We start from the raw sequence: 144179 nt of genomic DNA on the forward strand, positions 1-144179 counted from the left end.
GTGGCGAAAATGTTTAAAGATGCATGTTCTTGTGTCCTAGTATGTTTGTTCTCTTTACTAACTTATTCCCACTCAGGATGCGTGAGATTTGGCATCTCACACGATATGCGTGAGATTTGGCATGGGCGTGCCTACGATGACATCAGCGGCCGCGCCCAGTTCCCCGTGCTCACTATTCAGCGTCTTTTGGTGAAGGAGGAAGAGGATCTTGGGGCTCCGTTTTGCGGCGTGGCCAGCTTTCTTCTTTTGATCAGTGGAGAGTTCTGGGTGCCTGAAGACTGCTACAACGCTCGCTGAGCTGCCGGAGGAGTTTAGAATCTGCGGAGGCTTCTCTTCTTGATCGGCTCCCGGTGAGGCTAGCTTTTGGGGTTTACCTGTCACTAACCCAGATTCAGAAGTAGAGTAGGTCGTACTCTACAGGTAAGATTGCGAATCTTGTTAAAACCATCTCAGTGAATTATTAGGAACATTTGTTTTGATTCTCAAGATCATTACCATATTCACGAGTGTGATTCTTGTTCAGTAGAAATTCTATGCATGTTTTCTCTCGCTCATTACGATATTCACGAGTGTGATTCTAGTTCTGTAGCAGTTCCATGAATGTTTTTGGGATTACTTTTAAAGTCACATAAAATAAGGAAATATAAGACACTGATTGTTTAGGTGATTGAAAACCTAGTCATAGAAAGACCTAAACCAAATTCTGCCGCTTATGTCTTTGAGCAGTTGATACTGAAGTGAAGTATTATCGCCACAATATAGCGAATCTAATAAAGGCCAACTAAGAGTCTGATTGTCTGAATAAACGCAAGCCACGAAGCTCTTAAGCTAGTTCCTGATTGAAGGACAGAATCTGATGTACTAATTTACGTCTTTGTGCAAAGGAAAGTGCGTGTATTTTTGTTTGTGAGTAACTTTTCCTTTTCAGATCTCCTTCCCAGCTGTTCCCTTCCTAATTCCCTTTCCCCCCCGCTTAATCACTTCAATACTCTGTGTAATAATTACAATCAGAGTTGGAGGTATTGAGAGGTGGGCCCCTTATATCATCACTCCAGACCCGGAGGAAGAAGCAACCTGACAGAATAGTGAGCCCACGAATAGTATTCCTCCCAGTCTGAGAGTTTTGACATAATGGCAACCATGGATAATTTAATGAGGGTTATTGTTTAGATGCAAACAGATTTAACTGAAGCTAGGAATGCCACTGCAATGCTCTCCGATAAAGTAGATAGAATACAGCGATTAAGTACTCCGCTTCCTCCTGATACACAGAGTATAGAAACAAAGTGGAGTGGAGTGGTGTGGCTCACTGGTTAGAGGCGGCAGACCCGGAAGCAGAGGATGGCCCGGGACCAGGGTTCAATTCCTGACGCGGCAGGGTCGTGGACCAGGGTCAGCGGACTCGATAATTCTCGCCTCGGTGCCTACTCTAACCAGGGATCACACTAGGCAACTCTGGGCATTAGCTTGCCTCATCTCCACAACAGCCCCCCACATATGCCGGGGATGCCTGGTTTCACCTTGGAGATACCCAGTAGGGACCATGTCACAGGGAAAGCCAGGACGGGTTCCCCAGCGGTCTACAGCGCGGAGATACCCCATGTGGGGTCATTCATGCGCTTTACAAGACATCATTACATTACATTACAAAGTCTTCCACGAATATTTCTGTAACTGTTCCACCTCAAATCCTTTTAGCACCACCTGAACGCTTTTCCGGAGACCCCTCCAAAGTGCAATTTTTTTTAACTCAAATCGAGTTGCATTTTACTTGTAGACCAACTGCCTTTCCTGACCCCCAATCCAGGATAGCCTTCCTAATCTCTTATCTTTCGGGGGATGCTGCCAATTGGGCGGTTCCGTTGGTTCGACAAGACAGTCCTCTATTGTACAATTGGCGACGTTTTGTTGAAGAGTTTTAGAAAATCTTTGACAGGCGAACAGTGACTCTGTCCGCAGATCGCGAACTATTACAGCTTCGACAAGGGAATAGAGACCTCATTTCCTATTTGTCACATTTCAATAGGTTAATTGCAGAAACCTTGTGGCCTGAAGAAAAGAGGGCAGCACTCTTTTATCAAGGGTTAAAAGATGATCTGAAAGACGTTCTTGCGCAAATCGATCCTCAACCAACTACTTGTTCAGAGTTAGTCAATCTAACTTTACGTCTGGATCATAGACTTTCCGAAAGAAGAACTGACAAGAAAAAATATGGTAAATCAAGTTGGAAGTTCGACAGTAAACCCAGAAATCAAGTTAGTAGTTCAGAAACAACTAAAGAACCAATGGAAATCGGGACTCTTAGGCAATCATTGTCTAAAGAGGAAAAAAGATAATAGGCGTAAAAATGGCCAATGTCTTTATTGTGGACGAAAGGGACATTTCGTGAAAGATTGCACAATAAAACCTAAAGGTAAGACTGTGAGTGCTAACAAGTCTGTGGCTGTGACTACAACTGAGCAAACGTCGGGAAACTATTGTGCCCAAGATGTTTAGAAGGGGATCTCTTGGGAACCATCGCCTTCCCTTAAATAAATTCCTATGTATCCAACTATAAAGGTCCCTTCCGTTTGCCAGTCCAAATTCAGTTGACGTAAAAAATATACCAAATGGAAGTCCTAATAGACTCAGGCGCAACAGGGAATTTCATAGATTTTGAAACAACGCAACGGTTACAAATTGCTTGTGAGAAAAAGGTCACTCCAGAAATTGTGCAAGCAGTAGATGGCAAAATGTTATCTGGAGGCCCTGTTACCATGCAAACCTCTAAAATTCATATATTCTGCATAGATGCAAATAACCAACAGCATAAAGAGGACGTTCATTTCGATGTAATCCAAGCCCCACAATATGGCTTTATTTTAGGAATGCCTTGGCTTTGCTTGCATAACCCTTTAATAGATTGGCAAAAAAGGGAACTTTTTTTTCTTTCTCAATATTGTCACTCCACATGTTTAAAGACCAAAGAATCTACGATGGGACAAATTGCAACCGCGGAAGAGAAAGGAACCGTGCTACCAACTCCCTATGAGGAATTTAAAGAATTCTTCAGTGAAGCAAAAGCAGCGACCCTCCCTCCTCATCGGTCATACAACTGTCAAATTGATCTTGTGCCTGTTTCATGTGTGCCTAACTGTCGGATATATGCATTATCAGAAAAAGAAAACCAACATTTGATACAATATCTTGATCAGTACTTGGGAAACGGATTTATAACTCCATCTAAGTCACCTGCGGCCTCTCCGTTGTTTTTTATTCCTAAGGCAAATGGGGAATTAAGACCATGTATTGATTATAGAGCATTGAATAAGATCACAATAAAGAACAAGTACCCCCTTCCATTGATCCCAGTTCTTTTGGACCAGGTGAAGACCGCTGTGATATACACCAAATTAGATCTTCGAGGTGCATATCATTTGGTGCGCATTCGTAATGGTGACGAATTTAAAACGGCGTTTAAGACCAGATATGGCCTGTTTGAGTATTTGGTCATGCCTTTCGGGCTTTGTAACGCTCCAGCTGCGTTCCAGTTTTTTTTAAAAGACATATTACGGGAATATCTGGACCTTTTCGTCATCATTTATATAGATGACATTTTGATCTATTCTGATTCCATAGCTAGTCATGAAGGTCACGTTAAGAAGGTGTTGGGTACATTACAAACATATAACCTTTATTGCAAATTGTCTAAATGCGATTTTCATGTTTTTGAAGTCAAATTTTTGGGAGTTCTTCTTACACCTACTGGCATGAAAATGACTGACAGAAAGATACAAGCAGTTGCAGAATGGCCTATTCCAAACTCAGTTCGTGATGTACAATGTTTTTTAGGATTTACAAATTTTTATCGTCGCTTCATAGACCATTTCTCTGCTGTAGTGGCACCAATCACTAGGTTGCTACGAAAGAAGGTAAAATTTGAGTGGAATCCTGAAGCCAATAACACATTTCGCACATTGAAGCAAGCCTTTACAGCAGCTCCGATTTTGATGCATCCAGATGTTCTTGAACCCTTTATTATCGAAGTCGATGCCTCGGATGTAGCTATTGGTGCCATCCTCTCTCAAAGAAAACAAAACACTTGTCAAATGCATCCTGTGGCGTACATGTCACGAAAGCTAAATCCAGCTGAACAGAACTATACTATAGCTGAAAAGGAACTGCTTGCCATACATGACACTTTCAAAGAATGCAGGCATTATCTTTTGGGGCCACGATTCACAGTGACTGTTTACACAGACCACAGAAACTTACAATTTATGAGTTCTGCAAGAATATTAACTCCACGTCAATTACGGTGGATGATGTTCTTCGCCGAATATGACTTTATTGTGACCTGTCGTCCAGGACAAGATAACAAAAAAGCTGATGCGCTTTCCAGAAAAGATTCCTCATCACACAAATGTGAAGGGGTTCCTCAAGCCATAATCAATCCCGACAAAGTAATCTGTGTTTTGACAGCAGATCAGTTCCTTGATGATCTCCATGGAAATTTTCCTCCTTGGTTATGGGCACAATGGTTAAAACAAGATACAACCCAATCCATCAAGGAAGGAATACCATTCCATGGAAAACAAGTGTATCTACCCACTAAGAAATTACAAGAAACAGCGTTCAGTTGGTTACACTCCCTCCCGTTGGCAGGACATCCTGGACTTAAAAAGACTATGGAAAAACTTCAAAAAATATTTTGGTGGCCAACAATTAAACAAGACGTCTACGATATGGCTCGAGACTGTGAAACCTGTGCACGGTTTAAAACCAATCATAGCAAACCAAAAGGTTTGTTACAAGTTCTACCTACGCCCACTAAACCATGGGATCATATTTTGTTGGATTTTATTGTTGGACTGACACAAGTAAATCAACATTCAGTTATTTTAGTAGTCATAGACAGTTTAACAAAATATGCTCATTTTATCGCATGCAAACAATTGCCAACTGCAGGACACTTAGCACGGATATTCCTACAAAACATTGTCCGTTTGCATGGGTTACCATCTGTACTGCTGTCTGATAGTGGATCTCAGTTTTCATCTAAGTTCTGGCAACAATGGTGTCGCAGTTTACAAATTTCATCAAACATGTCAACTAGTTACCATCCACAAACGGACGGTCAAACTGAACGTTTAAATCAAACTTTGAAACAATATCTAAGATGTTATGTCTCTGACACCAAGAGGTCTTGGTTGGATTTGTTATGGATGGCAGAAGTGGCTTACAACACATCACCTCATTCGTCTACTGGGTCCACTCCCTTTGAAGGGTTGTATGGTTACATGCCTAACACCATTCCTTTAACTCTACCCAATATACAGTGTAATACACCAGCTGTTCAGGACACTGTTCAATTCATGCAGAACGTTCATCAACAGATCCACAAACGACTTTTGCAAAGTAAAGAAACATACAAAGAACAATTTGATAAGCATCATCGATCTGGTCCCCAGTATGTTCCTGGAGACAAAGTGTGGCTATCCACAAAACACGTTGTCTTTAAACAAAGAAACATGTTCCATCCAAAGTTCATATGTCCATATTCAGTGATTCGTCAGGTTAATCCAGTAACGTACAAATTACTTTTACCCAAGACTTTGCGAATTCACCCTGTATTTCATACCTCTCTTTTAAAGCCTGCTTGACAAACTACGTCTAAAAGACCAGCACCTCTTCTGGTTCATGGGAACTGGGAGTATGAAGTACAAATAATTTTGGATTCCAAATGCAGAGGTGCTAAATTATGGTATCTCATTTCCTGGAAGGGATATGGGTCTCAAAATATTTCTTGGGAACCAGCTGAACGACACTTCCACCTCCAAAATCCTTTGAAGCCGGGCCCTAGACCACTTCGGGGAGGGGAAGTACTGTCAGGACTAGGGCGGCTTGCGGTCTAGGGCCCGCCCCATCCTGTAGGCACATACGCCTGTTCCTGTGCGATCAACCCTTATGTGGTAAAAGCCATAGAGTAGCCCCTGGAGGACTATGGTGACGAAAATGTTTAAAGATGCATGTTCTTGTGTCCTAGTATGTTTGTTCTCTTTACTAACGTTTTCCCACTCAGGATGCGTGAGATTTGGCATCTCACGCGATATGCGTGAGATTTGGCATGGGCGTGCCTACGATGACGTCAGCGGCCACGCCCAGTTCCCCGTGCTCACTATTCAGCATGTTTTGGTGAAGGAGGAAGAGGATCTTGGGGCTCCGTTTCGCGGCATTGCCAGCTTTTTTCTTTTGATCGGTGGAGAGTTCAGGGTGCCTGAAGACTGCTACAATGCTCGCTGAGCTGCAGGAGGAGTTTAGAATCTGCGGAGGCTTCTCTTCTTGATCGGCTTCCGGTGAGGCTAGCTTTTGGGGGTTACCTGTCACTAACCCAGATTCAGAAGTAGAGTAGGTCGTACTCTACAGGTAAGATTGCGAATCTTGTTAAAACCATCTCAGTGAATTATTTGGAACATTCGTTTTGATTCTCAAGATCATTACCATATTCACGAGTGTGATTCTTGTTCAGTAGAAATTCTATGCATGTTTTCTCTAGCTCATTACCATATTCACGAGTGTGATTCTAGTTCTATAGCAGTTCCATGAATGTTTTTGGGAATACTTTTAAAGTCACATAAAATAAGGAAATATAAGACACTGATTGTTTAGGTGATTGAAAACCTAGTCATAGAAAGACCTAAACCAAATTCTGCTGCTTATGTCTTTGAGCAGTTGATACTGAAGTGAAGTATTATCGCCACAATATAGCGGACTAAGGCCAATTAAGAGTCTGATTGTCTGAATAAACGCAAGCCACGAAGCTCTTAAGCTAGTTTGTGATTGAAGGACAGAATCTGATGTAGTAATTTACGTCTTTGTGCAAAGGAAAGTGCGTGTATTTTTGTTTGTGAGTAACTTTTCCTTTTCAGATCTTCTTCCCAGCTTTTCCCTTCCTAATTCCCTTTCCCCCCCGCTTAATCACTTCAATACTCTGTGTAATCATTGCAATCAGAGTTGGAGGTATTGCGAGGTGGGCCCCTTATATCATCACTCCAGACCCTGAGGAAGAAGCAACCTGACAATACCCTTTTCTTCCAGCTTCCAAAAGAGAAAGTTAAAATTTCATGGTATTAAAAGAGGTGTACTTTTCATCTCAGGTGTGTAACGTACATGTCAGTCCTGAAGAAGCATGGATACAACAAGGGATAACGGGGCCGCAATGTAATCCCTCCATTACTACACTCCTGCTATGCTGCTGATCTGATAGGCCGATGATGGAGAATTGTCTGATGGCAGACAATTGCACCCTGGGAATGGAGAAGACCTGTTTGTCAGTCGATAAAATGTCCATCAAGTAGGATGGAGTTTTTCCTCTGCATGTATAATTGAGGTGGTAAAACCTCTACTAGCATCATGATCAGATTGTAACCTCCATCACGGAGAACAGATGGAAAAATGACAATATAGAAGGCAGCCATATTAGATCACCAATAATTGTGAGATGGCTAAGATTGCTGAACAGATGTGATTCATAACATGACTACTGGCAATAAAAAGGTGAAGGGTGGCTAGGGTGGCGCGGTGGGTGAAGAAAGGGAAGAGTGAGCAGAACGAATAAAGTGGGAGGGACTGTCCTCACTGCTGTAGTAATTCCATTGCTAGACGTTTGTTAAGATATTTATTAAAAAACTATTTAAACCTAAAATGAGTATGCTCAACTGGATGGTTCCACTGCATCACATAGTATACTACAAAGTAGAAAAATATATCATTAGAATTACTACTATTCCACATTTCACTAGTGCCTTTTAAGGCTGTATTTAAATATTATAAAATACACATTCAGAATTCATATATATTGGAAAAATAGGAAAGGAAAAATAGCCACTATATTTCTCAAACATCTATTTATGGGCATTAATGGACACACAAACACACATAAGAGGTAAAGCATTGCAGAACAAAACACACAAGATTTAAATTCTTTGTGAAAATGGACCATCATTTTAGTATACGATTTAAATAATCTTTACAGCTGCAAATAGAATCAAATGCATTATCAAATCATCACTCCTCCTAGCAGTTATTGACTGGGCAACAATCCAATATTGACCACACACCCATGCAGCAGACATGCACAATTGTGACACATCAGACATTTGACTATGGCCTCCTATTCTTGTGTGTCAGCCAACACTTCGACCATTAGGAATGTTTATTACACTCACACAGTTAGTCTGTCAGCTCAGACACATCCCATGTGGCTATAGGTGGTGAGGCCCCATACACATCTGATGGCCAGGTTTGTCTCTTTCACCCTTTCACATGTGTCACTTGGGTTGTGTGTATTTACTGTTGTCCAGGGGAATGTTGAAACCAGCATCAGCAAAGTGTTCATTGACTTGAGCTACATGAGTGACTCTAATCTGGGACTTGTGTCAGATCATTTATGGATTAGTAACATGTGCTCTGTGTGTGATCAACATCTCTGCACTAATTGCTGTTTTGGGTCAGCATAGGAGTGTGAGGTATTGACCACACACCCATGCAGCAGGCATGCACAATCGTGACAGCTCAGACATTTGATGTGTATGAGTTCCAGCACATGCATGGTCACCTGCATTGTACTCCTAACAATCCCATGTAGCACATGGCCCATGGACAGGTCTGCCTCTCCGGTGCCCTGATACATAATGGCCTCCTATTCTTGTGTGTCAGCCAACACTTCGACCATTGTGAACGTTTATTAACATATGTCTGACTCTGTGTCAAGCTGGCCTGCCATAGCTTTTTGTATTTCAGAGGTTTGTTATATGTTTGACATGGACAACATCTGCCATGTGACTATTGGTTCTGCACACAATGGGGGAATACATATGTGTGTAGTCAATATAATGTGCGTTTTGGTGCATTCAACAGATTTGAGTCATCTGCTTTACTATGTAATTGTGATGTCCTCTATGATCAGGTATACAGAGTTGTAGACCCACAAACTGTGATGTGTCATGTTGCTTCTGTGGCTGTATCATATTCTATCAAATGTGTGTAGCATGTGGTGACCATGTATTTATGACCACTACCGGAGTTCCATTTACAGTGCAAACATTGGTGTGACACATTGCTGAATGTGGACTAGCCATACACTGAGCCTGTGACAGTAGTCAGTACTGAATGATGCGCCAGACCGGCCTGTGGTATCATGTTAAACACCAATATCTGGGGCATGCTGTATTGTGACATGTGTCTTACACTGCAGCCATAGTGTGCTAGCTTTACATTTCAAGTCATGGGTCGTAATGATATCTGGTAATGGAAGTATGTTCATCATATCAACAATGGAATAATGCCATCACAAATGCTGTTCCAACACCTGAGTCAGTGGCCATGAATGTGACATGTGTGTCAGAACACATGACAGTTATGTTCAGAGCAGATCAGAGTACTGGGTAGTCCGGTAATGCCAGCACATGTGCTGTCTGACATCATACATACTATGGGCTGATGGGTCCATTGTCATCATGGGTACTGAGGGCATGGTACCCTGGCAGGCTCATAGGTGCCAGGTATTTGATATTTGATATTTATTAGTTTTTGTAAAGCGCGTCTATCGCTCCGGAAGGAGCATCTTGGCGCTGAGCAGACAGAAGAAACCAGCTTGGCGTGAACAGGAATCAGATGGCAGGTCGAGCTATGTGTGTTAGATTGTGATTTTGTTTTTAAATGATGCCAGGTTTGCTCAGTGATGTGTTGTATTTAACGTCATTGGTCCAGTAAATACAGATGACTGATGTGAATCTGTTTCTCCTCCTTGTTCATCAGCATCATCGGTAGACACTGGGGGGGACAGCTCCATGAGGAGGGCCGTAGCCAGACTGGATCTCCTGTGGAGGAGTCTGACGGAGCAAGTGTCATGGAGGGTGAGAGAAGCCACTGTGAGGGTGAGTCAACAGCCACTACATCTGCTGTGGATGATGAAGGCTCAAGTGATGATTCCTAGGAGGGTGCAGGTGTTTCAACACCAGAGAACACTGACAGCGAGTCTGTCCCCGCCACCTCCACCATCTCTACCCTCCCAGTTGCTCCCATCCCAGATGTCGGTGGAGCCCCTGTGTTACGGCAAGAGTCTCCTTCAGTCCAGGTACCGTACCCCCTGTATCTGCCTCTCCTGCTGCCCTGAGTGTTGAGTCTGTGGACCTGCTAAAGCAGATCCATGTGGGGCTGACAACAATTCTAAGTGTCCTCCATGCTCACACTAATCTCTTGACACAATTGTTGTAATTCGTGGTAGGCATGTCAGCAACCATGTCTGCCTGACAGTGGATCAGTCAGTCCATGGCCTCCTCACTGACAGCAGCAGTGTCCCTCCTCCAGCAGTCTCTCACCCCACCTACCTCAGTCCCATCCACAGTCCCCACTACCCTCCCCGAACCAACCACACTCACACCTGCATTGTCACGCACAACAACAGACCAGAGCAGCACACACACAGGGAAATCTAAGTCTAAACACACCAGCACACACACACAGGGGACTTATGGCACACACATAGGGGATAGGGTACAAACTCACAGCCAACCATCCACAACAACCCCGCAGTCCTCAGACACCGCTCCCGCTGATCCTCTTACTGTGACTCCCCTGCCAAGCCCCCTTCCCAGAAGCTCTTCCTCTATGAGCTTGGCCTCTTCCACACAGATACACCTGTGCCAACTTTCAAGGAGAAGACGAAGTCACCATGCCAGGAGGGTATAACCCCCAAACCCTGAACACCCTCACCCAAGAGCAGGGACACTGAGGCCCCCACCGGGAACTCACCAAGAACCAGGATGACCCCACTACATTCATACATCCCCACCACATACTCCCAATCCTCAAGCTCCCATGCCACCATTCCTTGTGTTCGCCTGCCATACCCTGCCCCAGGTTCACCCACAAACCGGTGGCACATCTCCAAAGACATTAGGCTCTCCCCCTTCCACAGACACTTACACAACACCCGGCCCTAAGCCTGTTCCTGCAACTGCAGTAGAGCCTGCTTAACCCCTAACTGTCCTGGACACTGCAGTGGAGCCCCAGCACACTCCATCGGACATGTTCACTGCAGTGGAGACTCCACACACTGATCCTGACTCATCCACTGCAGTTGCTCCTGTCATCCCTGTACCTACCACCACTCCCCTGCCAAAATCGTGTGCCCACAGATCCTGTGCCTGCGGTGCCTGGCCTGCCACCATAGATGCCCTGCCAAAGGCTGATGTCCCCTACTGTGTGTCAGTGCAGGCAAGCTATGGCTGACATGTTATCAGTTGTCCCCCATCGTTGACTAATTTCATGGACTGGCCATTGGCCTTTTTGCATTCAGGGCTGGACATTTCCCCTTTATGTTGCTGAATAAAGTTATGTGTTGTTATTGCTTTGATTTGCATCTCATGTACATGATGTTAAGGAGTGTCATTGAGTTGCTGTTGTGCTATTGTCATTTGCAAATGTGTGGTATGATATTGTGATGTGTTCCAGGTGTGCCATGGTACATGAGTCATATTGCAGTATGTTTCCAAATCTTCATTTGATGTCAATTCAGATTCTCATGATCACAACTGCTTTTACAAAGGGATTGGAACAGCCTTTGAAGAATGTCACATCTTTTTTTTCCATTGTTGCACAGGTTTTGTGCTGACATGTGTGCACATCTTACTTTTCTGAATCATTTTGTCCACCATAAGCGTGGAAGGGTATACTCAGATGTGAGTCCCTTGCTCATTGCACCATCAGGATTCAAGCAAGCTGGGCCGACGACGCCTGAAATGGCAGAAACCGGTCCCCGGAAGCTTGTTTCCTTCCCAGTATAAGAATTGGCTTGGTAGTTTGGTTTGCCCTGTTCCCATCATGCACTGGGACAGGAACAGACTAATTTGCATATAGCCAAGTTCTGAGCTGGGATGGTGCAGTGAGCTAAAAAACGGTGATGGATCAAGCCCTGATCTTTGGACTGGGTAAGAGTGGTCTGCTTAATTCAGGCACTCTGTTCATCACCACCCCCTTTTCTGAATCATTTTGTCCACCATAAGCGTGGAAGGGTATACTCAGATGTGAGTCCCTTGCTCATTGCACCATCAGGATTCAAGCAAGCTGGGCCGACGACGCCTGAAATGGCAGAAACCGGTCCCGGGAAGCTTGTTTCCTTCCCAATATAAGAATTGGCTTGGTAGTTTGGTTTGCCCTGTTCCCATCATGCACTGGGACAGGAACAGACTAATTTGCATATAGCCAAGTTCTGAGCTGGGATGGTGCAGTGAGCTAAAAAAACGGTGATGGATCAAGCCCTGATCTTTGGACTGGGTAAGAGTGGTCTGCTTAATTCAGGCACTCTGTTCATCACCACCCCCTTTTCTGAATCATTTTGTCCACCATAAGCGTGGAAGGGTATACTCAGATGTGAGTCCCTTGCTCATTGCACCATCAGGATTCAAGCAAGCTGGGCCGACGACGCCTGACATGGCAGAAACCGGTCCCCGGAAGCTTGTTTCCTTCCCAGTATAAGAATTGGCTTGGTAGTTTGGTTTGCCCTGTTCCCATCATGCACTGGGACAGGAACAGACTAATTTGCATATAGCCAAGTTCTGAGCTGGGATGGTGCAGTGAGCTAAAAAACGGTGATGGATCAAGCCCTGATCTTTGGACTGGGTAAGAGTGGTCTGCTTAATTCAGGCACTCTGTTCATCACCACCCCCTTTTCTGAGTCAATTTTGGACAGGCACTCACATAAGGATCCCTGAGGTGGGGCGGGGTTTTGCAACATTGATGCTATATTCACAACATGAATGGATGTAGGATGCCTGAATCAGCTTTTGGTCATAGTAGGGTGAGAGGGATCAAGCCCCATTGGCACGATGTACCACATTTGATGGTGTCTTTGACCCCCACATCTACCTTTTGCTCACATATGTGATGTGAGTTACAGTATGTGTTCCCTTTCGGTGTCACAGTTGCATGGACTTCACAAACAATACACAACCTAGGCATGATAGTAGGGTGAGGGGTGTTTGGCCTCCAAGACGTATGGGTGGGACAGTTGGTGGTGATAGGCACTAAGCCCATGCAGGTGGAGTATGCTGATAGTGATAGGCATCCACCCCATGTAGATTGGGACTGCTGGTGGTGATAAGCATCCCCCCTAATTCTCAAGGACTGGGCATCCACCCCCTATGTGCTGGAGTATGCTGGTAGTGATAGGCACTCACCCCCAGGCAGGTGGAGTATGCTGATAGTGATAGGCACTCACCCCATATGGGCTTATGTTTAGTTTGTTTGCTTGTAAAGTGCTTGAATGCCAAAGCGTCTTGGCGCTGGAGTGTGACACTTCTAGTAATGATGCCCCCCGCCTACTGGTAGTCATGTAAAGCTAAAACAATGGTTCTTTTGGGTATCGAATATTCATTAAGAAGCTAAAAAAACAGTGAGTTATTCAATGTTTACTTTGAATTAAAGGAACACTCTCGAAGACCATCCGGGATATTGCATCACTTTTGATAAATTACATCATTTATAAATACCCCAACATTCTTTGTAAGGCTGTCAACACACAAGGTAAAATATATTGTGATATGTGACAAAAGGGACATCTAGTGCTTAGTGATACAGTAATGGTGCACAATATGTACAAGGCGATTCAAATATGTACAAGAAAATCTACTTGTGCTGGAGGCTAACGAGGCTTATCTGCCCATCAAGGTAGGCAAGAATAGCAGATGATGCTATTACTAGAACATTTGCCTCGTTGTTCAAAACATGTGTGAGGGTGTTTGATGCAAAGACTATGTCATTTAGTGATACATGAAAAGGGTGGTGGACATGCAAGTAAGGGGGCCCTCTGTGAGTGCCTGTTGGTAGAAACAGCATTCACACTTGTGACAACTCTCTCACATTTGCCTTTTCTGGGTAAAAGGTGTACACAGGTACCAACAATGGTAGCTCCATCCTAAATAGCTCCTCTAGCATTACAGTTAGTTCTGTATTTGAAAATCTGGGGTTCCTTTTTTTGGACATGGGGTAGATAAAAATAAAATGTTACAAATATTTAGATTAGTGGAGAGAACAAAGAAAACCAATATAGTAGTAGAACAAAACAACAAATACACCCTATTTCTTGCAGCTTACAAAAGAGAAAGGTACAAGTTCATGGTATGAAAGGAGGTGTGATTTACAGTGTGGTCTGCTGGTGTGATTACTTTGTCCATTCATCTCAAGTGTGTGAATTACATGTCCATTTGAAGACGCGTGGATTGAACCCTCCATCACAGAGGATGGATGGGCAAAATGCCAAAATGGAAGTCAGGACCATAGATGCCAACTAATAGGCCATTGCAAAATGTCTAAACAATAAATAGGATGTCTGCAGGGAATGAAAGGTGCAGGGTGGGGGGATGGGTAAAAAGGGTGGTTGTTGGGAGGAAAGGAAGGGTGAGAGGAGGGAATACAGTAGGATGGAGTGTACTTGATGTTGCAGTTGTTTTGTTGATAGACACTCTTTTAAATATTTAATAAAAATATTTAATCTTAAAATGAGTCTGCAGAAGTGAATGATTCCACCCCATTACTTAGTGTACTACAAACTAATGAAACACATTACTATTATTGCACATTTCAATAGTTCGTTTTACAGCTATATTTAAATATAAAATGCGCATTTGTAAACCATAGCTAGTGGAAATAATGCTATATCCTTTCCTCCAATGGGATATATCCACTGGATAGCTGAACCATCTATTCATGACCATTAATGGACACACACACACACACAGAGCTATAGCATTGTAGAACAAAACACACAAGATTTTATTGCAAGATTTAATGAATCTTTTCAGCTGCAAAATGGAATCAAATGCAAGATCAAATCAACACTCTTTCCAGTTGTTATTGATTGAACCACAATCCATTTTACTTTGCAGTAAAAAACAAGGGGATATTGACTGAAACAGAACCTGGCAGAGCCCAGGGAAAGTGGTCGCAGCAAAAGCAATGTTCAGTTGTCAAGCAGTGAGGAGAGGCAGAGAGCAGAGCACCACTGGTGTCAGAAGCAATAGGGTCAACAAAGGAGAAGACAGAAGAAACTTGATTCAGGTGAGCAATAAAGTATTAATTTCCTCTTTGAAGACATTATGTCTATCCATTATGGTTTCTGTGTACATGAAACAGGTATTGATTTTCGAGCATGAACAAGTATTGCACTACTGTAATCTATTACATCATACAATTGATTAACCCTCCTAGGAAACACCTGCAGCTCCTCAATGACATAGTCAGCCTCACTTAGTGCTTTCCTGACAAAACATTCATCAATGCATAGATGAGGAAACTTAAAGCTCCCATTCATGTAAAAAGTGGCTTCGAGGCAAGCTATCATTATAAAATGCCCTCCATTTTTTAACAGTGTTGAGGCATTTCTTAAAGCTCTGCAGAACCCTTCTTTATTTGTCACGTGGGTCTCCAAACAATGAGGCAAAATCAAGCAGTCAGCCTGAGGCAGGACGGTGGAAGACAAGGGGTTAATTTTATTGATGTCATATTTGACAACATGCATGATTTTTCTTTGTAGCATATTTTGCTTCTCAGGCCAAGCATCACTAAAAAAGAAAAAAAAAACAATTTTGATTTATTATTGATAAAAACTTGTTCTTTTCTCACAAGTTATCGTGGGAAACGTGTCTTTACTGTATTGTCCGTTAGATAGACATGTGAATTGCATGTAGAGATTAAATACAGCTCAACGGATATGGATGGAATTTGAAAAGATTATAAATTATGGTTTGCGGATTATTCTTTTGAGTAGTAGAGGTAAGTAGGGTAAGTATTTTTAAACTTATAAGTCATTTGAACTTAGTGATATATGTGGCTGCATCACATTTTTAGGCTGTTGTCTGATTTACGGGCTTAGATATAGATAAGGTTTTATATTTTTTCCCTACCTTTTACTTCTTTAAAGTGTTAATAGGTAAGGAAAATTATATAACGATTCTATATATTTTCGATATCTTTTTAAAAAAATTACAGAGGAATACCTAGTGTAGGAAGGTGGATATCTGACTATGGTTACCCCCAAACTTTTTGCCTGGTGTTTAGCTGGTTTTTGACATAGTTGGCCTGGGATCCTGCTATTCAGGGCCCCAGGCTAATTGCTCTCTCCTTAAAATGGACTCCATGTACCTTAGGTACATACACATTTGGAACTGGTTCACCTTATTGGCCCCTGTAACAGTGTACCCAGGTACCCAGGGCATAGGTGCTTCCAAGGCCTACCAGGGGCTGCAGCATGTATTGTGCCACCCCTGGCCTGGCCTCCATATTTGACACAACTGGCTGATCACTCAGCTGGGGTAAGTCGGTGTAACCACCCCTTACTTAGGTGTAGTATGCCTATACCTAACCCAAAATGGACACATATGTTCCTATCAGTCACTCCTATGGAAGGCCTCATCAATCCTGGAGGCAGAGTGCTTGGAAATATGTGAGATGGTGCTCTGGCATGAGCTGAGCCTGTCTGCAGCTTTCGGAACCATGTCCTTTAGCTGTTTCATGATATTGCCATACCATATACTCTTAAGTGCATTATGAACCTCGCGGTTAAATGCTATCTTGGGTTTGGCTTTATCAAAACATGTCGAGTAAGGTGTCATACGAATTGGAATACTACCCCCTCGCCAGTTCTGGCGACGGGGGTAGCATTCCACCCTTCTAGAGGGACACGACATGTACCTAGCATGAACCCCGGTTAAAGTTAAACAGAGCCTTAGCATCTCAAAATGGATGCTGCCACCACAGACACAGGTCTGACCTCCTGCTGCTGAGAGTCCTTCCAGCGAGGGCAGCTTGGACAAAGGGTTTCCTGCCTGGGGAGGTGCTAGCACCACTCCAGACAGGATTTTGTGTATTGGGTAGGACAGGGCTGAATAGAATCAGACATGCCTGGGGCACACAAGGTGTCCCTGTGCATAGGCCAGTTCAAACCGGTGCTGGGGCTTTCCAGCCCCAGTCCTGGCGCGAAACTGGACAAAGGAAAGGGGGTGTAACCACTCCCCTTCCTGGTCCCACCCAGAGGAGGGACCTAGTAGGTGATCCGGCCCCCCAGATTCGAATAAGAGTGGGAGCTGTGTCCTGAGACTTCAGATCATCCTGAATCAACTTGAAATACAGAAGAAGACTGGACTTCGACATTCTGCTGCACAGAAGACGGAAGAGAATCTCCCTTGTGGCCAAGGAGTGACCACCCTGTGAACACAGGCACCAACCAGCAACTCGACATCTGCTTTGCCGCCGCCTCCCGCCGGAGCCCGAGCCCAGAGCCTGACAAGACCCAGACTCCCAGACTTCTCACCGCCCGATCCACAGTCCCTGCAAAGAAGGGACCCGTTGAGGCACCGAGAGACGTGGGACCGGACCTCTTGGAAGACCCCCGAAACGCTGACTGTTCAGCATCAGAGGTACCCTCGACGCTGTGCTTTGGGGTTTGAGAAGCCCCAAACTCAAGCAGCCCTTGCACCGAAGATCAGCCCCCCAGCATCTCCACGATCTGCGTGGGGCCCTTTTGCATCGTGCCACTTGATGCGCCTAACCATCCACTTGCCACGCGGCTAGTGGCCATCTTGGCAACGAAACCTACAACTTTTACTGCGGGTCTGGTTGCTCCAGAATTGCCCTTGCTCCTGTAAAAAGGAGTACCTGCTCTGACCTTGCTGGTCCGAGTAACAAGCCTTTCTCGATTCCTGCATGGCTTGCAGTAGCCAAGGCCTGTTTGCTTCTATCAAGTCGCCGACACCGCCAACAGCGAGAAGCTTGCGTGGGACAGCTCGTGACCGACTCCTGGACGTCTTCAACCCCTCGTGGCTGCAGAGAGAAGCTACACCTCGACGCCTGTTTGCACCTGACATCGCCTGGTTCCACTCTGGTTCCATGGTAGTCACTGGCTAGTGACTTTGAACATTGTCCCCTCTGCTTTCAGGTCTTCACCTCTTCAGATCCACCCTTGGATTCACCGGAACTCTTCACCTCGAGCCGCCTGCAGCATCTTCAGCTCCAAGCACCATCGACCTGCGTGACGAAACCCGACACTACTTCGACCCTATGCACCCGCTTCCTGTGGGTGAGGTAACTCAGCTCCGCCGGTGTTACCACACTGGTACACACCTCTAGTCTCTGTGTCTCAAGTTTCAGCTTTCTAGGTCACTCGGAAGGTTCCTTTCTAACTAACTTTGTACTTTTTACGCACCATTGACATTGCATTGGTAAAGCGTGCACTTTCCGCACTGCACCCGAGTCCCGCGGGCCTTTCCCGACTTCTTCACTGCTAGTCCCGAACAGCTCCAGCGATTCCCCAGGCCCTAGGCCTCTTCACTTTCCCCATAGTGGTTCTTATACCACTATTTTAGTATATGGTTTAGGTGGCCCCTAGGGCTCATCCATATTGTGCAACTTTTGTGTATTTAAACTGTGTTTTGTTTTAACGCATTTGCTTCTGTGCTCATAAAGAGTATCAGGGATATTTGTAGTAATAAATCCATATATATTTTCAATATATATCTGTGTGGTGTCCTTTCATTTGGTATTCAAGGGATTGTGTATGGTAAAACAGCTTGCTTCACATGCCTTTACAGAGTTTAGCCTAAGACTGCTTAGTCCATGCTACCCCTAGGATAGCTTGTCTATAAGGTTGACTTTACAACCTGCACCATAAGGGTTGCTTGGCATGATACAAGGTGATCACTAGAACTAGTGAGCATCATATATCAGGCCAACTTCTCACATTGGTGGCAGCGGTGGGATTTGAGCTTGCTGTTGTTTTACCATTACAATCTTTGAAAATATCATTTGAAAGATCATACAGGTACCTGATAGGTACACTAAAGCAAGACTAGATATACTTAAGTTCTACTGAACTTAGTTGTTGTAGAGGATAGGGAGTAGCACACCCTGACTACAAGATAGGTTTTGTAGGAAAACACCAGTGTAGGTAGATTGCAACACATCCACCACACTAGAGCAATGTCTGGAGCAGAGGAATCGAATGGAACCACCTCTGTTGAGAGTGCCCCTCCCAGGGCACCATCCAAATTTGCTACCTTTCCATTTAAGGAACTGAGGCAACTGTGTTCCATGAGAGGAATCAAAACAGGTCCTTCTCCTACAGCAGGACACCTCAGAGAGCTTTTAGACCAGTCCGAAGCTCTAAGGGACTCCAAACCAGGCCCCTCAGGGACTGGAGATGGAGGATCTCCCACTGAAGATGATAACCCTGATGTCCCTGCCCCTGTCGTCCAGATAGATGAGGAAAACCAGACCACTGGGAATACTCAGCACGAGGAAGAAGAAGAGGGGGAGGAGGTAGAAGAAAGTGACTCTGATGTTGATAGAGATAGCCAGGTGTTAGTCAGCAGGCTTAACCAGGCTAACCTAAGCTTATTTGGGACTGAAGGTGGGTCCAACCCATTCAGACCCCCAAATGGACTTAACCAGGAGCATAGGAGGAGGAGGAATCACTCAGGTGAATCCAATACTTCCCATGTTTCTAAAGGTTCTCATGGCAACTCCAGAAGGGAGTTGACTAGCCCTCAGAGAAGGGAACATGAGGCCAAAATGAGAGAGGCTGAACTTAGGATCCAGAGACAAGAATTAGAAGTTGCCCTGGCCAAAGAGAAACTTGCGAGAGCAAGGCAGCCTAGAGAGAGTGGATCAGATTCCACTGGTGGCAGCACTATCCCTAAGGATAAAGACAGGTCCTATGACAATAGAAACCTGAGTAAGATTGTGCCCCCCTACAAAGTTGGGGATGATATCCACAAGTGGATGACTGCACATGAGAGAGCTTGCAAAGTACAGCAGGTCCCTCAGGAGCAGTGGGCAGCAATCTTGTGGCTCTCCTTTGAAGGTAGAGGCCGAGACAGACTCCTCACAGTTAGTGATGGGGATTCAAGAAACTACCTGGTCCTGAAGAGTGCTCTGATTGATAGGTTAGGCTTAACCACTGAACAGTACAGGTTAATGTTCAGAGACACCCAGAAGACACAGACATAGGACTGGTCTGAATTTGTTGAATGTGCCACTAAGGCTCTGGAGGGCTGATTGCTGGGAAGTAAGGTTACTGACTATACAGGATTGTATAATTTATTTATGAGAGAGCAAATCTTAAGTAATTGTCAAAATCAGCTTCTACATCAGCACCTGGTTGACTCTGATCTGACCTCCCCACAAGAATTGGGTAGGAGGGCAGACAAATGTGTCAGAACCAGGATCAGGCCTAAGAACCAGGGTGGTGACCAAAAGAAAGAGACTACCAAGCCTCAAGAGAAGGGTGGGAATAAAAGTAAGGAAAAGACTTCCCCAGGGCCCCAAAACTCCAAAGATGGGGGTGGGTCCCAAGACACTTCTTCAACCCAGAAAAAGCCTTATTGTCATGTCTGTAAACAGGTTGGGCATTACAAAACAGACAGCTGTTGTCCCAAGAATGGCAATAAAGAGAATATACCTCCAAAGCCAGCTCCAACACCTCCTGTTACTGTCAGCAGTAATCCCCCAGGAAGTGGGAGCACACCCGGGAATAAGGGTGGGTTTACTTTTGGAGGGCAGGTGGATTCTGGCCTAACCAGGTCCCCTACCTCAGATACTCTTGTCTATGAGACTGGCATTGGGTTTGCCAATTTCACTACCTGCCCAAACACTTTGAGCAAGTATAGACAAGAACCCCTCATCAATGGCTTGAAAGTTGAGGCCTTTAGAGACACAGGGGCTAGCATCACCATGGTGGCTGAATGTCTAGTCCCCTCAAGGCAACTTTTACCTGATGCCAGATATCAGGTGACAAACATTGATGGAGTTCAGAAAAATCATCCCATGGCAGTGGTAAATCTCAGCTGGGGAGGAGTCACTGGCCCAAAGAGAATGGCAGTGTCCCCAAACTTGCCTGTAGATTGTCTACTGGGGAATGATTTAGAAATCTCAGCCTGGGCTGAGGTTGAACAACAAACCCATTCTAGAATGGTAAATCTCCATGGAAAGGTTAGTGGGGCTGTGATGGCTACAGCCCCAACCCAAGATGTCCTTCCTGAAAAGGTTGGTAGGGCTGAGCAAACCTCAGCGCCATCTTTAGCTAACTTCCCTCAAGAAAAGATTAGCAGGGCTGTGATGGTAACAGCCCATACCCAAACTGAGTCTCCTCCTGAAAAGGTTGGTGGGGCTGTGATGGCCACAGCCCAAACTCAAACTGATACATGTGTTGTGAAGCCTGAAAAGATGGATCACTCCACACAAACAGAGAGCATTGAGGAGGAAGAGAAATCTCCCTCCCACCAGACTTTAGGAAAGGATCAGCCTCCTCAGGGAACTGATCTTACCCCTGATGAAGGAACTGTCCCAGAGGTTGTTATGCCTGGCCTGACAGAGCCTCTGATGACAGTGGACCCTTCTCAGGTGGGACCCAGTCTGGAGCAGGTAACCTGCCCCTCTCTACCTTGCCTCAGTCAGCCTAGGGCTGCAGAGGACAAGAAGGACAGTGAGCCCCAAAGGGCCCCCTGTCAAATAAAGCACCCCCATCAACAGATTGGGGGCACCAAAACTAGTAGCCCTAGTGAGGTAAAAACTTTACAAACTCCTGAGGGAGCCCCCTTAAAAGTAGTTAGGGACCTCCCACAGATGGATTCTGTTGGGCACAGCCAAACCTGGGACCCCAAGGCCCCAAACCTGACCTGTCCCTCCAGTAAGCCAAAAAGAGGGACCCAGCCTCCAGCTTTAGGTAGCCAGAGGTTGACCCTGAGAGCACAGTGCAACTCAGTCAAAGAAAGAAAGGCACACATGGTGGAGAGTGATTGGAGGAAGTTGAATCCTACAGAGGAATCTCACTTCAGTACTCCATCCCAACACCAGCCTTTAACTTTGCAAAGACACACCACAGGTAGAGATTCCCTATGGTGGAGACCCTCAGATACCCTTAGGGTGAGGGATTGCTTAGTGGACCATGAGACAGGGGGTAACCAAGCCAGAGCTGGTACTTCCTTATATGGCCACTTAGGCAATATGGGCTTACCTGGTCAAGGATAGCCTTATCTCCTTTCGTTTGGGGGGGGGGGGGTTGTGTAGGAAGGTGGATATCTGACTATGGTTACCCCCAAACTTTTTGCCTGGTGTTTAGCTGGTTTTTGACATAGTTGGCCTGGGATCCTGCAATTCAGGGCCCCAGGCTAATTGCTCTCTCCTTAAAATGGACTCCATGTACCTTAGGTACATACACAATTGGAACTGGTTCACCTTATTGGCCCCTGTAACAGTGTACCCAGGTACCCAGGGCATAGGTGCTTCCAAGGCCTACCAGGGGCTGCAGCATGTATTTTGCCACCCCTGGCCTGGCCTCCATATTTGACACAACTGACTGATCACTCAGCTGGGGTAAGTCGGTGTAACCACCCCTTACTTAGGTGTAGTATGCCTATACCTAACCCAAAATGGACACATATGTTCCTATCAGTCACTCCTATGGAAGGCCTCATCAATCCTGGAGGCAGAGTGCTTGGAAATATGTGAGATGGTGCTCTGGCATGAGCTGAGCCTGTCTGCAGCTTTCGGAACCATGTCCTTTAGCTGTTTCATGATATTGCCATACCATATACTCTTAAGTGCATTATGAACCTCGCGGTTAAATGCTATCTTGGGTTTGGCTTTATCAAAACATGTCGAGTAAGGTGTCATACGAATTGGAATACTACCCCCTCGCCAGTTCTGGCGACGGGGGTAGCATTCCACCCTTCTAGAGGGAAACGACATGTACCTAGCCTGAACCCCGGTTAAAGTTAAACAGAGCCTTAGCATCTCAAAATGGATACTGCCACCACAGACACAAGTCTGACCTCCTGCTGCTGGGAGTCCTTCCAGCGAGGGCAGCTTGGACAAAGGGTTTCCTGCCTGGGGAGGTGCTAGCACCACTCCAGACAGGATTTTGTGTATTGGGTAGGACAGGGCTGAATAGAATCAGACATGCCTGGGGCACACAAGGTGTCCCTGTGCATAGGCCAGTTCAAACCGGTGCTGGGGCTTTCCAGCCCCAGTCCTGGCGCGAAACTGGACAAAGGAAAGGGGGTGTAACCACTCCCCTTCCTGGTCCCACCCAGAGGAGGGACCTAGTAGGTGATCCGGCCCCCCAGATTCGAATAGAGTGGGAGCTGTGTCCTGAGACTTCAGATCATCCTGAATCAACTTGAAATACAGAAGAAGACTGGACTTCGACATTCTGCTGCACAGAAGACGGAAGAGAATCTCCCTTGTGGCCAAGGAGTGACCACCCTGTGAACACAGGCACCAACCAGCAACTCGATGTCTGCTTTGCCACCGCCTCCCGCCGGAGCCCCAGCCCAGAGCCTGACAAGACCCAGACTCCCAGACTTCTCACCGCCCGATACACAGTCCCTGCAAAGAAGGGACCCGTGGAGGTACCGAGAGACGTGGGACCGGACCTCTTGGAAGACCCCCGAAAGGCTGACTGCTCAGCATCAGAGGTACCCTCGATGCTGTGCTTTGGGGTTTGAGAAGCCCCAACCTCGAGCAGCCCTTGCACCGAAGATCAGCCCCCCAGCATCTCCACAATCTGCGTGGGGCCCTTTTGCATCGTGCCACTTGATGCGCCTAACCATCCACTTGCCACGCGGCTAGTGGCCATCTTGGCGACGAAACCTACAACTTTTACTGCGGGTCTGGTTGCTCCAGAATTGCCCTTGCTCCTGTAAAAAGGAGTACCTGCTCTGACCTTGCTGGTCCGAGTAACAAGCCTTTCTCGATTCCTGCGTGGCTTGCAGTAGCCAAGGCCTGTTTGCTTCTATCAAGTCGCCGACACCGCCAACAGCGAGAAGCCTGCGTGGGACAGCTCGTGACCGACTCCTGGACGTCTTCGACCCCTCGTGTCCACGTGGCTGCAGAGAGAAGCTACACCTCGACGCCTGTTTGCACCCGACATCGCCTGGTTCCACTCTGGTTCCACGGTAGTCACTGGCTAGTGACTTTGAACATTGTCCCCTCTTCTTTCAGGTCTTCACCTCTTCAGATCCACCCTTGGATCCACCGGAACTCTTCACCTCGAGCCGCCTGCAGCATCTTCAGCTCCAAGCACCATCGACCTGCGTGACGAAACCCGACACTACTTCGACCCTATGCACCCGCTTCCTGTGGGTGAGGTAACTCAGCTCCGCCGGTGTTCCCACACTGGCACACACCTCTAGTGTCTGTGTCTCAAGTTTTAGCTTTCTAGGTCACTTGGAAGGTTCCTTTCTAACTAACTTTGTACTTTTTACGCACCATTGACATTGCATTGGTAAAGCGTGCACTTTCCGCACTGCACCCGAGTCCCGCGGGCCTTTCCCGACTTCTTCACTGCTAGTCCCGAACAGCTCCAGCGATTCCCCAGGCCCTAGGCCTCTTCACTTTCCCCATAGTGGTTCTCATACCACTATTTTAGTATATGGTTTAGGTGGCCCTTAGGGCTCATCCATATTGTGCAACTTTTGTGTATTTAAACTGTGTTTTGTTTTAACGCATTTGCTTCTGTGCTCATAAAGAGTATCAGGGATATTTGTAGTAATAAATCCATATATATTTTCAATATATATCTGTGTGGTGTCCTTTCATTTGGTATTCAAGGGATTGTGTATGGTAAAACAGCTTGCTTCACATGCCTTTACAGAGTTTAGCCTAAGACTGCTTAGTCCATGCTACCCCTAGGATAGCTTGCCTATAAGGTTGACTTTACAACCTGCACCATAAGGGTTGCTTGGCATGATACAAGGTGATCGCTAGAACTAGTGAGCATCATATATCAGGCCAACTTCTCACACCAAGGACGTATTAAAAATTAAATATGTAGACATTTAAAAAAAATATGAATAACACTCTAACATAGTGTACTACAATGTACTTTCAGTTTGTACATATTCAATTCTCTAGAATATATTTTGTGCAGATTACCATGGAAATACCAAGATGTTTATGAGCTATTTAAATTTAATTAAAAAGGTATATTAGTTAAAATACAAAGTACTTCCAAGGTTCTAGAGCGGTACTCTGTAAACCTTTTTAAAAGTATATAGAAAAATATAAATGCATTTCCCTACCTATTACCACTTTAATAAAGTGGCAATAGGTAGGGGCAACATAAAAGCAAACTGACCTATATTTTTGATGTAACCCAGAACACAGCTAAAGTGTAGTAAAAATAATATGGATGCCTTTAATTTTGCAAAGGCATTCATTATCCGTACACATAAACGGCGGGTGGGTGGAACTTGCAGAGTTTCACTCTGCAGATTTCCATGGAGTTAAAGAAGAACATCTGAGTGCACAGCACTGTGGTGTGCATGAGTACCCATCCGTTCCAGTTGATTTTGCTGCCGCTCGAGTACACAATCTTATTGAGCATAAGTAAATCTACTCATAAGGCATCCCTCTGGCAGCCACTAGGGGATGGCAAATCTCATTCTCATTTCTGGAACCTTAAGGGAAAAAATTCTGCCATGCAGCGGTTGAAAGAATGTGTCCAGAACTCTGTCTACAAACGTGGGAGTTGCCAAATTCTGCCATTTCCGCAGACGAAAGGAAGCATTCCACCCATCCCTAGTCATATACGGCTTTGTCATTGTCATGTACCACGGTTTACCACAAAGTCACCGTGGTGTACCCTGCTGAATATACCACACAATACTTAGTCAGATTTACCAAGCAATGCAAGACCACCACGTGTCACCCTGGGTTGCTTGGTAAATCTGGAGAAACACAATGCAGCGCATGGCACTGCCTGGCATTACTCTGCACACCATATACTACATATCTGCAAAATGTCATGTACATCCATTCAACCATTTCCACACTACGGCTTTTTAAACTAGACTCTATGACATGCCACCCCATTCCAATGTACAACACCGCACTCCACTGTATGACACAACACTCTACTCCACTCCATGACAAGTCACGTCACTCTAATAATAATTCCGATTTGTAATGCGCAAACAATTCACCCATAAAGGGTTTCAAGGTGCTGTGGGCCATCGGGGAGGTGAAGTAAGCTATTGCCCAGAGTCACATGATGCAAATCTGAGCTGCCGCTGGTGCTGGGGATTGAACCATGAGCCCCATGCTCTGCAGTCAGCCACTCTGGCCACATCACCACACCTCTCAAATAAACTCTACATCACACTATTTCAATCTACTCTCTGCCATTCCACTGTATGCTATTAAAAACTATGTGATTGCAATCTGTAGCTTGTCACTCTTATCTATTCCACTCAATACTAATCCACTAGACTGTACACCACTCCATTATATACTATTCTACTATAAGCCTGTCCACTCTATGCAATCCACTACATGCTATTTCACTCTATGGCACTCCAGTGTATGCCAGTCCACTCCACTCTACCCTATTGCATTGTGAGGTGCTCCACTCTATGGCACTCTACTCCAGTACAATATTCCACCCTATGCCACCCTACTCCACTCCAATGTATGCCACTGCTATTTCACTACACTCTAAGCCACTCTATGCTTAGTAAATGAAAGCCACAATACTCAACACCACAACACTCTAAGCCACTCTACTGTATGACACAGCCATGTATGCTACAACATGACACTGTACAATACAATACTTTACTTTCTGTATGTCTCTGAACTCTACATAACTCAAGTCTATGCCACTGCAGTCTACAGTGTTCGGCAATGCTATACTCCACTCGATGACACTTTACACCGCTCCAGTCTACCAAACTCGACTCCACTCTAGGGCACTCCACTGTGCAACACTGTTCTACAGTCTATGTCACTATTTAACACTATATTACACTCTATGCCACTATGCGCCCCTCAACGTCACTCTGAGCAACTCTCTCTATGCAACTCCACCCTAATTTACTCCACTCTACCATATGACACACTTCTCCAGTCTAATCAACTGCACTCCACTACTATACTCTAAACCACTCCACTCAACGCCACTCCATACCTCTCAACTCTACGATACCCTAGGACAGTTTCTGACACTCAACGACACTCCATGCCAAATCACTCTATGACACACCACTCCATTCTATGAAACTTTAGTCCACTCTGTACTATGCCACACAACACTACTCCACTCCAAAGCACTCTACTTTACAACACAGTACCCCACTCTACGACAAATTACTTTACTCTATGCTACGCCATATGCTATGCTATGGTCCACTGTATGACACTTTACCCTACTCTGAGCCACTCTACAAAACTCTACTCTATGCCGCTCCACGTAACAACATTCTACTCTACTCTATTCAACTCAAAATAATAAAACTCTACTGAACTCTATACCACTGTGAGACACTCCATTATATTCTGCCCCTACATACCACTGTCCAACTCTGTATGCCACTCTACGCCACTCTAGGAGATACCCCAGTTAATCCACTCTCCCTTATGACACACTACTGTACTCTACTATACTCCACTACTCTACTGTTTGCCACTCCACTGTATGCCACTTTCTGCCACTCAACGCTATGACACTATATACCACTCCACTCTATGAACTACAACACTTTCCAGCACTCTACAACCTGCTACTCTACTCTAGGACACTCCATTCCATGGTATTCCACTGTACGCCATTCCACTCTGCACCACTTCACTCGTTGCCATTCTACTCAGCGCTACCCCACTATAAGTCATCCACTCTACCTAACTCCACTCCACTCCACTCTACAAGACTTTCCAGCACTCTACAACCTGCTACTCTACTCTAAGACACTTCATTCCATGGTATTCCACTGTATACCACTTCTCTTGTTGCCATTCTACCCAGCGTTATTCCACTATAAGTCATCCACTCTACCTAACTCCACTCCCCTTTATTCCACTCTATAACACTCTACTCCACTTAATAACACTCTAAACCAATTCACTCTACCACACATTACTCCAATCTATAGCACTCCCCTTTCATGCATTTGAAATAATGAGTTTGACCCTTTGCATTCAATGATAGCGCAGTAGATGGGTGCTGTCTGTGTTTTGGTGGTATGGCTGTACTTAGGCAAGCAATGGTTTTTCAGGAAACCAACGACTTGGCACTCAGCAAAGATCAGAAGACCATGGCCCAGATGTAGGTAAAAATTTGGTAAATTTTACCGAATCTGTGTGATTCGGTAATTACCGAATCGGTATTTACCGATTCGGTAATTGCCATTGATTCCTATGGGCCTAGGTAAATACCGATTCTGTAAAATTACCAATTTTGCAAGGGGAACAGGGTGTCACTTTGACACCCTGTTGCACCCCTATTTCTGGCCTGTGTGCCTTGTGACACACATACATGCCCTTAGGGCATGTATGTGTGCCACATGGCACAGGTGTACATGCACAGATGTGCATGTACACAGGAATTCGTTATTTACCATGCAATTGTATTACATGGTAAATAACGAATCGGTAATGGCCTGTGGCACTGTTTGATGTGCCAGCTACATCTGGATTTACCGAATCGGTAAATTTACCGATTCTGTATTTTACATGGCCCCCTACATGTCGAACACAAAATACCGGTCAGTAAAGGCGGAAATCGGCCGTTACCGACGGGTATTTGCCGACCTACATCTGGCCCCATATCTCTGAAGTATGGTGGTCAAGCATGTGTCAGGTGAGTGTGATAAGGCAGGAAGGAAATATAAAGGAAGATCAAGTGAATGTGGTCCACCAAGAAAACAAAAATACAAACAAGAATTCAAACATCAGGTGCAGTGCTCAGGGACTGGCAATAACTTCAATTTAATCTATATTGTATCCACTTTTATAACCCCACTATCCCACACACTACATAATCTTGTAGAGATGTAAAGTGACAAGATAAGGAGACAGAAAGCATCCAAAGTCAAAGGAGACTTGTCAATGAGCTTTATGATAGAAGCTGAGGGTCATAGAATAAGATTAGAAAATATGAATCAGTCAAACCAACGAAATACTCTGATCAGAAATAAACACCTTAGCAGGTGTTCTGGAACATCAAGCTTGTAGAGGACATCATTACAGCAAGAATATAATTGGTGCAAAAGGCTATGGCGGTGTCTAGAGGATGCAGTATTTAAAACAATGGGGCTATGTTTAGTTAACACCGCTCGGCATGGGTTGGTTGACGCTAGTTAAAAATAGGATAGCTACAGTCCATGCTTTCAAAGGGCATCTCAACTTGACTCTGACTTTCTCAGTAGTTTCCCTTCAGGCCTTTCCTTCGACTCCTGTTAGTTGTGACAGATTCTAGAGAGGTCTCCAAATGTCTCAGTTTCATAGTATTCCTTATTTTTCCCTTTTACGATAACCAGCATGGATGCAGGCTTCAGCTCTGGTGGATCTCAGTATACTCACATACAGGACACTGATGAATCCTTTATCCAAACGGGAGGTGATCCCTGCACTATCATGGAGACAGAGGGCAATAGAACTGCACCAGGGCAGACCCAAGAATGACACAAACAGACTTTTTCACCCTTCGAGGAGGAGGTGAATCCACACTATAAGTCCTGGCTTGACAGGCACCTATTCTGTCTCAGGTTACAGACCCTGTGCTGAGTGGCCAGTATCACGATATGTCCCCTGGACTTGTGGGATGGAGAGTGGAAATAAGGTACCTAACACTCTGATTTGGGTGCCCCCACTCTAAGTAGCCTCAGATGCCTGGGAAATATCAGAAACAATTATCGAACTCATATCCATGAGTCCGATCCAACCCCTCACTGGCAGTGGATGGCATGGGCCTGGCTTTTGATGCTGACAGATGTTAGTGGCCCCTGCTGTTTGCTGCTCTTCAGTGGGGGACAGATGTCTGAGCTACTTTGTTGGCCATGATGATACTGTCTGCCTACTGGGATATATCTGTGAGTAAAGTAACATGCTTCTTGAAGAGGTCCATAGGAGAGGAAAATGGTTAAGTTATATTAAGTTATGTTAAGTTAAGTTAAGTTATGTTAAGTTATGTTAAGTTATGTTAAGTTATGTTATGGTATGATATCCTCTGGTTATGGTTTGCCATGTACTAAACCCACTTTGTAACTTGGTAAAAACTCCTTCTGAATCACAAATAGGGCCATTCATAAAAGGGGCATCCCCCTCTTTCTTATCACTATCAATGAAAAGTATTACTGGTTTATGGCCACAATTCTGCTATCAACATTTTGAAAAGTTACCTAATCTTTAATGGAGGTGATAAGGCATAAAACAGTGGAATGCTGTTCCATTGGATAGCTTTTCATTTACAAAATGTGTTGAAGTGCCCGTTCTGGTAAAAGATTATGCTAAATAAGATGTTCTTTTCCACCAGCAGCACTGGTTCCTTTAAGCAAACTGGACTGCTTCAGAAAACATCTGCATTTGCAAATTCAAATACAGGGATTTTAAACAATCATCCTCATTTTGGAGCCTGCACTAAGAGTCCCAAAAGGTACACTGCCTATATCATCATCACCAAAGTCTCTTTATTCGATTCAAATAATCATCAACGCATTTCAGACAAATCTTTAAAAACTTTTTAGTATGAATCCCATCAAGTAGAAACATTAGGTGCAATTTTCGCTAAGGAATAATGTCCAAAAAATCATACAACTTAAGATTCCCATTTTGGCACGGTCCTATGAAGCGTTGTTCAGCTTAAAATAATGTGCAAATGCCAACTCAGTTAACCAGTTCAAACACTAAATGAGTTGAAATTATGCTAAAAATATTTAAAACCTTCACTAATAAGCAACAAAAGTATCCTTACTAAATTGCCTATGTATGAGCTGACCTAGACCAATAATTAGTATAAATTAAAAAGACAAGAAGTAAGACAAATCTAGTATATTCACATAAAAATGTTAGCGGTCTCTTTTTCCTTATGTAGCGGGCAACCAATACAAATGCACTAACACTGACTTCGATGGGCTGTGATCTATCTGATTTTAGAATTCTCAGCATCTCTATGTAACTCCTGATATTCAAACGTTTACATAGCGGCTTAATCCACTTCCTTCTAGGCATTACATATGCTGTACAGAAAAATAAAACTTGTGCAATATCTTTGTTTGCCCCTTATAGACATATGGTAGACTTGGAGTCCCTTTTCTTAGTTTGAGACATCGCCCATTTAGCTGTAAAGGCATTTATCTGAAGTATCTTATATCTAAATTACAGATAGAGGGTCTTTATTTTTTTTTATTTTATAAAGTTTTATATAGCGCAACTTGACCCAAGAGGGTATCAGAGCACTTCACATTTAGGATAATTACGTTAAAAGTTACATCAGTTACAAGAGCATAGAAAGGTACAGTACATAAAAATAATATTGCAAGAATTCGTAGGAGGGGGAGGGAAGGAGTCAGTAGCAGGCAGACGAGTAAGAAGTACGCCCAAAGTCTGGCTGGGTAAGTGATGGTCAGGGGGAAACCAGGGCCCATTTCTTCAATACCTGTCTAGCAGCGAACAGGGGAATCAGTTTTGAGTTTATTTGATTTGATAAGTTTATATAGCGCTGGCTGGACCCGGGGGTATCAGAGTGATTTATCAGAGGAAATTTGCATTACAAGCTATATCAGTTACCATAGCGTAGTGACAAAGTAGGGTACAGTAAACAAAAAACGAGTTTGAAAGTACTTGAAAGAAAGGAGGGGAGGAAGGAGCCATAGCAGGGAGACGAGGAAGAACTGTGCCCAATGTCTGGCTGAGTAGGTGACAGTCGAGGGAAAACCAGGACTAATCTTCTCATTAGCTGTCTAGCAGCTCCACCGGGCATCAGCCATGTTGCTCAGGTCTCAAAAATCAGGATTAAAATAGCTTAGACCCAACGGTATCAAAGCGCTTTACATGACATCCTTTTTGTTCTAATATTACATCAGTTATAGGTTACCTCGGTTGCAGGGAGGAGAACATATAGAGATCTTTGAGGACGAGGTCAGAGTAAATGTAGAGGGGTAAAGGGTAGGGTAACAGGCTTTGGGGCGAGATACAACAGAAAGACGAAGGGAACAATCTGCCCAAAGTATATCCCTCTTACTCTTCAATTAACAATAAATTAGCCACAACAAAAATGATGCCAGGTCTTGAGGAGCTGTTGGTTGAAAGGTAGGTGGGTGTTAGGGTTGTGAGATGAAATGTGAAGTGAAATCAAATGTGATGCTTGTATAGCGCAAACTGCCACTCCTGACAAAGTCTCCTGGCGCTGTAGATGACAGAGAGCAGCTGTATTAGATTAGGACCTAGATTAGTGCCAGGCGGCAGGCATCTGATATTCCAAAGATCCTTGTCTTTAGAGCTTTTGTGAACTGCCCTTCCTGCTCCTTTGCTCTAAGTTCTTTTGGCATGCAATTCCAGGCCTTTGCCCCTAGTGGTAGAGATAGCGCTGGCTATACCCAAAGGCATCAGTGCGCTGTACAAGAGGTTCCAAACAGTTACAATTTTAACATCAGTTAAAAAGTTACATCAGTCACTAGTAAAACATTTAAAGAAAACAGATGAATCATATATTCAGTGTTATGATGGGTGATGCGAGTGGGGGAGGATAGTGGGAGAGCATCCCTAGCCTCGCTGGTGTAAGCTCGGACAGCCTGTCCATGTAGTCCGGAGTGGTTGGAGGGGCTTCTCTCTTTGCTGCATACCTGTGGAGCGAGAAGGAGTGGGTGAAGGCCAATTTGGTGGTGGTCGATTGCAGGTAGGTCCACCATATTAAGGTCAGGCATCTGAGGCAGGACGGAGGTTGGTAAGGTGAAAGGGCTACATATCATTAAGCAAGGAAAAAAGCAATAAAACAGCTTACTTGGGTATCTTTGGAAGTTAAATACCTGTAGATGCCTTCCCTCGAGTCAGGCCAGTTCCATTTCCGGTTTAGGCATGTGCCCTCCACCTCTACAATGCCTAGGTCCTCACAGCGGTCCACTCCTACTCATGCCTGCTTAAAATGTCTCCCTAACCCCAGATGTTGTCAGTACAAAACCTCAGGCAGCAGGATAAAAATCCTCCTGGTGAGATTCTCAAAGCGGGGAGGTCAGGTTTCCCATTGCAAGTGGTCGCGTATGCTCGCCTGTAGCTCACGTAGTGCGAAGTGCACTTCTCGTAGCTATGCGTAGCGCTACTTTGCAAACTAAGCCCAGGGTTAGTTATTATTGTCTCAAGTACAGAATGCCAACGGTGGACCCTAGATGCCGCACCAACTCCTGATTATTTCCACAAGTGTCAAAAAAATACTTATAAGCTGTTAGTGTGCAAACATAACTCCTGCACCCACCGTTGCGAGGTGCAACCCAAGGGGATGGGAAGAAAGTCACTGACGTTGATGGAGTTGTGCACTACTAGGATATCCAGGCGATAATAAAGAAGCTCAATCAGTTTCTTCGTTGCAAAAGTCTGTATTTGATATAATTCCAGAATATAAAAGCAACAGCCAACGCGTTTCGTTCTTAGAACTTCGCAGGGCAGTCAGTAAGTTGCATAAAGATCGTCTCAATCTGTCCTGCCTGTGGAGTGTGGCAGTCTTTCAAGAACGTGTGCCACCTTGATAAGGGCCACGTTATAGAGCTGTTAGTAAATCGTCTCCACGAGGTGCCGGATATCTCCTAGTTATTATTGTCCAAAGCGGGCGCCATGTGGAATCAGGCTACCCGCTCCGTTTGCTAGTGCAAACGTACTGTTTTTGTTTGAAGTTGCGACGGAGCAGAGAAAGTTACATCATCTCTGCCATCTTAGCAGGACCTCACTGGACTGGACACACCTCTGCTGGACTCCACAGGTAATGTTGTTAACATTTACGATCTGCGGGCTGTTACACCGGGTGATGGCAGACCACTTCCTTCGTCGCTCCTTGACGTCCCTGCTGTGTGTGCACAGTTCGCATCTCGTATAGAATATGACCTTTTTGTCCGGGGGGGTGGTAGTGCTCTGTGGTAGCCTGTTTCGCTGTTGAGTAGTCTGTTGCTCTATTTAGTGCGTGACCTTTGCTGCAGGAGAACAAGGTGTCGTTTTGTCCACCTATGCTGCTCAGCAAAACTCACTGTGCCACCATTTTGGATGGGATTTGGGTCACAGATCGTGCTGCGTGTTAAAGATATAACGCACGGCCAGTGTCATAAAAGAGATCCCTCTTGATGGTAATTGTAGTGCGATTCCTTGCAGTGGAGGGACGCGCCCCCCACAGAGTATGATCCACTGTCTTTGAGCCAGCAAACGCATTAACAACACCCATTGCCCCTGTCGCATTAACATGCACCAAGGCTCACCTACTTCCCTGAAGTTCAGACCAGATAGGATTTCCTACTTCTGGCAAAATGATGTGGGTTTTGCAGTGCTATTCATACGGCAGATGGCTCCTCCGCCCACTATGTAGATGGTGCTGGGTCCGATGTAATTACGTCACCGCTTTCCTATACTCGTATCGAGCCGCCATTTTGAATCAAGCTCCGAAGTCGTAGAGTACTGCTTATAAGTGAATTTTACTATTGTTAGATGCCGTAATAGCTGAGTCCGCCTGCAGAATTAAAAAATCTAAACATTCCAACAGCAAATGTTGTGCTTTTTGGAAATCTATGTCTGCCATCTGCTCATTTCTGCAGCCGATGATGATTTCGGCCAGCGGAGCTGCACTATCTTGTGGCTATCTCACCACTCGCCATGCCCCCTTTTGTGACTTTGCTAGTTGAGGTTCAATTTCATCAAATTGCCTCCCAGCTCGAGGTCATTTTAAAAGGCAAAATTTGAGTAGTAAGTCTAGAGATGCGTTGCTTAAAGCGACTTTGTGAAACATAAAATTCCAATAGCTGTGCTTTATCTTGGTGGTCGATTCTCTCATCAGCAGGTTGTGGCTTACCCAAAACTAACTCACACCAAAGTCAAGGAGCCAACCAAGGAAAAATAACATGAACATCCAGTTCCAATAGCTCGCTCAAGGTCTGCCTGTAAGTTTCTAATTCCACAGTAGTTCAGATTCTAACCCAATAATCTGCCCCTAGCAGCCGTACTGCCTCCTTGCGCCTCTGCTCCCTAATTTAGTTCCTGTATTTTGTCTTAATTGTGTTTCTTTTGCCTTTCTGCCCCCTGATTTAGTTCCTGTATTTTGTCTTATTGTGTTTCTTTTGTCTTTCAGCTTCTGTCTGCATTCCAGTTATTTACTGTTTAATTTTGCCTTATTTTACCCCTTTTACCTTCTGTACCCCGCCTGCTCGGTTTTCCCGCTGCTCAGTCTCCTGCGGCCCGCCCCCTGTTCTCACATTCAGCTCCCTGTTCCCAATAGGTATGGGCGAAATCAGCGAAATCGCGGTCCGCGAAATCGTGCGAATACGAATTTGTGATCTGCATAATTCGCAAATTTGTGAGAAATTGTGAATTTTTGTTTTTTTGCGTGTTCGCAGGGCTTTTTGCGTGTTTGCGGGGCTTTTTGCGTGTTCGCGAGCCGCTTGCATGGCGAATTTACCCATGCGGTCGTGAATGGGCACAGCACCCTCTGGTTCACCACTGCAACCCTCTGGTTCATCACTGCCACCCTCTGGTTCATTGCTGCCACCCTCTGATTCGCCACTGCCACCCTCAGGATCATCACTGTCACCCTCTGGTTCATTACTGCCACCCTCTGGTTCATCACAGCACCCTCTGGTTCACCAGTGCCACCCTCTGGTTCATCACTGCCACCCTCTGGTTCACCACTGCCACCCTCTGGTTCATCACTGCCATCCTCCGGTTCACCCCTACCACCCTCTGGTTCAGCACTCACCACTGCCACCCTCTGGTTTATCACAGCAACCTCTGGTTCACCCCGGCTGCCACCCTCTGGTTCAGCACTCACCACTGCCACCCTCTGGTTCATCACAGCGCCCTCTGGTTCAACCCTGCTGCCACCCTCTGGTTCAGCACTCACCACTGCCACCCTCTGGTTCATCACAGCGCCCTCTGGTTCACCCCTGCTGCCACCCTCTGGTTTAGCACTCACCACTGCCACCCTCTGGTTCATCAAAGCGCCCTCTTATTCTCCCCTGCTGCCACCCTCTGGTTCAGCACTCACCACTGCCACCCTCTGGTTCATGACAGCACCCTCTGGTTCATAACAGCGCCCTCTGGTTCACCCCTGCTGCCACCCTCTGGTTCAGCACTCACCACTGCCACCCTCTGGTTCATCACAGCACCCTCTGTTTCACCCCTGCTGCCACCCTCTGGTTCAGCACTCACCACTGCCACCCTCTGGTTCATCACAGCGCCCTCTGGTTCACCCCTGCTGCCACCCTCTGGTTCAGCACTCACCACTGCCACCCTCTGGTTCATCACAGCACCCTCTGGTTCACCACTGTAGATTATGGGGGGAAAGCACACCTGCCCAACTGAGATGAATTAATTTGGGGCTGGTTAATGTGTCACTGAATTTGAGCTTCAAGTCTGGCACCTGCTTCCTTTACTGTAAGTACTTCCTGTTGCAGTTTAATTTTTTTTACAGGAGCATTGTGCCATACTTGTAACTCTTCTCTGACCCTGCTTTGAGGGTCAGAGCAGGGTCAGAGAATAGTTGCAAGTAGGCAACTGAACTCTGGAGGGGCCCCTAAGGAAGCACTACAGGGAATGGTTACAAAGTAGCTTGAACTTTTGCACCTGCTAAGTGCTTTCAGTTTTCCAAAATTCGTTTTTCTGCCATTTCGCGAGATTCGCTGGGTGCAAATTCGTGCAAAATCGAACTTGCAATCCGCAAATTCATACGAATTTGCTGATTTCTTTTTTTTTGCGTGTTTGCGCGGTTTTCTGCTTATTCGGGGACCGCTTGCAGCACACCGACCCCGAGGTTGCCCATGCGGTCGTGTATGGGTGCGGCCATCTTGTTTGCGTGACGTGTTTCCGTTTCCGGGCACTTGTCGCATGCTCGCGTCATATGCGGCACGCGATTACGTGTTCATGGGCGTTTTTGCGTGCTCGCTGAGAAAATATCGCCAAACTTACCCACGCGGCCCTCTACGGGCGTGGCCATCTTGTTTTTCATTCACTGCTATGGTTTTGGGCATGTTACCTTTCTATCCATCTCACATATTCGTAATCCTATGTTTTTCTGAACTTTTTTTTGTCTTTTTTTGCTTATTATCTCTCTCTTCAATTTCCTACATCTATATTTAGTGTTTTTTTTACTTTTTGTTACATTATTACCTACTTTATTTCTTTCGCTCTCTCTCTAATTTTTCTTCACACCTATTCTTCTTTCCTTCTTCTTGTACCCAGGACCATGCCTAAGGGAGACGACAAGGGCGAGGGATGGGCCCAGCACCCTGTATCCGGCTCCCTTGCGGGCGTTTGAGGGGGGAGGAAGTCCAGGCCAGGGAGATCTTCTCCGCGGTGGAGTTGGCCGCCTTGATGGTGTTTGTGCAAGTCCACCTCCCTAAAACCGTGGCAGCAGGTGGGCAGATTGCTTCCGGTTACAGCCACCGGGAGCGTCGCCAGCTGTGGGAGAAGGTGTGCCGGTGCATGTATAAGGAGTCTGGGGTCCGGCGCACCTACCAGCAAGTGACGCACCGGTGGAGTGACATCTTTGACCGGGAGCATGACATGCTCGACCTGCTCGGTGTGGAGATCCCTGGCCTTGGTAAGTAGCTATTTATTAACTACTTTTTTTCCTTCTGCTCTGATATATTGATAATCTATTTTTTTCCTGAAGAGTACGAATGCTGCTGATTCGATTAATTGCAGGTAAATTAATGTTTAAATAGCTTCTGTCATAGCAGGTGCTCGCCTGGCTATTGGCGTTGCTACTATGCTTACTTGTTTGCAACTTTTTAGTCATTTGAGAGCATTACTGCGTAATGCTAGAGACAGTAGACTCAAGTCTAGTCCTTCTTTGTACTCCTGCTGCTGCCACTTTGAAGAGATAGTGGTGGATTGACACGTTGAGTATATTATTTATTACTTGTTATAGGACATTTGTTAGTGGTCTGCAATCATGATGACGGACTGTGTCTGTCACGCGACGTCTCGTGCTGCTGAGTGATGGCAGTCGTAGTAGAACCTTTTTAATGTTGATGTAGTTAGTGAATTACATAACTTTCCTATTATATGGTCTGCGAATCCTGCAATACTGTACTACTATCCTCCTAGTTGACCAGATGAGATGCAATTGATGTTAATATGTTTCCCCGACATAATTTTAGATTGAGTACAAAGAAATCAAATATTTCCCAAAAAACAATCATCCATGTTGTGTTTCATTATTTCATGATCACCAGGACCTCCCAGGGGCAAGGCGGCGGCGGCGTCAGAGACTCCGGTGGCAGAAGGTGGAGAGGCTCAGTCTCTTGCAGGATTTTCTGCTGGCCCCAGTAAGTTGTTCTATTGTTATATTAATACTTATACTTCCCTAACTTTTACAACTCCTATTCGTTACAAACTGGTACCTAATAATTCTATGTTTTACTAAATAGTCTTTGATCTTCTTCTAATGTAGACTACTTTCTATATTCTTATCCTGCCTCTACCATCACTCTCTGTGCTACTACTATTTACAATTATGAGTCGGTCTGTGTAGGTAGCTAAGCTTGCCCATTCGGCAAACGGTGTGAAACAAAACTCTGATACAGCAATAGCTCTAGGCACTGAGTGCAGTCCTCTGGGTTGCCCTTCTGTCTATTCCAGTCTTTTTAATTTAAGTGCTTTGACAATTTCCAACAACAAAATGTCATTGTTTACACCAAGAAAAAGGTAGCAGTTGCCTTTTTGATTTGAGAGGACCACATCCCATACCGCTACTGTTTCAGGGACTATTCTGCACACAAAGAAGTATGGACAAGATAAATAGGACATTGTTGATGATAGGTGCAGTTCGACTTTTGACATACCTCAGTCCGAACAGAAGTTGAACCCCCATTCCCCAGACCGACTATCTAGAATGTCTGACCAATGATTTTACGACCCAGAAGAACAGAAGAAGACTACCTCCGAGTCCCGGCCTATCTGAGTCACTGAAACATGACTGCCAAGTGCAGTAGTTCAAACCTTTCCGCTCACTCACTCATGAACAAAAACCACACAGTGTTGGTTAGTTTTAAAGTTTTATTTTCAATTAAGAAATGAAAACATTATTTCTTTTTTTATAATAGGGTAGTATTCTGATGGATGAAGATGACGTTAAAGTTTAAACAACATTCCCATGAATGAAATTAGTATGACTCAAACTTAATATTAGTTAACAGACACAGGAAATTATTAGCATAACTGTGCGTGAGCCCCCACCTTCTTTAAAGTACTTAAAGTACTGCTGGTGATGACTCAGTAGTAGTTGGTGAATCGTCTGGCAGAAGGGCAATGAAATCTTCTTTCTGTAATGAGAAAAATGGTGCATGTTAAGCAAGTATTCATCAGTTGTCATAAGAAGAAGTGTAGCATTTAATGGAATAAGCATATAAAAGGTTAACACCCTCCCCAAAACCGTTACTTTTTTTCAATCCCAGTAATAAAAAATGTGTTATGTAACATTTTCTTCCATTACGAGACAAAATAGGGGGTTGTGTATTGCATCTGAAAATATGACATGTTTTTCATAGACGTCACAAAATCTGATGCGGCACAGATGACCACCAGTGCTGGGGCCAGCAGTGCAGAGGGGTCCACTCTGGATGCGGCGGCGGCAACAGGAGGAGCTGGGGGGGAAGACTCAGCAGCGGCGGATGGTGGTAAGTTATTATACTCCTTACTTATTGAAAGTTTTTTGAGAAGGCTTGTAAATGAGTGTATGATGTACTGTACAGTAGTACACAGTACACTAGTATAAGTACACTGTACTGTCAAGAACATTTACTAATTTAGAACTACGTTTTGGGTTAATTTATTTCATTTTTTGACTACCTCAATATATTTCTTAATAATTATTTTTCATACCAAAACATAGTATACACGTTCATATTATTTTGTGTGGTGGTGGGTGGTGGTTACTGGACGTTTGGTTTCTTCCAAATTACCAGCATGAATGAAACATCTAGTTCTGAAATGTATCAAAGTGCCAGTAACCGAGTTAGTGAATTCAGTAGCCCTACTAGTACTTTACTAGTAGTACTGGCAATCTCTGCTCTCCTCCCAGTCCTAGCCCATTATTCTACCTCTCCAAAATGCTTATCTTACCTGTGATTCGTGTTTGAGAATCGGGGTAGCCCCAGGGCTGGCTGCATTGCAAATGGTGATTAAGGTTGGTTGTTGACTTGAATCCTCGACGGATGCAATATCATTGTTGTGCTGGTAGCAGTAGTGGTACACACTTGCAGTATCAACATATGAAAAAAAGAGGAAATTAAACATTGAGTGGCCTGTGCGTAGAATTAGAAACAGTACAATAGATAGTACGGTACAGAACAGTGCCCTAAATTGTAGCGTAAGCAGTGCCAACGTAAGGTAAGCATTAAGCATTAGATTGTTCACGTCATGTAGGAGGAGGATGTTCTTCTTATCAATCCACGATGGCGCACATGAACTTCTGGTTGCTTTGACCTTATCCTCCCCAGCAAGTGTGTGGAATTTATTGTTGTTGTCAGTCACACAACAATGAAATACCACAAAGCCCGGGGGAAGAGGGTTAGGGTTTGAAAATTGGATGTGAATGGGTTTTTTTGGGAAAGTTTGGTAGAGAGGAAAAAAAAACACAGCATGGACAGTCAAACAACAAATGAAGAGAAACAAATCTTTGGATTTGAAGATATTGATAAACCTTTAAAGGGACATAAAGGAAGTGCACTACTGCATGCCAGAATTTGCTTACTAAATGGATGGCTAGCTTACTCAAAAGTAGTACTACTACTTACTGCAACTTACTAGTAACTACGAAGGAACAAGTTGGCAGTACAGGGCTGCAGTCATTACGCAATTTCACTTGCCTCTCTGCCCTTAGAGAATAAACACTTAGAACATTCAATTAGTGTTGAACATAGCAAAAACGTATCAAATAGCTGGAGGGATGAATTTGAAGCAGAGATCAAACAAACGCACAGAGTCACACTCGTAGAAGTGAGTTTAAGTTCACAAGAATATCATTTAAAAGATAAGGAGAATTTTGGATACTGTTACTGTTTTTTGCAGTTGTCCCGTTGAATTTGTGAAGTTGATGCATCCAGCCATTCCTCTTATTCGCGGTACTCCTTCATTCCATCAGATGCTCCGTCGATCAATCTTGGTGACCAGACACACTGACTGTCCACTGCCTGCCTGATGCGGATTTGCAGATCGCTTATTGTAAGGCTGAGTAGTACATCGATGACACATGGTAAAAGCCTGCCTGTAATTGATGATGGAAAAACACAACAGTAAGTGTTAAAGACACCTCGGAGAAAAAAATATATAAGGCACGCTGTGTAGTGCAAAAATTATATTGTCACTTTCAGAGATGACAATCCCCAAAATCTAGAACACCACACATTACCCTCCCAAAAACGTGCAGAATACTGCTGCTACCTCGCAGAGGCCTAATTTCAAATCGTGCCAAAACGCACTCAGAAAGTATGGCCAAAACCCCCCTTTTCCACCATGGATTTTCTTCAAACCACTTGCAATCAAAATTAGACATTCCAACAAGTGTTCCAAGACCCCACCCAATCTAGAACCTACGCCCAAACACATGCAATACAATACTGCTAACCCTAACGAGCCCTAAGTTAAGAATAGTGGCAAACGCTTTCTTTAACTAGGCCAAATCCCCCCTTTCCCACCATGGATTTTTGTCAAACCACTTGCAACCAAAATTACACATTCCCACGACTGCTCTAAGACCCCAGAACCCAGTTGTAAAAATCTAGAACACTCTCAAACACATGCAATACTGCTGCTAACCCTAACGAGCCCTAAGTTAAAAAAGTGCCAACACGCTTTTCAGCATGGATTTTCTCCAAACCACTTTTATCCGGTATTAGACCTTCCCAGCAATGCCTCAAGACCCGCCAACCCACCCGCAAAAAAGCAGAACACCCCCAAACAGGCAAAAAGCAAAAATGGAATATCTCATACTTCGACCTTCTTTCAATTCTGTCCAAACGCGCTGTGCAGCTAGGCCATAACTCCCGTTTTCCACCATGGAATTCCTGAAAAACAAATGCAATCAAAATTAGACTGTGCCAGCTGTGCTCCCAGACCCCAAAACCCACCCCCAAACACCAGGAACCCCCCCAAACAGCACCCCAAAGACAAGCAAGTGAGCAAAAACGCAAAAACTTTTTCTGCTCCGATTTTCTCCAAGCAATGCCCCCAGCAATGCCCCCAGACCCGTCAACCCAGGCGGAAACAAGTAGAAGGCCCCCAAACAGCCAAAAAGCAAATATACAAAAATGGGAACTTAGAAATTTTCAGGCAAATTTCCAAAATCACTCCACGCGCGCTCTGCAGCTAGGCCCTAACTCCCCTTTGCCACCATGGATTTGCTTCAAACCTCTTGCAATCAAAAGTATCCATACCCAGCGTTGCTCCAAGACCCCAAAACCCACCCCCAAATGCCAGAAACCCCCCCAAGCAGGCCCCCGAAAACACAAAAGTGAGTGAAAAACTTGGTCACCATGTATTTTATCCAAAACACTTTCATCTGGTATTAGACCTTCCCAGCAATGCCCCCAGACCCGTCAACCCAGGTGGAAACAAGTAGAAGACCCCCAAACAGCCAAAAAGGAAAACCTTGCAAAGTGAGACTTGGCAAATTTCGGGCCTACCTGGAATTCTGTCCAAATGCGCTGTGCAGCTAGGCCATAACTCCCCTTTTCCACCATGGATTTCCCAAAAAACAAATGCAATCAACATTAGACTGTGCCAGCAGTGCTCCCAGATACCCCGACCCAGCATCGCAAATCTAGAACACCCTCAAAGAAACCCCCAAAAACCTGCAATACTTGTATATTCAAAACATGGCAAATTGCGCTGTTCACAAAAAACAAACAGCAATTGGTTTCAACAGAGAAAGACAGCCATTGCTGTCCACTGCATGCCATCTTCTCATTATTCATTTCCTGTTCTACTTTTTGTCCGCTGTGAGGGCCCACAGGGCAGCCTCTCCTGTAAATTTCAGAAGTAGGTCCGTAAACAATTAGCAAGCATGTAGTCAGTCAGTTATTTCAATCCCACTTGAGGGGACTCGTCTACGAAGACAAAGTTTGTTTTTTCTCCATATTCCATCCATCTACCTTGAGGTAAATGGCTAGGGGGAGTCTGGAGGAGGAGGATAGAGGAGCATGATTGAGTTGTGAACTTGTGAACATCTGAATGCAGACTGCGGCACCTTAAAATCAATAAGGAAAATAAGATGAAGACAGTGCTGATGATGGACTTGTTGTGATTAGGTGATTAGAGTTTTTTGTTGTGGTAAAAGTAGCAAAACAAAGAAAGACACACAGGAATAAAAGTGAAAAAGTAGGGAAAAAAAGGAGGACATTTTCAGGCATCGGTGTCAGGGAAGCAGAGTTAGTCCTCCAAGTCTACGAATTGAGACGGGAGTAGGTCTGGTGACTGAGAAGATCTTCCGTTGCCGTCACCTAAGTCGGTGTCCTCTTCTTCCGGCGTGCATTCACGTATTTTGTAATCGGGTGGTATGAAGTGCTGATTCATCTTTATTATTGTTAACCTCTCCACATTTTTCGGCAAAAGGCGGGACCTTTTTGAAGTAACAATGGCACCAGCAGCACTGAAAACACGTTCAGAAGACACGCTTGCGAGTGGGCAAGACAAAGAATTTAGAGCCAGGTTGGTGATCAGTCGCCATACAGATCTTATCTAATCTTAGGGGAGACTTATATAGCGCTCTGTCACCATAGGTTTCCTGGCGCTGGGTGGTACTGAGAGATGTAGAGAAGGGGAGCTAGCCAGACTGTGTAAAGAGATTGGTTTTAAGAAGTTTTCTAAATTCCAACAGAGACATGGAAGATTTGAGCGATAACGGCAACTGGTTCCAAAGTTTGGGAGCAAGATGAGCAAATCTGCAGCCACCATATTTTCTAAGTTTAATTGGAACTACAGTCAGAAGTTGACGATGGGAGGACCGTAGGTTCCGTGCCGGACGGTAAGGAGTCACTAGGGATCTTAGAAAGACGGGAGACGTACCAGTCACAGCTTTGTAAGTCTGGCAGCCGGTCTTAAATGCGTATAGAGCTTTTCGTATACCAATATTCCAATGGCTTCTCATTATGACAGACCTCTGTTGGGTCATCCAGATAGGCTTGCACCACCGACTCAAGGTTCTCCAGGGTTGATCCACTTTGCGTACCATCTGCGACCTTTTCATCAGTGGACCGAGCAAACCCTTGCTGAGATAGCCAATCCCCTACCGACAATATTTTTGGGCGGCCTGGTGCAGGTGAGGAGGATGATGATTCGGTTGCTGGTGTCGTTAATGGCTGTGAGGGAAAGTGACTCCCTTCGGCCACGGATTGAGAAGTGGAACTTGACGCCGGATGGCCTGCTGATTCAGTTGTACTTGTGCTGCCTCCTTGAATGTTCTGACGCTCTCTTTCGAACCGAGTGGCTGACACAGCTAGCCAATATTTGTACTTTGAAACATCTGCTTCATCAAAAGGAATGAATGCTTTGCTAGCCACTGCCTTTTTGTACCGTCGATCAAGAATAGTGGCACACATGTAATGTTGTTCTGTATGTATCTTTTTAAGCCTTTCATTGTCAAGTAGGTGCCTTAATAACTTCACTGCCAAATCATATGCTTCTCGCCTTTCACAATCATCTCGGAACATTGAAATCACCTACTTCAGTTGGTGCTCTAGCATGCGCAACAATGGGATAGCTTTGTTCAAAGAACAGTCCTCCCTGCTGACTGCACGCGTGAAGAGCTCAAAAGGACGAAGCATGTCTGTCAGGCTTGCAATTAGCTTCCATTCCTCCAACTCTATCCCCATGTCTTTATGAGTAGAACCCAGTTTAAAGACATAATCATGTATTACCTCCCACTGCTCAGACAGACGATCAAGCATGTAAAAGGTTGAGTTCCAAGGTGTTGCCACCTCCTGGATTAGTCCTTTGACTGGCAGTTTACGTTCATATTGAAGGCTCCGGGCCTTAAAAGAATGGTTGAAATGTGAGCGGATTCTTCGGCAGATGGTCAGTAATTCAGGGACGGGCGCTTCTGTTTTCAAAAAGGCTTGCACCACGATGTTAATACTGTGCGCCAAACACGGCACTCTGAAATAGCCACCTAGCTCCATGGCCTTAACTATATTACTGCCATTATCCGTGGAAACATAACCAACTGTGCGGTTTCTTGGATGCAGCCATTCATTGACCTTCCTTTCAAACTCCTCCAAAAGGTTAGGTGAAGTGTGAGATTTCCCCATGGCAAACATGCCTACTGTTGCATGTTTGCAATTAGCTTTAAAAACTTCCTCCGTGTCAACATCTTTGTGTTTTAACTGTTTTTCGACCCCTGGAAAAGAGACCCAGTGTGCAGTGATGCACATGTAATCAAGGGCTTGGCAACTGGTCCACATGTCTGTTGTCATGTGGATAGTGTGAACAGCACTCTTTAGAATAGCTGCGCCAATCACCTCCAGCACATCTTGAGGTAGTGCTGGAACAGCAACCCTTGCAAAATAGGACCGGCTAGGAACCATCCATTTAGGGCAGACTGTTGCCACCAATTCACCAAAACCCACCCCTTCCACGAAAGAGAAAGGGAGAAGGTCCAGCACTAGCATTTTAGCCAGCTTTGCATTATACAGACACACCGTTGGGTGGTTGCGTTCAAATGGCGCATCCGACTAATGGTGGGCTGGACCATTTTACGTGATGATGATGATGATGATGCAGACTTCACACTAAGGCTCATTGATTTAGTTTTTTGCATTGGTGTCTGTCCCAGACTCTTAGTGTGCCTCATACATGTTGCAGGGGTAGAGGGTGTGGGCGCTACCTCTGCAGTGCTGCTGCCAGGGGTACTGGGAGTACCAGAAAAATGTCTGTCGCTTCTTCACTTCCCCCCTGCATGATCAGCCTCTCGTCATCATCAGATTCAATATCAAGGGATACATTTGGATCAGTTCTACTTTGGGCTTCCCGGATGTTCCTTAGGTGCGCATCCCCCTGGATAGGGTGGTGCTGTTTGAGATTACCTCTCTGGCCTCCGGTACCATAGTTGGTACCAAGCTTACCCCGACTAACTGATACTTTACAAATTGAACAAATGACCATGTTTTCTGCCTTTTTGCTAACAGTAAAGAAGTCCCAAACTGGGGACTGGAGATGTCTGCTGGTGGTGGAGGTGCTACTTTGACTTTCAATGCCAGATGAAGTGGAGGATGGGCGTGGCTGAATTTGTTTCCGTTGTTCACTTACAGCACCACTACTTGAGGTAATGGAGGTCGAGATGGATGGAGGTCCCTGCCGGCCCTTCTGACGAGAAAATATGGAAGCTGTAGGTCGTGTTGGTGTTGTAGTTAACTGCGTTGGTGGTGGTACCAGTGCCACGCCGCCATCATCCAGCTCAGCATCCATTCGGCTAGGGTTAAAATGTTTTGTCTGCTGCATGCCCGCTGTGGCTGGAGTGATGTCTGTGATGACTGGGTCGTCATCAGACTGTTCATCAGCAGCATAAGACACCACTTCTTTTTTGTCGTCATCACCCATAAGTCGAAGCCTTGTGGGAACCTTCCTTTTAGGCTTAGCTACCTTTGTCGGCTCATGGCGTGCCGCACTGTCAGACTGCATTGCTGGGTTCCAATCAAGATCAAGGTCATCAGAATGAAGGGGGCTGAAGAAGTACTTGTAGTAGTAGTAGTAGCAGCACTCCTTGACCTTTTTCTTGCTGGGGATCTGGGAGACAATGTATCATCCTCAGGAAGAGTGGCTTCCTCGGATGATACCTCCACTTGAATATCAATTTCCTGATGTGCCCCTACTTCTGGAGGAACAAGCGTTGTAGGCAGGTGTGCCGCTCCATGAACCTAGTAGTTGCACCTCTCCAGGCACCTCTACTTGCTCCTCTCCTTGTGCATGTACTTGCGCCTCTCCTTGCCCATGTACTTGTGTCTCTCCTTGCCCATGTACTTGCGCCTCTCCTTGCCCATGTACTTGCGCCTCTCCTTGCCCGTGTACTTGCGCCTCTCCTTGCCCATGTACTTGCGCCTCTCCTTGCCCATGTACTTGCGCTTGTACTAGTTGCACTTGTGGTTGTCGTTGCGGCTGTGATTGTTGAACACTCGCCAGCTGAGTTACACCCGGCGTTGATTGGATGGTACTTTCTTGTGATGAGCCAACATCACTGGTCGATGGTGATTGAACAGCAGCACTCATGGTCTTGGACCTAACTGGGCGTGGTGGCACTGACCCCAATGAGGCGTAGGTGCTGTTTCCAACTTGGTCCCCGGCAGACTCCGCTGCTGCTGCAGGCGTAGTTTTTTCTCCCAAAAAAGGTGTTGGTGGGCACACCAGTCTGCTTGGTAGGTTGTGCCACTTGCTTCTTCTGCTCCTTCTTACTGGCAGTGGCACAGGCAACTTTTTTTGCTGAGGCGCTACGGCCACCTTTCTTTGGGGCCAACTTCTTCAGATGTCAGAACAGCAGGCCGCAGTTGCACAAGTTGCAGAGTTGTCTTGTCTGTGGCCACACGTGACGTCGCGTTACGTTGTGCTGCACACACCGCTGCAGGACTTCTTCCTGGCACTGGTGGTTCTCTTGTGCACCTAAAAGCAATGGAAGACAGAGGAACATCAGTTATGCACCCCAAAAATCGAAATACACATAAAAATCACTACAATCCCATGCCATCCATGCCCTCAATGATGTTTAAATTCAAAACACCCCACAGAAAGACTAGGCCCATGCACCACTGAGTATCCCTGGGCATAATGGATGAAAGCTAGGCAAAATGGGTGAAGGCCTGAGAACACTGCCTGCCTTCAAAATGGCCCCTTGCCCCCCAGCACATGGACAGGCCCTGCCTGTACCAGCACTCAAAATGGCCCCCACCCACATGGCCAGTCCCTAAAAACACCCCCAAAAATCAGAAAACACATAAAAATTACCACAATGCCATGCCATCCATGCCCTGAATGATGTTTAAATTCAAGACACCCCACAGAAAGACTAGGCCCATGCACCTCTGAGTACCCCTAAGCATAATGGATGATAGCTAGGCAAAATGGGTGCAGGCCTGAGAACACTGCTTGCCTTCAAAATGGCCCCTTGCCCCCCAGCACATGGCCAGGCCCTGCCTGTACCAGCACTCAAAATGGCCCCCACCCACATTGCCAGTCCCCCACAACACCCCCAAAAATCGAAAAACACATAAAAATCACCACAATCCCATGCCATCCATGCCCTCAATGATGTTTAAATTTAAGACACCCCACAGAAAGACTTGGTCCATGCACCACTCACTACCTCTGGGCCTACTGGCTAGTGAGACTTTACAGGCACCCCAAAATAAAAAAATAAAAACATATAACAGTGAGCTAAAATTCCATGGCATGAATTAGAATTAAGTTTAAAAAAATCAGAGAAACAGTTGTATCATGCACCCATGACTGACCCTGGGCCTACTGGATACCGTGGCTAGCTACCCACTACAATATATAATTTGTTAAAGTTGTGAAAAAAGTTTTAGAACTGGAGTTGCCTCAACTGCAATGCCCCAAACAAACAACCCCAACTTACTTGTAAAATCTCAAGTCCAAAAGTGATCCAAACTCCAAAGTCCAAAAAGTCCTCAAATACAAAAATCCACCAGCAGCAAGAAAAAGTAATCCTTCCAGCTCCACAGCCAAATGAAAAGTGGCCAGTACATGGACAAAGCACTGGGAGGAGCCTGCTGGACAGGAACAGGAAGTTGGAGACTCTGGGGCACTTCCTTCCTACCGCCCCACCCCAAAAAATGGACTCCTGCACCAAAAAGTGCAGCCAAATGTCAATCTGAGGAGTTATTCTGATCAAAATCATCATTTTCACAAGGTTTATACTTCCTGCGGTGGATTTCTTGTGCAGAATTGCAATTTTTGCAATTTCGGGATTGCGAGCTGTTCAAACCTCCCGCCGGAAGTCAGCTGCGCGTCGACGCGTGCATTTATAATGTACTTGTGTTGTCAAACTCTCGTCATGCAAGATGGCAAGCCGCGAAGACGAAATTGCGTTAGAAAAACTCTCCCGCGATCTCGCAGCAAGATCGAAAATGGCGCAGCACACGCAAAACCGGGAGAAAAAAAACTCGGCAGGCTCAGAATCAACGCCGCGCGTGCGATATTGTATTTTTCAAGCGCGACCAAGCAAAATAATTCGTAGCTTGCGAATTTGCGAATTATTGGGTAATTTCGCACGATTCGCAGATCGCAAAATCATCAATAATTCACAAATTAGCCCGCAAAACGGATTTTACGCCCACGCTTAGTTCCCAGTTCCCAGCTGCTCCTCCCTCCCACCTCCCCCTATATGGCAGCCAAAGGTACACCAAAGGAAAGCCCATCTCCGCCTGTCCACACCTGGACCGCGGCCAGCTCCGGAACCCATGTCCCCCACCCATTCCATGACACCAGATGCTGCTACGATGCCAGCATCCTCCACGCACTAAACACCGGAAGATCACACACCTGCGTCCTGGTGTCCCCGAAAGCTACACAAGGACCCTTCGCCTGTCGGAGCTGCAACTTTACCAGCATCTGAGCCGCTAATCCATCCACCGGGAAAGAACTCAACTACCTAAGATGCATCCTTCTCAACACCGGGTCCGCCAGCAAACACGCCATTGAACTCTGGGGCCTTCTCTACTCAACCTCCCCAGTCATCGCCTTCCTGATGGAGACCTGGCTGTATTCCTCCTCGGCACCCAACATCGCCATAGCAATCCCGTACAGCTACAAGAGCACCCGCATGGACCGCACCAACGGAAAAGAAGGAGGAATCACCATAATCCACAGGAGTGGATCTCAGAGTGTCCAGCAACACCGACAACACCCTTAGCACTGCCGAACACCTTCACTTTCAGATCCACACCGATCCCAACACCACCCTCAGTGGAACCCTTGTATACAGACCCACTGGACCCCAACCACAGTTCAGCGACTCCATCACCGACTTTGTCAGTACACACGCCCTCGCCTCCACAGACTACATCCTTCTTGGAGACCTGTATTTCCACCTAGAGAACAACAACGACCGCAACTCCACCACCCTGATCGACAACATCTACAACCTCAGACTCAGACAGCTTGTCACAACACCCACCCACTCCCCTGGCCACACACTTGACTCCATCTTCTCCGCAATCTTCAACATCTCCTTCAACCACACCACCGAACTCCACTAGACTGACCATTGCTGCATCCACTTCACCTTCCAGAAACCCACCACGCACCACTGCACCCAACAGATCCTCCACCGCTGCAGGGGCAAAGTCACTGAAGACCAGCTAACCACCATTTTTGCCTGGAGCCCACCCGCTGACCCCACAGACCCTGACACCGCCGCTCGTAACCTCAGACAATGGATCGACGATTGAGCCAACACCCTCAACCCGATCATGAAACCCTCCAACACACACACCAGCAAGAAAGTCAGCTGGTTCACTGAAGACCTCCATGCCTCCAAGTAAACCCGCTGTAAGCTTGAGAAGAAATGGCACCGTGAACAGACACCGTACAGCTACACAGCCAACAAGAACACCACCTGCAGACATCATCACCTCATCAGATATGCCAAAAAAGCCTTCTTCAAAGACCGCCTAGACAACAACGCACACAACAGCAAAGAGCTCTTCATCATCAAGAAGGAACTCTCCAACCCCAGCTCCAACACCAGCGACATCCCACCCTCGCAAGACCTGCGGAACTCCCTTGCCACATTCTTTCAACGTAAGATCGCAGACATCCATGACAGCTTCAATGCCACGACCACCCCAACAACCACTGAGACCCCTGTCCCCCATGGCCAACATCCGCATCGACCTCCTGCTCTCCTGGACCAACATAAACAACAACGACACCATCAAAATCATAAACACCATCCACTCCAGATCTATGTCAGACCCATGCCCACACCACATCTTCAACAAAGCCAGCACCATCATCGCACCCCATCTCCGGAAAGCCATCAACATCTACTTCGAGACAGCAACCTTCCCGAAGAGCTAGAAGCACGCCAAGATCAACGCCCTACTCAAAAAAAACAAGGTCGACCCCAAGTACCTCAAGAACTTCCGGCCCATCTCCCTACTCCAGTTCCCGGTGAAGATCATCGAGAAAACCGTCAACAGACAACTGACCCACTACCTCGAGGAGAACAGCATCCCGGACCCATCCAGGTCTGGGTTCCGCAACAACCACAGCACCTAAACTGCCCTCATGGCTGCCACGGATGACCTCAGGGCCCTGCTGGACAATGGAGAAACCATGGCCCTCATCCTCCTGGACCTAGCAGCTGACTTTGACACCGTCTGCCACCGCTCCCTACGTAAACTCCTCCGTGATGCTGGGGTTGGAGACAAGGCTCTGGACTGGACCACCTCCTTCCTCACCGGCAGAACCCAGAGAGTCTGCCTCCCATCTTTCTACTCCGAGCCCACCAAGATCATTTGCGGCATACCCCAGGGATCATCACTCTGCCCGACACTGTTCAATATCTACATAGCCCTGCTCGCCCACGTCTCCCGACTGCATGACTTCAATATCATCAACTATGCCAACAACACCCAGCTGATCCTTTCCCACACCAAGGACCCCCTCACCCCCCAAAACCAACCTCCACAAAGGAATGAATGCCATTGCCGAGTGGATGAATAACAGCTGACTGAAGCTAAACTCAGACAAGACAGAACTCCTGATCATCGGCTCCAATCCCTCGGCCTGGGATGACTCCTGGTGGCCAACCGCAGTGGGAACAGCTCCAACACCCACCGACCACGCACGCAACCTAGGGTTTGTCCTCAACTCTACCCTCTCCAAGACAAAGCAGGTCAATGCTATCTCGTCCCCCTGCTTCAACACCCTCCGCATGCTCCGCAAGTTTTACAGGTGGATCCCCACCAAAACAAGAAAAACATTCACCCAGGCCCTCGTCGCAGCATGCTGGACTATGGATAAAACCCTCTATGTGGATATGTAAGAAATGCCTGAAAATGTCACTCAAAAGTACAATCATTTTGCCCAGTATTTTTTTATTAATCATGTTTTGAAACATCAGACCCAGCCTCATATTACAATAGGCTTGTACCTACACCTGCAAAGAATAATAAGCTTACAAACACTACGCTGATATACTTTGCTTCCTTTATTTCCCAACTGTCCAGATAGTGTTTCTACTTTTGGAAAGACATGATAGACACAAAATCCATCTGGGGACAAAAGATTGGCAGGTTCAGGGGAAGGAGGCGTTATTTAGAGCACGCCTCATACCACATCAAATGATTTTCCTGAACAAGATAGTGCAACAAGCTTCATGTCTGGGAATAGCGAAAACAAAAGATTTAAACAGACCACATACTCCAGCATTCTCACGTTTCGAGAATCAGCAGCACTTTACGCACTTTAGTTAGGATACTCTGGACACCATCATATGTAATGGTTCTTTCAATTCATCAGACCCCCATGGGGAGGGTTGCTTGTTTTCCATTTGGACAAAAACTGCATTTTGGGTAGCTGGTCCATCGTATCTTAAGCATGTGTGATACAAAAGGAATAGTGCACTTTTTTAAATGTATCAGCTCTGATTTGGATATTATCTTTCAAATGGTAGATGGAGTTATACCATCTTTCATACACTCAGTGTTGGGAAGCATTTTTGGAGGGCTTGTCCTGCTACTTTAGTGGGAATACTGATTTTATTCTATCTGCTCCGCAATGGACGTCCCAGTTCAGATGAGAATGGAGACAGCACTGCAAGTGCTGAATTGCTGTGAACGCATTATACACTGCTTCAGCACACCTCAGCTTCAAGAACTACATGAGCACTGGTTCTTGTCATAGAGGCCAGACTGGCTTGACTGCATAGTCATACAGCTTGTCTTCTGCTACCTGCTTTACACCGACAAATGCATCCTGGATATATGTCTCAGATGAGAATTGGTTGCACCACCAGACATTACAGTACTGATGGACCGCTTAAAGACCCATTCGTATTGCTGTCCCCAGCGGATTCCATTGATGATGAATGCATTCTTAGAGCCGCCCTGGGATGCTTCAGCTCCTAGTGATGTGAATAATGGCTCCACAGACAACCTGTAAGACACAACACCTCCCTCAGTGGCTGCTGTGGGAACTGGATCTAATCACCTTTGCTCCATAAACATGCTATGAGGTGTGCCTCTGGGAATGTCTGCAAAAGTGGGGACCAGCAAAGCTGCGTCTACCACTCACAGCACATAAACAATTGGCCCTTTTTCATGTGAGAACAATGTGGTCTCTTTTTAAACAAATTGTACCAAAACAGCTTTTTCTTTTTCTAGGCATGATGGGTTTCTGAGTGCTTGGTTTATTAAATAATATAATGACAATTAATACCTTTTTATTCATATTTTATTAGGACGCCAGCTTTTAGATGCTTTTAAAGAGTAGTTTTTTGTATGTGTTTAAAATTGTCTGCCTGCTTTATAGATAGCTTTTAAGATATTGACCCTTAGTATGAGGAGTGGGTGTTATATTCCCGAGTTAGGCCCAGGTAGCAAAGCAGCTCATTTCTTACATTGTCCTTATATATAACATTTCGAGCTGTGATCTTTGGTTACACATTTACACGCACAACAATGTTGCATTAGTTTCTCTGAAACTAAACTTTTTTTACAGCTAGCTTTGCACAACATTATCACAACGCCCTGAGCAAAATGTACAAGGTCTTGTGTAACACTACGTGCACATGTCATCACTATCTTCTTCCACAGGGTGACTGGGAACATCTATCTATCCATAACATCACTAATATGTGTGTACATTGCAAGGCTGCTTTGTATTATAAAAATTAGCATTCTGATAGATTAGTAGAGGAGGTACTTCCACTGATCTTGAGGCTCCTTGCATGCTGAGGAATCACCATGCATCGGTCTGACATCTCATGAGGGGTGTCCAGTTCGTAACCAAGCCGGGGTCCTTCATTCTCTCCCATCAGGTAATGGGGTTGGATCATCCCTTGGGGGGATTTTTGGCACTATACCTACACACACTCTCAGTACACTTAGAGTAGGGTTCACATAGAAGGACTTCGCTAGATTACTGCCTTATTTATGTGCCTGCATATAAAAATTGTTAAGCAGCATGGCAGAACTATCAGGTAGATTCATCAAGGGAAATTGCGCTCGCAAAGGGCCAGATTCTCAGAATCTGACCCTTTGCAAGCGCAAGTTTTGCATTTGGGATTCATCATCCCAAATGCAAAAATCGCTAATAGCGAAATCGCATATTTGCGAGGATTTGTATTTAAGGAATCTCTATTTGAGTTTCCTTAAATGCAATTCATTAACCATTTTTTGTTTGCAAATTCGCTATTACTGGCCGCTATTTACCACGAATTGTAACTTCGTGGTAAATAGCGAAAACTTAGAAAAATGCACTTCAGTGCATTTTTTTAAGTTGCATGTTACACACACACATGTCCTTTGGACATGTGTGTGCGCAAGACATGTGTACATTTTCATTTCAGGGGTGCTACAGGGTGTCCTTTGGACACCCCTGCACCCTTGAAATCGCATCCTTATTTGCGATTAGCAAATTGCTAATCGCAAATAAGGAATGAATGGGGAGTTATTCCTTATTTGCGATTAGCAATTTGCTAATCGCAAATAAGGAAGATGTAGGTATCGCAATATTTTTTTGCAATTCCTACATGAATCCCGTTTTGCAAGTCCTTAATAGCGATTCCTTATGAATCGCTATTACAGACTCGCAAAACGGGACTTTGATGAATCTAGCTGTATATCTATTATTTACGCTTTTGGTGCTTTTAATCACGTTTATCTGCTTCTCCCTATTAATCAGTGTAGCACACATATTTTATGCAAGAATAATTTTGGTTCAATAAATATTATTGAAAATGTCCCACTGTGTATTCTCAGTTTATTTCTCTGAAAATAAGTGAGGATGAGGGACTGAGCAAAAGGTTCTTCTGTACTCTTTCCGTGATCTTTGAGGGATCAGGGTTGTCATGTACAGTAGTTGCCAGAAACCATTTTTGCCCTGGTAGGTTAGGGGGGCCTACAGTGGCACTGTGAGCGAGCTGATCTATAGGCCAACATATCCTGTGGAGGTATCCAGTATCAGTCTTGACACCAAGTCCCTAGTTTATGTTGTCAAACAATGTGCAGGTCCTTAAGATTGGACGAACTACACGACACAACATCTACATTGCCCCCTCACAGCCATTGTCAGAAGTCACAGACTCAACATTATCTCTTACGTGAACAACACCCAGCTGATCCTCTCCCTCATCAATGAACCTGATATCACCAGAACCAACTCCCACAGTGAAAGGAAGGCAGTTACCACCTGGATGAAAGACAGTTGCCTCAAGCTCAACTTGGACAAGACTGAAGTAATCATCCTGGGACCCACCCCGTCAGCCTGGGATGACTCCTGGTGGCCACCCGCTCTGGGAACCGCTCCACACATGCAACCTTGGCCTCATACTGGACTCTTTGCTCACAGTGAACTGAAAAATCAAAGCAATTTCCTCCGGAAGACATTCATATGGATCGCCACAGAATCAAGACAGATGGTCACCCACACACTGCTAACCAGCAGACTCAACTACTGCATCACACTCTATACCGGCATCAACCAGAAACATCTAAAGAAACTATAGAATGTTCAAAACGCTACATCTAGACTGGTCCTCAACATCCCTCACCACCGTTACATCACACAACCCCTCAGGCAACTCTACTGGCTCCCAGTCAACAAAATAACCACATTCAAACTCTTCACCCATGCCTACATCGATCTCCATGATGAAAGACCAGCAAAGCTGAACCACTGGTTCAAACTCCACATGCCCGCCAGACAACTCTGCTCCCTCCAACTCGCTCTAGCCTCCGTCTCCAGGATCCACAAGAACAGAACCAGTAGAAGTTCTTTCTCCTACCTCACCGCCAAGACCTGAAACACTCTGCCACTCACCTTAGGCAATCCGCATTGTTGACCCAGTTCAAAAAGGACCTCAGGATCTGGCTCTTCAAATCATCCTATACCCTGAGGGATCACAGTGCCTTGAGATACTCACTGGTGAGCAGGCACACTTTCCAAGCCCCTGATTGATTGATTGATTGATTGATTGATTGATTGAAAGCTGAGGACATTAACAACAGGAAATGTTTTTCTATAATGTGAAATAATACCACAGCATAAAACATCTTGACTCTTTTGCTGAACTTGAGAATTGCAGAAACTAAACGATTATTTTTGCTTTTTGTAAGAAATAACACTAACTTATATCTATTCTTTTTATTTTGAAACACATGAATATGAGTTAAACTGTACAACAAGACAGACTTTCATGCAGTCACTCATACACATAGTCACATACCCATACAACCACTAACATACCCAGTCGCTCACCCATACAGTCAATAGCACAATGACTCACTTACCAATACAGATTCTATCACATGCATTCATGTATACAAACATATACTTACACATCCGCTCAGTCGCTCATACAGCTACTAACACACACATTCGTTCACCCATACAACCACTTACACATTCACTCAGTCATACAGAAAATAACTAACACACTCAGTCACTCCCTCATGTAACCACTGGCACACCTAATCACTAACCCATAAAGTTACAAACGTATCCATTTGATCACCCAAATAGTCATACTTATACCCACCATAGAGCTACTAACACAGCCAGTCAGTCACTGATACAGCTAGTGATACATATGCTAAGTCTCTCATATAGGCACTGATACAGTCACTCACTCATCCATACAGTGTCTCATACATCTACTCCCTCACCTATACAGTCACTCATGCATCCACTCAGTTACCCATACAATCACTAGCACACACAGACATTCTTTCAAGTAACCAATGATACAGCTAATCAGCCACCCATACAATTACAACTGCATCCATTCACTCAACCAAACAGTCACAGTTAAACCCTGTTACTCAACTATACAGCTACTAACACAGACAGTCACTCACTCATACAGCTACTAACATGCCTATTCACTCATTCATCCAACCACCCATAGACCCACTCAGTCACCGATACAATCTCTAACACACTCGGTCACTCTCTCATCTAATCAGTGATATACCCAATCACTTACCCATATAGCTACTAACACACCTACTCACTCACCTATACAGTTACTAAAACAGACACCCACTCATTCACACATACAGTTGCTGACACAGCCACTCAGTCTCACATAAAGTCATTGATACACACACACTCACTCAATCACCCATGCAGTCATAAACACACCTAATACCTGACCAATACAGAGGCACAAGCGCCCATTGACTCACCCATGTACCCACTCATACACCCTTTCATTCATCATTTACAGCCACTCACACACCAACTTACTCACCCTTTAAGCCTTTGACATACCCATTGACATACCCATACATCTACTCATACACCCACTTACACACCCATAGAGGCTTTCATGCATCTAATCACTTGCCCATACAGGAACTAACACACCTGCTCACTCAACACTAGTACCACTCAGAGAGATAGTCACTCATCCATAGAGCACTCACCCAGTCACTCACTTGCCCATATCACCACTCAGGCACCCCTTCGCTCAACCATACTGCTACTCACCTGCCCACTCACTCACCCAAAAACCTACTCACACATCCACTAACTCACCCATACACCCACTTGCAGTCACAAACCTATATAGTTACTGACACCCAGTCATTCACCTACCCAGCTATTAACACAGAGAGTCACTCACTCATACAACTAGGAGCACACACATTCAGTCTCCTATAAAGTCACTGACACAGTAACTCACTCACCCTTACAGGCATTGAAACACACACACTCACTCATCCATGCAGCCACTCATAAACCCATCAGTCACTCATACACTAACACATCCAGTCGCTCTCCCATGTAACCACTGACACACACAATCACCCATCCATACAGCCACTAACTCACCCACTTGCTCCTTCATACAGCCACTCATACACCCAACCAGTTACCCATACAATCTCAAAAACACCCAGTCACTCTCTCATATAACCACTGAGACACTTAATCACTCACCCATAAAGCTACTAATACACCCACTCACTCAACTAATCAGTTACTGACATAGCCAAACACTCACATCTACAGCTACTAACACAGCCACTCAGTCTCTCATGTTGGGCAATATGTAGGTAAAAGTGAAATTCCAAATTCTTAATACTGAATTTCACCGATTCGATATTAAGAATTCGGAATATCCGATGGAGGTAAAAATTTGGTATAGTTTACCGAATCGGAAACATTTGGAAAAAAATTTACCGTTTCATCAATACCGATTGGTATTACTGAATCTGTATTACCGATTTGGAAAATACTGAATCGGAAAATACTGAATCGGTAATTCAAAACACCAGCAATTGAGGAATCAGCCAATCCTGTGCATCCACCCCACCTCCCAACCAGGAAGTGGCCACAACCTTGCAGGTGCACTGAATCAGAATCTTCTGGAGAGGCTGGGAGTGCAGAGGATAACACAGAAGCCACAGGGAGAACTTTACCTGTAAAACCTGCACAATGGCTAACAAGGAGACAGGCAAAGAAGGAGGTGAAAGGAAGAGAAAGCTGAAATTCAGCGAACGGGAGCTTCAAGTCCTGATTGAGGAGGTGGTGAAACAACATACCAACCTGTTTGGGAAACAGTCCCTGCAAGTGACTTAATCTGAAAAAAGGAAGATCTGGCTGGTAATTTAGGCACAGGTGAATGCCATAGGAGTGACCACCCTGGAAATTGAAGTGCTTAAAAATAGGTGGTATGATGTCAGGAGCATCACAATAAAGAAGATGGTGGAGATTAAAAACCAAGCCAGCCAGACAGGAGGCGGAAGGAACAGGGCACCTGCCCGGACTGCACTTGAACAGCTTGTGGAGTCTACCATAGAGCCAGAAAGTGTCTGCAGAATCAGGGATGCAGACAGCCCAGCCAGAGCTGCCACCAAACAAGGGAAGAAACATGCACACCAATCTGCACCCCCATTACCTATCCCCATTCCCCAATGAGGCTGTGTGAATCCCACTCCAGGTTTTAGTAAACACCAGCAATGCATTATGGGAGATGTAGTCAGTGTAGCATGAATCATGACAGTCTTCACACTGAACACCAAGGCATGTGACACACATCAGTGATAAGCAAGCAGTGGACATTAAGATAGTGTGCCAGAAATAAAAAAGTATTATTGCTATGCAGGGCTGCTGGACTACTGAGGTAATGTACAGTTTGTGTCCACAGGTGAGACATCACGCAGGTCTAGACCAGACAAGGCAGGAAGGGCACCCCAGAAGGAAAGATCATAGGAGGCCAGTGCAAGTGGCGGAGGCAAACATGGTCAAGGTGCAGCGCCTGCAAGGGAAGGCAATACAGGCTGTACAGCGGCAAATGAAACACCTGAACACCAACATGGTGAACATTGAGAAGGGCATCAGCACTATGACCTCCATGCTGGCTGAGGGCATGAGGGAGATGGCTGAGGGCATGAGGGACATGTCCCAGTCAGTGATGCTGCTGTGCAGCAAACTTGATGAGGACAGGATGGCACGGTGCAGGGAGAGGCAGAAGATGGAAAACCATACAAAGGCAGTGATCCGCCTCTTAACTGCCACTTCTCTGCCCTGCAGGCACTCCGTGGCCATGCAGGAAGAGATCGCACACTGCAGCTGTGATGTCTCTAGGGGGCTTGTCAAGATAACAACTGCACTCGAAGTGCTGCTAACAACTCAGGCTGCCAATACTGGTGCTGTTGATATGGGGGACAGTGAGTAGATGACCAGTCGCAGCAGCATAACGCTCCCTGCAACTGAGACCCGGAGGATCAGCAGACGGCATGGGGCTGGCAGCAGTGAAGACAGTCTGCTGATGGCATCCAGCAGTGTTGTGCGTGGCCGAAGACACTAATGCAGCCCACACTTTGTGTACTTAATTGGGTGAAGTAACCCATGACATCCTCTTAGGGTTGTTACAAATTGGACTGGCAAGTTGAGCCCTTTGTGAAGTGGCGTAGTGCCCAAATATTAAAACGATGTCATTTACATAAAACAACTAGCTGTGTCTACTTACATACTCAAAAATAGTTGTGTGTGATCTCTACCCATCCTTGTCTCCCATCTGTGCTGGCGCCACTCCTGCTACGTTGGGCTCTGGCTGTGCAAGTTCATCAACATCATCCTCAGAGTCCGTTAATTCAACTTCTGTACCTTTCTTAGTGGCAAGGTTGTACAGCATAGCACAAGTTACAATGATTTTGCAGCAGATGATGGGTGTGTACTGCCATGTGCCTCCGCTTTTGTGGAGGCAGGCTAACGTGCTTTTCAATAATCCAAACGTGCGCTCCACAACATTGTGTGTTGATTTGTGTGTCAAATTGTATCGTCTCCCACTCTGGGTTGATGAGTTTAGGTAGGGAGTGAGGATGAATGACCGCACAGCATGGGCGCTCAATCAATCAATCAATACATTTGTATAGCGCGCTACTCACCCATAGGGGTCTCAAGACGCTGAGGGAGGGGGGAGTGCTGCTACTGCTCGAAGAGCCAGGTCTTGAGGTGTTTCCTGAATGTGAGGTGGTCCTGGAGCAGTCGTAGGTGGGTGGGGAGGGAGTTCCACGTCTTGGCCGCCAGGTAGGAGAATGATCTTCCTCCGGCGGTGGTTCTGCATATCCATGGGATGGTGGCGAGGGTGAGGCTGGCGGAGCGGAGTTTGCGTGTTGGAGTGTGGAACATGAGGCGGTTGTGGAGGTATTCGGGCCTATGTCGTGGAGCACTTTGTGTGGGTGGGTGAGAAGTCTGAACGTTATCCTTTTGTTGAAGGGGAGCCAGTGCAGGTCTCCCAGGTGGGCTTATATGTGGCTGTGGTGGGGGATGTCGAGAATGAGTTGTGCAGATGCATTCTGTATGCGTTCGATTCGTTTCTGGAGTTTGACTGTGGCTCCTGTGGATAGGGCGTTTCTGTAGTCTAGTCGGCTGGTGATGAGGGCCTGGGTGACCATCTTTCTAGTTCCGGTAGGGATCCACCGGAAGATCTTGCGGAGCATGCGCAGGGTGTTGAAGCAGGAGGATGAGATGGCGTTGACTTTGTGGAAAAGTAAATTTTGCCATGTTCTGTGTCCCTACGCCTCATCCATCATATGTTATGTGTGCATGACCAATATGCATATGTTATTCCCCATGTCCGATTAATGACGCAATTATAGTTGTGTCCACCTCTAGTATGCCAGTTTCCAGTTCTCGTGAATACTACGAATATCAGGCCTATGTAAAGCTACGTTGCCACGTTCCCCAGTGTGCACGTTATTTCATTATAAAGTCCCCGTTTCCAGGCCTCAACAGGGCCCGGACACTAGATTCAGCTCCTGTCTCCTGAAGCCTCGCTGAGGAGCGATACAGCCCCCACCTGTATCCTCGACCTTTCACTTACTTCCTGCCTCGCAGTGCCCGGTGCAGCTTGGCTCTGCCTCTGAGTCTGCCAAAAGTCCAGTTATCAGTTCAGTCCTCCTTCTCTGCATTCCTAAGCTACTGAACTGCATCAATAGTTTCCGTCATTGTCTAGCCTTCTCGTCTCCACGTTAAGAGAAATACTGCATTTACTGGTCATTTAATATTCTCCATCACGCACTACATGTAGAATAATGCATGGTCCAGTCTTAGAGTCAAGTTAGCTTTTCCCCTCATGACTTCTAGTTTATATCAACATGTTCCCTAAACATCAGATACTAGATAGGGTTTAGGTACATGTCGCTCCGACCCTCCAGACTTTAGTCTCTGCTCCTAGCACAGAGTTCATAGCCCCCAGCTTCTCCTAGTGATACGTCATTGCCAGTTTACGCGCACCAACAGGTTAGAGGTCCCGGCTCCTTAGGTAGCCCCCTCCAATGTTTCCGCCCCATTCATGACATATTCTGTTACGTCTGCACCACATGTCTATGTATACGCCCAGTTACACCTACTTTTACTGTTATCTTTCGCGACTGCTACGCGTCACACCTTCTGCTCCACCCACTGCTACGCCTACTGCAATGTAATGCTATGTGTTCGCGCTATGTATATATGCCCGTGTATTGTTATTAAAAGTTAGCGCGCTCATCCCAGACCCAGCCCCGGCAGCTGCCGGGCCACTCTAGCCCTGCCATTCTGTTCCTATGCAGGTTGTCCTGATCCTGTCCTTATGCTGTAATAAACCTGCAGAAACTCCTACTACCTCGAATCTTGACTCTTATTTATTGAGCTATCTGTTATGATATATGCCTAGTCAAAAATAGGGTATTATTTATTTATTTACCACATAATGGCGCCCGAATAGGGACTTGCCCTTTCCCCACGCGTCGGTGAAGCCACGCCGACCCCCTGACCCTCTGCAGTCGTGACGGAACCATACTGGCCAAGTGCAGATATTTCTGCTTCAAGTATCCCTCAGGCCCACGGAGGAGACGGAGGAGGCGGTCCAGCATCCAAACGAGACGGTGGAGGAACGCGGCGAGTCCCGACCAGAGCCCAAGCCGAGAGTCCAAGGTCCGAGGTATCCGGAGGCCCACCCGTAACTGAAGTCCGAAGTCCGAAGTTCGTCGTCATCAGTACAGTCCAGTCCGAGGCCTTCCGTTCCGTGCTGCCCGGTGAGTACCATTGCTGGGGTAGTATCTAGACAGGACCAATCTAAATTGACTCCTGGTCCGTGGGTTGGTGGTACCCAGACTCACAAACGAAGTGTTCACCTAGGTGGATACGGGTCTTGATGCGTCCCTTTATGGGACCGGTATGTTCCGTACTGTTACAGCAGTGCATCCAGTAACTCTAGTCTGTTCCGTTCTCGAGAAAATTCTTGTATTTCTGTTCCCAGTATTCCAGGTAATATTCTGTTCGAACTGTTATGTTATGATATTGTTTAATGTATTTTCAATGTCGTGGTATGCCTGAATTGTTTTCCCAATTGTTATTGTTCTTTGTGTATTGTATTGTGTTCCGATTCAAGTTTACAATGCCGCTCTTTTCCAAGTTACGTCAGTTAAAAACTAGAAAGGGTTTATTAGAAGAAGCAGTTCCTGTTCCGCCGAGGGACAGTCCAGGTCATTTTATGTATCAGAAACATGGCATAAGTGCCATATTGTATCTAGATTTATGGGTAGAGTATACCAAACAGTTAGAAGAAAAGTATAGATGGCCTGTATCGGGTACATGGGATGCCGAATGTATCATGCGAGTAGAAGAAGCATTATGGAAAAAGAAAGCCAGACAGTCACAGAAAGATGCCATCGAGTTATGGCGTAAAGAAGCGCATAGAAGAACCGAAAAGGAAGTCAGAAAGTCAGAGTTAAGTAGAGAATCCCAAGAACGAGCCCAAGAAAGAGAATTAATCGAGATAGGTGAACAAGTCAAAGCCGAACAGACAGACAGACAGAGGCATGCCCTTATTAAGGGTATGTATCCTCTTCTTGCCGAGGGCTCGCCAAAAGCGACCCCGGAGGCATCCAGTAATTTCCCGCCACCATTAGTTCCGACCAAGCTACGTCACAAACAGACCGCAGCTGATATTTTTATTTCGTCCTATTTGGACGACACAGTCCCAGAATATGCAAATCCTGTTCGCGCTCCGCCAGTCCCTGTAAATCAGGCACTTCCCGCTCTTCCAGACACCGGAGTACCTGCTACGGTACCCCCGGTCCAGCCAGCATTTCAACTTCCCGCTCCGCCACGAAGAATGTCCGTCGATGATTCTAGTTTAGGGGCCGCAGGAGGAGGTCCTCCTCAAACCCCGCCGCCACACAAGCGTTTAACGTTAGCCGAATTACATGCACAAGCGTCACAGCGTACGCCTAGACATCAGACGGTAGCAGAAATAAGAAAATCCCTTGCCGAATGTGTCAATGATCCAGTCCCAGGCGAGGATAATATGGTTTTATATTCGTTCCGCGTAAGAAAGGTGGCCGAGTATCTAGTCACCTTACCGAATATGAAAGAAGATCTAGACAGAATATATCGTTTCATCCGTACAGGGGATGATCCAGAAAGTATTCACGAAGCCATGTCTCAAAGGAAAGCCGAGATCCAGCTCATGATATTAAAGTTTCTGATTAATTGTCTAATAAGAGAACAAGATTACCCGTCTAAAGATTCTGCCGAAATGAGAATCCTGACAAGGTGGAGTGATAATATAGCCGAGGGTAAGCACAAGACCGTCGGTGCCATGGAAAGTATGTACAAGAAAATCCGTAAAGAAATAATAAAGATACACGAACAGCGTAAAGCAGCACAAGTAAGCGAGAAGGAAAGTACCTCTGATCCTGAAGAGGAAGACGACGAGAATTCTGCTAGAATAGCGTATGTAGGAAAATCTAGATTTCCAGATCGCCATTTACGTCTAGAACCCAAGTCTATTTTCCATCATTCAGTACCAGAACAAGGTTCCCTAGAACAAGTATTTCAAGCTACCGATCACATTCTGAGATCACGAATCGGTTACAGTGAATTAAGTACTATGCATGAACAAGAACTAGTTCGATCAGCAGTCCGATGGATTACTGATTCTACCACTTTTCCAGACGAAATAGTGGCACAAATGTTTCTGAAATTGCCCCCAGCCGAGCAGCGACTGGTGGGTATGTATATGATCCAGCACCTCATTACTCTGTATGAGGGTCAGCACTCTGATCCAGGTCCGTTACATGATATCCTGAACGAGTTACTCCAGTATAAATGGAGAGGTCTAGGTACCGATTTAATTAGTGTCATTCTAGAACAGCGTCACAAATATAGAACGTTCTTGAACCCGCATTTTGTTCATGTCTCACCCCCAGAAAGTAAACCATTCTACATAGACAGACAGAATCCGTTACGAGTAGTCCACCCAGTTAGAGGAACGGGTGGCGAAATGCAGCGAGTGTTTGTATACACTCCAATCACAAAGATGGAACTCCTTGAAATGAAGAAATTAATTCCCTGTCATGACAAAGATCCAGCAGGGTTCCATAGAGAATTAAAAGACATGCTCCGTATGGGAGAATACACATACCCAGATATCATTAAAATGTTAAAAGTTCTGCTACCCGCAGGGGTGTATGAAAAGCTAAAGGAAAAAGAATGGGAGGTGGGAGAGAAAAAGATCGATTGGACAGCTCTAGAAGCTGAAGACAAGGCACGAGTACCAGGTACCGGTCTTGGAGATAAATGTAAAGAATTACCAGAATTATTAATTCAAGTTTTACCCAGATTATTAACAACGAGAAAAGAAGACTGGGATGCAATCTCAGCCTGTAAACAGAAACAAGATGAAGATATTAGTGATTTTTATTCTAGGTTTGAAAAATGTTTCAGTATTAACAGTGGCCTCAAGACAAGTAGTGAGTCATACCCTCACCTTTTCGTTACTAAATTAGTCGAGAATTCAAGTCCACAAATTAAAAATCGAGTTTTGAAAGTCGAAAGCACCTGGCAAGCAAATACTTCGTCCCAGATGCTCCAGATGCTCCAGTATCACCAGAATAGAATCAGGGAAGAGCAAGAACACGAGAGAAAACGTATGAAAGATACGAAAATGAAAGTGCTAGTTGCACAATCTGTTCCTCAAGACAGTCAGAAGAGGGGTCCGAATCAAGCCAGTCATCCTGCAGCTCCCGTTAAAGGGAACTGCAATTATTGTAAACAGCCAGGTCATTTTATAAATGAGTGTGCAGTTCTGAAACATAACATAGCTACCGGTAAGACTAAAGAAAGACCACGTCCGCCTAGACAAGAACAAATTTCATAGATTCCTCAGTCACAGAATACACCACAGACAGTTACAGCACCGCAGCCCATCGCTGCAACACAGCACGTTACATCGCAGATGTACCAGTATGCACAGTCTGAGTATCCAGAATACCAGCAGTATTCATGAAACAGCCTAGAGAGGGAGGTAGGCTTGCCTCTCATCGAGATACCTGTAGATCAAGAAGGTCCCTATGTTCACAGTCAAGTATTAGGGAAAGACAGAAAGTTTTTGATTGATACAGGGGCAAGTAGGACCACAATTAGTCACGCCGAAGTTCCAGGGGCTCCGCTCTCAGGCTCAAGAAATGTTTCCCTTGGATTTTCAGGAAAGCCTATCGTTAACGAGATATCTAAGCCAGTCACTCTAGAAGTAGGTCCATTGTCCCGCACTACTGATCTGTTACTTACTAAGTCATGTCCAGAAAACCTATTAGGCATTAAAACACTGAAAGAATTAGGTGCAGTTATATGTTGTTCCCCAGAGGGAATACGTCTGTTCCTACGTGACTTTAAGGGTCACTATGTATTACGAGATTTTGATTCCAGACTGTCCAATGTTCCGCAGCATTTATGGGCGCAAGGTCCAACTGATGTAGGTTATATGCAAATCACACCCTATCGTGTGACTCTCAAACCAGGTGTAGTGTTACCACGAATCAGACAGTACAGATTGCCACCCGAGGCTGTAGCAGCCTTATCCAAAATTATTGACGAGCTCATGGCTCAAGGAGTAGTTGTAGAAACTGACTCCAATGTATGTAACTCTCCGATCATTCCAGTCATGAAACGTACTGATCCAAATGCACCCCCAGTATATCGATTAGTGATTGACCTACGAGAACTTAACAAATGTATTATTCCGCAGTACCCAGTTGTCCCAGACATCTCTTCCCTATTGACAGCCATTGATTCCGAAGCCACGTTCTTCACAGTAATAGACCTCAAGAACGCATTTTTTAGTGTTCCTATTCATCCAGACAGCCAGTTTCTTTTCGGATTTTGTTTAAATGGAAGGAGCTATATGTTCACACGAGCTCCTCAAGGTTTCACAGAAAGCCCTAGTATTTACAGTCAAGCACTCAAGAGACAACTAGACAACATTCACATGCCAACTGACACTGCCCTGCTCCAGTATGTCGATGATCTACTGATCACAGCCCGTTCTGAACGTGACTGCGAGCGAGCGTCACTCACGGTTTTGTATTTCCTAGCCGAGATGGGGCACAAGGTGTCCCCTTCAAAGCTTCAATTCTGTGTCCAGCAAGTGGTATACTTAGGACACTTACCGCTATATGTATCAAGCTATTTAGCATTCGCAAAGGCCGAAATTCTGCGAATTTCGGCCTTTGCGAATGCTAAATAGACAAATGGAATGTATCAAACAAGTTTGATGCAAAATAAGGATTAGCAAAATTTGCTAATCCTTATTTTGCGATTGCACTTAAGGAATTGCAAATTTTGCGATTCCTTAAATGCAATGTATCAAACAAATAAAATGCAAAAAATGCCATTAAGGAGTAGCAAATTACCACCAACTTCTAGTTGGTGGTAATTTGCGAATTCTTATCAAAAATCTTTTTTGATAAAAACCAAAGGTGCCATATGACGCCCATACATGCCCTTAGGGCATGTATGTGCGCCATATGCCCCCAAATGTCTTTTTCAGGGGTGCAGCAGGGTGTTCTTGAGACACCCCTGCACCCTTGGAAACATCCCTAATTTGCGATCAGCAAAGTGCTAATTGCAAATTGCACTTTCATTCCTATGGGCCTCCTGGCCCATGGAAATGAAGGGGTAATTTGCGATTGACAATTTGCTAATCTCAAATTAAGGAATGCTAAGGAATCGCTATTGGAAAGCGATTTTGTACATACATACCGTTTTGCATTTCCTAAATAGCGATTCCTTAAAATTCGCTATTTAGGAAATGCAAAATGGTTTGTTGATACATATAGCGGTTACTGTCCAAGAGGGGTAGGCAGTTGACACCAGACCGTATCCAGTTGATAGCGAGTCTTCCCCAGCCCAGGACCCAGAAGGAGGTACGTGCCTTTATCGGCCTTACCTCTTATTGCCGACAATGGATTCCTCAGTATGCATTTTTAGCCAAGCCACTGATACAGTTAACGACACAGGAGGCAGCCGCATCGACTGTCCTCCCTTGGACATCTGAACATACACTTAGTTTCAACGAGTTAAAGAAAGCCCTATGCCAAGCTCCAGTTCTAGCGACACCGAACTACAGTAAGCCTTTTACACTTTTCGTTACTGAACGCGAAGGTACAGCATTATCTGTTCTCACACAAGATCAAGCAGGACAATACAAGCCCTGTGCTTATTTTTCGAGCACACTAGATCCAGTCGCCCAGGCTTTGCCTGCGTGCCTCAAGTCAGTTGCAGCCACAGCCCTAGCTATCAGACAAAGTGATTCCATAGTTTTAGGACATACTTTGACAGTACAAGTTCCACACTCCGTAGAAGTTCTTTTAAACCGAACACAAACTCAGCACTTGACAATTGCACGTTTAACAGGTTATGAATTGACACTGTTTCAGCCACACATAGAAATTAGACGCTGCAATATCCTGAATCCTGCTACACTGTTACCATCAGTTAATTCAAATCCTGACACACACGACTGTGTGGAAGTAGTCAACATTACGACAAAGCCAAGACAGGACCTGACAGACATTCCGTTACCAGATCCTGACCTGACACTTTATGTGGATGGTTCATGTATGAGAACTAGTACAGGAGAACTAGTCGCCGCGTATGCAGTAACTACTGACACCGAAGTTATTGAAACACACCGTATTGACACTCTGTCCGCTCAAGCAGCAGAGCTAGTTGCTCTGACACAAGCCTGCATACACGCCAAGAACCTGAAAGTTAATGTTTACACAGATTCACGTTACGCATTTGGAGTTGTACACGACTTCGGAGTGCTCTGGCAGGAGAGAGGTTTCATGACTTCTCATGGAACCAAGATTCAGCATGGTCTCCTTATTCAAGCCCTGTTAGATGCCATACATTTACCGACATCCATTGCTATCATGAAATGCAAAGCACATACGAAAGTCACTGACATTATTTCTCAAGGTAATGATCTAGCAGATCGCACAGCCAAGCTTACAGCACAGACTCTAGACATTCCAGTTACCCTGACACACACTCCAGATCCGATTACATGTATGACAGTTAAGGACCCTACTGAAGATGTCATAGATATCCAGCTACATGCTACTCCTGAAGAAATCAAGAAATGGTCCGAACAAGGAGGGGTCCAGACAGATCAAGGATGGTTAACGAAGGGTAGAGCCACATGGTTTCTCCCCGACTCTATGGTTCAAGTCATCATTAATACCGCACATAGTCCAGCACATTTAGGAGAAAAAGCTATGCTAGACAGTATCCAGAACATTTGGTTCAACAAGCATTTACGAGCTGCAGCCAAGCAGAAAGTCCGTACCTGTATGATATGTTGTCAGTTTAATCCAGGTAAAAGTGTCCCGGTGGAACAAGGTGGTTTCCAGCCTCCTGACCACCCTTTTGAAGTCCTCCAGATGGATTATATTCAGATGGAGCGATGTCGAGGTTTCAAGTATGTCCTTGTAGTTGTATGCGCTTTGTCCAGGTGGACAGAAGCATATCCAGTCCCAGATTACACAGCCGCGACCACTGCCAAGCAGTTGGTTTGTGAATTCTTCCCTAGATATGGACTCCCTAGAGTCGTATATTCTGATAACGGTCAGCCATTCTCATCTGAACTCATGAAGCACGTTTCCCTTTTGTTAGGGTACCAGTGGAAGTTCCATTGTGTACGCCATCCTGAAGCAGCCGGTCTAGTCGAGAGACATAATCAAACTCTGAAAATCCGTATCGCCAAAGTTTGTAAAGAAAAGGGTGTGGACTGGCTAGTAGCTCTGCCAGTCGCTTTATTTTATATGCGCATGGTCGCACATTCCAGATCAGGTCTGTCCCCGTATGAGGTCGTTTTCGGCCGCCCCCCTAACATGTGGGGTACTCCTAGACCCCGAAGTATTACCGATGTTTCATGTAATATGCTGACAGATTACCTAGCTTCCTTGATGTCTGCCCTCAACTCATGTCGTTCACAGGTTGCCGCCGCATTTCCAGACAATACCGAGGTGGCACCGCATGAAATCGTTCCAGGTTCGCTGGTGATGATCCGAAACTTTGACAGATCAAGTCCGCTGGAACCTCGTTGGAAGGAGCCCCGTCAGGTCCTCCTCACCACCCGTACAGCCGTGAAGTTGGAAGGCCGAAAAGGATGGATACATCTTTCTCATGTAAAACTTTTCAATGGATTAAAACCCGTTTCTAAAAACATTTCCAAGGATTCCCAGGATTTTAAGGACTGCCGAAATATTGTTCCTAAGGACTGTCCCGCAAAAGACATTGACACAACCCCTTCCCTGTTAGAGAAAACTCCGCAGCAGGAGTATAAGCAAAAGCTCCGGTCTAGTAAAATAAGTCAGTCAGTTTGATTGTATAAGTCCTCCCCTAGGTGAAACGGTTAGGCTGTTTCTGACATGTATAAAATAGACCCCCATAGTGAGAGAGTCAGTCAAAACTCAATTCAATGTATCATTTTTCTAAGCTTCATATTATTCATCAGCATTATGATTTCTTGCATCAGCTATGCATTTTTCCTGTATTTTTCAGTTTCTCATGTAAATAAGTCTGCTAATGCTACAGTAGAACACACGTTTAGTGATCTGCCTCCTCACGAATATGCTTACCGCCTCGCTATGCGTAACAATTCTTTTATCCGCATGTTACATTACTCACACCAGACCAGCAATGCCACTAATTGTTGGGTGTGTGGTCGACTCCCCCCTTTCCAGACCCCGAAGGGAGTTCTGCCACTTTTTCCTTATCCATTCTCACATAATGGTTCGTGTGGAGCATGGTCCACGTTAACGTCATCCTCAACAGATATGTCTTTTCTTAACAGTACATGTTTCCCAGACAAGCAAGGTTTCCCCCACAGAACAGGTTTAGATCTAGAAAATGAAGTGTATAATTTAGGTAATTATTCGTCGAATTTTATGGTCCTGAATGTCCAGTCTGATACTACTCCAGACTCACCTGCCATTTCAGTATTACCAGTCAAAGGCGAATTATGTGTCCGTAGTCATGGTTCTGTACACGTAGGACATAGTGATTGTACTACTATTATCCAGTATAGTGACAGTGGGAAATCTATTTTTAAAGCTTCACGTCATTCTTATTTTGTTTGTGGTCAGACCGCATATGTTCGTCTGCCCCTCGATTGGGAGGGAACCTGTTACATTGCCTTCCTACTGCCACCAGTTTTTCTAGCCCCACCTGACTATCATAGAAATACACATCTAGTACATACTAGACACAAGAGAAACCTCCCGATTGTCGATTATACTGAAACTACCGCAGAGCAATTCATTGATATTGATAAAGGTGTGTTCCCTTATTTAGGTACAGTTGTAAACAGTAAGCTAATCCGTAGGTTAACAAGAACCCTTGAAGCAGTAGTAGATGAGACTGCCTCCGCTCTAGGTAACTTAACCGAAGAGCAATACTTTATGAGAATTGTCGTTTTACAGAATCGTCTCGTCCTTGACGTCATACTGGCCGATAGGGGCGGGGCCTGTAGAGTTCTCGGATCTAGTTGCTGCATTTTCATTCCTAATAACGCGCCGTCTGTTTATTCAGCTATAACCAGACTTCATAAAATTGCCCATCTGTTACACCAAAATCCAGGCACCTGGACATGGTCCGGTTGGTTCTGGAATATAATTTCCGCCTGGGGATGGAAAGTCCTGTCCTTTCTAGGTATTGCAGTAGCGATCATATTCAGCTGCTGCCTCTGTATACAATGTGGCCCTGCGATTTGCGGCATTTGTGCTACCTCTTGTATTCCTAGTCCCAAGCCCCGTCCTAAATCCCGTTCCAAGACAATTCGAGACGAGCAAATGATACTATATGAAATGATAGATGGTATCATGAATATTGATGTTTCCTGATGGAAACGTAGTGACAAGGAGGGAATGTGGAAAAGTAAATTTTGCCATGTTCTGTGTCCCTACGCCTCATCCATCATATGTTATGTGTGCATGACCAATATGCATATGTTATTCCCCATGTCCGATTAATGACGCAATTATAGTTGTGTCCACCTCTAGAATGCCAGTTTCCAGTTCTCGTGAATACTACGAATATCAGGCCTATGTAAAGCTACGTTGCCACGTTCCCCAGTGTGCACGTTATTTCATTATAAAGTCCCCGTTTCCAGGCCTCAACAGGGCCCGGACACTAGATTCAGCTCCTGTCTCCTGAAGCCTCGCTGAGGAGCGATACAGCCCCCACCTGTATCCTCGACCTTTCACTTACTTCCTGCCTCGCAGTGCCCGGTGCAGCTTGGCTCTGCCTCTGAGTCTGCCAAAAGTCCAGTTATCAGTTCAGTCCTCCTTCTCTGCATTCCTAAGCTACTGAACTGCATCAATAGTTTCCGTCATTGTCTAGCCTTCTCGTCTCCACGTTAAGAGAAATACTGCATTTACTGGTCATTTAATATTCTCCATCACGCACTACATGTAGAATAATGCATGGTCCAGTCTTAGAGTCAAGTTAGCTTTTCCCCTCATGACTTCTAGTTTATATCAACATGTTCCCTAAACATCAGATACTAGATAGGGTTTAGGTACATGTCGCTCCGACCCTCCAGACTTTAGTCTCTGCTCCTAGCACAGAGTTCATAGCCCCCAGCTTCTCCTAGTGATACGTCATTGCCAGTTTACGCGCACCACCAGGTTAGAGGTCCCGGCTCCTTAGGTAGCCCCCTCCAATGTTTCCGCCCCATTCATGACATATTCTGTTACGTCTGCACCACATGTCTATGTATACGCCCAGTTACACCTACTTTTACTGTTATCTTTCGCGACTGCTACGCGTCACACCTTCTGCTCCACCCACTGCTACGCCTACTGCAATGTAATGCTATGTGTTCGCGCTATGTATATATGCCCGTGTATTGTTATTAAAAGTTAGCGCGCTCATCCCAGACCCAGCCCCGGCAGCTGCCGGGCCACTCTAGCCCTGCCATTCTGTTCCTATGCAGGTTGTCCTGATCCTGTCCTTATGCTGTAATAAACCTGCAGAAACTCCTACTACCTCGAATCTTGACTCTTATTTATTGAGCTATCTGTTATGATATATGCCTAGTCAAAAATAGGGTATTATTTATTTATTTACCACAACTTGCTTGGTCATCATGAGAGAGGAGTCCAGGATGAATCCCAGGTTGCGTGCGTGGTCACTGGGTATCGCTGCGGTGCCCTGTGCTGTAGGTCACCAGGAGTCGTCCCAGGGGGATGGGGATGATCCGAGGATGATGATCTCCGTCTTGTCTGAGTTCAGTTTCAGACGGCTGATTTTCATCCATTCAGAGACGTTTTTCATTCCTTCCTGGAGGTTGAGTTTGGTGGTGGCTGGGTCTTTGGTGAGGGAGAGTATCAAATGGGTGTCGTCGGCGTATGAGATGATGTTGAGGTTGTGTTTGTGTGCGATGGTGGTGAAGGGGCTCATATAGATATTGAAGAGGGTTGGGCTGAGCGATGAGCCTTGGGGTATGCCACAGATGATCTCAGTGTCCACGGAGAGGAAGGGAGGGAGGCGGACTCCCTGGGTTCTGTCGGAGAGTAACGAGGTAATCCAGTCCAGACCTTTGCTTTGAATCCCAGCAATGTGGAGGCGGGATATTAGGGTACAATGGCAGACTGTATCAAAGGCGGCTGAGAGGTCTAGGAGGATGAGGGCGGTTGTTTCCCTGCTGTCAAGTAGGGTTCTAATGTTGTCAGTGGCAGCGATGAGGGCGGTCTCGGTGCTGTGGTTGGCTCGAAATCCGGACTGGGATGGGTCGAGGGATCCATTGGCCTCAAGAAATGCGGTCAGCTGTTTATTGACGATCGTCTCGATGACCTTTGCAGGGAAGGGAAGAAGAGAGATGAGGCGGAAGTTTTTGACCTAGGTGAAGTTTTCTCACCTAGGTGAGAAAGAGAGTGCCATTATTTACATACACCAACACATTCATTTGCAGTATCCATCAGGGTGTGTCACAGTGATTTACCTAGCAGGTATCTTTCACCAAATTCTCCCGCAGCCAGGCGTGTGTAGATCCCTCTGTTCTGGAAGATGTATGAGTCATGAGTGCCCCCTGGAAATTTGACCACGATGTCTGTGATTATGTTGGTAGCATCGCAGATTACCTGCACATTTATGGAGTGGGTGGATTTTCTGTGTATACTCAGTGGTTGCAGGTGGGCAGATTGGAATGTGTGTCCCATCAATGCACCCAATGACATGCAGGAACTGTGCCATTTGGTAAAAGTTTGTCTTGGTTTTCAGCAGTTCCGTCTGTGTGTTTGGGAAGCTTATGTAGTGATGCATTCTCTGCATCATGGCATTCAGGAACTTCTTACAGGAATGGGACGGGCAACTCTGTGACACCCCACCTACCACAGCTATCACCCCCTGGTATCTATGGCTACTGTGCAGGGTTTGGTGTGGCAGGCTAGTGGTGCTCAGACAGGTAGCTAATAAAGATAACTAGGTGAAGGACGTCATTAAGAGTATGGTGCTGCCAGGATAGGGGAAAACCCAAAACCCCTATAAGAGTCAGGAGCAAAGCCCTTCCCTCTACAATGGAACACAAGAACCTGGGCACACATATGATTATCAACAATACATAAAGTGATTGGTAGTAAATGTAGTCGACACCGGATATTTATCTTGAAGATTTTTATACGTGTGGATGATCTTAAAATAGACAATCGCCAGCCGACACGTGTTTCGTCAAAGGACAGTGCCTATGACTCTTCAGGGCTGGGAATAAGGTGACATAAGGAAAACATAAATATGCTGTATTAACATAGTGCATACAACATCTGAGTGAAAACATCAACAACTCAAGATGCGCAACCGTGAGAACACCAGCACAGCGTGAAACCCTAATAACAAACTAATACAAAGAAAACAAAAAAGTGACGGATAAAGGCTTCAACTGAGATAATACCACAAATTTGTGTAAGGTAAAATTGCGAGATTCATTTGGAAGTCCTACAACGTAGTAATTCTCAAGGAATGGGAAATGGCAAAACAGTTTGAGCTAAATTCACTTGGAGAACGTTTTGGTTAAAGGTCTCTCAAGGAATCAAAGGAGAGGATAAAAGCAGCACAACTTTCATTTGAGGAACAAAAATAACCTTGTGATAAAGAACAAAATGAGTGTCAAGGTAAGAGCAAGATGAAGGAAATGTGATAACGCGACTAAACAAAGACACGAGTCCACAATATCGTTCAAGTGAAATTGAAAAAACTAGAAGCTCTAATATGTGAAAAATAAAATTAGTATGTAATACATATTATAAATGCCCTAGTGGTAAACAAATCTAATTAGGAGCAAGTTGATGTAAATTGAGAGGCTGCAAAATGAACTGTAACTGCATGCTCATTTTAAATGAATTAATAAATAAGAACATATATTTACAGGGTTATCAGGAAACATGCGATAAATTATTTTAGAAGAATGTTAAGCGAACAGTTTGTACATCATTCGTCGGGTGTTTGTCAAGCATTAACGCTATGGGCTAATAGTGTGACTTATTTATAAAACAAAGCGTAGTCGCGTGCATAAAAAAATGCGTAATGAAGAGCTAATAGTGCTGACACGGAGTAGAGTGAAGGAAAGAAAGAAAGGGATAAGGGAGAGGAACGGGCTGAAGGAACAGGGTGGTGATAGGCGGTAAATATGCAACGACCTGACCAGATCACAAAACACAGGAATAATAAAAATTACCTTGCGAGCGTCAAGCATGTATCTAAGGGGAGAGAGAGTGTGAAACAGGCCGTGAGTAAGAAAAGAAAAATATTTACACAAAGGTGAAACGGAGCTAATAAGCACCCACTTGCCTATTTAGAAGACTGAAAATGGGGAACAAAAGTGGCAGGAAAACTCACCGGTAACTGCCAGATGCAAGTAGGTATAGCTACAGAGCACCTGCACATGTGGTGGTATAGCGTGCGCCCTTGGTGTTGGATGTTCCAGGAGGGGTGCAGGTCCCTTATCAGGTCCAGGATGGTGTGGGGGTGTAGCCTGTACCTTTCATGGATCTCAGCCTCAGTCAGTTGAAAGAGTATGATGCACTGTCTGTAAACGCGCTCCTCCTGTGTCCAGATCCTCACTCCTGCTGCCTGTAGCCGTAGCCGCCTTGCAATTACATAGAAGGCCACCATAGTGATCACACTGTTGCATTTTGGGACTGCTTATATACACTGCAGATGATTAACACCTGCTTTCAGCCACTGTTAATTACTGACTCCAAAATACCGAATTTCATGAAATTCGTTATTACCGAACTTTCCTACATCTCTGTTCTCGTGTTTACAGTTTCTTATTTACCAATTTGGTATTTGGGTGTTTGGAAATTCTGAATCGGTATATTAGAAATCGGTAATAAGGAATTGGTATTTACCGGTTCCTTATTACTGATTTCTTTCCTACATCGCATATGCCTATATACCAGTCGGCAACGATGAGATTTACCGATTTTCACCATTACCGACTGGTATTTGGGCCAACTACATATGGCCCTAAGTCACTGATACACTCACTCACTCACTCACTTTCCCATGCAGTCATTCAAACACCCACTAACTCACCTATACAGATACATAAACACCCACTGACTCAACCATACTCCTATTTATACAACCCCCATTAACCATTTTCAACCACTCAAAAATCAGCTTACTCACCCTTAAAGCCATTGTCACACACATTGATACACCCATACACCCACTCACACACACCCAGTTACTCATCCATAGAGTCTCTCATATACCTATTCACTTACCCATGCAGAAGTAACACACTCACTCACTCAAACACTTGCACACCTACTTACTCACACATTCACTCACTCACTCACTCACTCACTAACAAAGAAACTCATTTTCTTTGTTGCTAATGTTCTTTCTTATCCTTTCTTATACATACAAATTAATACAGTTTATCTTTTTTTTAAACCGTGAAAGATGGTTCTAACGATAACCTTTGTTTTCTTGTGATTGTTAATTTAAAAAATCAAAGCTGAGGATATAAGTGTTACTCAGCAAAAAAAAATTAACACGTATGACATTGTTTCGCCTCTATAACTGCAGCAATCAATTGTTCCACTACAGCGCATACGTTTTTGCAGTCCAAACAAAATGTCCTGATTCTTTGGAGCTCCTGGGACTTCTTAGGGGGATGTTGCTAGACCTCAGTGGTCGACGGTACCCTGGTGCAATGGGTGTTGTTAGATTAGGTCCATTGCTGCTCGTATAATGTCATGTATAAGTTAGCATTCGCTATGCCCTTTGCTTTTGAATTCCATTTTGTGTGGTGATCAAAACTAATCCTTCTTATATTCCGCGAAATGCCCATTAATAAGTTTTGTTTCGGGCCACTTCCTTCAGTGTCACACCTGACATTGATGCATCTGCTACACTGCACTCCCTATGGGCTTTTGCCAAGTGGTTGAAGGGGTACATCTGCAGGGGGATCCACATACTTGTTGGGCCTCATGAATATTTAGTTGAAATACCCCTCGAGAGGGTCTTGTCAAACAAAGAACAATTCACAAGCCATTCTCCCAGAGGGGATGGCAAAATATTCCCAGAAGATTGATTGGCACTTCAGCGGGTGTTTCTCCTCTAAATTACTGTCTTCATCAGGGAGTGGCTGCTGATCTTCACCTGAAGGATAATGGACTCGTGTGGAGGGTGTGGCACCGTGCTAAGGATCAGAAAGGGATACACACAGGGGTCCCAGTCAGAAGCCCAAGTGTGAGGTGGTAAGCAGGCTATCACGTGAATGCGCACAATGTAAGGATTCACGTGTGTGGAAGGTGGCATAATCAAAGCGCTATAAAGACGGGTCGAGTTCTGATTCTGAGCTGGGACCGATGTGAGTATCCCTTTCCTATCCTAAGCACTGTGCCACACCCTCCACAGGAGCCAGTCATTTACCCTTCAGGTGTCTACGAAGATAGGTCCTGAAGAGACCCTACACTGCACACAGGGTTGAACCGCCGTCGACAATCTTTCTTGCATGTTATGCCACAACTTTTTGCTGAATGGCTGATGTACTTTGACTGAGTGTGCCCTGGGTTCCTGCCAGCCAGGTACCCAGGGCATGTGTTCCTTCCCTAAAACTGTATTGAAATCTAAACCCAATTGGCCTCTCTGGCCACAGGTCAGCCCCTGGTAACAGGTACCCTAGGTGCCCAGGGCACTGTGACCAGAGAAGAACCCTAAGGGCTGCAGCACTTATTGTGCCACCCTTAGGGGACCTGTACCTTGACACCCACACACTGCCTTGGCAGGCTGAGTGACTTAGTGCAGAACTAAACAGAGAGTCGACATGGCACACATCCCTGTGTGCCAGGCCCACAAATCCACTGCCCTGGCATATCTGAGTCACCCCTCTCACTGGGCGCATTATGCCAGCGGTGTGGGCACAGGTGCATGAACCCTGTGCCCCTACAATACCCATGGGCATTCCTGGGCACTGTAAGTGCAGTGAAGCCATTAAGAGTATATGGTGCTGGGAGGTTGTCATTACGAACTCCACAGCACCATAATGGCTACACTGAAGACTGACAAGTTTGATATCAAACTTCTCAGCACATTACACCCATGCTGATGCCAGTGTTGGATTTAATGTAAAATGCACTACAGGGGGCATCTTTGAGATGCCCCTGAAACCTAACCTACAATCCACGTCTGGGCTGAGAGGCTGCCTAAGCTGCACACAGCAGTCATGTTGCTGGACCCCGGGGTAGAGAGCCATTCACTCTCTTGGGCCTGCAACAATGCCCATCCTGGGCGAGGTGCTAGGTCTCCTCCCGGATTGGCAGGGGAAGCTTTAAAGGCATGTCAACTTTATGAACTTCTCCAGGCCACTTGCTGTACTGGCCCCCACTGGTTCTGACCCCCATGCTGGCGGGAAGACTGGTGGGAAACCCTACATGAAGAAAGGGGCGGTGCCAGCCTGTGCCAACTCCACCCCTCAGGTGGGAGAGGCAAGGTGAAGCACAACTCTGGGCTCTGGCCATCGCGAGGATGGGGAGCGCTGCCCAATCATAGCTAGACTCCTACCCCAATCCCACAGAATATGAGCAGGATACGGGGTGCACTCACCCCAGGACAGGGACCCATTGGTCCCTGCCCTTACCTTACCTGTAACGCCCCTAAATTTAGTATTTAGGGGCACTCTGAACCTTCCTTCCTCAGATCCCAATTTGAAAACAAGAAAGAATATCAAGAAGAAAAAGACCTGCTGTGCAGCTGCTAACTAGAGGCTCACACCAACTGACTTGTCCCCAGCCGTACAGGCTTGTTGATCCTTGAACCTGCTCCTGCTAAATCCCGGTGCCTCCTGCATCCAGCAACCTTGAAAACCCCAGAGGACCTGTCTGCCTTGAACCTCTTAAAGACTGGGACTCCCATGAGCAGTGGTTCTGCTCAAAGAGCAATACCCCTTGTGCCAGCAAGGAACCGCAAATCCATCACACTCTGCACCCGCCGAGCCCGGCCTGTGCCTGAGTGGCAAAGACCCTAAGGATGTCCCCCCGGTGATTCTTACCTGGAATCCAGTGCCCAAGGACCCTCCTCAATGACCCCGACGACACCTGCAGCCTCACAGCATGGGACCCCTCCAACCGTGATCAGCAGAGGGTAAGATTTCTCAACATTAAAAGACACCCCTGCACCCGGCGCCCCACAGCCCACTGTGTCCAACTCCGGGGTGCCTACCTATCCTCCACGATTCCAACTTACCCCTCTAAGTATTGGTTGCCCCTGAAGAGTCTCCGTCCCCGAGCCTACAGCCTTTGTTCACCTTCCAAGATCTCTATTGAATAACATTAAGATCCTGATGGCTCAAAAGCACCCTGCACCCGCCCGAGTGCCCCTGGCAGTGCAACCCTGGTCCTAACCTACTTCCCCACTTGCCCTGAGCAAGTGACCAGGAGCCCCGCTCCCACAGCCGGGTGGTCTGCATGCCAGCAGCCACCAATCAAAGGCCCCCTGCCTCTCATTGGATACCAATGGGGATAACTACTTCTGCACTCGGCTGCCCATGTGCCGCTGAGAGTCTACCAACTGTACCTACCTGACTCTGGGACAGCCCTGAGTCTCTGCCCAGAACCTTAACTTTGCCAGACGAGTACTTATCCAAAAGCAGATAACTCACTTTTCTTCCACGGGGTAACATTGCCTGGTTTCTCTTGGAAATTCTTCTAAGTGTGGAGTTTTGGAATTTTAAAATATTCACCTAAAATCAGCTGAACAACAAATTCCAAATCACTCACCTGTTATCAGGAGAGAAGCCAGTGCACCTTTTATTCGATTTTCACAAACTACAAATATTCCTTAAAAATCGCCTGTATGACTTCAACGCATTCTTTCAACTATTTACAGGAAATGCACCAGTATCCAGGATCCAAAACTGAGTAAGAAAAAGTATCCAGGATCCAAAACTGAGTAAGAAAAAGTAACAATACCACTACTTACCTGCTAAGTGAATTTCCTTCCATAGGTCAACATTGGTGATTCTATGTGAAAAAGGTTTGAAGTGTAAACTTTTAAAATACAATAATATTCCTTAAAAATAACTACTGTAACCAAAACGCTTTTACTTAACTGTTTACAGGAAATGTCCCAGGACTGAATCTAGGATCCAGTCTTGTGGTTATAAAAGTAATCTACAAAATAACTAATTGCATTTAACTAGATATTCCCATTTAGCTCAATGTTGCATTGTGTTTGAAATTGTCTTGCCTATTGCAACAACTGTAACTATTGTAATCAAAAAGACTATTGCCTATTTGAAAAGTATTTAACTAAAGTAACTCATTCTGAGAAAGTATATTTTGATACCTTGTTGGTTCTAAAAATAAAACAACTATATATTTTGATACAAAACAATTGGCCTAGAGTTGAGTTCTTGAGTGTGTGAGACCATTTGTTGACTAAGTGTGTACAAGAAATGCTTTACACTGTCCTCTGATGCTGCCTACTCCTTGACCAAGCTACCACTTAATAGAGCAAGGGTATATCTAACTTTAGCCTCTGCCAAGCCTCTGGGGACTGTGGACTATGTGCGCACTGTACCTTACTTTGGTCCAGTATATACAGAGCCACTTTCCTACAGTCACTTACCCGTAGAGCCATTCACACGAACACTCAGTCACCTTTACTGTCACTCACACACAAACCTACCCAACCATATAGCTACTCACACAGCTACTCAGTCACCAATATAGCAACTTACACACACAGACTCACCCATCCATAAAGCCACTCACAGCAAGAACCCTGGACCTCCCACACCCAAACAATATACCACCAAGGAACTCCTGGACCCCAGATGCCGAAAGAACAGCTGTGTCTCTTCTTCCCCAAGATCCACCAAAGGACCCTCCACCTGCTGACACTGCCTCTTCTCTTGCAACAAAACCTACAAAAGACACCGCATCATCCCTGCCCACAAAGCCAAAAACACCACGCAACCATTCAGTTGTATCCTGCTCAAGGCCAGCTCACTCTGCAAATACACCACGGAAATCTGGGGCACCAGTTCCAACCTCTCCACGGACATTTCCTTCATCACCAAAATGTGGCTCAACCCCTCCTTGAACCACAACATCACCAGCCGCCAATCCCGAAGGATACAAGCTGATACACCATGAAAGTGTCAACAAACAAGGTGGATTTATCACCATCACTTTCAAGAAAACCATCAGATGCAGCATCACCAATGACCACACACCTCTCATGGAACACCTTAACTTCCTACTACAAACCAATAAAAATACTACAAATTAGAGGCACCAGCAACTACAGACCCCTGGTACCACAAGCAACTTTCTGCGACATCATCCCCAACCTCATCGAACCCCTCACAATCAATTCTCACCACTGTTTCCTGCTTGGAGACCCCCACCTCAATGCCACCAACTCCATTTCCTTCGTGGAGAACCTGAGCAACATCAGCCTCACCCAACTGGTCAACAAACCTATGCACAAATCCAGACACACCCTTGACCCTATCTTAATCTCCAGTGACAGAATCAAATTCAGCCATACCATTCAATTCACCTGGATTAACCAGCTTCAAGAACTCTATCCCCAGGTGCCATATCTCCTTCCACCACAACTAGAGCACATCAATAAACTTAGTTGTCACACGCCCTCCTCACCTCCAAACCTGAGGCCTCAACAGACCTCAATCAGGCCATCTAAACTTCCCTTCCTGGAACACCAACAGGGCCGACAGAGTGTCCCCACTGAAACCTACATAATCCAACAAGATCCATAAACATGACAACTGGTATACACCAGAACTCAGGACCAACAAGGGCAACTGCCACAAACTGGAGAAATTATGTTGTGCCACCAAGGACCCTCCGACAGAGCAGTTCACAAAGCAGTCCTCAGCATCTATTACTGGAATATCAAAGAAGATAAAAAAGCAGCCATCACCACCCTCATCGACTCTGCAGCCAACCACACAATGTAACTCTTCAAAACTGTCAAAGAAATCTGCAACCTGACACCATCCACTGTAGTGTAGTTCCTATTATCCCAATAGGCTCTGCGCATTGGAATAATATCTTCAATAGTATAGACGTAGGACAGAGGTTAACTAGGTCTTCTACTGTCGATATTAGACTTAAAGTTTAATGTTTGCCAGCTAGCTCAGAGTTCAATAGAAACTTTCTCGAATAGACAAGGAGGAGTTTAACCTCCCTGGATAGACAAGAAGGGATTTAGTTTCTGACAACCATAGAACATGTCAACTTTGCTCTCCCCTAATCAAGAGTGTATCTCTAGAGTCGTGTGAAAACAAAAGACAACTTATTTTACTCAGTCAGTTCAGTGCATTCTTAGTTTCATCAGATTGTAGAGAAAAGGAAGAGACGGGCGTGTTCAATAAAAAGATGTTATTTATTGATCAGTCTCTTTTCTCATACAAGAGAAATGAATCGCTATTATTGCAATACTTATTGTTAAGTAAAGTGCATACAGTAATAACAGAATTATAAAATAACACTGTAAAAGCATTGATATGGTTTCTTAGCCATATGATACTTAAAATGGATAAAATAGATACATACATATATACATTGACTAATCGTACTCAACTGGTGCTTCTAACTACGCCTACCCCAATGTACCTGACCTAAGCCTTATACGTGGCGGGAGTAGATAAGTAGCAGTTTAAGTTAAGTTTGCGTTGCCAAGGGTCTGCTTCAAGAATTCTCTACAAAGGATGATTCAGTTCAGTACCTGGGATTTAGAAGGCTGGAGGGCTGGTATCTCTATCTCAGGTCTTGATATTCCAGCTGCCTGCGAGGGCGGCTTGGAAGCGCTGGAGCTGGATTTCTCGGCAGGAGAAAAGGCAGCGTCTCTCTCTCAGCGCGTCAGAAAGGAGGGGCTGCGTCTGTGGGCTTCACTGTCAGCTGGGCTCCTCGGCAAGTCTCGCTGCTCCAATCTTGTCACCACCTGGTGTGTTTGCTTAAGGCAATGTCGGTAATATTTATACCTGAAAGGTGCCGGGATTGACGTAAGGATGGACATAAATACGTCAATAAGGATGTCATACGAACTGGTCGTTCGCACATTCTTTACTGAAGTTCTCGGCTAAATCAAAACAATGGCTGTGGGGATTTCCCAGGTCGTGGTAGGTTTGATTTGTTTTGAGAACACCGTATGCCTATTAGGGGGCTGGAGAAATAGTGCTTGCCTAATGAGATGGCATGCGCTATGACCTAATCAGATAACGGGGCTTCTGTGCCGTTGTGTGGCTAATCAGATAACGGGTTTCTGTGCAGTTGAATGGCTGCTAGTTAATTATTAACCAGACAAGGGTCAGAAATAGGGGGATCGATACAGTACCCATAGTAAATACACCACACCCACTCCACGTAATCTATGTCCATATTTACAAGTCTAGGCATAGTAAACAAAACTAGTAGTGCATGTGTATACCGAACCACCCCAAAATACAATCATTTGCATATTGAAATTTGGAAATGCGAAATACACGAAAAGATGAGTATAGTTACTATATGCACTTCAAGCAGTATAATAATGCTAAATCTAAACACATATTTTGAAATCAGCATGAACGAAATGCGGAAATTACACATGAAATGGCTCTTAATACAGAATAAAAGGTCGAGACCATCTCATCACAAAAATCATAAATACTTGTGAACATGCTAGAGGGTAGCTAATGTCTCTAGAGTAGCTAAATATAGAAATTTTGTTCTCTAGGAATAGTTTTACTTTAAGCAGAAGATAAGTGTCCCAAAAAATCGTAAATATTTTTGTAAATGGAAGGGGAGAAAAAATTGTCTCGCTCTCCGAAAAAACTGGTGAGAAAATTTCTTATTGCTTTATTTTCAAAGTTGAAGGCCAAATTCAGGGTGTAGGGAACGCCGTGTGCTAGTTTGCTCAAAGTCATTCTTTCTGCTCTGGTGAAAACATCATATTGTTGAGACTTTCGAAAAAACTGTCAACTGCTTCCTGCGAGAGTTCCACTAACTCGGAAAAATTTTGTAACATGCATTCATGAGCATGATTGCCTTCATTGATGTTTCGATCAGCATAGCTGACAGAAGGTCGTACCTGATCGATGCTGCTTTCATCTTGTACTTCACAACTCTTCAATCGTAGTGGTGAAGTCTCCACGAATGCCGTCATCAGGATTGGTAGCCGCTGGGGACAGCACAATGCATGAGCCGTTACCGGACCCAACAAAGTCTCTGCGTCCATTGGCATATCCGATTGTAGTGTCAGACAGGTGTCCAACACGCATTCTTCGCCGCATAGCAAGCACCTTAATACAGGCATAACACAACTTTGCCACATCGGTCTGAATGAAAGAAACCAAGTCATGTTCAAATCTCGTAGCCGTGCTAGTCCAAGGACTTGAGTTATGCGGTCCCGGTAGCCAATAGCTCGGATTGTTTCTTCCATTATCGCTGGTGTCTTGTCTGTGACGTGGTTTGCCATAGCGAAGTAACAGGATCAAAAATAGGATGCCTGCCACTAGTCCCAAAAGGAGAGGAAGTCCGCCAAAGATGGAATGGACAAAATCAGGAAAAATACCCAGGATGGCTTTGAATGGGGTTAAAGCTCCCGAAAACACTGTCTTAAATACACTCGCGATTCCGCTTGTATCAGAAATATTTAAGATTTCGCTCAGTATTTCTGCGAAATGTATGGGGGAATTGGTTGATAACAGTGAATGAATCTCAGCAGTTGTCCTTGCAACTTGGAGATCATACGTTTCTTTTGATGACGTTAACATGGTTGGCGTCTGTAGGAGCACTGTCTTCATTCTGCTTAAAGTATCAATTCGAATAGAAGAAATTTTCAAACTGGGCCACAACCTTGCCTCCCTGTCTCGGGCATCGTTCAGGAACAATACTCGTTCACAGCACATGACCTTCGTAGTCACGGTTATAAGATAAGGTTTTCCGGGCAGCAGACTGCAACATCTGCGATCTACAATTAGAATGTAACTCCCGTTCGAGAGTCTCTTAAAGAATGGTTCTATTTGTGTTGCAGGTGTGCCTAGCTGGTGACATGAAAGGTTATTTGAGTTCCCTTCACATGCTCCATGCAAACTAATACCCTGACACAGAAGTGTACCGCTTAGTGACCTTTCACAATTATTGCCACTAAGGAACACACTTTGTCCTTTATTACTAACACATGCGTGTGTATAGGGCAAGTTCCATGTTGACTTAATGTATCCTGTACCCAACCTTCCATACTGGCCTGCCTGTATATATTTTTGGCAGTATTGAAACTGGAAAGTTGTTATCGGAATATTTATTATCCCATGTATTATTCATTCAATGACAGGTCGTTCTGACATTTTCAATGGTAATCTCTCAAGTTTTTCAATGCTCAGAATTGTATAGTCAGCACCCTTCTGTGCCAAACTGATTTGTTTATCAGTAAGGTTAAAGATATTAAATAGTGACGTTGTGTTGATTAAACGCCAAGGCACATAGCCTGAACGCAGATTTTGTAACGTCCAGCCAAGTTTTACAATAGAACACAATTGGGACTGACCGTGTTGTAACATCAGTAAGTCTTGCGATATTATATCGATTGCTGAAGACACAATACTGTCCAGTGAATATATTCTGGAGGACAGAGTCATTGACCCATTGTCCACGACAGAAAGTGATTTTTCCAAATTAATACGGTCAATTTCCCGTATTTTTTCTGCTGTCTCAATTTGGGTTACTTTCCAAACTTCATTGTAAGCTGCATATATAGAGGCGGCTATGAAACGTTTTTGACACTGTTTGCGTGGTCCCATAATGAAATCACGCAAGTCAGCACCCTCTTGAAGTAAAGTTAGGTGTTGCTTAATTTCTGCCAGTGTGGATGTTTGTAGCCATTGAAGGCAGAGCTTGCCCACACTGTAAGTAGTTACTATCCCTGGATGTTGTCTTTGGGAATATCTAGGGTCTGGCCTGGTCAATTTGAACCCCTGTATTTTGTTCAGGAATCTGTCTTGACAGTTATTTGTGTCTGGGGGCCAGATCAACCATTGTTTCCAATCAGGATGTGTTCTGTTTTGGTTTAAAATATGGTTCACGTCTATCTCAACATCTATAGAGCTATTACTGTTCGTTGTTGGCTTTGGAATAGACGGTTTGTTTAAGTCTTTGTTTTTGGCTAAGCCAAGACAGGTAGTTTGTTGAATGGTGTCATTCAAAAATATAATTTGTTCTGGGATCATGCAGGCTCTGAACAATGATTCTATACCTTGTACTTGCCAATCTTTTGTACCCCAAACAGTTTTTGTTTCAATGTTATTGTTCCAGAAATCAAAACCAAATGTATTCATTTGCTCAAAAAATGAATCTGAATATATCAATTTCGTGTTTGTAAGCATGGTCTTCATACCTGTCTTATTTGACAATTTGAAATAAAATGTTTCTGCATTACTTGTGTTAAACCCTGAAAAGTATGAATATTTATCAAAAAATGTTTTGGAACTACCCTTTGGTGGAGTAGCACAATGTTCCCATTGGTTATAATTTAAAACATTTCTAGGTTGTGCAGATTTATGGAGATAATGGTTACCATAGTGGTTATAGCAGAACATTTGATCATAATTAGACGAACCCTGCAAATAATCATGTCCTGTAAATTTAGCAGACATTACTAGGTCAGACATCATATCATTAATACTTTCAAAGTCCCAATCATCAGCAAATGTGCTTGGTTTTACAAAGTCATTTAACGAGATCTTAAATTGGTGTGGATACTTCAGGATTTCAACCGGGCCATAGATTTCATAATCAGTATTGTCCCATGCTACACCGCCTGGTATAGGGTTGGCTGTGAAGTTCACTGAAGAAAGTTCTCTTTTCTTGACGTGTGAAGATGTGTGTGGTTTAAGGACCAAGTTGATTTTCTGGCTTGCTGTGTCCATTTTAGCATATTTTCCCTCAATGAAATGTCCCAAGCATAGTACCACGATGAGCCAAAGTATGAGGATAAATGCACCTAATGTCACCCAAATTTCAATCCATGGAGAAGTCAGATAGGTTCCCTTTAGTTGATGAAAAAGTTCCTTTGCTTTGTCTTTAAAAGTTTTTGTTGATGGCTGTACTTCTGGTTCGCTTTGTTCTTCTGAAGAATCATCGAAATTGATGAAGTAGCCGGATGCCGTTCTGTCAATTGTTCCAATTGCTTCTGGATTACTTTTTGTTTTTGGATTTTGCTTTATTTCATTAGCAAAGTCTGTAGTTACATCATCGTAGGTTGTTGTTCCTTGATGAAAAGTTTTTATTTGGGTTTTAAGAGGTTCAAGTTCCATTGCTTTGTTGCATAGTCCTTGTTGTTTCACTGTAGATTTTCCAAATGTGATCAGTCTTTCAGTTTGAACCTCTGTGGATGTAGCAAACTTTGGTGTTCTGCTACTTCTTGGGAGTCCACTTGGCCTACTATTTGTTATCGGCCACATGATTGTGGTTTAACCAGGTCGATGCATATGACTCGGTTCTCCTTTTTACCAGCAAGGGGCGGTAGTACTACTGATCTTGTCCCGTTGATAGACAAGACAGGAACTGCTTTTCTGTAAGAAGGCCCAAATTCCTTCTTTACCACGATCTTCTCTCTGACCAGATCCCCGGCTTTTGGAATCCAGACAGGCCTTGCTGGGACAGGTGGTTTTTCTTCAGTGGTTGCTGGCTGCTGTTTCAACTTTATGTTGCTCAGGTCTTTTCTTGTTTCATTTAAGTCCTGTAAAATAGCCAAGCGATCTTTGATATCAAAGCATTTTTCTTTAACCACTGAAGTCTGACTATCTAAGTCCTGGATTAACATTCTAGTCCCAAACAATAGTTCGTACGGACTGAGTCCTTTCAGAGAATTTCTTGGCAGGTTATTTAGACTACGTTGGACACTTATTAGATGTTTGACCCACCCAGCTCCTGAACCTAATACCTTTGCTGTTATAGATTGCTTTATGCCTAGGTTTTTTCTTTACACCATCCCGTTTCCCTCAGGAAGGAAGTGAGAAGAGTCCCGCAATGCAATGTTCATTCTGGCCAGGCACCCCCCATAAGCTGTTTTCGAGCTAAAGGAAAGATTTTGGTCAGAACATAACATGCTTCTAGCGTATATGCCATTTAGACTCGCAAATCTTTGTATAACAGTTCCGACGTCAGCCGAGAGTTGGGGTCTACATTATAAGTGAAAATAGCCTTTACATGTTAATGTGACGCATTATTCATACTTGGTTTTTATTCTTTTTGTCGATTTGATACTTTCTGGAGTGAAACGCCATGATGTTAAACCGTTTCTCTCGCCACTGCGATCTCTATTGCAGTCTGGGCAGTTTTTTACAAAAATGTGATGATGCAGGCTCATGCCTGGCCACCAGTACACTGATTGTAATTCTTCCAGAGAATCTTTTAGCTTAAGGTGTCTGAGACCCTCACCCATATGTGCGTCTGCTATTAACAAGCCTCTCCTGTCCGTGTTTGGAATTACTCTATCCCCCACTCCAGGGATTCGAGCAAAAGGGACTGAGTTTGCATCGATTATGTATGTATAATTGAGTGGATAGTTGATCGGTAATGCTGAGCAGTCGCCTTTTGATGACGTTTTTACTGCCAGCACAGTTTCACCGTCAATGTATTTTACTGCACGCTTTTGTAGTAGCTACGGAAGCCGATTTAGTTGCTACCGCTGTGGCTGTCTCAGCCAATGAATTCCCTGCAACGTGAACGCCATCACGCTGATGACTCAGTGAATGTATCACGTGAGTTTTTGGTAGTTCTTTCTGTAAATGAACTACTTGTTCCCAAAGCACTTTTTGCTTTATTGTTGCACCTGTGTCATCTTTGAAACCGTTTTGAATCCATTTCTGTAAATCGTTATTGTATGATTTTACGCAGTAATACGAATCGCACACTATAAGTGTCGGGAATTCGCGATCGGCATTATCTAGCGCCATTTTTAACGCTAATATTTCAGTTTGTTGTTCTGAATTATTTTCTACTGAGTGTGTTTTTGTAAGTAGAGGTCTTAATTTACCTCCGCGCCACACTTCTTTTACAATTTCGCATGTGGCATTGTAAGCCAGCTCTCACCAAACAGAGGGTTGAGCATGTCCGTCTGTATATATTATACAGGCGTACTGTCGTAAAGGCAGAATGTCGATTGGCAGAGGGTATTCTCGCTCATATTCTAGATGTTTTAATTCTTTCATTTCCGGGTCAAAATAGTATTTTACTTTGTCTGTAGCAACAGAATTTACCCATTGTATCCATTCTGGATTCAGTGCCGTTGTCGGTAAATTACATGGTGTTGTTAATGCCTCAAAAGCTGATTCTGCTGTTCTGACTGTAACCTGTCTACCGTCTGCTTGGTATTTTTCTTTTGCTACAGCTGTTTGAACCGCATGAACAATGTTTTCCTTGATGCTGTACCTTTTTTCAGTTTCTTTGTACAAATGTGATTTGTATGCTATTGGTACCTTCTCTCCCTCATTAGAGGTCAGGTATGTGAATCCGCATCTTCCTGGGATGACTCGAATCACAAGGTTGCGTGTGTTGTCACGTGTTTGTAGTTTTGTTTTAACTAACATATCTGTTTGTAAAGATCTCAACATTTCTGTGTGTTTTTGAGTCCAATTGATTCTTTTAAAATCTGGTTTTATAAGATCATAGAGAGGTTTAACTCTCTCTGCATAATTTATAATGTAAGTTCTTCAGAAATTTAGGAAACCTAGAATTGATTGTAAGTTTTTTAGTGTTCTAGGTGCTTGGATTACAGCACATTTCTCTAGTAAATTGTCAGCCAGGCTTTTGCCTTCACTTGATAGTTCATATCCTAAAAACAGGACTGTTAGAAGGGCAATTCTTGACTTTTTAAAGTTGAATTTGTAACCCTCTGCTGCGAACCCAAGTATTATGGTGTTCACTCTCTTCAAGTGAGTATCCAAGTCATCATCTGTTAGATAGATGTCATCGACATAAGATAATGCCTCATCATCATATATTTGTAGTAACTCTGTTACTCTTGCTGAGAATAATCCTGGGCTATTCTTGAACCCCTGGGGCAAACAACAGAAATGTTTTTGCGCGCCATTTATTGAGAACGCGGTCAAATATCTGCTCTCTGGTGCTATATTTTGACAGAAGAATCCATTAGAGATGTCTAATGTTGTTTTGTATTTTTTGCGCACTATGTTATTCATTAGTGCAGCACTATGCGAGTTTTGTACTGCAAAGGTTTTGCAACATGAGTTAAGGTGTCTGTAGTCCAAAACAAGACGATATGAATTGTCTGGTTTGGAGACAGGAAACAAAGGATTATTCATTTGTGAGGTGCAAGTTTCAATCACCCTCTGGTATTCAAGTTGATCTAGGATCTCTTTTACCCGTTTCCTAGCTTCTTGCTTAATTGGGTACTGCCTCTGTGCAGTAGGTTGTGATTTTAACTGGATTTTGTGAGGAGGAGAGTCCTCATCCCATCATGGTTTTTATATAATGCAGCAGCTTGGGCTACTGGCCACTTTCTTGCAAGTGTATATTTTTTATGAATTGGAATATGATTTGAGAAGGCAGGCATACTTATTTCTTCGCCATGAGGGCACTCCCTGACAAACTCTGGTGGCCAGTCTCTTTCAGCTAGAAGGATATCATAGCCCTTGGAGAGATTATCCCAAAAGAGACCCGTTATTTTCCTAGTCTTATCCCCCTCTATACGCAATGTTATTTCATATATTTTATGAGGTTTGCTAACTCTGGTGTCTGCAGTTTCCACCTGAATGTATTCTTTCGTGTCCACTGTCTCCAGATGATTCATAAGGATCTTGCGAGCTATGCTCACTTCTGCTGCGCTGTCTAGCATTGTCTGAGCCCATTCTCCGTTTTTCAGCTGTGTCCTCAGTATTCTCGGCATGGTTGATTACTTTAATACTGGCTACCTTCTTTTTTGGAAACTGTAATTTTTTATTTTGATGAGCAGGTTCCTTGTCTTTGGACTTGACGTGCTCTTCCCTGTGTTCTGATCGTCCTCTTCTTTCCGATTTCTGTGAGGAAGTCTGAAAAGATTGAGAGGGACGTGTATCTTGATATCTATCAGGTTTCTTCAGATTATCCCTATTTCTAAGGTTGTATTTTTTCTCAGAGGGCTCCCTCTGGGGAGACTTGTGCCCTTGGTCCGGAGATCTTTCTCTCCGCCGAGGAGACCTTCCTCTGGACTGGAATCTTTTTTCTTTAGGAGTGGATTGTTTATTTCCATCCCAGCTCTTTTTTGAAGTGTTTAGATTATTCTTAATAAATATTTTTTTTAGGTTTTTCAATAAGTTGGGGTTTCACCGGTTTTCCACCCAAACTATCTCTTCCTAGTTCTTCATAGGATTTTTCTATGATTCTGGCAATCTCAAATGGTTGGTCTGCTATATCTGTCTCTTTCAACCTCTGGCGGATCGCCACATTTGCTGCTTCTCCCTTTATATTTGCTAATAATATTGCCGAGACCTGCTTGAAGTCTTTTAGTAATTTCATACCAAGAGTTAAAGCAGGTTCTGGACCGTATTCATCTTGAATTTGTTTTAGCACATCTGGTATTACTGACATGGATGGAACACCATGTGTTTTTGTGTAAATGGAAGCAAAGACTGTACCCCAAGTGTCACAGTCCTCCACATGTGGTGCGATTCCCATTGGAAGACAGATAGTCAGAATCCTGTGTTTCTCAACCGGGGTGGTATCTGGAAATACCGCCTCTATTTGAGTGATTTTTTGTGCTAACCAGAATGGAATTTGTTCCCGTTTTGCGGGTACTTTACCTAGACAGGACTGTATGTTCTGTGGTGTAATTTTATTTGTGTTCCCTTGGTGAGGGATCAGCTGTGGAATTTTAATAGCTGGTTGGACTGTTGAAGTCCGCATTACATATTGGACTAATTGTCTGTGTATTTTAATTAGTTGTTTTAGCTGTGCTAAAAGATCTGGTGCAGACATTTCTTCAATGTCTGGATGTGGTGTGTATCCGGATAGGACCGGCCACGTTGCTCCTGGTCTACCTAGTGGACCGAGCCTGGTGATGTGATTATTATGTTTTAGGGCGCCATTAAACCAGAGCAGGTGCTCTTGGTATTTGAGTGGTATTTCCACCTCCTCGAAAGGAGTGTACTCATTAGGAGGTTCCTCTATTTTGTAATAGTGGAAGTCTTTGTTACAGCGTTTGCTGCTGGAAAGTTTATCCATGAATAGAATACATCTGTCTGCCGATATTCTTGTGCCTCAATTACGAATATGACTGTACCACCTCTCGGTGTCAGCCCATTTTCTATAAGTTTTAAAGTTATAGATTTCCTTATGTTGACCGGGATGAGTTTTGCATCCGGGTCTTGCTGTAGGAGACTATTGTCAGCCGCTAGGAGTTGAGCTGCTATTCTAGCTGTCTCCCTTTCTTCTTCAGCTTCTGACATTCTACTGTCAAGAAGATTTTGTTTATTTGCAGATCAGGTTTCTATGGAAACAAAGATTAAATGCACAATATTTTGGAACAGTGTATCCTTCAACGTTGAATAAACCAAGAACCATACATAGGAATCTCCTCCTACTAAGTTTGGCGGATTTAACCTTTCACCCACTCCAGACGTCTTTGGAGTATTATGGGGAAAAGGGTCTGTGTGAAAAAGCACGACTGAGTTACTCTAATGTCTTACGTTAGATTTATCGCCTATCCAAACAGTTGGGCGCCATGTAGTGTAGTTCCTATTATCCCAATAGGCTCTGCGCATTGGAATAATATCTTCAATAGTATAGATGTAGGACAGAGGTTAACTAGGTCTTCTACTGTCGATATTAGACTTAAAGTTTAATGTTTGCCAGCTAGCTCAGAGTTCACTAGAAACTTTCTCGAATAGACAAGGAGGAGTTTAACCTCCCTGGATAGACAAGAAGGGATTTAGTTTCTGACAACCATAGAACATGACAACTTTGCTCTCCCCTAATCAAGAGTGTATCTCTAGAGTCGTGTGAAAACAAACGACAACTTATTTTACTCAGTCAGTTCAGTGCATTCTTAGTTTCACCAGATTGTAGAGAAAAGGAAGAGACGGGCGTGTTCAATAAAAAGATGTTATTTATTGATCAGTCTCTTTTCTCATACAAGAGAAATGAATCGCTATTATTGCAATACTTATTGTTAAGTAAAGTGCATACAGTAATAACAGAATTATAAAATAACACTGTAAAAGCATTGATATGGTTTCTTAGCCATATGATACTTAAAATGGATAAAATAGATACATACATATATACATTGACTAATCGTACTCAACTGGTGCTTCTAACTATGCCTACCCCAATGTACCTGAGCCTAATACGTGGCGGGAGTAGATAAGTAGCAGTTTAAGTTAAGTTTGCTTTGCCAAGGGTCTGCTTCAAGAATTCTCTACAAAGGATGATTCAGTTCAGTACCTGGGATTTAGAAGGCTGGAGGGCTGGTATCTCTATCTCAGGTCTTGATATACCAGCTGCCTGAGAGGGCGGCTCGGAAGCGCCGGAGCTGGATTTCTCGGCAGGAGAAAAGGCAGCGTCTCTCTCTCAGCGCGTCAGAAAGGAGGGGCAGCGTCTGTGGGCTTCGCTGTCAGCTGGGCTCCTCGGCAAGTCTCGCTGCTCCAATCTTGTCACCACCTCGTGTGTTTGCTTAAGGCAATGTCGGTATTATTTATACCTGAAAGGTGCCGGGATTGACGTAAGTATGGACATAAATACGTCAATAAGGATGTCAGACGAAATGGTCGTTCGCACATTCTTTACTGAAGTTCTCGGCTAAATCAAAACAATGGCTGTGGGGATTTCCCAGGTCGTGGTAGGTTTGATTTGTTTTGAGAACACCGTATGCCTATTAGGGGGCTGGAGAAATAGTGCTTGCCTAATGAGATGGCATGCGCTATGACCTAATCAGATAACGGGGCTTCTGTGCCGTTGTGTGGCTAATCAGATAACGTGTGCAGTTGAATGGCTGCTAGTTAATTATTAACCAGACAAGGGTCAGAAATAGGGGGATCGATACAGTACCCATAGTAAATACACCACACCACCTCTCCCAAGATCTCTGCAACTCCATTTCAGACTTCTTCCACAACAAGATCACCAACATCTACAACAACTTCCACACCACCCTTGATTCCAGCAACCTTAGGTAGCCAGCAAACCCCAGCCAAACCATCACCACCTGGTCACCACTCACCACCTTGACCACCTCAGCCATCATGTCTTCCATTCACTCCAGGGATACCACCAACCGCTGCCCCATCACTTCTACAACCTTGCAGCAAACCTATTCAGCAGACAACTCAGCACCATCCTCTACACCTCCATCTCCACAGCAACCTTCCCGGACAGATGGAAACATACAAAAGTCAGACCCCTCCTAAAGAAAGGGTCTGCTGACCCCAAAAACTCACAAAATGCAGTCCAATCTCCCTGCTCACCTACCCAGCCAAAGTTCTAGAGAAATCCATCAACAAGCAGCTCAACAAATTCCTGAAACAAAACAACCTACTGAATGCCTATCAATCAGTATTCTGGGCGAACCACAGCCCTGAGACCTGTCTGATTGGCTCAATGATAATATCAGAACACTCCTCGACCGTGGAGACACTATGGCCTGATCCTCCCCGATCTTTTTGGGTGTTTGATTCAGTCTCCCACAACACCGTCATCAACAGACTCCACAACATAGGCATGTAGCAAGATGTGAGTTTCTAAAATTATAGGGTGCTTTTAGGTTGAGCCTGGAGTCAGCGCAAGTGCTGCTCTCGTGAAGATCTGCTGTAGTTCTGTAGGTGAGGGAAGCCCTGCCTACTCCTTCACGCATATTTTAATTGGCTTGTGTCTTTGTCCTTCGTAAATGCTGCCTTCTGATTCATTTATAAGCGTGTTAGTCCATCCTTATTACGGCGATGTCGTCATCTATATCCTCCCATGGCTACTGGCCCCTTTACTTGCTTGTTACCCAGTACGTGAACTTTCTCTTTATTGAGCCTGGACACTGTCGGCTGGATGTTTTTTAAATACATGGCTATTTTTTTGCATGCTGTGGGTAAGGTGAGTTGCAGGACAGCCTCAGCAGTGCACCCCAGGACGGCGGAGAGGCTGGCTCCTGTTCCTGCTTTAGGAACGGCCCGCTGCCCAGGAGAGCGCCCATCCGCCTTCACCGGGGAGTATATGGTGAACCAGCAGAGAAGCTGGAGGCCATCATCAGGTACCCCAAGGCCCCCATCAATGTGGAGAGCCTGCTGGTAAGTTCTGCATCCCAGTGCAAATATTTTCTTTTTGTAGGAGCACGACCCCTATGTCCATGTAGTTAGCCACATGGGTGGGGTTGCAAAGGTCTACACTCCCACCTTCTACTGTGATCTCATCTTTTCAGTGGTGAGATTTAGCCACCAAGGAGAAGGAGTAGCTGACGTGCATCCTGTAATCACTAGGAAACTGTTCAGATTTCCATCTGGGATGAGCAGCAATGTCACTCTTCAGAAATGGGGCAACATTTTTCAGAACTATAGACACATAAATCTGCTGGGTGGGGCACTGCACATTTTCAGAAAAAGAGTGTTTTCTTCTCGTTGTTTTTAGTAGTTTGATGTTGTCTGTAGCTAGATGGTGCCCCACCTTTATTTCTTCTTCCCCTGCCCTCTTTATGTCTCTCTATTTATCTCTATCATTATTTTTCCCTTTCTTGCCTTATCCTTCTCTTTTGCCAGCCCTCTCTATGTCTCTCTCTCATGCTCTGGCTCTCTCTCCATCCCTATTCCTCTCTCTATCGCTCTATCTCTCTCTCTTTACCTCTCTCTCTACCCTTCTCTTTACACCCTCCCTCTGCCTCTTTCTAGCCATTTTTCCCTTCTTATCTCACACTTTTCCTCTATATCCCATCCCTGTCTTTCTCTGTCTTCATCTCCATTTTAACACCCTCTCCCTCTCTTGTCTCTCCATCTTCGTCTTTCTTTTTCACTATGTTGCTCTCCCTCCCTCTCTTTTCCCATCTCCAACATCTTTCTCTGCCTCTCACTCTCATACTCCCAAACTCTATTGGCCCGATTCACAGAACTAACTTAAGACAAAATCCTAAACGTACTACTTTTGTTATGTTATGTTATGTTAATTGGCTCTTCTATAGCGCAACGGCTACTCGCAATGGAGTGTCCCGGCGCTTTGGCGAAGAGGACCTTTAATGGAAAAGGAAACATAACTGAGAATAAAAGACAACACAATTCCTAAATAAAAAGCCATGTTTTTAACGCCTTTCTAAAAGACAACAGACTAGGGGCCTGTCTAAGAGCAATTGGAAGTTCATTCCAAGCACGTGGGGCCAGGTAATGAAACGAGCGCCCCCCTTGTCTAGCTCGTTTGATGGATGGAACGAGCATTTTAGACAAGGAGGCGGAGCGAAGAGCTCTGCTCGGTTGGTACAAAGCAAGGCGTTTTCTGATATACCTAGGGCCCAAGTCATGGAGGGCCTTATAGGTAAGCGTCAGGCTTTTAAACAGCACCCTTTTGGCTATAGGAAGCCAATGCAATTCCTTCAGCAGATTAGAAGCACTAGCTCGTCTAGGTAGACCGTAAATGGCCCGAGCAGCTGAGTTTTGCACAACCTGGAGTCTCCTTACAAGATATTTAGGAAGACCTAAATAAAGGACATTAACATAGTCCAGGCGCGACCCTACCAATGCCTGGACAATAACCCTTCGATGATTCACAGAAATCAAAGGGAGGAATTTTCTGAGCATCCGCAGGATACCAAAGCACTTCCCTGCAAGACAGGCTATTTGAGGTCCAAAAGTCAACTCATTGTCAACAATGATACCAAGATTTTTAGCCTTGGTACTGGCATTGGCGGGAGGAAAAAGATCCTGAGGCCACCAATTTTTCCAATTTGGTTCAGAGACACACCCGAAAAAGAGCAGCTCCGACTTGTCGGAGTTGCATTTCAGGCCGTGTCTCTTGAACCAATCAAAGACTGCTTCTAAGCAGCCTCTGATACGGGTCCCATCAAACACCTCGTTCTTATTCTGAGTGAACAAGAGCTGGGTGTCATCAGCGTAAGACACGATCTGGGCGCCAAACGACTCCGCAACCTCTGCAAGGGGGGCCATAAAGATGTTAAAAAGCAGGGGACTAAGAATAGACCCCTGAGGGACCCCCACTTCCAGGGCTGACATAGCTGCGGAGTGAGGTGGCGCCCAGATCGTTTGTCGACGGTTGGCTAGAAATGATTTGAGCCATTTCCACACCGTCCCCCTAAGGCCACAATCCCAGAGTCGAATTAGGAGAGTGTCATGGGGAACGGTGTCGAACGCCGCCGACAAGTCCCTTTTGGTATTCACAGAAGTCATTTAGTAGTAGTAAAGCTATGATTTTGACTTAAGTTTGACTTAAGACAAACTTAAGACAGACTTAAGACAGACTTAAGTTAGGATTGTGTATTAAGTTTGTCTTGAGTTGTGACCGCTCAGCCCTCCACAGGGCTTGGTCGCCCCACTCACTGCTGCCGCTCCTGCCTGCCTTGCCGCCTCCTGCCTGCAGATCCTTCGCTCGCTGCCCGCTGCTCCTTTCCCGCTGACCGCCGCTGGATTTCCTGCCGCTGCCTCCCTGGGGCCCCGCCCCCCCATGATTCCATTTGCCGCCCCGCTCCCACCACCCAGCTGCTCCTCCCTCCGGGCTCCTTACTTATGACGACCCCTGAGCGATCGCGCAGCGGACGCGCGCAGCGGGAGCACCGACGGAGCACCGAAGGTGCGCCAAAGGTAAACCCGTCTGCGCCCGTCCGCGCCTGGACCACGCCCCTGGCACCCACTGATGCAAGACGACCCGACAGATCCGACAGACCTACGACGCTGCAGCCCTCAACGCACTCAATGCCGGCCGGAACCCCACCTGCTGCCGGGCCACCCCGAAACGCATTCACGGACCATTCACCTGCAGATCCTGCAAGTTCACCTGCCTCCGAACCTGCCCCGCGCCCGCCAAGCCACGCTCCAGCAACAACCTCAAGTGCATCCTGCTCAACACCCGCTCCGTCCACAGACATGCCGTGGAACTCTGGAACCTCCTCGACACAACATCACCTGACGTCGCCTTCCTCACGGAAACCTGGATGAACGCCACATCAGCCCCCGACATTGCCATCGCCATCCCTGATGGGTACAAGATCGTCAGGAGGGACCGCGTCAACCAGACCGGAGGAGGCATTGCCATCATCCACAAGAACACCATCCGCATCACGACCGACTCCAACGACACCCTCGCCACCGCCGAGCACCTCCACCTCCAGATCCACACCGACCCAAAGACGACCCTCAGAGGCACCCTCATCTACAGACCCCCGGGACCACGCACACAATTCAGCGAAGACATCACGGACTTCATCCGCCCGCACGCCCTCCGCTCCGCTGACTACATCCTCCTAGGGGACCTCAACTTCCACCTGGAGAACAACAAGGATCGCAACACCGTCGCCCTGCTGGACAACCTCGCCAACCTCGGACTCAAGCAACTGGTGAACACCCCCACCCACTACGCCGGCCACACGCTTGATCCTGTCTTCTCATCCAGCAAGCACATCACCTTCAGCCACTCAACCGGACTCCACTGGACCGACCACAGCTGCGTCCACTTCAGCTTCAGAAAAACCACAACCCACCACCACCTGCAACAGGTTCCTCACAGGAGCTGGAGCAAGATCACCGCGGACCAGCTCACCACCTCCCTCAGCCAGAACTCACCGGCCAGCACAACGGACCCCAACGAAGCAGCCAGCAACCTCACGCAGTGGCTGACCGCCTGCGCCGATGACCTCGCACCACTAAAGAACCCTCCCAGCAGACCCAGAAGCAAGAAGGCCCCCTGGTTCACCGACGAACTCAAGGACTCCAAGAAGACCTGCCGCACCCTCGAGAAAGCCTGGCGCCTCGACCAGACCACTGACAACATGACCACCCTCAAACACGCCACCCGCAAGCACCACCAGCTCATCCGCACTACCAACAAGAATTCACTGAAGGAGCGACTGGACAACAACGCCCACGACAGCAAGGAACTCTTCAGCATCGTCAAGGAGTTCTCCAACCCCAGCACTGGCAACAACGACATCACTCCTTCACAAGATCTCTGCGACTCCCTCGCCTCGTTCTTCCATCGCAAGATTGCCGACATCCACAACAGTTTCGGCACACCATCCACGCACCCTACCGTCGAACAAACGCACTCCACCACCACCCTTCGCACCTGGACCAGGTGACCACCGAAGACACAGCCAGCACGATGAACACCATCCACTCCGGATCTCCAACCGACCCTTGCCCCCACCACGTCTTCAACAAGGCCGACTCCACCATCGCACCCAGATTCCGGAACATCATCAACACCTCCTTCAGCACCGCCACTTTCCCGGAGAGCTGGAAGCATGCCGAGCTCAGCGCCCTACTGAAGAAACCAACAGCGGACCCCACCGACCTCAAGAACTTCCGCCCTATCTCGCTCCTCCCCTTTCCTGCCAAAGTCATCGAGAAGATGGACAACAGACAGCTTGCCGCCTTCCTCGAGACGAACAGATCCCTCGACCCCTCGCAGTCCGGTTTCAGAGCCAAACACAGCACCGAGACCGCCCTCATCGCAGCCACCGACGACATCCGAGCCCTGCTCGACAACGGGGAAACAGCGGCACTCATCCTCCTGGACCTCTCTGCAGCGTTCGACACTGTCTGCCACCGCACCCTAGTCCAACGCCTCAGCAACACCGGCATCCAAGACAAGGCACTGGAGTGGATCATCTCGTTCCTCGCCGGAAGAACACAGATAGTCCGCCTCCCCCCGTTTCGCTCCGAGGTCACCGAGGTCATCTGCGGCGTCCCGCAAGGATCTTCACTCAGCCCCACCCTCTTCAATGTCTACATGAGACCCCTCGCTGCCATCGCACGCCAACACAACCTCAACATCATCTCCTACGCCGACGACACCCAGCTAATCCTCTCCCTCACCAGAGACCCCGACACTGCCAGAACCAGCCTACACGAAGGGATGAAAGACGTCGCCGAGTGGATGAAGAACTGCCGCCTGAAACTGAACTCAGACAAGACGGAAGTCCTCATCCTCGGACCATCACCCTCCGCCTTGGATGACTCCTGGTGGCCCCCAGCCCTGGGCACCGCTCCCAAGCCAACAGACCACGCACGCAACCTGGGCTTCATCCTGGACTCCTCCCTCTCGATAACCAGACAAGTCAACGCCGTCTCCTCATCATGCTTTCACACCCTCTGCATGCTTCGCAAGATCTTCCGATGGATCCCGACCGAAACCAGGAAGACGGTCACCCAGGCCCTCGTCACCAGCCGACTGGACTACGGAAACACCCTCTACGCCGGAACCACAGCCAAGCTACAGAAAAGACTCCAACGCATCCAAAACGCCTCCGCCCGACTCATCCTGGACATCCCCCGGCGCAGCCACGTCTCCGGCCACCTGAGAGCCCTGCACTGGCTCCCCGTCAGCAAGAGGATCACGTTCAGGCTCCTCACCCACGCACACAAGTCTCTCCACGACCTGGGCCCCAAGTACCCCAACGACCGCCTGACCTTCTACACGCCCACCCGCCAGCTACGGTCTACCAGCCTCGCCCTCGCCGCCGTACCACGCATCCGAAGAGCCACCGCCGGAGGCAGATCCTTCTCCTACCTGGCGGCCAAGACATGGAACTCCCTCCCCATCCACCTTCGGCTGACCCAGGACCACCTCGCCTTCAGGAGACAACTCAAGCCCTGGCTATTCGAGCAGTAGCGGACCCCCTCCCCCAAGTGCCTTGAGACCCTTCCGGGTGAGTAGTGCGCTATACAAGTATCATGATTGATTGATTGATTGATTGATGATTAAGTCTGTCTTAAGTTTGTCTTAAGTTTGTCTTAAGTCTGTCTTAAGTCTGTCTTAAGTGTGTCTTAAGTCAAACTTAAGACACAATCTTAACTTTACTACTACTAAATGCCTTCTGTGAATACTAAAAGTAGTACGTTTAGGATTTTGTCTTAAGTTAGTTCTGTGAATCGGCCCCCCTCTCTCTACACCCTCTCTCTGTCCCTCTCTGTCTCTCTATATCTATGTATTCTTTTACCTTACTTTATTCACTTTATTTCGGTTCGTAGACCATAAAAGTACAGTAAACACATACCAAATTGTTAAAATTATTTTTTAGACATAATTCATTTTAATGGAATATTTAAAAGTTTAAAAACACATTTCATCCATCGTGATTTAAAAACAAAACAATACAACCAGCAGAGGCAAAATCATTCAGCACTAAAAATATTACCCACTTCACACTAAGATTTTAGCACACTAAGCTGTAGTTTTGAGTGAACTAATTTCACAAGGTGAATACAATTACAACAATCATTTGCAATTCAGGTCTTGCAATTACACACGTTTGAGCTATTGGCTTTGTAAACAACAGAGCTTTATTTTTTTTAATTTTTAAAACATAAATAAAAGGCATTGTCATTTACAATGCCAATAGCTTAAACTTGTGTAAATGTGATACCTATTGTATTGCAAATGCTTATTGTATATCCAATATGTCTGGTATTCTAGTCTTGACTGTCTCTCTCTTCTAGCAATTACAATGTTTAATAAGACATTATATAGATTGACATTGGATACCAAGGGCCTGATTTAGAGTCTGTTAGATTGAATACTCTGCCTGCCGTATTACAAGTGACACAGGATATACTGCACTCGTGATATGGTGAACGGGATTCTCTGTCATACTTGTGAACGAATATCCATCTGCCAAAGTCTAAATCAGGCTCTGAATCATAAAATTGTTCCCAAGAACTGATTATATATCCCATACACAAGCCTGACAGCCCTTTCTTTATACCTATTCCCCATTTCTGGCAACTCCTCCTTGTCACTCCCATACTTGCAACTCAAATGTATACTTATGTGTGTGGAAACTCCATAGCAGGGGGGAGATCTCTCCACAAACAAAGATACTACAGAAGCATTGTGTGAATATGCATCTGATGTTTTACTTAGATTTGGTGTCTTATAAATCCACCTTTAATTTGATATGGCCGCTATGGTACAATAAATACGATAAAATAGGCGAAACATGTTCTTAGTTGTTCCATTTTTTAATGTTCTCTTACTATTTTAAATGCTAAAATGTTGACATATCATGTTGTATATGTCCCAATAAGTTAAGGGCATGGTATACAAACAGATCAGTCACAAATAGTGGTCGGGATTTGTGCGCCAAGTTCTTTTGAAATATCTGTAATACACCATATATAATATAAAGCTGCATTGCAAAATTTCAAGTTACATCGGGTGTCAAAAAAGCTGGCGTAATGTATATTGAATAGGTAGGGCACTTTTTGTGACTCCCAGTTACTGGCTCTAAACATCAGGATAAAGGTTTACAGGGAACAGCATACCACAGTCCACATATTTGAATTCCAAAATGGATTTTCTTGTTCAAAGCAGTCCATGTTCCTTACAGGAATCTGTGCTACTGCAACAAACAAAATCCCATTTTGGAAAATCATTTACAGGAGCAGACACCCCAAAACAACTCCTAAAGGGGAAACTGTCCAATGGGACAGCATTCATCTTCTCAATTTTTTATCATCTCTCTCCAGGATTGATTAACTTTTAAACATTTCATTACCACAATTGCAGTTACAAACCAGTGATACATCTCAATGCTAATTGTAAACAAAGAAGCAATGCATCCTTCATGGCTTGTATTTGTGAATCAGAATGGGTTAGTAACCCTATTTGCTATACAAAAAGTCTTTTAGCAAATCACAAAGTGTGTTTAGTACATGGCAAACCACCAGTTTTATGACAAGAAAAATATTTTGTGCATCATATGATGTGATGTATTTCAAGAAATTGTGAGGGACAGTGTTTTCATGTTTGCTCACATACTGGTTCAAGGAAGGAAAAAAGTTTGAAGAACACCCCACACATCTCTAGTACCAACAATGAAAAAGTCGCATGAAGCTGCTGCTTACCTCTGGAAACTTTGAAATTGCATTCATGAAAGTAAACCTGCTGCTCTCGGCACAACAAATGCTGGCAAGGTAAACAAAGGTAGGCATTTGCAATAGATCATCAGGTTCAGAATACATACCTGTTTCCCTGAAGCTCACAAAGCGCCTTTGTTACATGACTCCAGTCCACAGCTCCAGGTTCATTTCTCCGCCACTTCTCAATCACCGCAACACACTGATCAGTGGAGCCACCAAGAATGATGTCTGAAAAATAGTCACAGGCTGGAATAACCCATTGGATGGAAGGACCACAAGAGAGATTGATCAGCAGCTCCCCTTTCACACCACCTGGTAAGAAAAAGGTACAGAAATGGATTGATGATTACATATTTTGAAGTAAATACATTAAATTAAATTACATTAACCTCTGGTCACCCCTTGGTAGTTTGGCACAGAGCAGTCCGGCTTAACTTCAGAGGCAATGTGTAAAGTTTTATTGCAACACTTCTAACAGTGAAACAGGGAAAACACCACAAAAAAGATAGCACACCTGGTTAGAAAAATAGAGTTTAATTTAATGAACAAAACAAGACCAAAACTACAGAATACAATAAGTTAAAATTGAGTTCTGAATTTTAAAAGCATAAACTGAAATGTAGTACTTAAAAGCATAAAGTGCCAACTGGGGCTAGCTGGTCATGCTTGGCCAGGTCACATCCTTAAAGTTCAGGCCAACCACTGTCATGCGTGGGCCCGATATAGGACTAGGCTAGTCCTTCTGCAAAGTACCTTAGCTGTGTCATCAATGGAGCCAAGATGCAAGAATAAAAGGGGCGATGTGTTATCGTCGACCCACAGGATGAAGGTGATCTAACAGCTTTGAGCCACGCAAAGTTGAAGATGCATCCAAAATGGAGTATCTGTGCAGAGAAGTCAGTGATGCATCGCCCTCAATCCTCTCAATGGTGGTGATACTTCTGATGTTAAAGAGATGCACTAGTTACGAGCTGCGGAGTTGACAGCGATGCATGGTTTCTGCTGGAGCAGCACTTCATACCGACTTCCAAGAGTCCAGGACTGAGTTGGCACCACTTGGCAGGGAATACTCACCACAAGACTTTGATGTTCCTGAACCAGGAGGCAAGCCAGCAAGCTCTAGGAGCCACTTGGGTTCTGGATGCAAAAGAAGTGGGTCCAATCCTTCCCACCCTGGCAAGGAAGATGGCAGGCAACAGGTCAGCACAGCAGAGTGGCAGTCCATCAGTAGCACATCTGTCCTTCTACCTGGCAGAGTATCCACAGATCCAGTAGTGTACTGAGTTGGGATGGTCAAAAGTCCAGTCCTTATTCCCACTGGTGCCTGTGAAGTGTGGGAGACTTCAAAGAGGGGCTTTGAAGTGCTCAGAAGAAGTCCCTTATCATCATGGCTCCAGACTCACTACAGTGGGTTAAGCAGATTATGCAAGTTTAAATATGAGGCTATGAGCAGTCCTTTCCACCCATCCTGCTAAGGAGGGCCCATCAGGATTCAGATGGCCCTTCAAATCACGCCTAAACTCCCTTTGTGTGTGGTTGTCTAGAGGGAATGCACAAAGCCCAGCTGTCATTCACCCCAGACGTGTTGTGGAGATAACACACCCGCACCACAGAGGAATTGCATCTCACATTTTGGAGGAGAACTGGGTACCCTTTCTAAGGGATCACTTGAACCACCAAACTAGGCAAATTGTGATAGACCAGACAGCCAGCGAAATACCAGAGTATCCCACCACAGGAGCATCACTAAAGGGGGACAATGTCACACCACCGCCGGAATCAGTTAACACACATGAGCACGAATACAGAGCCTCAACCATACACCTGATAAGGCAGCACATTGCAAAATGAAGACAAGAAGGGGCCCCAGGGCCTAATTGCATTCCTCTAGCAGTCTTAAAGGGTAGAAGACTGTGCAGGAATTTTGGACCCTCTTTTTCTTGAAATCAGATCCCTTGGTATAATCCCAGCTTCATGGAAAGGCTCAACAATCTCCCCAATCCAAACATGTGGACACAGTTTGCTACTGCTTGGTCGCCCTGATCGACAAGGAGGTAAAATATTTAGCAGGAAGAGTGCCGGTAGATCTCACATCTTGGGTAGAGAAGAACGCAATCATTCCACTCAACCAGACGGGTTCCTGTAAAACTTCAGGCATGACAAGAAACATCTTGACTGTTTCACTACTACAGACATGGCAAAGGCCTCCAATCTGCCATCAACCGAAATGTGGTGAATGCAGCCCATGCACTATTCATGAGTGGGGCAAGCTAAAAGGTTTGGGGGCTATGATTTGTGTCTAATGTGATGTTGATTATAGTTTACATAACATATGGTAGAACATCTGCAGCTGGAGTAATTGTATTATCATGAAAACAGTGAGATATAAAAGAGTCATAAAAAGAACTAGGGAAATATATTTGTATATTCCATTCATGAAGCAGCATGCTTTTAACGCACAGGATTTTATTGGGACCAGATCTGTAATACAGTTCATCCCATCTCAGTCACTAGTGCCTTCTATATACTGAGTTGCAGAAACAGCCTCCTTTGTTTTATTCCAGTTTTCTAGTTTTGAAATGTACATACTTTGTGCAATGTCAGTGAAAATAAGTGATATTATTGACATTCAACTTGTTTTTTAATGCACAATGTACAATATGTTATGGATGGATTGTAAATATTCATATACTGTACAATGTACTTTTCATCATAAATGTGCTTTTGACGAGAGCACAAGATTTTACATTTGTTCATTCTGTCAACTGTTTACTCCTGCTTTTGTTTTCACTAGCAACAAAAATGTGAAATACATTTATTATTCATTCTTGTCTTTAAATAACAATAACACATGAAACAATTAATGCACCGAAAGCAAAGAAGCACTCATAATTTTTTTCAGAATTCAATGCATAAACATGGAGAATATATTTGTACAACAGTAATATTTCACCACATCTTCAGCTTGGAAAACAGGAGTTATAGGAAACATACCTGAGGTGAATATTTTGTTGAAAGAAGGTAACATCTGCATTACTGAATCATTAAGGAAGGCAGAATCATTTGCAGTATATGTATCCATAATTATAGCTGCATCCAAGTATCGTTCGTGGAGCTCTTTCAGCTCAGAAAATGATGCCATTTTCAAATATTCAAAGTTTCAAACTCTACTTCTTCTGTATGTGCACCTATTCTTATAGTAAATCATCTAAATTACAAATGATTGAGGAACATAAGTCAGTTTTATTTGTGTGCGCTCCAAACCTCATCTAAATTCTATTCTTCTTTGATGTCAGCTGAGTGAAGCTTGGACATATTTAGCATCTTGTTTGCAAAGCATAATGTTGTGAATTGTGCCACATGTCCCATCACCTTAATTGAAACAGATACAGCAATGCTATTTCTGCCACTAAACTGAATCCTTCAAAATATGCACTTGCTAATCATTCTTTGAACAGGCTTGGTATTGAGATCTTTTTTTAGCCTTTTTTATTGTACTATGAAACTAATTAGTATCAGTAACAATACTAAAAAGTTAAAGTATAGCCATGTGCGTCCCATCAGATCCACTCAAAATCTGTTCAATGTTCCAGTGTAGGAAATCACCACATTGTGAATATTTCTATAAAAAATAAATGGAGTTGCTAATTGGGAGAGGGTGCTCATATCAACTAAAAAACACTTTGGTTATATAAAAACAACGTCCCTGGTAGCTGTATCACAAGAAGCTAGCAGGCTCTAAAGACATGTGTGCTATATTGAAGCAGCTCCAACAATTTTTAAGTAAAAAACGAAACCAAGGTCTAACAAGGTCAGAGTAATGTCCCACAAAGTCTCATGAAAGAAGTGTGGCTCACCAGTTAGAAGCGGCAGACCCTGAAGCAGAGGTCGGCCGGGGACCAGGGTACAATTCCCGACGCGGCAGGGTCTTGGGTCAATGTCCGCGGACTCGATAATTCTCGCTTAGGTGCCTACGCTAACCATGGGTCCCACTCTGCAACTCTGGGCAATAGCTTGCATAATCTCCACAACAGCCCCAGCAACGCCCAATTAATGAATTCTAATGAGAAGCCATTAAATGAGTCATTGTGTTTTTAAATTATTGTACTAGTGTCAATTTTACATTTAAATATTAGATTGCAACTTTAATATTCATAGTTTGCAAAACAATTTTATTTATTTTTATTTGCACAGTTTTATATTGCACAAACATGATGTTTGAGGGAGTAAGAGTGCTGTACACGTGGCAGACAAGATGTACAAGGGACAGACCAGGGAGAAAAAAACACAAATAAATACAGATAAAGTATATCATACAATTTGGAGAATCATAATCCCTAGCAGTCTACAAGTAAAAGATGAGGTTGAATGACTGAGGATAACTAGTGAAGGAATCTATTCATCGAAAAAATTAATTTACTTCCTTTTGAAGACGGTAGAGGAAGAGTTTGTCATGATTTCAGGGAGTAGTGAGTTCCATATTCTGAGGGTTAGATCAGAGAAGGAACGTCTGTACATATTCTTCTTATTGAACTTCAGTAGTAGGGAGCTTCTTGAGTAGTGACTACCTCAAGGAAAGTTCTAGTGTTTTGGCCAGGTAGACAGGTGTGTTATGGTGGTGGCCTTTTCTGTCAGGTAAGTTATCTTCAACTAGATTCTTGCTTCAAATGGGAGCTATTTAAGAATGGTTGAGGTCAGGTGTGATGTGGCTGAATCTTCTGGATCCAGTGATGAGCTTGGCAGCATATGTTATGTTATGTTATTTTTTTTTTTTGTATAGCGCAACGGCTACTCAGAAAGAGTGTCCCGGCGCTTTAGGTAAAGGAGAGCTGCATCACAATAACACAACACAATTAAAAAGAGAAAACAAGACAGATAGGGTAAGGAAGGCTGCTGAGAGGCCTACTGGGTAAAGAGCCAGGTTTTAAGGCCTTTCCTAAAAACAAGAAGACTGGTGGCCCCCCGGAGTGAGAGCGGAAGAGAATTCCACATCTGTGGAGCCAGCAGACCGAAGGAGCGGCCGCCCAGGCGCGCTCTCTTCACTCGCGGAACCGCCGCCAGGAACAAAGATTCAGACCTCAGCGACCGGGCCGGATGGTAAAAGGCCAGTCTCTTCTGGAGGTACTTTGCTCCCACCGCATGAAGAGCCTTGTAGGCCAGAGTCAATGCCTTAAAGGCGATCCGTTTGCGGATGGGTAGCCAATGCAATGTCCGCAGTAGACCCGCGGCGCTGGCTCGTCTATTTAGACCAAAAATGGCCCGAGCCGCCGCGTTCTGCGCGACTTGAAGCCGCTGCAGCAAGTACTCTGGTAGGCCCAGGTAAAGGACGTTGGCATAATCCAACCTGGATCCGACCAGAGCCTGCACGGTCAGCTTCCTGTGTTCCTCAGACAGCAGAGGTAGAAACTTCCGCAACATCTTTAACAGGCCGAAGCAGGTGCCGGTCACCCCAAGGATCTGGGCTTTCATCGTTAGCCCCTTGTCCATCTTGACCCCCAAGTTCTTAGCCATTAGGGAAGAACAAGACGGGGGGAACATATCGATGGGCCACCAGGCCTGCCAGATTGGCTCCGTATCACACCCAAAGAAGAGTACCTCGGACTTATCGGAATTGCACTTGAGGCTGTTCAGTTGGAACCATTTAAAAACAGCCCCAAGGCAATTCCGGATACTCTCCCCATCAAAGTCTCCACCTCTCTCGCAGGAGAAGAGGAGCTGGGTGTCGTTGGCATAGGATACGATCCGGGCACCAAACGACTCCGCCAACGCCGCCAAAGGGGTCATGAAGATGTTAAAGAGGGTCGGGCTCAATATAGAGCCCTGAGGGACCCCAACTCCCAGAGGCGGCATCACGTCGGTGTCCGGGGATGCCCAGACCGTTTGCTGGCGGCCGGCTAGAAAGGAGGAAAACCAGCTGAGCACCGTCCCCCGAAGGCCAATCTCATAGAGTCTTGCGAGAAGGCCATCATGGGGGACGGTGTCAAAGGCCGCCGACAAGTCCAACAACACCAGCATGACTTTGCCCCCGGTGTCCAACACCCCTTTGATGGTTTCCAAAACCTCGAGGAGCGTGGTTTCGGTGCTAAGGTTTGAGCGGAAGCCGGACTGGGTGGCATGCAAGATCTCGTGAGTCTCCAAAAAATTGGAGAGCACCGACTGAACGTGCTTCTCCAAGATCTTTGCAAGAGCCGGCAGCAAAGAAATTGGCCGGTAGTTCAATGTCCTGAACAGAAGGAGTGAGGGTTCCTTGCGGAGGTGTTCTGGCAGTTGGTTCCATAGTTGTAGAACTAGGACAGAGAACGCTGTGCCCCTTTGGATGCGGTGTTGCACCGTGGAACAGCCAGGCGACAGGCCTCGGAAGACCGCAGTGTGTGGCCTGGAACACAGTTCTCGAGGCGTTCTTTAATGTAGTCCGGGGCTTGGCCCTAGATTCCTTCATGGGCATTGCAGAGACCCTTAAACTATGGTCTCTGCTTTATGGGGAGCCACAGAAGCTTTCAGAACAGGCATGAGACCTTCTCGGGAGCCTGATAATCAACCTGGCTTAGTTGTTTAGTACCACCTGCAGTTTATTAGGAAGTTTCTAAGGGAAGGGCGATGTTTATGGCCTTGCTGTAGTCTCACCTAGAGACAATAGTGGCTAACACAATCATCTTTTATGAGGTGGTTGAAAGGAGGGGGACAAGTTTCCACAACTGCCTCATGAGGCCTGTACATGTGCTGACCACTAAGGTGACCTGGTTGGCCATAAACAGCTCAGAATCAACTTTTATGCCCAGGCTTTTCGCATCCAACACAGGTGTGGGGGTGGCACCTAGCTCCTGGGGCCAGAAAAGGTCACTCCAAGGGTTGATTTTTATTAAGATGACAAGGAAATCTGTTCTATCAGGGTTGATTTCAGCAAATTGGCTGTCCTTCTACCGAGACACAAGATGGCTGCCAACACTTCCTGGTTTGGAGTGTTGACAGCCAATTAGCATTCAGCTTGTGCACGGGAGGGTACGCGTACCATATGTGTACCGTACTTCGTCTATAGATATATCTTTGATTTTACTTTTGATTTTCTCAGGAACTACTGAACAGATTTACACCATTTAACAAATAGCGTAATCTGCGAACCAAACTCTACCCTTTTGCCAAATTTGGTATAATTCCGTTCTGCAGTACGGGCTGTAGTCTCACTTAAAGGTTCCTATGGAAAATTGCATGGGGAAAATATGTTTTGGGACCCCCCTTTTTTCTTGGCCCCTGCTTCACGAATCACCGCAAAGCTTTCAGGGAAGGAGCGGAGCGGAGCAGGCCATGTTCTTGGAGAATTTTGCGTGTATTCGTCGACCGGCGCTAAAGTTATTCCAAATAGAATATTGCGGATTTCCTATGGAAACTAGGTTTTAACTATAACTACCTACTGGCGACCACCAGTAGGTTATGTATATATATATATATATATATTATAGATGTATATCTAAAGTTCGATGGAAGAATAAATGGGTAAATAAGTATCTAAATCAATGTTTTATTTGTAAAATTGATTGTATAGCTGACTTATTAAGTGTATCTTAGTGAATACAAGTATTACCGAGTAATATTGAAATATTTAAATATCTGTATCAGTGTCTTACTTTGTGTATAGGTGGCTGCATGGGTTGGTGAGTAGCTACATGAGTGTCTATATGGGTTATTAGTCGGTTTTTAAACTATCAGTATGAGTGTTTGTATGGTTCGGTGGGGAATATTACTTAGGGCATAGATGCATGAATGAGTGACTCACTGTTTGTATGTGTTTCGAAGACAGCATGTGTGCAGGACTGTATGGGTGGATGAGTGTGTGTATGGGTGTGTTAGTGAGTGAATGACTGTCTAAATAGTATTTTTATTAGTAACTACATATGTTTAAAAAAAGTAAATATGAGTATTGATGTATATAACTGAGTATATGAGAGAGTGAGAGATTAGAAGAGTTCCTGTATAAATAAGTATGAGTTTCTAAAAGTGATTGTTTAAGAGAGTAAGTATGTGTACATTTCCGTAGAAGCAAGTGTAGTGGTGTGTGTATAGCTGTATATGCAAATAAATGGATGTTTGTTTGCATGTGTGAGTATGCGTGTGAGTAACTATATGGATGAGTGTCGATGTGTAACAGGATGTGTAGGTGTAGGAGTATGTATGAGTGAGTACATGTATGAGTGACTATATAGAACTATTGGTGAATAAGTGGATGTGCATGTAGGTGGTGGATTTACTGAATTGGTTGTTGTAACTGGTATTGGTATCTCCATTTTTTTCAATTTTTTAGTTTCTATTTTTGAATGTGTGTACCAAGGGTTATATTGGGGTGAGAGGAGGTCTGCCACTCTTTCACAAGGTTGATGTCATCAGTGATGTCATCAGGGATGTCATTTGAGATCTCATCAGTGATGTCATGAGTGATGTCACTGACCAAATGCTAATTCCTAACTATAACGTGTGTGAAACCTATGTTTTTTTCAGTGAATTTCTAAGGTTTTTTAAATGGTAATTCCTAATTATACCGTGGCTGAAGCCTATGGTTTTTTCATTGAATTTCAAAGGTTTTATAAATGATAATTTTAAAATGTAATAATTTTTATATTTTTTTATACTAATTTACTACATTGTTTCAAATTATTTATTTTTAGATATTTTATTTTTTAAATTACATTACATATTTTTAATATAAATTGAAAAAAATGTTTTTTAAAATATTGAAATTGTAATATATATATTTTTTTAATTTATATATACTTTATATAGCAGGCAATGATATCTTATTGAAGGAAATTCAAGTTACTGGTAAGTACAGTTAAAAATACTTTATTTACTTTTCAGGAATAGTAGAGACCTGAAAGATGCAGCACTGAGGTATCTCCTGATAACAGGTGATTAAATCGGAATTCGTAGTTCGGCTGATTTTTGAGGAATTTTTTAAAGTTCCAAAACTCCACAATTAGAAAAATTTCCAAGTGAAACCAGTCAATGTTTAGCCTATGGAAGGAAATTCAAGTTACTATAACTACGAATCTAATTACTTTTCAGGATCAGTAGTGGGCTGAAACATGCAGCTCTGAGGTCTCTCCTGATAACAGGTGAATAAATCGGAATTCGTAGTTCAGCTGATTTTAGAGGAATTTTTTAAACTTCCAAAACTCCACACTTAGAAAAATTTCCAAGTGAAACCAGTCGATGTTAACCAAATGGAAGGAAATTCAAGTTACTGTAAGTTTGGTTAGAATTACTTTTCAGAACCCGTAGTGAGCTCAAAGATGCAGCACTGACGTATCTTGTGATAACAGGTGAGTAAATCGTAATTCGTAGTTCGGGTGATTTTACAGGAATATTTTGCACAAAAGTGAAGGAAGGGGGCGGGGCCTGAGGTAACATGTGTGAAAACACGCCCTGCGATGTGTTTTAGGTTGGGGAAATAATTCCCCAACTTAAAACGCGCCACAGGGCATGTTTGCACTCACATCACCTCAAATCCCGCCCCCTACCTTCACCACTGTGCAAACGCGCCCTGTAGCGTGATCTAAGTTGGCGGATTAAGTCCCCTTGCATACTGGGGGTCCCTGGGGGCCAACTAGCCCACCAGGTACCTCCAGTATGCGCCAGGTGGCTGCGTTGCAGAGAGGTGTAAAAAGGGGCGTAGCCTCATTACACCTCTCTGCAACGCAGCCCCCTGGCGAGTTTGCAGAGAGGGAACTAATTCCCCTTGCATACTGGGGGTCCCTGGGGGCCAACTAGCCCACCAGGAACCTCCAGTATGCGCCAGGGGGCGTTGTTGCAGAGAGGTGTAAAGAGGCCATGCCCCTTTTTACACCTCTCTGCAACACAGCCCCCTAGCGCTTTTTCAGAGGGGGAACTAATTCCCCTTGCATACTGGGGGTCCCTGGGGGCCAACTAGCCTACCAGCAACCTCCAGTATGCGACAGGGTGCTGCGTTGCAGAGAGCTGTAAAAATGGGCTTGGCCTCATTACACCTCTCTGCATACTAGAGGCTCCTGGTGGGCTAGTTGGCCCCCGGGACCCCCAGTATGCAAGTGGAAGTAGTTCCACCTCTGCAAACATGCCAGGGGGCGCGTTTGCAGAGAGGTGAAGGGAGGGGGCATGGCCTCCTCCCGATCCCGTTTTTTTTTTTTACTTATAAGAAGGGGTCCTGTGTAGCCCTCCTTCTTTTTCTTCTTTTTTTGGCCCTGGGGACCCCATCCCTCAAGACCTTCCCTCAAATCTTTTTTTTTTTATTTTGTTACGGGAAGGGGCCGTGTGGCCCCCATCCCGTGGCCATTTCTGGCCCGGGACCCCATCCCCCGGGGCATGGCCAACTTTAATTTTTATTTTTCGTGGAGGGCGGCTGCATAGCCCCCTCCTATGTCCCCTTAAGGCCCCAGGGACTCTATACCCCAGGGCCTGACTTTTATTTTTAAAATATTCCTTTTTTTAATGGAGAGGGGGGCCGCGTGGCCCCCGGGGCCTGGCCGTCCTTGTTGGGGGCCGTGGGAGGGTCCCCAAGCCCCCCACGATCCGTGCGGGCTCTCCACATCCTGCGGGAGCCGGCATCCCTTTTCTGCATGGGAAGCAGCTGCTCCCCATGCAGAAAAGCAATCAGCTTTGATTTTTGAGAGAGACAGGTTTCCTGCTCTCTCTTTCAAAAATCAAAGCAGTTTGCTGTGGTAGGGTGGGAGTCGCTAGGCTCCCGCCCTACCATAGCAAACAGCAGTGTCCTGGGGGTGGGCACCCCAGAGACACTGCTGGCGGTGGCGGTCCCCGGGGCTCTGGGGCCTTGGAGGCCCTCATCATTAATATCAAAGCCCCGGGGGGTGGCGGTCCCCGGGGCTGCGGGGGGCCGTGAGCCCCCCGCTATCATAATTACTTTCCCCTGGGGGGTGGCGGTCCCCGGGGCAGTGTGGGGGGGGATTGGGCCCCCCCACACTTTTTTTTACATTATGCCCCCGGGATTTGGCCCCCCCGGGGTTAATTTTCAAAAAAGCAGCCCGGGTTGTATTTTTTTTTCACGGCGTATGCGTACCTACGCATACCCTGCAATTAAAAAAAAAAAAAATGTGGGCCTTCGGGGTCCTTGTGGGACCCACTGAGCAGGCCTAGGGGGTCAGGGTGTTTCTACCCTGCCCCTTTTTTTGCTCTGCACGTTTGTTTTTCTGCTTTCTTCTGCCTCGGTTCTACCGAGGCACAAGATGGCTACCAACACTTCCTGGTTTGGAGTGTTGACAGCCAATTAGCATTCAGCTCGTGCTCGGGAAGGTACGCGTACAGTAAGCGCCTATAGATATATCTATGATTTTACTTTTGATTTTCTCAAGAACTACTGAACGGATTTACACCATTTAACAAAAGGGTAATACACGTACCGAACTCTACTTTTTTGCCAAATTTTCTGTAATTCCATTCCGTATGAAAAATTGCATGGGGAAAACATGTTTTGTGACCCCCTTTTTTCTCAGCCCCCACTTTACGAATCACCCCCAAACTTTCAGGGAATGAGCGGAGTAGAGCAGGTAATTTTCTTGGAAAAATTCCCGAAGATTCGTCCACCGGCGCCAAAGTTATTTTAAATAGAATGTTGCAGATTTCTTATGGAAACTAGGTCCTAACTATAGCTACCTAATGGCAACCGCCAGTAGGTAATATATATATATATATATTCACTGAAAAAACCATAGGTTTCAGGCCTTATATAGTTAAGAATTAGCATTTTTAAAAAACATTGAAATTGCTCCAAATAGTTAGTTGTACTAACTATATTTCACGCACCCGCAATCCACTGATGATGATGTCACATATTACATCATTCATGACACGGTCAGTGACATCACTGATGACATCTCAAATGACATCAATGATGAAATCACTGATGACATCATCCAGTGAATGTGGTGTGCTTCGATATTTAAATATGCATTATATATATAGCAATTTGCATTGAAGTATGAGTGGATATATAAAAATAAATATTTGGATGGAGGACTTTAACAATTTATAGTGTCTCACTAAATATAGTGGATAGTGACTAAACTGTGTGAATATCTGTATCACTTTGTCATTTGTTGTGTAAACTGGTTCTCCAGTTGGTTACTAGCTATGTGAAAGTTCATGTAAGTTATTGATTAGTTAACTGAGTATTTGTATGGGAGAGTGAATGTGTGTGTGGTTCGGTAGAGGTTGTGTGACTGCCCAAAGATGTGTGAATAGTTGATTCAGTAAGTATATGAAGATAAATCTACATGTTCTAACAGATGTTTGGGTGAATGAATATCTTTATGGGTGTGGTGATGAGCAAATATATTTTTCAACGGTACATGTCCAAAAAACTAGAAAAATAAAAGGCAGTGTATGTGTCAGTTGTTGTATATAAATAAGTATACATAAGACTCAATGATTGTGTGAGTGACTGTATGGATAACTGTATACTTGTAATAATGATTTTATAATATACTAAATATGACTTACTATCTAAATGAATAGATGAAGTGGTGTTTGTATAAGTGTGTAGCTAAGTAAGTATGTAAGTATGATCCATTGTTTGCATAAGTGAGTAGGATAACTGCATATGTGAATAGGTTGTGTGCTGGTGTGTAATGTCGATATAGGTGTATAAGTATTTTTGATAGTGTTCTATTGTTCATTGACAGCATGTATGAGTGAATCTACAGGTAAGTGATTAGATGTGTGTATACATTTAGGAATCAATGAGTGGGTTTTTAAATTCCTGTATTGCTGTATCAATGGATTCAAATATGATACTCTGTATTTTACACAGAGTGATAAAAGATTTTACTAGTGTATGAAAAGGTGTATGTGATTGTCACATGGATGATGTCATCAGTGATGTCGTCATTGATGTCATTTGAGATGTCATCAGTGATGTCACTGACCATGTCATGAATGATGTAATATGTGACATCATCAGCAGTGGATTGCGGGTGCGCGAAAAATAGTTAGAACAACTAACTATATAGGAGCAATTTCAATGTTTTTTAAAAATGCTAATTCCTAACTATATAAGGCCTGAAACCTATGTTTTTTTCAGTGAATTTCAAAGGTTTTTTATATGCTAATTCCTAACTATATAAGGCCTGAAACCTATGTTTTTTTCAGTGAATTTGCAAGGTTTTTTAAATGCTAATTCCTAACTATATAAGGCCTGAAACCTATGGTTTTTTCAGTGAATTGGCAAGGTTTTTTAAATGCTAATTCCTACCTATATCAGGCGTGAAACCTATGTTTTTTTTCAATAATTTTCAAAGTTTTTCTAAATGCTAATTCTATTAGCGGATAACGTTTAAATATGTTAATATCCTTGTGGGACCACCTGAGCAGCCCTAGGGGGTGAGGGTGTTTCTACCCTGCCCCCTTTTTGCATTCTACACGTTTGTTTTTCTGCTTCTTTTGTGCCAAGCTAACTCTCTCCACCTTACCTCCAAATTGCTCATATTTGTATGTTCTGAGCCTCATGTGATACTCCTTCAGGATATTGACTCAGACGCTAAACCCATGATGCCAAAAATGAATTTAAAATATACACATATCCACCATGCCAAATAGGAGGTGATATCTGGCTTCAAAAGGCTCGGAATGCTGATCTGATGACTTGTGATAAAACACCAACAATAATCACTTCTTGTGAAGAGCCATGCAATGAAGAACACTAGAGAACAAAGTGGCCACCCCAAACCTCTGAGAATCTGGGTGCTGAACAAAACACTGGTCACAAAATATGACTTACAACTTGCAACACGTTTTTGCAACTAATCTGTGCAGTATTAGGTGTGTTCTCAAAATTCTCATTCCACCTGGATCACAAAGAAGTCTTCCACATGAAAATTAAGCATATAGTTGCAAATTATGACTTACTTCAATTGGATGTCAACCAAGTGATGGTGGCAAGCTGTTGTCAGCAGACCACAGTGCCACATTTAATTAAAATAAACATATTTAACCACTTCCATGCTCATGACGAGCTCAGCTCGTCATGCAGTACACTGCTCGTGTGCTCATGACGAGCTGAGCTCGTCATGAACAATGGGATATAAGAAGGATGAGCACCGAGCGGGGATTGCTTTAGCATTGATAGTGTTAAAAATAAATAAAAAGCAGCACACCTTTACTTTTTGGGGGAAAAGTTTGATTGAGAGGTTATAGTGATCCTTTGTCCTACTGGTTACTCTCAAACAAACTAACAGTATCAGTGTTACAGGTACCAGACCAACCATCCCAGAAACAACATTATATCCGTTGGTCGGTCACTGAGATAGCCTCTTTGATGGGGCTTAGTCCTGTGGAGTTTCACAAAGCATGTTCAGAGAGCGACCGATGTGATTGGGGTTGGGTCCACCCCATCCACCCATTCTCTTTACAAAGAACATCTGGATCAAAATAAATCGAGATTGGTGACACCTAAAAATGCTACTGGTGAGTTGTACCGGTAAATCTTAACAACCCAGTTAAATAAATTGAAATATTCTATTGTGTACAATGTTATCTCACCAACACTCACATTCTTAACTTTATTTACAACAGGTACAATTTTGGGCACTTTTATTTACTTTATTGGTGTGTGAAACTTTTCAGGTACAACTCCCCATTAGTATTATTTTTTCAAAAGCAAGTCTAGATAAAATGGAATCACCCCTCTATTAATACAAAAGAGGAAATGATATGCCCCCTACCCTAAAGTTGTGGTTTCTCAATGTTTCCCAAATGTAAAAAATAATAATGGATCCAGGAGTCCTAATCCAGAGGTTGCAGTACATTTAATCAACTAATATTTGTTTCAGATATTGGACAGTAACATTCCAGTTCCAAATATTGCTAGTCGAACAATTAGTAAATAAATAAAAAAAATCAATGAATTATAGTCATACAACACAACTCAAAGCTACAATCTCTTTGACGCTCCAGTACCGCAGAGCTCAAAGCACAGACCTATAGCTACAAGACAACACAGAGCCACTGTTCATGGCTTTTCATGGCCTTGTAGATATGGTGCAATGCAACAAAGGACATGTCGCTGCTTTGCCTCACACTGCACCAGGGAGGCATGCCATGGGCACTCTGGTAGATGTTCCCAAGCAACGCTCATATATTTAGACACATTCCCAGATTAAGAAAATCATGTTGAAACTATGAAAGTGCCAAAACTGTTAGAAACTAATAGAAATATGTTCATTTTGACTAGGCTTTTCCTGAGAAAATCTTTGCCACTCAATTGACGCAATGAATTCTCACTGGTACTAAAATGTCTCCAAGCTATGCTTCCCTTTCAATCTATTCTTTCAGCTTCCACAGCTTTGAGACAGGTCCTTGAGCTACATTAATTACTTTACAAGCAACTATGACAACATAGAAAAATACAGCATAACGTAACATAAACAAAACCACTGGAATTAGGCAAAGTGGAGGGTCAGATCATGTGGTAAGGATTACTGCCTTATTCAGCAAGAAAAGATACATTATGAGGCATTATGTGGCACACTTTTTGACAGTGCTTCTTCATAATTTTGTCATTGTTTCATGTGTTAAAACTGTTTGTTTTGTTTTATTTTTTCATCCGGATTTGTGTACCCAGCGTGGATTTGGCCAATTCTTAAAGAAAATACATTGTTTTGTCCTTGTGGGACCCCCTGAGCAGGCCTAGGGGGGTCAGAGTGTTTCTACCCTACCCCCATAACATGTTTTGTAATTTTTTTTTCCAAAGATGCTTTATTCGAGTTTTTTCATAAAAGCACATACAATCACAAATATAAAAACATCGCTAAAAAAATCACCAATACCTTCAAAAAACATTAATACATATATAAAATTTTCATGAAATATACAGATAAAATAAAATACAGACGATCCCTAAGAACAATAAAAACAATCAGCTGCCTAAAACCCTCTCTCTGATAGTCCATGCCCATCCAAGATATTTAGCTGTAGCTGCGACTAAGGGCAAAAAAATGCTAGTGCAAATAATTATTAAGGCTACATCACTTCTAGTGGTACCTAGGTTTTTGCACACTGGTGTTAACCAAACGCGCCTGGGTTCAGCATAGGATTTACAAGCAAATAGGAAATGACCAATTGTTTCCTTGTGTGCTCCACAGGCTGGACAGTTGCTATTGGATGAACCCCCCAACCTGCCTGTAAAAGACCTAAGGGGGAGAGCACCAGCTCTAGTTTGAAAAAAGAGCTTCCTGTCCCTGGGCGAGGTTATAGTATCCCAATAGAGTTCTAGGCTGGGGTACAATTTAGCTTCTAAAAAACCTTCTGTCATAGAACCCGCCTTGGTGACTCTCCAATTCCGGGTAGCCACGTATTCCCAATAAATTTCCTATAGGGCTTTTTTACTTGGGAATGGGACACCTGCTGGGTCATCCCAGAGTGGTTGGAGACCAAGATCACCCAGCATGGCTCTAAGGACTTTTAGCCAGCCTATTTTATGGAACACATCCGCTTTAATTATAGCTTGAAATCCCTCAGCATGATGGTGGAGCTCGGGAGTGGTCCAGAGCCTCCTCCAGTATAGAATTGGACGAAGCCTCACTAGATCTGCTACAGCCTTTCTACCCAGATCGTACCTAAGTGGGAGTAAAGGAGTACTTTTGGGGAGACCTATGATTGCCCTGAGAACCGTATTTTCTGATGTTTGTAATGTCTCAAGCTTCTTGAAGCCCCACAACTCGGCACCATATAGTGCAGAGCCGGGGGCCTTGGCCCCGTAGACCTCCAGAACTGGCTTAATTGGTTTAGTACTAGATTTTCTGTGCTCCGAGCCAAGAGCACCGGCCAATTGTCTATGCCTTAGGACTGCAATATTTATGTGCTGGGACCATCTAAAACCATCTCTTATATAAATACCTAGATACATAAAAGCTTTAACTATCTCTAGAGGGCGATCATTCGTCCTCAGCTTTGATCTAAATCCTCGATGGGGGTTGAAGGCCATTAGTTTGGTTTTCGCCACATTGAATTCTAAGCCATGCTCCCCACAAAAGTTATGAAAGATAAGTAATGCACGCTGCAGGCCGCTCGGAGTCTTAGATAAAATCAGGGTATCATCTGCAAACATTAAAATCGGTATCTTAGTACCAGTCAAAGAGGGGGCATCCACGTTAGCAGACAACATGCGAGTCACTACACCGTTAATAAACAGGGAAAAAAGTGTGGGGGCCATTGAGCATCCTTGCCGGACTCCCCGCTCCACCGGGAAGTCTGTGGTGACTACTCCTTGCCCCCCCCCACAGGATCTTGGCAAAATTTGCTTTGTGAAGTCGCATTATCATTGTCAGTAGATCTTCTGGTAGACCCAGGTTCCTCAGTACCGACCACAGCTTAGTCCAGGTCGAAGGCAGCCCGCAAGTCGACAAAAGCCACGTACAGGCTGCCCTCGCCCAGTAACACAGTTCGCCACTGCAGTAAGGTAAATCGGAATACCTGGTCCATCGTACTAGTGCACTTCCAAAATCCGTCTGGGAACGGAGACAGGGCATTGTTCTCTTCCACCCAAGTCAAAAGGTTATTGACGACCATCCTCCCCACCACCTTTTGGATGGTGTAAATTAAGCTTATGGGTCTATAATTCCCGGGTTTGGATCGATCTCCCTTCTTGAATACAGGTATTATGATTGCACCTTGCCATGATGTTGGTACGGGAGCACCCTGTGCCACTGCATTAACAAGAAGAAAAATATATTTACACCACAGCTCTTTGTCATTGATGAAGAGATCCGCCGGGACCCCGTCCAAGCCTGGGGCTCTGCCACTAGTCACTGAGCTGAGGTCCAACACTACTTCATTCTTACTAAAGGAGGTGTCTTTAAAGTAAACCGGCCTAAACCCAGCCATTTCCCTACCGACTTGCGTTTCAGCGGACTGGGGCTTAAAGTAGTTGACCCAGTCCTCCTCCGAAACATTATTTTCGGGAGGTTCAGGAACTCCACCCCTGCCCCTTTTTACAATGTTCCAAAAAAGCCTGGAGTCTTTCTTCTCACTCGCATCCTTTAGCTCCCTCCAGTGGAGCTCGTCCCACATTTTCTTGGCTGTAAGTATACTATTCATATAAGCCTTTCTAGCAATGCGAATAGCCAACAAATCTCTCCTCTTAATTGCGGAGCCTAAAGCCAGGCGGGCGTTTCTACACTGGGAATTATACCACTTTGCTGGCTTAGTAGTTACCCTACTATTCCCCTTAGCTGATTTCAGAAAGTGGTTCCTGGTTTCCGAAAAACAGTTATCATGGATTTCCGTTACTGTATTTAAACATGGAATGCTTGGATTGACCTGCTCCATGGCCGTTATCGCTTTAACCGCCTCAGCCTTGATGATATCCATAGATCGCTGATTGGTAACAACATTAGACCATTTTAGTCTACGCATATCATTTGTAAGGACAACCGAGGGGGCGCTATCCCTCCCTGAAGTCAAGGTTTCATTGTCGGATGTCCACCATTTTTGCTCAACGCACAGCGGGTTATGGTCGCTTTCAATCCTCCATTTGACTTCCATGTCGCACACCAGTTTCCAGAGTCTCAGGCTACACAGGATGTAGTCTATTCTACTCCTGTGTCGCCCATTGACAAAGATGCATGCCCCCGCCCTGTCACTCTTGGTCCTCTCGTTTAGTGCCCTTAAGCCCATTCGAGGCAATTTGCATTTAAACAGACGATGTCTTCAGACCGATGGGTGACAGGGTTCAGTTCTAATTTGGTGACCCCCCATTGCCTATCCTCTTCCTCCCCTGCAAAGTCGTCGCTAATGTTTTGTAATGTTTTTGCTACAGTTTTCTTGAGACTTGAGACTTGGTTACCGAGTTACAAGATGGCTGCCAGCACTTCCTGGTTTTGGAGTGTTGGCAGCCAATTGGAGTGAAGCTCTTGCTCAGGAGGATTCGCAAATCCTCCTCAGTGCTCAGACATCGAGATTTTCATTTTTTACATTTCTCAGAAACTACTGAATGGATTTACACCATTTAAAAAAAGACACTTTCTGAACCAAGAGATACTTTTTTGCTAAATTTGGTATAATTCGGTTAAGCAGTTGAGGCTGTGGCCTGTACCAAAATTTCCTATTGAAATTACCATGCGGAAAATACATTTGGGACCCCTATTTCAGGGACCTCTATTTCAGCCCCCACTTGAGGAATCACCCCAAACTTTTAAGACAGGAGCTGACCTGAGCTGGTCATTAGTTTGCAAAATTGTGTTTGTTTTAACAATTTCTCTGCTTTCTGGTTCATTTAATGCTAAATATTCGATTTCTTGTATAGATTTAATTACTCAATTTACCGTTGCATCCAGAACCAGACTAACCCAAATATTTCCTCTTGACTTTGAATATAAACTTGCAGAGGACAACCAATCTGAGCATACGTATGATCCAATCTCTTGATGGGACATCATCTTCAAACTAAAGCTGTACAATTTTTGACTAAGCCTCTTCTTGTGTGAAATTTCTTCCCACATTTCTTTCAACTCCGTCTTTTCTGATTTTGTTATGTATGATGTGATATATCGAGCAAAAGCAATGGAATTATCCGCAACATACTGGATATCCATATTAGCATTCCACATCGAGAGAATAACTGGATTATAATCATTAATATACTTTAATTTTTCACTCTTTTCAAATCTATTTTTAGGAGATTTTCTAGTGATGGCATGTCTCACTGCTGACATGAAACTGTTTACTCTTCCCTTGGATATTACTGGACGTGGAAATCCAAAACGACATTTGGTATAAAACTTTTCCTTTTACTTGTATTTCTGTGAACAGTATTTGCCACATCGATGAGTTTGAGACCGTAACACCTGTTGCCTTAAGGTGTTTTCTTCTCTTGTTTTGGGCATAGCACATCTAACATAATCTTCAATAAAAGATAAAACAGTCTCATCCGAATCAGATCTAACTTTGGGTGCATCCTTGATCTATAAAAGCATATGTATATGCGGAGCACCTCTAGCTTGATCCAAGAGGAGGAATCTATTTATTGCAGATAAAATAAATCAAAGCTTCAAACTTATGATTGAAATATCTGCATACATTTACAGGATTCAAAGAACACAATTCTCCAGGAGTCTTCAATTCAATGTTTTTAATATTTAAATTTGCTTCTCGAAGAAATTAAAGCAAATCATCCTATGAGTATTCAGCATAGCTTAAAGTAACAAACCACATAGGAGTTCCTAAGTTCCTTAGCATGCATTTAAGTTCTCCATGATGACAATACCAATACTCATTAGTACCACGCTGACATGCCATCAGATTAATCAGTTGAGATTCTAAATGATCATCTCTCTGTTGTACTTTATCCATAAATTTGTTTGCAGAAACATTTTGAAGATGTACTCCTATTTATTTGTTTATTTTAGTGTTTTATAGAGCACAAACTTGACCCGTGAGGGTATCAGAGACCCTTACATGGTTTACAGAGGTGAACAAAAAAAAGTCTTAAAGTACTGAAAAATGCAAAATGGTTGGGGAGGGGCCGGGGTGCTGGGAACATAAGGGAAAAAAGAGGGACCCAAGTGTATGGTTACAATTATAGTTAGAATCAGTAAAAACAAAAGCCCCACATTTTCTCAATGGGGTGAACTGGTGATCTGAGTAAGAAGCGATAGTCTTAGATTAGTCAGGCACATTGTGGTGGTTGAGGGCAGGAGTTAGACGAGGAATTTACCCATGAGGAAAGTTTTGGCCATCTTCTTAAAACGTGCTAGAGAAGGGATTCTTCTGATGGAGGGTGGGTAAGAGTTCCAAATCCTTGGTGCTTCCCCGGAGAAAGCCCTAGTGTACGTTCTTTTTTTCTGAGAACGGGCAGGTCGGAGCAAGAGGTTTCAAGCAGACCGGGAGTTCCTGCTTCCTCCAGATAGCACTAGTTTCTGTGCCAGATAAGCAGGGGAGTTTGCGTACAGAGCATTGTGTGGAATGCATTCCAGTTTCAGCTATATTCTGGACTCTAGAGGGAACCAGTTTAGCGCTTTCAGATGTGGAGAGATGTGGTTGAATTATCTAGTGTTGGTGAGTGGTCTGGCGGCTGGGTTGAGGCAGGTGCGAAGGAGATCTTGGGTAATCCTGTGAGGGTGGAACAGCCTTATTCCAGTCTAGAGATGACTAGTGCTTGGACTGCCATTTTTAAGTCAGGAGCATCGATAAAATGGTTTCAGCTTCCAAATATATCTCAGGTGGACTCTGGCTGATTTAGCCATTGGGTTAATGTGGTTACACGTCATGGCCCGTTTGCGCGCACCACTAGGTTAAAGGTTCCAGCTGCCCAGGTAGCCCCCTCCATGTATCCACCCATTTATGACACTTCTGTGACGTTCTCATCAGATGTCTTCGTGCACGCCCTGTGCACGCCTTCTTTGTACGCCCATTTGTTCTTATCTTACGTTTGTCACTTGTTACGCCTACTGTATGCAATGTAATTGTACTGTTTTACTATATATATCATGTACTGTTAATGAAACGTTGCAGCTGCCAGTCCATGCCATTCTATTTCAGGCTGTTCCGATCCTGTCCCTTCCCTTATGCCTGATTAAAGCCTGTTAGACTCAGATTCCACGGATTTTGCCTCTTATTTATTGAGCTATCTGTTTTCATTAATGTATTCAAAAATAGTACCGGTAATTAATTATTTATTTACCACATAATGGCGCCCGAATAGGGACGAGCCCCTTCCCCACGCGCCGGCGATGTAACGCAGGCCCCCTGACCCTTCTGACCCTTCTACAGCCGTGACGGAACTCTACCGTGCACGTGCAGATATTTCTGCTCCATCAAGTCTCCCTCAGGCCCACGGAGGAGACGGAGACTGCGGTCCGGCATCCAGACGAGGCGGTGAGGAATGCGGTTCGTCCCGACCAGAGCCCAAGCCGAGAGAGCAAGGTCCGAGGTATCCGGAGGCCCACCTGTAACCGGAGTCCGAGGTCCAAAGCGCATGTGTAGTAACCAGACGTCGTAGCAGTCCAGTCCAGTCCGAGGCCTTCAAGTTCTGCTTCCCGGTGAGTACCGTTGCTGGGGGAGTATCTAGACAGGTTCATTAGTTTGTCCCTGGTCCGATGGGTTTGGGTACACAGATCCAGTCCGACGTGTCCACCTAGGTGGATACGGTATGACGTGTCTCTTTACGAGATCGGTATGTTCTGTACTGTTTTAGCAGTGCATCCAGTAATTCTAGTAAGTCCGTTCTCGAGAAATTCAAGTATTATGTTTTCAGTGTATCAGGTAGTATTCTGTTCGAACCGTTATTAATGTATTTCTATGTCGTGGTATGAGTGATTTGTTTGCCATTTCATTACTGTGATTATTGTGTATTGTGTTTAGTACTAGTACGATCCGATTATGCCTCTGTTTTCGAAATTACGTCAGATCAAAACCAGAAAAGGGTTACTCGAAGAATCAGTTCCTGTCCCTCCTAGGGACAGTCCTGGACATTTTATGTATCACAAGCATGGCTTAGATGCCATATTATATCTAGACTTATGGGTGGATTACACAAAGGATCTTGAAGAGAGATATAGATGGCCTGTATCAGGTACATGGGATGCCGAGTGCATCATGCGAGTAGAAGAAGCCTTATGGAAAAAGAAAGCCAGACAGTCCCAGAAAGATGCCATCGAGTTATGGCGCAAAGAATCTCATAAAAGAACCGAAAAAGAATTCAGAAAAGCAGAGTTAAGTAGGGAATCCGCAGAAAAAGCCCAAGAAAGGGAATTAATCGAAGAAGGTGAACAAGTTAGAGCAGAACAGTCAGACAGACAGAGAAATGCCCTTATTAAAGGTATGTACCCTCTTCTTGCCGAGGGCTTGCCGAAGGCAACCCCGGAAGTACCCTGTAATTTACCGCCACCATTGGTCCCGATTAAGCTACGTCATAAACCGACCGCAGCTGAAATTTTTCTTTCGTCCTACTTGGACGATACAGTCCCAGAATATGCAAATCCTATTCCGCCTGTTCACCCGCAGCACCCTGTTAATAATGTAATTCCTGTTCCTCCAGCCACTGGTCCCGGGGACCATGTTAATGTGCCAGTACCCCCGGACCAGCCCACATTAGGTATGCCCGTTTTGCCAGTCACTCTACCAGCACGTACAGTATTAACTGACGATTCCAGTTCAGGAGGTGCGGGGGGAGGTGCTCCTATCACCCCGCCTCAAGTAAGACGACTGACGCCGCGAGAAGCAGCGTTACAGCGTACGCCAAAAGTGGCTACATACGCAGACCTCAAGCGACTTCTTACTGACTGTATATATGATCCAGTTCCAGGCGAAGATCACATGATATTATATTCAGTACGTTTAAGACGGGTTGCCAACTTTTTGACCACCCTGCCCGACATGAAAGAACATCTAGACAGAATATATCATTTTGTCCGTACAGGGGAGAATCCAGGAAGTATTCACGAAGCTATGGCACACAGGAAAGCCGAGATTCAAAATATGATTTTACAGTTCTTGATTAACTGTTTAATAAGAGAACAAGATTATCCAGATAAAGACCAAGACGAGATGAAAGGCCTGACTAGGTGGAGTGACAATACAGCCGAGGGAAAACACAAGACACTAGGTAGTATAGAAAGTATGTACAAGAAAATACGTAAGGAAATTATAAGTATACACCAGAAGGAGGAAGCAAAAAGAGCAACCGAGAAAGAGAATGACTCTTCAAGTGAAGAGGTAGATAGCGAGAATCCCGCCAGAATAGCATATGTAGGTAGAACTAGATTTTCCGACAGACATTCACGCCTAGATTACAAGAAAGTTTTTCCTCCTCCCGTACCAGAACAGTGTTCTCTAGAACAAGTATTCCAGGCCACCGATAAAATTCTGAAATCACGAATAGGTTATAGTGAGCTTAGTACCATGCATGAACAAGAACTAGCCCGATCACCAGTCCGATGGACTAGTGATTCTACCACGTTTCCAGACGAAATAGTGGCCCAAACGTTTCTGAAACTGCCCCCAGCCGAGCAGCGTCTGGTGGGTGTGTATATGATCCAGCACCTCATTACATTGTATGAGGATCAGCATTCTGATCCAGGTCCTTTAGATGATGTACTGAACGAGTTACTCCTAAACAGATGGAAAGGTCTAGGTACCGATTTAATTAGCGTCATTTTAGAACAGCGCCACAAATACAGAACGTTCCTGAATCCACATTTTGTTCCTGTCCCACCCCCAGAAAGAAAGTCATTCTACATAGACAGACAGAATCCGTTGCGAGAAGTACATCCAGTTAAGGGAGAGGGAGGAAATCTTGAACGAGTATTTGTTTACACCCCTATCACGAAAATAGAACTTCTAGAAATGAAAAAGTTAATACCCTGTCACGATAAAGATCCAGCAGGGTTCCACCGTGAATTAAAGGACATACTCCGTATGGGAGAATTCACGTATCCTGATATCATTAAAATGTTAAAGGTCCTGTTGCCTGCGGGCATATATGAAAAACTTAAAGAAAAAGAATGGGAGGTGGGAGAGAAAAAGATAGATTGGACCGCATTAGAGACTGAAGATAACACACGAGTTCCAGGTACCGGTCTCGGGGAAAAAGCTAAAGTATTGCCCGAGTTATTGATACAAGTCCTGCCAAGATTACTAGCCACGAAAAAGGAAGACTGGGATGCCATCTCAGCCTGTAAACAGAAACAAGACGAAGACACTAGTGATTTCTATTCTAGATTTGAGAAATGTTTCATTATTAATAGTGGTCTGAAAACAAGTAGTGAATCGTATCCACATCTTTTTGTTACCAAACTAGTCGAGAATTCTTTACCACAAGTTAAAAATCGAGTACTGAAAGTCGAAAGTACCTGGCAAGCTAATACTCCGTCACAAATGCTCCAGATGCTCCAGTACCACCAGAACAGAATTAGGGAGGAGCAGGAACATGAAAAGAGACGTATGAAAGACACGAAAATGAAAGTACTAGTTGCACAGTCTGTTCCACAAGATAGTCAGAAGAGGGGTACGAATCAAGCTAGTCATCCTGCAGCTCCCGTTAAAGGGACATGCAATTACTGTAAACAGCCAGGTCATTATATAAACGAATGTGCAGTTCTGAAACACAACATAGCTACTGGTAAAACGAAAGAGAGACCACGTCCGCCTAGACAAGAACAAGTTTCACAGACTTCCCAGCTACCGCAGAACGCACAACAGACAGTTACAGTACCGCAGCCTATAGCTGCCACACAACACGTTACACAGCAGATGTACCAGCATGCACAGTCAGAGTATCCAGATTATCAGCCGTATTCATGAAACAGCCTAGAGAGGGAGGTTGGCTTGCCTCTCATCGAGATTCCTGTAGATCAAGAAGGTCCCTATGTACACAGTCAAGTATTAGGGAAAGACAGAAAGTTTCTGATTGATACAGGGGCAAGTAGGACTACCATCAGTCATGACGAGGTTCTAGGGGCTCCGCTCTCAGGCTCTAGAAATGTTTCCCTTGGATTTTCAGGAAAGCCTATTGTAAATGAAATATCGAAACCAGTTACCCTAGAAGTTGGTCCATTGTCCCGAACTACAGACTTGTTACTTACGAAATCATGTCCAGAGAATTTACTAGGCATTAAGATTCTGAAAGAATTAGGAGCAGTCATATGCTGCTCCCCAGAAGGAGTACGATTGTTTTTGAGAGATTTTAAAGGTCATTATGTATTACGTGATTTTGATCCAAGATTATTGAATGTACCACAGCATTTATGGGCGCAAGGTCCAACTGATGTAGGTTGTATGCACATTACACCCTATCGTGTCACTCTAAAGCAAGGTGTTGTATTACCACGAATCCGACAGTACAAATTGCCATCTGAGGCTGTAGCAGCCTTATCCAAAATTATTGACGAGCTCATTGCTCAAGGAGTAGTTGTAGAAACTGACTCCAATGTATGTAATTCTCCTATCATTCCGATTCTGAAACGTACTGATCCCAATGCACCTCCAGTTTATCGATTAGTGATTGACCTTCGAGAACTTAATAAATGTATCATACCCCAGTACCCAGTGGTTGCAGACATTTCTTTCCTATTGACTGCCATTGATTCCGAAGCTACGTTCTTTACTGTTATTGATCTCAAGAACGCATTCTTTAGTGTCCCCATTCATCCAGACAGCCAGTTTCTTTTCGGTTTCTGTTTAAATGGAAGGAGCTATAAATTTACACGAGCTCCTCAAGGTTTCACAGAAAGTCCTAGTATTTACAGTCAAGCACTTAAAAGACAACTAGACAATATTCACATGCCAACTGACACTGCCCTGCTCCAGTATGTCGATGATCTACTAATCACAGCCCGTTCTGAACGTGACTGCGAACGTGCGTCACTCACAGTCTTGTATTTCCTGGCCGAGATGGGGCACAAGGTGTCCCCTTCCAAATTGCAATTCTGTGTCCAGCAAGTGGTCTACCTAGGACACTTACTGTCCAAGAGGGGTAGGCAGTTGACACCTGACCGTATCCAGTTAATAGCACATCTTCCACAGCCCAAGACTCAGAAGGAGGTGCGAGCATTTATCGGCCTCACTTCTTATTGCAGACAATGGATTCCTCAGTACGCATATCTAGCTAAACCACTGATACAGTTAACGACACAGGAGGCAGCCGCATCGACTGTCCTCCCTTGGACCCAAGAACATACACTTGTTTTCAATAAATTAAAGAAAGCTTTATGCCAAGCACCTGTTCTAGCGACACCAAACTACAGTAAGCCTTTTACACTTTTTGTTACTGAACGTGATGGTACTGCATTATCTGTTCTCACACAAGATCAAGCAGGACAATACAAGCCCTGTGCTTATTTTTCTAGCACATTAGATCCGGTGGCCCAGGCTCTGCCTGCGTGCCTCAAGTCAGTTGCAGCCACAGCTCTAGTTATCAGACAAAGTGATTCCATAGTGTTAGGACACTCCCTGACAGTACAAGTTCCACACTCTGTGGAAGTTCTTTTAAACCGAACACAGACTCAGCACTTGACAATTGCACGTTTAACAGGTTATGAACTGACATTGTTTCAGCCACACATAGAAATCAGACGCTGCAACATTTTAAATCCCGCTACACTGTTACCTTCAGTTACTTCAAATCCTGCCACACATGACTGTGTGGAAGTTGTTAACACCATGACAAAGCCAAGACAAGACTTGACAGACATTACATTACCTGATCCAGACCTGACACTTTATGTGGATGGTTCATGTATGAGAACAAGTACAGGAGAACTAGTAGCCGCGTATGCAGTGACTACTGAAACTGAAGTTATAGAAACACATCGTATTGACACCCTGTCTGCTCAAGCAGCAGAGCTCATCGCTCTGACCCAAGCCTGCATACGAGCCAAGAACCTGAAAGTAAACATATACACAGATTCACGTTATGCATTCGGAGTCGTACACGACTTTGGAGTACTCTGGCAAGAAAGAGGTTTTATGACTTCTCATGGAACCAAGATTCAGCATGGCCCCCTCATTCAAGCTCTGTTAGATGCAATACATTTACCGACAGCTATCGCTATCATGAAGTGCAAGGCACATACGAAAGTCACTGACATTATTTCCCAGGGTAACGACCTGGCAGATCGAACAGCCAAGCTTACAGCTCAGACTCCAGACATTCCAGTTAACACGACACAGACAGACATTCCCGATCAGACTACTTGTATGACAGTTAAGGACCCTACACAAGACGTACTAGATATACAGTCACATGCTACTCCCGACGAAATCAAGAAATGGTCCGAACAAGGAGGGGTCCAGACAGATCAAGGATGGTTGACGAAGGGAAAAGCCACATGGTTTCTCCCCGACTCTATGGTTCAAGTCATTATTAACACCGCACATAGTCCAGCACACTTAGGAGAAAAAGCCATGTTAGACAGTATTCAGAACCTCTGGTTTAACAAGCATTTACGAGCAGCAGCCAAGCAGAAAGTACGTACCTGCATGATTTGTTGTCAGTTCAATCCAGGTAAAGGTGTCCCGGTGGAACAAGGTGGATTCCATCCTCCTGACCACCCTTTTGAAGTCCTCCAGATGGATTATATTCAGATGGATCGATGTCGAGGTTTCAAGTATGTCCTCGTAGTTGTATGCGCTTTGTCCAGGTGGACAGAAGCCTATCCAGTCCCAGATTATACTGCTGCGACCACTGCCAGGCAGCTGGTTCGTGAGTTCTTCCCACGCTATGGATTACCGAGGGTCGTGTATTCAGATAACGGCCAGCCATTTTCTTCCGAACTTATGAAACAAGTATCCCTTCTGTTAGGGTACCAGTGGAAGTTCCACTGTGTACGACATCCCGAAGCAGCTGGTCTCGTAGAGAGACATAATCAGACTCTGAAATTCCGCATTGCCAAAGTATGCGCAGAAAAAGGCGTAGATTGGATGGTAGCCCTGCCAGTCGCTCTTTTTTACATGAGAATGGTCGCACACTCCCGTTCAGGTCTCTCACCTTTCGAGGTAGTTTTCGGTCGTCCCCCAAACATGTGGGGTACACCTAGACCACGTAAAATAACTGATGTTGACAGTAATATGCTGACAGATTACCTGGCTTCCTTGATGTCTGCACTACTCTCTTGTCGTTCACAGGTCGCTCAAGTGACACTCAAGTGAAACCGCACGAGGTCATACCAGGCGACCTCGTTCTGGTTCGTAATTTTGATCGTTCAAGTCCGCTGGAGCCCCGCTGGAAAGAACCAAGACTCGTCCTGCTAACAACAAGAACGGCGATCAAGATCGAAGGTCGCAAGGGGTGGTTGCACTCCAGTCATGTGAAACGATTTCATGGACTCTGTACAAAACCTTTTTTCAAGGACTGCCCCGTTCTCAAGGACTGCCCAGATACTGACTCTAAACTTCCCCTGTTAGAGAAAACTCCGCAGCAGGAGTATAAAGAAAAACTGAGGTCTAGTAAGTCAGCCAGTTTAATTGTCTAAGTCCCTCTCGGGTGAAACGGTTAGACAGGTTCCTGACATGTATGAGATAGACCCACACAGTGAGAGAGTTAGTCAAAACTTTAAGAGAATACGATACTGTAAGAATCTTCGAAGTAGATGCATTGTTACCTTATTTTTCATGTTATTTCTGAGTCTTATGGTTACCTGCATAAGTTATGCCTTACATTTATGTTTTCCTATTAATTCACATGTACATTTGTCTTCTAATGTTACAGTAGAGCACACATTTAGTGAACTGCCTCCTCACGAGTTATCCTATCGTCTTGCCATGCGCAATAATACGTTAATCCGAATGTTACACTATTCACACCAGACCAGCAATGCCACTAATTGTTGGGTGTGTGGTCGACTCCCCCCTTTCCAGACACCGAAGGGAGTTCTGCCACTTTTTCCCTATCCGTTTTCACACAATGGTTCGTGTGGAGCATGGTCCACGTTAACGTCATCATCAAATGATATGTCCCTTCTGAATAGAACATGTTTCCCAGATAAGGAAGGTCTTTCCCATAGAACAGGGTTAGATCTAGAAAATGAAGTATATGATCTAGGTAATTATTCCTCGAATTTCATGGTTTTGAACGTTCAGTCCGAGACTACTCCAGATTTGCCTGCTATTTCAGTTCTACCAGTGAAAGGCGAATTATGTGTCAGAAAGAATGGTTCAGTACACCTAGGACACAGTGATTGTACTACTGTGGTCGAGTATAGTGACAGTGGGAAATCTACTTTCAAAGCCTCACGTCATTCGTATTTTGTATGTGGTCAGACCGCATATGTACGTCTGCCCCTCGATTGGGATGGAACATGTTACATTGCCTTCCTACTGCCACCAGTTTTCCTAGCCCCATCCGATTATCACAGAAATACACATCTAGTACAAGTCAGACATAGAAGGGAGATCGAGTCCCCAATTGTCGATCAAACTGAAACTGCCTTAGAACAGTATCAAGATTTCAATAAAGGTTTCTTTTTCTTCATAGGTCCTGTCCAGAATAGTAAGCTAATACGTAGGCTAACCAGAACCCTTGAAGCAGTAGTGAATGAGACTACTTCCGCTCTAGGTAACTTAACTGAAGAACAATCTGCTATGAGATTTGTCGTGCTTCAAAATCGTCTCGTCCTTGACGTCATACTGGCCGATAGGGGCGGAGCTTGTAGAGTCATCGGATCTAGTTGCTGCATTTTCATTCCAAATAACGCACCGTCTGTTTATTCAGCTATAACCAGACTTCACAAAATAGCCCATCAGTTACACCAGAATCCAGGCACCTGGACATGGTCCGGCTGGCTCTGGAGTATAATATCTGCCTGGGGATGGAAAGTATTGTCATTCCTAGGTATAGCAGTAATGATCATATTCAGTTGCTGTCTCTGTTTACAATGTGGCCCTGCGATTTGCGGCTTGTGCGCTACCTCTTGTATTTCTAGTCCTAAGTCCCGTTCCAAGAAAATTCGAGACGCAATACACGAAGAATATATGCATGCACCAGCCTTAGTGTCAAGTAGCCTTTGCTCTGATGACTTTTAGATTCTATCAACATGTTCTCCAAACACCAGATACCAGATATGATATAGGTACATGGCGTCCTGACATCGCAGACTTTAGTCTCCTCTTCTAGCACAGAAGTCAGAGCCCCCAGCCCTCCCCAGTTACACGTCATGGCCCGTTTGCGCGCACCACTAGGTTAAAGGTTCCAGCTGCCCAGGTAGCCCCCTCCATGTATCCACCCATTTATGACACTTCTGTGACGTTCTCATCACATGTCTTCGTGCACGCCCTGTGCACGCCTTCTTTGTACGCCCATTTGTTCTTATCTTACGTTTGTCACTTGTTACGCCTACTGTATGCAATGTAATTGTACTGTTTTACTATATATATCATGTACTGTTAATGAAACGTTGCAGCTGCCAGTCCATGCCATTCTATTTCAGGCTGTTCCGATCCTGTCCCTTCCCTTATGCCTGATTAAAGCCTGTTAGACTCAGATTCCACGGATTTTGCCTCTTGAGCTATCTGTTTTCATTAATGTATTCAAAAATAGTACCGGTAATTAATTATTTATTTACCACAGTCATAGTATTCAAAGTTCATCAAGCGTGATTGGTTTTTAGGTGAGGCTAATGGGGGTGGTAGGGAAAGGGAGGGAGGTTGAGAATATGTGGCAGTACTGAGTTCAATTCCTAATGCCGTGATTTTATCAGGAAAAGAGAGGAGAATTCCTCTGATGATATTAGAGACTTAGGAGACTCTTTCAGTGTTTTAACCAGTTTATTTGATTGGTGTTTGACCAGTTCAAAGAACTTGCCGGGTCTATTCTTGGCATTCTCCAACTCCAATGTGAAGTATTGTTTTTTAGAATTAAGGATGTGCTTGTTGAAGGAGTTTCTCGCCTGGCGGAGAAGTTTTTGATGCGCAGCAGAGGGATGTTGTCTCCAAGGTCTTTCAGATTGCCATAGGGATCTCCTCTCCAAGTTGAGGGAACCAGCGAACCAGGGGTTTCTGTCTTTGATTTGTGTTCTTTTTAGTTTTAGTGGGGCAAGGTCGTCCATAATGTTCTATATAGATGTTGAGTAATGTTCATTGAGGTCACTGACCATAGTTATATGCGAGGGGGGAGGTCAGATTTGCAGCGAGCCTCCAGTTTCAACAGGTCAAGGTTCTTAGTGTCTCTGAACCAGCGTTTGGGAATCAACGGTTTCAGTGTCTTTGTCTTGTGGCTCCCAGGTTAAAGGAAGGTAATGGCGTGGTGGTCTGACCAGTCACATGGGTCTATAGAGATAAACTTGACTGAGGATTCCTTAGAAATGATACAGTCAAGGGTGGCCCCTTTTGAGTGAGTTGGAAGAGATCAGGGCTTGATCGGTTAGGAGGTCTTTGATGGCGTTAACATAGGGATCTTTAGGGTCATTCCAGTGTAGGTTGAAATCACCAAGGAAAATCTCTTTGGCAATGGAAGAAATGTTAGTTGTGATGATTTCCAAGTGGTGAACGGTGAAAGAGCGCTTCAAACCTGCGGGGTGATAAAAGATATGCAAGTTGCAAAGATGTAATGAGTTGTTACAAATGGAGAGGGCGAGGTATTCGCAGAAGTCAGTGGTTTCTGCAGTGACAAGGAGGCAGGATCGGTAGATGCAGGCAATGCCTCCTCCTTTCCTGCTGGAATGTCTGTCCAATCTAGCAATGTTGTAGTTAGGAGGGACTAATAAGTCCAGGCAAGAGGAAGAGTATTCATTGATCCATGATTCTGTTAGTATAGCTAGGTCTATAGTTTTTGTTCTGGGTGAGGTCAGCAATATCAGCGGCCTGCTTAACTGCCAATCGGCAATTGATTAAGAGACCAGATGGGGTGGTCTGAGGGAGTGTATGGGTTCTGGGCAGACAGGAATACAGGCACAAGGTTGCTTTTAACCACACTTCTGTTATGGTGGGTAGCTGGCCTGTTGTGGTTGATGGTGACCGTGCTGATGGGGTGTTCGGGACTCGTATCTAGTGGACGAGGGATGGGTTGGACAGAGTTGTGGTCTTGGAGGATGGCTAAGATTTTTTTTTTCTGTGAGGTCTAGTGAACTAGAGGTGGCAGTGGTAGATATGTAAGAGAGGACAGGAGCTCGGGATTCTTCCTTTGAAAGGTGGCAAGGTTGCTTGCAATGGCAAAGATGTCTTAAAGGTATCGGTAGTGGGTGCTTGGGAGGCTCGGCGATCTGTGGGGGGACTGAGGTGGCTTAAGGTTAGCAAGGGAGAGTTTGTCAAGGTGAAGGAGTTTCATGAATACAGAATGGAGCTATGGATGCCCCTGATTAGTTTAGCCGCTCTGGAGTGCAGAATTTCGAGATCAATATAAGCTGGGGGTGCTAGAGGGTAAAACTTCTGTTTTTAAAATGTGGTTGACTGCATATGAAATTCCAGACAAGTCACTCTCATATAAAAGATGAACTATATATGGAATACATTGTCAAAATCTTGGATCTTCTGCATACAATCTTGTTGTCTGAGATTCTGATGCAGCAATCTGTACTGATCGTTCGTCATATCGTCCACCTTTTCCAGTGGGGAAGAGCTGTGGAAAATAAGAAGCTTCTAAACTTTTTTCCCAAACATTCATAGGAATCCCCTTTGCTTTCTTCATTTGGAAAAATTCAATAGTATTCCCCATCACTTCTTTCAAATGTAAATGATGTACAATATCAATGTCTTCACTTTTGGACATGTCCACTTTCTCAATTTGAACACTTGAAAATTCACTATCATCTCCTAAAAGTATTTCTTCTTCTACAAAAAACATTTTTGTAGTATTACAGCTAGTTTCATCACTAACTTTCTTAACATCTGATACTGACCCATTCAAAAGAGCACTGTTTAAATCATTTCAAAACATTGCTGGACTTTTTTGAGTAATACAATCTTCTAACTAACTCCCACATTTGAGAATGTTGTACTGGTAATATTCTAAAATGAAGAAAAACACTTTGACATAGTTTTCTAGAAAGACAAGCCAGCGAATGACCTTGCAAACCAGTATTTTTTCTCACTCTGCAAGGATCTAGTGGTTGCAACATCTTAATCTTTTGTTTAAAACTTTTTTTTACTATACTCCCTCAAGAAATTCCATAAAATATCAATTGATTCCCGTTGTATACTGCAAAAACTACTATAATACCAAGTATCCACAGTATGTTTCCCTAGAAATTCATCAGCTATCACTTCTTCTACATTTCTGGGAACCATCTTATCTTTTTCAATTGGACAACAGTTTTTAACCTCATAAGCATGACCACTGGCATCAACTGAAAAAAATAATGTAATGGTTTGAAATTAGTCCTCTTCATTAAAAACAAGATTTGAACTTGAACTGTGTTTCCTTTCACCCCTTTCATCACAAAAGTTAATTCTGTCCTTCTCAACAATAGTTTCAATCTGTTTATTCTTTTTATAAAAGGGTGAACTTTTTTATATTTCTTCACATAATTCTACCAATTTAACACAGCTTTATTGTAAAACATTATCTTTCTAATTTCTTCAAACTGTTTGTTTCTCCTTTTACTATACATTGATGTATAAGAACGTAATTTCCCATTAATTCCGCCTTTTTTCTGCTTATTCTTCTTTGTTGTTGAGATATTTTTTCTACGTTGTACATTGTTATTGCTACATTTTGAAAGTCTTTTAATACATTCTTCTGTTTTCTTACCACAAGACTTTTCTTTTTTCCCACATGTTGTACTTCACCTCATTCTTGCCCTTGTGTTTTCTCTAAATAATAGTCCTTTTTCTGTTGTTTCCTCTTTTGTGTTAGTATACTATTGTATTACTAAACAAACAAGTTGTATATAAAAACCATTTAAACAATTTGTTTTAAAATCACAATCCTTTTACTGCAGTACACAGGTACTAAATGGATAATTGTTGCACTGAATAAGTAGAGTTTACATTTTTAGAGGACTGCATGAATAGTGGAAAGATGTATTAATACCTGAGTCATTGCATGAGTATATGGGAAAACAGTGGATAAGTAGAGTACTGTAATGAAAGGGAATGGATAATTTATAAATGCTTGGGTGTTGGAGCAGTGATTAGATAAGGACATGGTACTGAGTGGATGATTGGAACACGTCACAGTGTGATTACTACTCTTCATGGGTACTACCTGGGTAACTGGACGACTGAAACAGTACTGTGTAGGTGCTTAGGGGACTGCATGGACAGTGTACATTTCATTGTAGTACTGCATATATTAATAGCTCACTCATTATACAAGTACATATATATTTGACAGTACCGGAAATTTATAAGTGATTAGGTTTTGGCACAGTGATTAGATAAGGACATGGAACTGACTGGTTTATTCAAGGAGTGCACGGAGAGTGACAGTATGATTTCTGGACTGCGTGGGTACTACTTGGTTAATTGGAGGAGTGAATTAGTTCAGTCAGGATGGTTGTAGGAGTGGACAGAGAGTGACAGTGTGATTGCTGAACTGCATGTCTACTTCCTGGATTTTTGCAGGAGATAATCAGTACTCTGCAGGGGGTTAGGGGACTGCATAGATTGTGCAAAATTGACTGTAGCACAGTGTGTCTTAGAGCCTAAGTCATTGTACAAGTGCATGGACAGTGACTGGATAGTTAGAGTGCTACTAGTTGACAGAAGGGTGAGTTCCTAAGTGCTTATATTTTGGCACAGTGATTAGATAAGGACATGGTTCTGTCAGGATGATTGCTGGAGTAGACAGAGAGTGACAGTGTGATTGCTGAACTACATGGCTACTACCTGTATTTTGCAGGAGTGAATCAGTACTCTGCAGGGGGTTGGAAGACCGCATAGATTGTGCACATTTGACTCTAGCACTGCATGTCTTAATGCATGAGTCATTGTACGAGTGCATGGACAGTGACTGGATAGTTAGAGTGCTATTAGTTGACAGCAGGTTGAGTTTCTAGGTGCTTGTGTTTCAGCTCAGTGATTAGAAAAGGTCATGATTCTATCAGGATGATGGCAGGAGTGAACAGAGAGTGACAGTGTGATTGCTGAACTACATAGCTACTACCAAGTAGGAGTGAATCAGTAGTCTGCAGGGGGTTGGGAGACCACATAGATTGTACACATTTGATTGTAGCACTGAGGGTCTTAATGCCTGAGTCATTCTACAAGTGAATGGACAGTGACTGGAAAGTTAGAGTGCTGGTAGTTGACAGCAGGGCAAGTTTTTAAGTGCTTGTGTTTAGGCAGAGTGATTAGAAAAGGTCATGTTTCTGTCATGATGATTGCTGGAGTGGACAGAGAGTGACAGTGTAATTGCAGAACTGCATGTCTACTAACAGGACTTTTGCAGGAGAGAATCAGTAGTCTGCACGGGGTTAGGGGACAACATAGATTGTGCACATTTGACTGTAGCACCATGTGTCTTACTGCCTGAGTCATTGTACAAGTGCATGGACAGTGACTGGATAGTTAGAGTGCTGGTACTTGATAGCATGGTGAGTTTATAAGTGCTTGTGTTTCCGTACAGTGATTAGAAAATATCATGGTTGTGTCAGGTTGATTGCAAGAGTGGACAGAGAGTGACAGTGTGATTGCTGAACTACATAGCTACTACCTCGATGTTTGCAGGAGTGAATCAGTAGTCTGCAAGGTGTTAGAAATCCCATAGAATATGCACATCCGAGGGGTCCAGCCTAGCCAGAGGGAGTAAATTATGTCCAGGACTCCGCAAAAAGGATTGTTTTTAATTTCTTCCTGAATGGAAGGAGGGCGTGTTCCTTGCGAATCCTCTCCGGCAAGTTGTTCCAAATGGGGGGGGTGGATGATGATTAAGCTCTGCCTCCTTTCGTGGATATGCTAAATCGCGGGCAGGCCAGAAAGCAAGCATCAGTGGACCGTAATGCACTGCTGAAGGTGTATTTGGTGAGACCGTCTTTGATGTAGCTGGGAGCTCGGCCGTAGATGGACTTGTTTGCAATACAGAGGCCCTTGAATTTTGCTCTCTTTATGACAGGAAGCCAATGCAGCTGTTTGAGGAGGGGTGAAACATGTGCTCGCCTAGGTGCTTTGAAGATGAGCATTGCGGCGTCATTCATAATCACCTGCAGTCTGGAAAAAAGGTTGCCCGGGAGGCTGAGGTATAGTGAGTGGCGGTAGTCAAGGCGTGATAGTATCAGCGCAGACACTGCCATTCGGAAATGAAATCTTGTATGGGCTGATGAGGCATTGTCTATCTGAATAATTATTTGAGTGTCATCATTGTACTTGTAAATTTGACACTCCATGTGGTTTAGTGCCGCTATCAAGGGCTGGAGGTAGGCATTGAAAAGGAGCGGTGATAATGGCGAACCTTGTGGTACACCACATGAAAGTCGTCCTGAGTCAGACACAAGGTCGGTCAATTGTGTTCTCTGCGAACAGCCTTTGATAGAGGAGGTCAGTCAAGCAATATCCATACCCTGAATCCCCAGCTCCGAAATCCGCGACACTAGTTGGTCATGGTTGACCGCGTTGAATGCCGCGGACAGGTCTAGTAGGACCAGGGCACATGTTTTTTTCTTGTCGGCCCTTAGTCTGTGTTCATCTAGGACCAAAAAGCATCACCAGCTCCGTGCTATGGAGGGCCCTGAAATCTGCCTGGTTGGATTGTAGGAGGTGGTTATTTTCGATGTGGTTGGTCAGGGATTTTAGCACATGTTGTTCAAGCACTTTAGCAAGAAACGGTAGTTGTGAAATTGGTCTGACATTTTTAAGATTTTTTGTACTGGCTCCAGGTTTTTTCAAGAGTGGAATAACACAAGCTTCTTTGAAGTTGGAGTGCACATGTCCTGCCACAAGGGATCGATTGAGGAGTGAGAGTACCTCATTTTCAATACCTGCGAAAGCCATCTTGAAAATTCTGGGCGGGTAGGATTGAAAATTCTGGGCGGGCAGGGGTCATTGGAGGACGCTGATTACACTCTCCCGATAATGCGGGTCAAGGAATTGTGTGTTAAAGTGGGGAAGGTGGAGAGGGGTTCAGAGAAAGTGAGGGGCGGTGGTGTAGGTGTCAAAGTGCATGGGAACTTAGGGGTGGAGTGGATTTCCGTCAGTAAGTCTTTGACTTTTGACAAGAAGAAAGACTGAAAATTGTTACAGTCTTCTGGGTAGAAGGTAGGTTTCTGCTCTTTGACTTGCCTCAATTCTTTCAGAATACTGAAGGTCTCTTTTTGTTTATTGTCAGCGGCCATGATTTTAGCCTAGTAGAATTCCGCTTTACGTGATAGAATAGCTTTCTTGTATGTAGCAAAAGTCATACAGTATTCTAGCCGGGCGCATGGGTCGTAAGTTTTCTGCCAGGTTTTCTCGCTTTGGCAGAGGGTTTGTTTCAGGGTTCCAAGGTTGTCATTCAACCAGGGGGCCCCCTTGCCCTTGTCCAGGATTTGAACCCTGCGTGTTGGAGCTACTTTGTCGATGGCAGACTGTAGCCTTCCTATCAGGGCATTACTATCTGCATCAATGTTTCCCTGCTTGGGTGTACTCTGAGCTGATTTCTGTAAATTAGTGATCAAGTCATCGGCGCATATTTTATTCCAGCTCTGTATCACTTTCCAGTCTGGGGATAGACTAGCAGTTTGGTTAGGGAAGGGGAGCCGACCGCTAAGTAAGAAGTGTTCAGACCAAGGGCAGGGGCTAATAGTTATAGGGCCGGCGAAAGGACGGGAGGACCAGACCAGGTCCAAGGTGTGTCATTTGTTGTGCGTGGGCCCATGGGCTAGTTGTTGGAGCTCTAGAGCAGTTAGTGCCTCCTCTAATTGTTCGGCCTGGCTTTCTTTGGGAGTTTGGTGCCAGTGTAAGTTAAAATCCCCCAGCACCACCACACATTGGTACCGGGACTGAAAGTCGTTGTCTAGCTCTGTAAACCGTTCAATGAACATAGGTGGCATTCCTGGCAGACGGAAGACTACCAGAATGGCAAGATAAACTGACTGGAAGTGCAATTTGGCACCTAGAACCTCTGCCCCTTCAATGTTTTCAGTACAAAGAGTCTCTGCTTTTAGTTGGCGATTGTATAGCAATGCCACACCACACCCTCTGGAGCTACCTGCACAATTGTGGCAGAGTGCTGCGTAATTGGGGGGAAGGGCTGCGACTAGGTCTGGTGTTGAGGAGTCTTCTAGCCAAGTTTCCGTGATGCCTATGATGTCAAAAGTGTCATCTTGCAGTAGCGAAAATACCTCAAGATTGTGCTTTGGAAGTGAGCGTGTATTGAGGGTAGCGATCTTGAGTTCCTGAGGACTATCCATCAGGGTTGGTCTCTGGATATACATTTTGTGGGACCGGGGGTCAGAGTTGAGTCTTAATAGTCCTAAGGACCTCAGTTTAGTGACTACGACATTGTCGAACCTTTGTTTAGCTGCCGCAGTTCATCTATGGTATAAGGGGGGCATTGGGCAGGGGTCCTGGCCCCTGGTCCCGGCCGGGAACAGACGGGCACAGACGGGCTTGCCTTAGGCGTGCGCTTGTTCCAGTGTGACTATTAAGCGAGTAACTCCTCCCCCCCAACACTCAGCCCTGCTGTGCAGCGGCTGGCTCTCCTGCAAACACTAGACCGTAACCCAAAAATGGAAGTGCTCCAAAGCGGAGGTGTGGGGATGAATGTAAGTGATCTATTATTTTAAAAATATAATTCAAACAGTTTTTAAAAGACTTCAAGCAGTATTAGGACACAGTTTTAAAAAAAAGAACAAAACGTTTTGGTGGAGCAGCAGCGTACGAGTGATACCACCACAAGACTCGGTGGACGTCTCTGGCTCTGGCGCTTCTACCCGCTTCGTTAATCAAGCGAGTAACTCCTCCCCCCCAACACTCAGCCCTGCTGTGCAGCGGCTGGCTCTCCTGCAAACACTAGACTGTAAAAGATAAGATAATGGTTCTGTCAGGATGATTGCAGGACTGGACAGAGAGTGACAGTGTGATTGCTGAACTGCATCGCTGCTACCTGGATTTGTGCTTCAAGAGTGGATCAGTACTCTGCAGGGGGTTAGGGGACAGGATAGATTGTGCCCATTTGACTGTAGCACTGCATGTCTTAATGCCTGAGTCAATATGCAAGTGCATGGACACTGACTTGATAGTTAGAGTGCTGGTAGTTGACAGCAAGGCGAGTTTATGAGTGCATGTCTTTCAGCACAGTGATTAGATAAGGACATGGTTCTGTCCGAATGATTGCAGGGGTGGACAGAGAGTGACAGTGTGATTGCAGAACTGCATCGCTACTACCTGGATTTTTTTTGCGGGAGTGAATCAGTAATTTGCATGGGGTTAGAGAACCACATAGATTATGCTCATTTGACTATAGCACTTTGTGTCTTAATGCCTGATTCATTGTACAAGTGCATGGACACTGACTGGATAGTTAGAGTGCTGGTAGTTGACAGCAGGGTGAGATTCTATGTGCTTGTGTTTTGGCACAGTGATTAGAAAAGGTGATCATTCCATCAGGATGATTACAGAAGTGGACAGAAAGTGACAGTGTGATTTCTGAACTATATGGCTACTTCTTGTATTTTTCCAGGCATGAATCAGTACCCTGCAGGGTGTTAGGGGACCACATAGTTTGTGCACATTTGACTGAAGCACTGCGTGTCTTAATGCCCGAGTCATTCTACAAGTACATTGACAGTGACACGATATGTAGAGTGCTGGTAGTTGACAGGAGGGCGAGTTGCTAAGTGATTGTGTTTCGGCACCGTGATGAGACAAGTTCATGGTTCTATCAGGATGATTGCAGGAATGGACAGAGAGTGACAGTGTGATTGCTGAACGACATGGCTACTACCTGGATTTTTGCGGGAGTGAATCAGTAGTTTGCAGGTGGTTAAACAACCACATAGATTGTGCACATTTGACTGTATCACTGTGTGTCTTAATGCCTGAGTCATTCTACAAGTGCATGGACAGTGACTGGATAGTTATATTGCTGGTAGTTGACAGCAGGATGAGTTTCTAAGTGCTTGTGTTTCGGCACAGTGATTAGAAAAGGTCATAGTTCTGTCAGGATGATTGCAGGGGTGGACAGAGAGTGACAGTGTGATTGCTGAACTGCACTGCTACTACCTGGATTTTTGCAGGAGAGAATCAGTAGTCTGCAGGGGTTTGTGGG

The 144179-nt window shown here is 44.7% G+C and overlaps 1 protein-coding gene across 1 annotated transcript; it reads right to left on the reverse strand.

Moving 5' to 3' along the window:
• Positions 1-14813: 14813 nt before the first annotated feature.
• LOC144752109 (nicotinamide N-methyltransferase-like) lies at positions 14814-106747 on the reverse strand. Its single transcript, XM_078640052.1, has 3 exons — positions 106586-106747; positions 103696-103903; positions 14814-15602 (listed from the first exon to the last, which is right to left on the reverse strand). The coding sequence occupies exons 1-3, from the start codon at positions 106731-106733 to the stop codon at positions 15149-15151; spliced, it is 810 nt and encodes a 269-aa protein (XP_078496178.1). The 5' UTR covers positions 106734-106747; the 3' UTR covers positions 14814-15148.
• Positions 106748-144179: the final 37432 nt, after the last annotated feature.

The sequence above is a fragment of the Lissotriton helveticus genome, chromosome 4_2, assembly GCF_964261635.1.
Source record: "Lissotriton helveticus chromosome 4_2, aLisHel1.1, whole genome shotgun sequence".
Lineage (NCBI taxonomy): Eukaryota > Metazoa > Chordata > Amphibia > Caudata > Salamandridae > Lissotriton > Lissotriton helveticus.

Coding starts and splice junctions, on each gene's coding strand:
- LOC144752109 (XM_078640052.1), bottom strand. CDS start 106,733: ATGGCATCATTTTCTGAGCTGAAAGAGCTCCACGAACGATACTTGGAT. Junction 103,904..106,585: donor CAACAAAATATTCACCTCAG/GTATGTTTCCTA, acceptor TTTTCTTACCAG/GTGGTGTGAAAGGGGAGCTG. Junction 15,603..103,695: donor TGTGAGCTTCAGGGAAACAG/GTATGTATTCTG, acceptor TTTCTTTTTTAG/TGATGCTTGGCCTGAGAAGC.